Genomic DNA, 144179 nt, shown 5'->3' with positions numbered 1-144179 from the left:
ATTAATGTCATTAACTCTAAAATAATGACAGTGAATGACATTAATCCCTCTCAAGTATGATATAATAATAAAAATCCTCTGCAGTTAAGTTTTATGTGTTAAAATAACAGTAAGAGGATAATTTAAAATATTTACTAACTTATAATGTATAATTCTAACGGCTCATTAACAATCCGTTAATGGTAAGAGAATTTTTGTTATTTCAAAAACTTCAAAAGATTTTTGTATTGATTATATCTTGGGGAGCAGTATCGTCATTAGCTTTTATTTTAACACAAAAATTTATTTAAGGAGATATTTTTTTAATAATTAGATCACAAACTTCTCTACAACTTCCGACTTGCAGCTATCATGGGTAGCTTGCAAATGGACAGACGAGACGCATACAAGTAGACAGGACCCATTTTGCAAGTTGACTATAACGGTTGTCAAGTCAAAAGTTGTGAATTAGTTGTGAACTTAGCATCTCTATTTTTTTTACTACAACCTTAATTAGTTGAAGTTTTGTTATTCAATTAAGGGTGTGTTTGTTTTAATGTTTTGGATAGATTTTAAAAAAGTAAGAGTTGGGTGGTAAACGGCGTAGATTTCAAAATTAACAAAAACACCCTTAGGTTTGTTATTTTTAAACACCCCGTAATAAAAAATTAAAATTACAAAAACACCCTACCCACATTAAATACCAACAGTTGGCCACACCGCGGAAGTGGCCGAAGTCGCGGTATTTGTGCACGACTGGTTGGATCTGGCGGTCGTGCTCCAAGATGGATTTTTCAGCCAAATCCATGACCAAATCTAGTTGGGTTTGGTTGTCAACGACGACTAAGTATCTGACGGCCAGATTTGCTGTAGATTGGCCTTTTCTAGCTAGATCCACAGTGGCTCTAGCTAGAAAAGATTATATCGGCGCACTATCAGCCAAATCTAATCTAGTCGGTAGTGCGTCATTATGGCAGATTCTGGCCACTTTGATGGTGGTGACCAGAATCTGGCAAATGTGGGTTTGTGAGGGTGCTTTTATCAATTTTTAAACTTTTTTTTTTTAGATGTTTAGTTAAATTAATAAATCAAGGCTTTAAACGTAGTTGAATAAATAGATTATGATTTTTATAACAGGAAACAAATATGTTTTCAGAATTATAGAACTAAGATAATGTAAAAATATTAAAACAAACAAAGCCTAAAGTATTAAACATAGAATTATTTTTTATTAACCCGTAATCTATACCGGGTCCAAAATTAACACCTGCCGTCTGATTATTTGATTTGATTATTTTTAACGATCTCGATTATCTTCTTAGCATAGGGACGCACGCAGCGGATTTCTCTCCTTTCCTCCATTATCATAATTCCAAATAATTAAACCCCAAAAAAAACCCACTCAACACGTCACAACCTACGCACGGTTGCACAGAGTATCCGTGCACCCTGTCCCTGCCACTCCCTCTTTTATCGAACATGCAGTCTGCCCTTAAACCTCTCAGTTTCACTCTCTCTTTAAAACCCTAATCCTCTCTCTCAAAAATGATGAAACTTTCTCGCTCTCTGCTTCGCTCCAGGTATCTTCTTCAAACCTCAAACTCTAGCCTAATCGAAAACCAATTTTTTCTTTTTATTTGTTTTCTCGAGAAAGTGGTTTTATTTCTGTTTGGTTGCCGAGAAACCGTAGGAAAGAGTTAGAAAATGTAAATTTGATTTTAAATTGAAGTTTATTTTTTTACTGTTTTGAGAAAGGAAGTAGCTACATTTCGTCGTTGAAATAAAAACTTGAATATGTGTTTATTTCGGTTAGAAAATGAACAGTTAGAAGCTTATAAAGCTTCTTCAGTGTTTATCATAGTCAAATAGGTTTATTTAAATTGAGGGATAGTGAGAGAAACTTAGCAAACCATTGGATTTGTTCGATATAGAAATGAAATGAAGGGTTTTTTTTTCCCCCCTCCAAAATAAGGATGGAGAATTTTTTTGAAAACACATTGCTGTGTTTTCAAAAACAGATTTGGATACAATCCTAAAAACAAGCTTTCCGATATAAATGGTTTTTCGGGTATCCTAAGTGAGTATGTTGCCATGTATTTGAAGTGATTGTTTATAGACTTTATATGTCCGCTTGTGAGAGTACTGCCTCTTTAATTGCTAATGGCACATACCTTCTTTACGATTGTTGGAAGCCTTAGGGGTAAGTTGAGCTTATAAGCCAAAAAAATAAGTTGGGGGAGATACTTTTTTTTTTTTGGCTTATACACTCTGTTATAAGCTAGTTTGACCAAGTATATTACCACATTATCCTTGTTATTTTAAAATTTCATAGTATATCCTTGTTTAATGTAGATATTTTTAGTCATTTTATAATAAAATGTATTATAAGCCACATTTTACAAACACGTCAACTACTTATCAGTCACTATAAGTACTTAACAAACACGATTGCTTAAAATTTCAATGCTTATAAGCTAAAATTAGCTTATAAATTTTGTTGCTTATAAGCTAATTTTTATAAGTTCAGACAACACCCCCTTATATCGACTATGAAAAATACAGGTTTTATCGTTCTTCACCTGCTAATGACTTCAGTGTAACCTCAAAAGTTCAAAATCTAGGACTTTGTAAGCATCCTTAAGTTACGATATTGATTTTAATCTAGCTTTTTCTAATTTTGGTGATTGAAGGGAATAAATTATAGTCCAATTTTGCACACGTCCCTCTCACACACATATATATGGAAGTGAAAATAGCTTCATCCTAAATTTTATAGGATATGTGATCTAACATTCTAAAGTTTATTCTTGATTTTCTTTGCTGAGGCAGGAAACTGTCTTCTGATAAATTATTGCTGGAAAAGCTGATGATGTAGGAGTGCTTTATGGTCAAAGTTACTCATCTTTGCTAGCTTGTCAACTGCAAGACAGACAGAATGGGTGCGAAGGTATTTAATGGTTTTGATAGGCTCGTTGGAGGATGTTAAAGAAATTTTAGACTTTTCATAGTGTCAGTGATGATTATGTGTAGATCTGTTCTTTTCTGTACCTTAAATTTGTAAGGAATTATGCAGGTCGAGTATTTGCTCCTTATTCTGTTTAAGGGCAAAGCTGCACTTTCTGTCGATCCTGTTCTTCCAACTTTTGCTAAATTGGATGTATGGTTGAATCTTTCATCACTATCAATCTTTTGTGCATTTCTGTGTTAGGGGGTTCGTTAATGCCTTTCATTTCTTCTGTTTCACAGTCTGGGGATTTAAGAGTCCAGCGCAAAGGCGTCTTATGCTGACCTTTTGGCCTGCTATTGGTGAGCGCAAGTACGACTGGGAAGGAAGCAGGTAATTTGAAATTGCATTTGAATTCTTATTATGTGAAATTGTCAATCAATATATGAGCCACACAAACTATTCTCTTCCACTGTATGATTTATCTGTAGATGTTGTCCTTTTAGCTATAATAGCACCAGGAGATCAACGAGAATTTTTTTTTTTTTTTTTAATAATACAGCTCTCTCTTGCTTTCCATAGTTGCTTATAACTGCTTTAGTTAATACTTTGTAGCATTTTGGTTTGTCACCGACAGAAGTTGGGTCTTTGATAAGCAGGGTCCCAAAGAGTCTTCTGAGTTCTTCCATGATCCTTCAATGCTATCAAGGTTATGTCCCTCATGCCCCTTTTTTTTTTTTTTTTTTTTTGGTTGTTTTATGTTGTTGGTGGACAAAAGGGGAGGTGATTTGATCTGGGCTTACTTTTGTTGGGGTGTAGCTTTACTTTGGAAGAAAATAACATTGTGATGAAAAGAAATTAGTGTAAATGGCATGTAGTGCCTTTTTTAATTTCTGAATGCCTTAAGTTGTTTGACAAGCAATTCTTGCTGCAGCAATGCGGTCAAGTGAGGAAGAGTTATCAATTAAAGCACTTGCAGATGGCAATGGTTATTCGTTCTTTGAGTAAGCACTCTATCTGCAACTAGCGGATGATATGAAATTAAAATTTGCCTTTTTTTCTTACTATTTTTGTTTTTTAACTGCATCTTACACTCTACATTTTTTTTCATAAGAACAAGTAATTTAATTTTTAATTACAATGATTTTATTTGTTTGAAACATTAATGTGTGGCTTTGTGGGTAGCTGTTAATTTGCCTCATGTGGTATGTTGTTATGCTTGAGCACAATGACAATGTTTTTGGTAAAATAAACAATATAACTGAATTTAATGGTAAGATATTATTTGCTCTCAAAAATTGTTCGTGAAAGAGGGGTGAATATGAGTTGATGTAACCCAATTAATTGACATTTTATTAATTGAACTTAAAGGAGAAGAAAGAAAGAGAAAATGGAAGAATTGTATCTTTATTGGATCTTTTTATACAAGTAAGTCCTTTTTTTCCTTCTAAAAAGCTATATTGATAGAAAATTGGGTAAACCTATTTGGAATATGAGCCTAACATTAGAAAGTAAACTTGATCCATGACATCAAGTTTATTCCTGTTGAGTTGTTTAAGAATTTTATTTTGTTGTATGATTATAATTCCTTGTATTATTTACTTGCAAACAGGATTTTCAAAGTATTGTCAGGCTACCACTCTTACCTCTTTTTTGGAGTCCCTAATAAAATTCTAATTATTGCCTATAAATTTCTTTGCAGATGTCGGCAATAACTTTAAAAACACTGAACGTTTGTTGTTCCTGTAACAACCGCCGAATCACTGTGATGAAGACTGCTTGCAGTGTATGATAACTCAATCTGTGGATTTATATTATAGCCTATATTGTTGTTTGGTATTTAATTTTTTTTACCAAAGTTCATAATCTAATATTGTTGATTAATCAAATCTTCCAACTGCTGCTAGCTTGAGTTATGCACGACATGGTAAACATTGTTAGCTATTGATATTATTTTTTGCCTAAGAGTCCACTGTGAAAACACACTACGACACTGCTGTAGTTTGCTTATTAGTTGTTTTCTAGCATTATTTGGTTCCAACAACTTGTTATGTATGCAGTTTGCATGCCCCACTCATGGGTTGGGATCGGTTAACTAAACCACTACCGGTGGCCAGCAATAAGAGTTCATCAAAGGTGGATCGAGAATCATTCGATTTAGAATGGGAACGTGAACTCGACTGATTTAAAGTACATGAGCGTGCTAAAACATGTGCTTTGTGTAATTGTTGTATTATCTAAAAAATCTATTTCCCTCTGTTGTAGGTTCAGAGAGTATGTAATATTTTGTCTCCATGGATTCTTCTGTGTACTTGAAGGTATTGGCTGATTTTTCAACCTATGTTAAGCCACAAGCCCATTATTCTTATTTTTTGCCCACTCTCCCGTGCGGGTTACCTGCCCCCATCCTTTTTGGTCGTTATCCCTGGAAATTGTCAACCGTGTTAAATGTTATGATATTTTTGCTTAGGGTAGAGTAAATGACATGTTGCCACCCAAGGTATTGAAATCTGCAAGTTTCCACCTGTTTCATTATTCTATATCACTGTTTTAAAACCCGGATTGGAGAGCAATCGTCCTGTTGCTTGGGTCAAGGTCAACCGTCCACCAGTTGGATCGGTGATGTCAACATAGAAAAAAAAAAACTCTTTTTATTTTGTATTTTAAGATTTTTCATTTTTTAATAAGACAATAATAACTTAATATTCAAACATGATTTAAAGTTGAAATTCATAATAAATCCTAACATGATAGTAAAAATTGTTGCAAACAAAAGATCATACTTAAGCATTAAAAACAAAATCACATTTAAGCATGACTAGCCCCTGAGTTGGTGTTCCTGACATTACTACATTCCTTGAAATACTCCTCCCAATCACCCTTTCCAATTTACTCATCCAGCATGATTAGCCACCTGAATTGTGTTCTGACACTAAATTCCTTGAATACTCCTTCAATCACCCTTTCCAAATTTACTCAATCCATCAGAAAGACCTTTACAAGAAACCGTGAAAATTAGCTATAGACAAAATGACACAGGGCAGACAAAAGTTGATAATTCATGTGTATACAACTCCTAGCTAGGGGTGAGTATAGGCAGTGGGTAGTAGAACCGAAACCGAACCTACCTGGAATTGACATTGTGCGGTAGGTTCGGTTCCATTTTATTGAAACCGATACTGTGCGATTCCGGTTCCGATTCTTGTGTGTGTGGAAGAATTGGAACCAAAACCAGAACCAGAATCTGGAAAAAGAACCTAAACGGGTACCTGTTTGGGAACCTGTAGCGGTACCGGTTTGAAACCTGTTTGGAACGATTTTTGGAACCTGTTAGAACCTGGGCTACACTGAAAATTTGTGAAATATTAATAATGGGGGTTTCTATATTTTACATATAAAAAAAATTAAATAGAAAAAGTTAAATTTTCGAATAACGTAATTAAATAAATACAATTATACTTATTACATATAATTACACCATATTAAAAACTTTAATATATTATAATATATTAATATTAAGTTTTAATTAATTAAATGAATAATTGGAATTGTGATCTAATTAAAAGTGTTTTAAAATTTTTAATGTTATTAAAGAATTATTTTGAATAAAATAGTATATTTGATTGAATATAATATATTTAATTATTACTTCAATTATCAAGTTCTAGTATATCTATAGTAAATTAGCAATTAATTAATTATATATGAAAATTAATAAACATAATAAATTTAATTACTAGTTAAATATCATACTTAATCAATTATAACATTACATATAGTAATGATTACTTAATTAATTATAATTTATAACATTACTTAATTGATTTATAGTATAATTAATATAGCATTACATTATTAATTACTAATAATTAATTGACTATAAGTTATAACATTTAGTATATTACTTGATTAATAATTAGAATTTAATTAATTATAGCATTACATTATAATTTATAGTATAATTATTTAATCAATTATAACATTTCATTATAACATTAGTACAAACTTAATAAATGATTAAAAATTTAATTAATTATAAATTACAATCAAGATTTATAGTATGATCTAATTCACTATAACATTACATTATAGGTGATTACATAATTATTATAACATTACATAATTAATGATTACTTAATTGATTATGACATTATATTTAAATATTAGTAATACTAATTTACTACATAAACATTAACACAATACTTAATTAATGATTATAAATTTAATTAATTACAACATTCATTAAAATTTATAGTACGATTACGTAATTGATTGTAATATTACAGATAATTAAATGATTACTTAATTATATAACATTTATTATATTATAAACAAATTATATAATATTATATTAAAGATTTGTAGTATGATTACTTAATTCTTGTAACATTCAATATTTTATTATAATATGATTACTAATTAATATAACATTACATAATTAAATTATTATTAATTAATTGAATATCATTATAAACATTAATTATAACATTACATTATAACAAATGATACTAATTAAATAATTAGAAATTTATTAATTAAATATTACATTATAGTTAAATAATTACTTAATTAAATTAACATATTATATTACATATATTATGATTACTTAATTAATTATTGTATATAGTTAAATGATTACTTAATTAGTTATAAATTTATAATTCTATTATCAAACATTAGTAATTATTACATTATTACATTACTAATTAAATGATTAAAAATTTAATTAATTATAATATTACATTAAAGATCTATAGTTTGATTATTTAATTCATTATACACATTATAGTTAATAACACATAATTAATTATAACATTACATAATTAAATGTTACTTATGAATTTAATTTTATAACATTACTTAATTGATTTTAGTAATAATAATATAACATATATTAATTAATTACTACTTATTAATTGACTTATAAGTTATAACATTTAGTATATTACTTAATTAAATAATTAAGAATTTAATTAATTAACATTACATTATAGATTTATAGTAATATTTAATCAGTTATAAATTTCATTGTAGACATAATACAAACTTAATTAAATGGTTAAAAATTAATTAATTATATATACATTAAAGACTTATAAGATGTATTAATTCACTATAACATTGCTTATGTATGATTACATAATTAATTATACATTACATAATTAATGATACTTATTGATTATGACCATTATATAAAATATAGTAATTACTAATTTACTCCTAAACATAACACAATACTTATTAATGATTAGAAATTTAATTAATTACAATTTACATTATAAATTTATAGTATGATTACGTAATAATTTAACATTATATTAAATTAAATGATTACTTAATTAATTATAACATTCTACTATAACAAATTAATTATAATATTATATTAAAGATTTATAGTTAATTACTAATTATTGTGACATTTCAATATTTCATTATTGTAGATTACATAATTAATTATAACAATATATATTTAGATGTTATTCAATTAATTATGACATTATATTAAACATTAATTATAACATTACATTATATTATAAACCACTTAATTAATTATTGTATACATAGTTAAATAATTACTTAATTAGTTATAAATTTATAACATTATATTATAAATATTAGTAATTATTACATTATTACATTACTTAATTAAATTAAAAATTTAATTAATTATAATATTACTTATAGTATGACACATATATTATAAACTTACATAATTAATAATTACTTAATGATTATGAGTATGGACATTTATTTATAAATATTAGTAATTACTAATTTACACATAAATATTAGCACACACTACAAGAAAAACAATATTATGAATCAATTTTTTAGTACTACTAGAATTAGCTGCAAAAGTTACATTTACCAACTAAATTGCCATTGGTCGGGCAAAGAGCAACTCAATTTCGGTGTCCAACGTTCCAACTTTTGGCATCTAAAGTTAATGTTTTGGCGATATTTATTAGTTGTAGAACAGATTGCTTTTAGTGACTAATAATTAGTTGAAATTTTTTGGCAGGCGATTTTTCCCTCCATAATTTGACAATTTGCATAAAATATATTTTGCATCTACATTATTGGTTACAAAAAAACATTTTTTGCAACTACCCCTTGACGCTAAATTAGTTGCGTTATTAGGATTTATTAGTAACTATTATGATTAGTTATAGAAAATGAAATTACAACAATATCCCATATTTGGATAATAATTACAAGGGCCCAAGGTATTTTTAGCAACAAATTTTGTTCATACTAACAGTAGTTGCAAAAAATTTAACAACAACTAAATTTGTTTAGTTGCCAAGTAAGTTGAAAAATTCATGTTCCCCCCAAATTATTATTCCCGCAAACTTCAATTATAGGCAACTATAACTAATCTTTCGACTAAAAATTGGTTACAATTGTTTGTTTGCAAAAATAATTATATTTAAAAATTAAACAACAAATTAAAAGTCTTACTTTTTAAAGTTTTTACAGAAAACACTAACCTAATAAAGCAAGCCTTTCCCCAATTCCTAATCTCTTTACCACGCAAGTCCCTGGCGATTTCTCCAATGAAGAAGTTTGAGTTGGTGTCATTGATGGATTGAGGACCACGTCAGACTTGTATGTATTGTGTTAGGAACTGGTAATGTACAATCTAGGTGATTTTGAGAAAGATGATGTGCTTTTCATACGTTTCTTGTTTACAGTAATTCGTGTAGTTGATTATTTTTTTTCATTTTTTTTGGGTAATATCAATGTGAGTTTCCCGTATGTGATGAAGGGCAGCCATAGCTATTTTTCTGAGAAAATATATAGGGCTCCTAAACGAAAATTTGATTAGGGTTTTCCTCCATTGTGTAACTTTAGCAACATTTTGGGTTTGGTCTATGCGCTACTAAGTGGTGAATCTTTGCAACTTATAGTTATTTCCTTTTTGGTTGCTGAAGGCTAGGTCATACTCCTTGTTGATCTCGGCGGTGTCTCCTCAAAAGTACACATGCACTTGCTAGTCATTTATTTAAGGCTTACGTGGTCAAGGGAAAACCGCTTCCCTACTTCCCACAAAGAGTTTTATACAATTTTTTTCATACACTCAATGTAGGACCTGGTGGGTTGGTCAACAAAGGAGTGGAGGCACAGGTTCCATCATGTTTTCTGTTATGAACTATGTTTTAAACTCCTTTAAACGAATCAATTCATATAGCATGGAACATATATTCCAAGGCATCAGCTTTGTTAGTGGCATGAAGACAAGATGAATGTTGGATCTGATCTGAGGACTTTAATTTAGTAGATTGGCTTCTTGCTGTTCTTAATTTTGGGTAATTCTAGCTTTTCTTTCAAATTGTATGGATGATCATAGTTTTAGGATAAAACTTGTGTCGCTCCTTATAAATATACAAGAATACAGTTTGTAGTTGAATATGTACTTCACATTTAGATTATTTTCACTATCCCTGTCATTTTACACCCTTATTACTCCATTATCGCCCACTCATTGAAGCCTTGTATTGAATTCTTGGTTTGGCTGCAAGACTGCCAAGTCCTTTCTTTTTCTTGTTTTTGGTGGTTGTGTCTGTAAGTTACTCCAAGGCCATATCCTCTAATTATAAACTTATCTTCCTTATCTTGTTAGTCTTGTTGCTTTGTTTTCAGGTTGCTTTTGACTTTAATTTTGCCATTGCTTGCTGATCATTTATTGCCAATGTGGCAGTGGACACATGCTAACATACGTAAAGGACTTTAAGTCCATCATCAAAAGATGCATATTCAGATTATTTTATCGCCCATTATCTCATTTCAGCTGTGCCATTCTCTAGAGTAAGTGCTTTTTTTTCTAGTAATTGCCTTGTGCCACATTTACCTCAAAATCGTTAGCCTTCAACATTGAATGTTTCCTTCAGTTGTGTTCATCTTTATTTTATAAAATATTGCCAATTTTATTCTTAAAATATACTTCTACGATGAACACTAAACAAGAGGATTTTGTGGTTGCCTTAACATGGTTTTGGTTTAATATGTGCAGCATTTAGCTTTAAGATTGCTATAGTATTCTGAGTGAGGTCTGTGAGTGAACTTGTAGGGAAACCTTGGGTTTCTAATGTACTTAATTGACTTGATGCATTCACTTGAAATTTAAAGTGTGGTATTTCTTTTCATATAAGGAAAATGACATATATTGATAAATTATAAAATTATAACCTATTATTTGTTTTAAAAGGTATTTGAGGATTTAAAGTTGACTTGAAGACCGAGGCTAAGAAGAGTGTGGGCACCACTACTACTCAGACCATAAAAAAACGGTATAAGTTATGTAAATTGATATTTAATTAATTTTGAGTTTATACTCATTTACATTATCACTGAGTACTATTTCTTTGTATGGATGAATGTGGTTTAACTGGTTGAGTATTGTCTTTGTGATAGAACATATTTATGATACTAAATTTATGTTTGTTTGTGAACCTAGAAGGTCACAATGGATAGAAGATGGTTTGAGTTGTCTAATAGGTTGTGGCGATGAATATATTCAAGGATTGACTCTTTCATAGAATTGCAAAACACATTGGATGTGAGGGTAAGACCCGTTGCCCATGTAGAACTTGTTTGAATACAAGACACATGATGTACACACCTTCAGCACATTTGTAAGACATGGGTTTTCAAGAGTTATGAGTATGGAACTTTCATGGGAACGCAGAATGTTGGAACACATTTGGTATGTCTGGCGATGAGTGGACAATGATATAAGAGATGATGATGACATCATGGAAATGCTTAATGAGCTCGTGGTCCAGTAAACATGCTATGAGGATGGATTCATCAAATGTGGGTGGTAGTACAGCCCATAATCTTAGGAGTGTAGACTATAGAAATGTGATGACATGTTTGGATATGCTCAACAAGAATTGTATCCAGGGTGCCCAACATCTCATCCTAGAGTTATGTTAAATTGTTACATATAAAGTTTATCATCACATGACTAATAAATCATGTGGACTTGATATACAACTGATAAAAGTGTTTGCCTAAAGGACAATCTCCAATCCATACTAAGCTAGAAAAATTATGCAACAATTAGGCTTAGGCTATGAATCAATACTGCATGTAGGTTTGATTGTGCATTATTTTGGAAGAAGCATGCGAATGCTGATAAATGTCCTGTATGTGATGAACTTGGCATATAAGATTATGATGGAAAGGGCACAAAAATTGCACAGAAGGTTTCTGCATTACTTCCCATTGAAACCTAGACTCCAACGCCTCTTCCATGTCAAGGCACACAGCTAAGATATATGTGGCCATAAGAAAAAAACGATTAATATCAAAAGATATATTAGGCATCCTGTGATTCTGATCTTGGAAGGAATTTGACAAGATATACCCTTCATTTGCACAAGATGCCCGAAACGTGGATGGGTATTGCAACTGATGGTTTTATCTTTTGGGAACATGAGTCTATCTATAGCATGTGGCCAGTGGTACTTGTCCCTTACAATTTGCCTCCATGGAAGTGTATGAAAGACCGTCACTTTATGATGTCATTGCTCATCTAGGGCCTAAAGTTCCAGGGCCAAGTAACTTTATCTGCACAAAAGGAAAGGTATATATATATTACCTATACAAATATCAACTACTTGTTTCCCTATTTACTAATTTTATTCAATAGGTCAATGACATATGACTGTTAAGCAAACCAAACTGGGGAATTGTCGAGCTCCTATCAATTATTCATTGACACTCTGGAGTGCCGAGAAAGGGTGGATAATGCACAAGCAGAGAGCTATATGTAAGTTGATCATCTTGCAATTATCGATATAAGTGTTTCTTTTGTTATATGTTAGTTTGTGATCAGGAGTAGTGAAAAGGACGTAGCTTTTTCGTAAGCATAAAAAGGATGAATAAATGTATATGATTGCATTTTGTACTTTTCTTCTAATACCTTTTTAGTTTGTAAGTATTGCTGTCGTTTCTTGTGAGTTTCCTGGAAATAGTTTCTTTATTCCTTTGTGAGTGATGTACGTTTTTTCCATGGAATCCTGGTATCATTGTCAGCATGTAGTGTGTTGTTATCTGGAATGTGGGCAGATTGATATTTGGGCTTTTAAGGCCAGTGAGTTATGGTGTTTAGATGTGTAATTGTTAATCCACATAGGGGACAAACTCTATGTGGTCTTTGAAATATGTTTGATTGGTCATAGTCTATGTTCTTTTAAATGAAAATTTAATGAAATACGTCTTATGTTGCTGTATAACGTTCTATTTGTTCCGGTTTTTTCTTGCATAGGTTAGCTTGTGGACTCCTTCTCAACAAGAAGATGTCCATTTAATTGTAGGAATTTAGTGGTGCTACTGCATTTGGAATCTGAGTTTTATGGAAATGGACTCTTGCCTTCTGGATGTCATGTGATGTATTGGGGCCTAACTGTCCTTGTGCTACGTTTTTCTGTTGGGAACACACCCTCGCCCACAAGTTGTATTTTATACACTTTAGAAGGTTTTCTTTATATGTGATGTATACATGAATGGCTTATGGAATGAAAAAGTCTTTGTGTGCCACCGCCTACTGTTGATGTAGTAAAAACCAGCTTTTGTTGTATTATTTTGGGCAGGTTCCACTGTAAGATGTGATAAAAAGATCGTTGAAACCTATCCTTTGATGGAATTAATTCTCATTAAGAGTTTATGTGATGGACAGGTTAGTTTTTCATAACTGTTTTAATTTTATGTTACATGTTTTTAATGATTAATAAATATTACTTAAAATTTAAACTAGGGAATTGACAGGTTAGATGATAATCTTGAGATATTGCTTCTCTACTCCTATAATTTTTTTTTTTTTTTTTTTGGTGCTATAGTTATCTTTTATGTTCCTATTTAGTTTTCTGGTTGACTTATTGACTTATGCATGAATTGATGGTAGGGAAAAAAAATGCTAGAGGCTGCAATTCATGAAACACAAGCAGGGGAAAGATGAAAAATAGAAGTGACAATGAGGAGGTTCTGTGTAAAGCTTTCAGATTTAACCAAAATTTTGCATTTCACAGAACTGGAGCATCAGGAATCCTAGTAGCAGAAGCCGAGTTAAGTCTGTATTGTGCAAACCAACAAGGATAAAATAAGATTAAAATGGTTGGAGAGCAGCATCATCTATGTTGATCAACAAAAAGAGGAAAATAAAAAGCCTGATCACAACACAATTTGTTCCTTGTTGGAGATGATGAGCAGCTAACTATAGCCTTGAACTACATCAATGATAAGCTCCAACTCAACAGCCATTGCCATCTCACAATGATGAAGACGTTCCTCTCAGACTACAATTATTTCAAAACCAAAACTGTGACAATTGGCATGCTAACATATGATGGTTAGTTTTTTGTTGCTATGGATAACAACAAAAAATTTTATTTGACATGGGGGTCGAACCATCTTTTAGGATGGTTTGCAATATTTTGTTAGATGGTGTACATGGGGTGGGATTTTTTTTTGTTGGTTATGCACGGATAGATAGCTAGTGCGCGTGAAAATGTGGGGTGCATGCCTTTTTTTTTTTTGGTTATGCACATGGATAGAGCATGTTGGATTTTTAATATTGCTCATCATGCATAAAATCCATTTAGGACTATTATAATTAAATTATATATATATATAATATATATGTATGAAAATATGAATTTGAGTTATGATAAGATTTTTATATTGTGTCAATTATTTTGTTTGATGTGGATGTATAAACAGGATCAATACGAATCGCTTAAAAACAAAAACACACATTCGTAAAAACTATTTTTAGTACAAAAGTTAATTAGCATAATTGCTTCACGTCAATGTCTAAAGTGATTAGAATTAAACCACCAAATTTTGTCACCAAAAGATACATGCGTTCCATTAATAAATAGTCACGAACCTTTTGGATTTCACATTCAAGTCTAAATGAATTCAGAATTAACCACTAAATTTTGGTCAAAACAAATACACTTCTTTCCACTTATGAAATAGTCATGAAACCTTTATGGTCACATTCGGCTTCTAAATGACTAATAATTAACACGTAATTTTGGTCACAAAAGATACATTCGACCCACTAATAAAATAGTCACGAAAACTTTTGGAGTTCTACATTTAGCGACTAAAGTATTACAGTAACCCCAAATTTTGGTCACAAAATACATTCGTCACTAATAAAATAGTGCGAAACCTTTACAAATACCCGTTACACCTTAAGCGTCTAATTTTGTGCATTACGTGACACATTATTAGACACTAAAAGGTACATTTTGCACTAATTAATTATTCGCGATACCACTTTAACAAATACCATTGAACAATTTAGTGTCTAAGGGGGCGGGGGGGGACTATTTATCACCAGCACGTAGCGACTAATTTGTAGTCGCTAAAAAAAAATTTCCCATCCCCCATAACTAAAAAATTAGACCCCAGTACTTTATCCGATAGTGTATCTCGACTACAGTGTGACTACGAAATTTTAGACTCGAAATATGATTTGGCGTCCTAATTTTAACTTCCTTCTGCGTCTAATTTTTGCTAGACGCTGAAGACATTTTCTTGTAGTGACACTACTGAATTAAATGATTAAAAATTAAAAAAAACTTAATTACTATCCATTACATTATAAATTCATAGTACGGTTCTTAATTGATAATTAATTGTAACATTACATTATAATTAAACTCACTTCAATTAATTATAAATTCTATCATAAACAAAGGTTAATTATAAGATATTATAGTAAAGATTTATCTATGTTACTTTCATATAATATGATTAACTAATTAGTTATAACATACATAAATTTGATGATTATTTAATTGGATTATGACATTATATTTATAAACATGATTGTAACATTATATTTATAAACCAAGTATTATATTAAAGATCAGAAATTAATTATTAAGCATTACATTTATAGTTAAAATATTACTTAATTAAATATATAACATTATTATATTACATGTAATATGATTACTTAATTAATTATAACATATATAGTTTAAATGATTATACTAATTAGTATGAGTTATAACATTACAGTATAAACATTGAGTACTCCTATATATTATATTACTTATTAAATGATTAAAAAATTAATTAATTACAACACAATTGAACCCCTTTATAGTATGATTACGTAATCAATTTAGTAACATTCCATGATAAACATAGTATATTAATTAATTAATTCCATTAAACATTACCTTATTGAATTGTGATAATAATTGTGTGTTGTTGGGTTTTGACTTGAGATTTTATGGTGTAATTTTGATGATTGATTGAATTCAATGTGTTTGCCTAGAGTACCAGGTTATAAGTTTACATTGGGACACAACATGAATGGAGTAATCAAAATTTGTTAGGTGTGTATTGTACAACTTATAAAGTACTTTTTATCCATTTTTACAACTTATAGGGGGGTAAATGATTTTTTACCGTTACGCGGAAAGGAATCGGATACCATGCATTTAGGTTTTGGTTTCACTTAAATTGAGAACCCTGCACTGTGCGATTCCAGTTTCGGTTCTCTCGGAAAAATGACAGGTACTCAGAACCCCTCACCTCTAGTCCATCTAGGCCCATCTAAGCACATATATATAATTCATCTCAGTCATGTAATGGCACTATGCAATACTTCCGGAAGAATAAATAGTTGAATTTTGTTACAATATCAATCAGGAAATCATTTTTGTTAAAAAATTCACTAAAGTAATCCAAAGCATTAATCTGGCAAGCATTATTGTTTACCTTCGATAAGAAAAAAACTGCGCTCCTCATGACAAATGAATTGTTCAAGAGTAATAAATGAAACTTTTTGCAAACAAAAAGAATCACATTTACGCATTTAAAAACGAATCTTATCGAAGATGAACTGATGATGGCTTGTTTATTACATGGGTGTCCGCGAATGGGGAGTTAATCGTCACGATTTCCAACGAAGAACAAAGGTGTCGTCGTTATCGCTTCTAACGAGGAATGGCTATCAACATCATCCGTCATCGATTTCTATCGGGAATGGAGCAGACCGTCTCGTCGTTGTCGATTTCAAGCAGGGAATTGAGCTGTCGTCATCGATTTCAACGAGGCGAGGAAGGCGTCCCGCGTCAGATTTCAGAGAAGTTCAGTTGCAATTGTGGTGATGGGTGCGATTGTTAGACTTCAGGTGAGTGGAGTTTTTATTGCGATTTGAGGGGAATTTCATTAGAGGATCTGCGTAGGAGAAGAGTTGGAGGAAATTTGAAAAACGAGAAATTGAGAAAGAATGGAATCAGAAGGGAATGGCCTTGCGTCTTGTGTGAGTTATGGGAGTTTTTTCCATTCTTGAAACTTCAGTTGGGTTTATCCGCCGGTTCCAGTCGGACCGGCGGTTGGACCAAGGTTCAACACATTTTATCTGGTTTTTTAAACGGCTTTTAGATCGGGTTATTACATAGTAGTGGGGTTTTTAGTGTTGACTCGAGCCGGAACGGTGATGGGTCGATCAATCGGTGGGAGGCCAGTCCAATAAGTTATATATACGACATGTTCCACTTCCCAACCAAGGTCTCGAAATTGCAAAAGTTTTCCCTTGGTATTCATTTATTTTATATTCTCACTTTTAAATTAAACATTATTAGTGATGCTGGGATCTGGCATATATCATATAAGGTTTTTTACTGAATGCCCTTGAATCTTTGATTTTTGATATTCACCGATAAAAAAATTAATGGACATGTGGCAAAAATAAAGATGCCCCCCTATATAATATTGTTATACTACTAATAACATGTGTAGTGTAAAATACGCTAATTAAGTGGAAATTACGTATGCGCTTATATTTTAAATTACGGTTATATAATTAGAACAGTTTTTTGAATGCTAGAGTGGTCCAAACAATGCCTGTAAAAAAAAAAAAATCAGTTTTCTGTAGTTTTATTTTTTTTGAACGGCGCTGATAATAGTTTGTATTGTTTTCGACGGCAGTTGCTTCCTTTGTTTAACTGACGCCAGCTAGTAAATGAGGAGCTCGTTGGCCACCAACACATCCTGTGCTAAAATTCCAATCAGTTTTTGTTATGGTTCAGTAAAACATCAGACCACACCAAACAAATGGTCAAATTGCAAAAAATCAGTCAAAAAAAAAAAAAAAAAAAAAAAAAAATGCAATAACTGGAAACTATGTGGTAGATTCACTAATACTCCATAATTAAAAAGTAACTCATAAAAAAATGTTTGCATTGAACATATATGAACCATACATAATGTCATTGAAGATTTGATGATTATAACCACCAATTAAGCCAATAAAAAGCCATTAATGCTTCAGAATTACATAAAAAATCCCAACATTTTACACCAAAACAACACTAAAACCATTTCTATTCTATCTGCACAGTAAGTGTACCAATATCTGCCCATAAAAAAAGCAAACCCATTTCTACCGACTCTGCACACATTTCTATTAATGCTGCACCATTCACCACAAAACTGCCTGCACCAAAATCCACAAAAAATACTGCACCAAAGTTACCCAAAAATGTGGCCACCCAAAACTCCCATTTGGCTCAATTCAATTGACAGGAGGTAGAAATTAATTCTCTCCTTCAGAAAAAAAAAAAAAAAGAAAACAGATCCAAGACATGAATGAATAGTATGGCATCAAGTTAATAAAAAATTAATTCAGTAATAATATCTTTTTTTAATATTCATATATATATATAATGACACTGTTAAAAATAAGTTGAATTATTGAATGGGATGTATAGGGATGCAAAGAAATATATAGTTGAGGCTGATTGATAAGAAGAAGATGCATGGTGTTGCTTAACTGGAAGGTAAATCCTTCATTTTCAAGAAGGAAAAGTTCCATAGGCAAAAACCATTGTGTAATTAAGAGACTGAGACAATCATATTAGACACCACTCAGGATTTTGCAACTAATACCTTGTATTTTATAAACTACAACAACGTTCAAAGCAATCAAACAAAGCACTACATTTTAATAAATTCACTCCAATACAAAGCGTAGCCACTTACAAAATTCTAGTGATGTTAATGGAATTTCACAGCGAAGGTTAAACCAGACAGAAAAAAAGAACTCAGTTTTCTGGCTTTCTACAGTTTTTTCTATACTTTTTCTTTCAGGATTTTATTAAAAACTATTCTTCAAAAAGGTTAAACCCAACACTTATATCAGGGTAACAAGAAAAATAACAACAGGACAAAGCAGTGTTGTTGAAAATGCTATTGCATTGATTGTATTGAATTGAATTAAACTGTAAATGATGCCACTGCTTTATACACGATACAAAATGAAACAAATCAAAAGATTCCTGTACAGCTAGCATAACAAACTGTAAATTTACATAATGGTACAAGGATACCTCAGCTATGAATAAGACCAGTTGGTAATTTTCCTCAACAATAATCATGTGAGGTGTGTCCATCTGATATAGAATGTGGCTGCATATCAACGTCTTTGAGGATGCCACGAGCTGCTGCATTTGCATGAGATGAGCTGCTCATGGCAACCAGTTCGCCACGAGCTTTTGCATTTACATTTTTGCATGAGACGAGCTACTCGTGGCAACTGCTTCTGCAACCAGTTCGCCACGAGCTGCTGCATTTGCATGAGACGAGCTGATGTTGGACTGCTGTAATAACCTATTCTTCCCAAATTTTGTTTTCCTGACTTCCCAAAACAAAGTAGTGTAGTTAAATTCTATACACGATAGATTCCAATCAAACTGTCTAGTCTGTCAAATAACATTCAGAAACTACAAGAAACAAGTTCATGATTAACAATAGGCCATAAAAAATTTCTCCCAAAAAAAAAATATATATATATATAGCAAAGTATTCATGATTTACTTGCAAAAAGGTAAACGAACTCAGTTTGAATTTCGTGTGATAAACTGAAACAACTCTATTCTCTATTCTGGATACATAACATATATCAGTTCAGTAAGATGGTGGAATAAAACATATACATAACCCAGCTCCTCCCTCAAAACCACCAAACAGCCACAGATTCAACACAAATAAAAACTATATTCAACAAAATTACAAAAAAAAAAAAAAAGGGCGATGCGGTATACCTTGCTGCAGACGACGTCGCCATAGCCTGCTTCTCCTCGACCTGTCGTCATCCTCCACCGACCGGTAGTTCTCGTCGACCCCTCGTCTTCCTCTAGCTAATTTAGGGTTGCAGTTGTCGTTTCGCAAAACGCGAATGACAAAGACGATAACTCGATAGAGACTTTGCCGATGGTTTCTGTGTTGGCAACGACTATGGTGGTCTGCCGGTTGAAGGATGTGGTTGTGGTTTGGTATTCGCAGGTTTAGGGTTCCGGCTTGGATTGACAGAAATTTTTTGCGCTGAATTCTGAAATCAATCCAACTGCCAAAAGTAACATCCATGCAAACTTCATCAAATTATCTTCTGTCGCGTCATATTACATGAGAAATAATGTATGAAAATATTGTACATATAATATGACCTTTTTAAAATAAAGGTTAAAATTTGGAAAAGTATTACTTAGATACAGTAAAGTTTCTTTAAATTTAAGATTAAATGAATTTAATAAGGTATATTATTTAAAAAAGAAAATTAATAAAGTGATTAAGATATTTTTTATTTATTAAAATAAAGTGCTAATGACAGTTTTTTTTGGGAGTTTTAATAAAAATCTCTTTGCAATCTTTTAATTAAAAAAATTCTCCTAAAGTTTTTTACATTCATCAATGATGTAATTATAAAGACACCCTGTAGAGAAATAATAGAATTTTCTTATCATCAATTTTTTGATGTTAAAATACGCAACAAAAGGGCAACCAAGGGGGTGTTTGGCTTATAGTCACTCTGCTTATAAGCTACTTTGACCAAATATTAAAATTTCATCTTATAACCTTATTTTTCATTTGATAAAATAATCTAGTACCTTTTTTTGTCATTTTAAAAATAAAATGTACTTATAAACTACATTTTACTATACACGTTAATTACTTATCAATCACTTATAAGTATTTTAACCAAACACGTAATTGCTTAAATTTTAAATGCTTATAAGCTCAAATTACCTCATAAGTACTAGTTGCTTATAAACTAATTTTCATAAACTCGGTCAAACATACTTTAAATAAATATTTATTCACTTATCACATTATAAACTTTAAGGAAAATGTTACATCCACGATCTCTTCTCACACATTTTTTTTTAAACAATCCCGACGTGATAACTCGCAATTGGTCAACTCATAATGGGTCTTAGCTGGGTCCCACTCGATAAATTACAGTTGATCGTAAGCTCTCATATCGGGGTTCTGAGAGAAAGTTTATGAAAAGAGGTTATGGGTGTAACTTTACTTCATCTCTAATGGTATACTAAGAAAAGGTTAACTTTAGGAGAATTTTGGTTGTTTTTGAAATCTCATGGGAACTTTGTTATTTAACCAAACATTAGGGCGTCAAGAAATCCCAGAAAAATATACCCATGTATGTAAGGGCGAATCTGTTCATTAATGAAACCCCAGAGTCGGTACTAACTCTTTCAAAAATTAGGGGCCGACAAGAAATTAGACCTTATAAAGCTACAATATTGATTATTGAACAAAAACAAATGAATTCAATGAAACCCTTCGGGTTTTTAAAAGGTTTAATTCATCCCTAAGAAATTCAGAGAGAGTCATCTTATTTATTTAAACCCAACCAAAACGCAGCACCACTCTCACCACTTCCCCACTCTTCTAAACCAAAAAAAAAAAAAAAAACACAAACTCTGAACTGTTGATGGCCGCCGGCAGAGAGGAAGAAACGCCACGCCGCTGCGAGGGGCTTCGGTGGCTACGCCGCTGCGATGTGGCTTTGCGATTGGACACGTGGCGAATCCTCCACATCCCGGAGAATCCACCCATCTCTCCCCATCAACAACCGACCGGTTAGTTTTCGAAATCCCCTGTCCCAATTTGAGTATTTATTTAAATTATTTTATATTTTATATTCATTTTATAAATTTATTATATCTTTTGTAGTGAATGTATATGCTTCACCCATTGAGCCAAAGCTCACCAACACCATTGTAAGGTAAAATTAGCCATTAAATAGGAAGTTTAATTTTTTTTTTTTAATAAAAATAACACTAGGGTATCTTTGAATAGGCGTTTAAATCAAGCACTGCCCCTGGAAAACCTGCGGCATGTTAAACGAGTACAGAAGAAGTCACTTGAAGGAGGTCTGTGTTTAATTTTCAGTTTGATTGGTACTTTATTTATATATTTTTTTTTCATTTTTATATTGTATGAAAGTTAATTGAAACATACATTTGTTTTCAGTTGTGAAAAATAGTTCTTAATTCTTTTTTTGGGGTAAAAAATGTTTTTATTATATTGAGGGTAAGCTATGACTGTTTTTGACCATGCTTCAGAATGGGGTCGACAAGATTTTCTTTCCTTTTGGGTTGCTGTTTTTTATGGTGCAAGTGGGAGCAATTTGATATGGTTAAGAACACCTTCAAATAGCTAAAAGTGTTTCTGTGTTTATCTTGTAATGTTTGGTTGAAATTAAGAAAGACACTTAGTGGGATTTAAAAGGCGCTTGGAGTGCCTTTTGAGGAGCAATTTGTAAAGAAGATGTTATTTTGATACACTAAAATAATGCTTGAGCCTTTTTGAAAACCCCTTCCAAATGTACTAGTAGATTAAAGTAGATAAACACTCTCTTTCAGATCAGATAAGCATTTGGAGTGGTTCTTTGAGAAACACCTAATAGGTGTTCTTTAGAGAAGTGTTATAGGTGCTATTGTGGGAAGTGCTATTCAGCAAGCGCATCTTAATTTTGTATTATAAGGTGTGAAAGAACATTTTTCTTTGTCCCCCATCCTCCTTCCCTTTTCTTTTTCTACTACTAAAAATTTATGCAGTGAAGTTTTGGGATATTTCTAGAATATGATGGTGATAATTGGTTTACTTGTTGGCAGGAAAAACTCAGTTGTCAGTGATCTTATGTCTAGCTGGTGAAAATGACAGCCAATTGAACAGCATCCCACAGGATGTACAGGAGCTTATCAATTCCTACCAGTTGAGTCCTTTTATCACAAAAGTGGGTCTTCCTTTTTTGTTGTGGAATTTTGTGTTTCTTTGATGCTTTTGATAATTATGTAATCAATTAAAGTGCATAATGATTAGACTATAGTATTAGGTTTGTTTCCGAGTGTTCAATGATAGGGTTGTTAGTAAATTTTGTAGGTGTATTCTATTAAAGGTTTGTGAGTTGATTGTAATGCTCTTTGTAATATGTTTTAGAGCAGAGCCATCATACTAGATTACTATCAAATACAAGGACATTGAGATGGAGGTCAGAGGCTTCTTTGGAAGGAATTATTTGCAAAGAATTAGGATGTACACAATATTGATGCAGCGTGGCAATTCTCTGTTATTGATATTTTTATGTTATAGGTTTATCTTTAGTTGCTCTAGTGTGTTTTCTGTAGCCTTGTTTGGAAGCTCTAATATTATGGATGTAATTACACTTTCTCAGAATTGGCCATGGATGATTTCCTTTTTCCTTTTCTAATTGCTTTCTCTCTTTCAGTTAATTAATGTATGTACATTTTTTGCAACTATAGGATATATGCTGTTGCAATTAGTCGTGGCCTTCTGCACTTGTTGATATGCTTATATTGCTTTTTTCTTTGTGTTATTTTATTTTAGGAATTTGGAATTTTATCTGGATTGTGCATTTGAAAATGTGTAGTTTTGTTATGCTTTAAAATAACGTGCTTTCTCTTTTCCCCCTGAAGTTATTATGATTTTGATTTTAGCTTCTTGATGTTCAGTAGTTGTGGTATAACAGTGTGTCATGGTTAAATTGAATGTGAAATTACATAGTTCTCAGTGTTTGTTAAATTGGCTGTCATTGAAGTAAACTTTTCAAATTCAAAATTTGAAAATTATTGGTTCATGAGCTGATTAAAAGAAAAAAAAAATGTGTAGCCCCAGTGAAAGTAATTCTCTGAAAATCAAAGTATTTATTGCATGTTCAGTTTTTATATTTGTTTGTGCTATAGTATTCCTTAGTAAACTAAGATCATCGGGCATTCTTTGGGTCTAGTCAAGATAGTCATGTTTAACTTTTGACTTCAATTTAGGTGTGTAAATATGCTGCATCATCAAAAGAAGAATGGGAAGAGCAATGCAAGCTGTGGCCAACATCATATCATCCACCAACTTAGTAAGCTCTACAATATCTTACTACTGTTTGCCTAATATTTATACATTACTGAGTGACTACTTACATACAAGCACATGGTTGTATTTTATTCTTAAAGAGCATAAACATTGATATCCAGAGATCTATATATATATTTTTTTTTTTAATAAGATATTTATGGAAGTATGTTAGTTTGTGTCCTCTCTCTATCTTCCAATTTCAAATTTTTAATTTTATTTCTTTTCCTCTTTCCAATTTAATTGCTGAGGATCTTTGGAATTCAAGTCACATTACTAAGAGAACCTCAAATTTACCCTCTTTTTAATCTGCAGCAATATTGATGGTATTACTGGATTCAGTGAAGAGGACTCACAATCAGTTTTCAGCTTCATGAAATTTACTGTTGAGTTGGCAAAATCTGGTGATGGTTCGGTAACTATATCAATTTCTTTCCATGGTTTGGTTCATTTCATTCATATTTGATCAATGTGCTACTTCTACTTCAGTCTTAATAGTGTAGTCTGCTTTATGGCACTTCTTACCAAAGCTTCGGTTGATTTCTTTACTAGTTTTAAAGACTCAAGTTGAATCTGTGATAGATAATTAGTTGAGGTAGCATTGATATATTTGATTAGTAAGTTCAAGAGTTCAACATATAGATTCTATCAGTTGAGAAGCAGAAGTACTTTATGTCATACTTCCTGTCCTAGTGTTTTATTCCTTGCTGTAATTGCCAATTAATGCATTGGACAACTTGTGATTTGATGCTTAAAGATTATTGGGTCCTAGTCTTGATTATTATCCTACATGGGTGTGGTAATACTAGGTCATTTGGCATTAAAATTTTTATTAGGGTCGACATGGGGCCCCTTGAAAACTGGTAGATTGCTTGTATAGAGCTACAGATCGATTTAGCTAGGGGCTGTAATTTAGTTCTGGTCCTCTTTTTTTTTTTTTTTTTGGGGCTGTAAGAATCTTGATTTTTTGTTTGTTGTTTTTGCAGAGTACACAGATGCATGATAGTTTTTTCAAAGTCCTAGAATTTAGATAGATGGGTTCATTTGTTGCGGTGGATACCTCATTTACTGTTTTTTACAGTAATACATTACCTTTATTTTCCCTCCGGGGGGAAAAGTAAAAAGAACTGCAAATTGATTGGAGTCACCTATATACTCACCTTAATTTTTTTTATTGTGCTGATGCTATGGTTGATGTTTTTCTCTGAAGGCATTTCTTTTGCTCTGCTTATGCAGATAGTAAATGCTGCTGTCATAGTAGATCCTTTGGTTAAGCAGGTGATTGTAAGTGCATGTGATCAGGTCTGCACTTGCAGTTTTGCTACGGAGAATAGCATTGAAAGCTGCTCGAAGAAGCATGAAGCATTGGGCTTCCATCCTGATTCCAATGGAGTAGCAGGCAACATGACTTTGCCTTCAAATGTTTCAGTTAATGAAAACAAACAGTCATATACTAGTGTTTCTTGTTTGAACCCTTGGCAGTGGGCTCATCAGAAATCACATTCAACTTCTTGTAATTGGCATCCTCTACGACATGCTGCCATGGTCGCTATTGAATCCTCTGCTCTACGAGACAGAAGCCTCTACCCGAGTGTGGGACATGGAGGAGATAATTCTATTCCATTGGATAGTACACAGTCTTCTTCCACAGGTACTCCAGCCAAAAGACACAAGACTGACCTTCCAAATGTAAGCTAACTTCTTTCTTACTTGCATTTAATAACCATGCAGTGTTGGGTTCGTTTAGAGAACCAGTGAGGCTGGGTGGTGCAAGAACATATGCTTTGCCCCTTAATTTAATTTGAAACAGATTATGTATCTGTTTATTCTTGACTCTTTTGGTGTTTCTTACAATCAGTAGAGAGGGTTGTTATTGGTGGAACCATAGCTGAGGCTACAAACTGGTTTGGTCGGATTAGTGTTAAACCAGAACCGAACCAGGGTTCATTATGAAGCTATCAATCCAAAATCAACCTCTTGAATATTGGAAATAAAACCACTCTAAAAAGGTTACTTAGCAAATTATTTTTCTTCAACTGTACTAAATCCCACACATGAAACTTCTAGTAGAAAGTATAAATCTTATCTAGAAAATTCCTAAACCAAGAAGCTGATATGATGTAATCAACTAAACTATGAATCTACTAAAAACGATTTGTGTTGGTTCTTGAGTTGAACTACCCCAGCTTCCCAGCTTTCACCAATTGTGTTTCTACAATCATTTGCTTCACTTGGTGTCTTATATAGGCTGGAATTTATGTCTTCATGCTATTTCAGATTGAGAATGGTGAGGAATCCGAAGCTAACACTGAAGTTTCTTATTCCACATCAGCAAGACCTTATTTATGTACTGGATATGACATCTATCTTGTTTGGGAGCCTTGTGTAATGTAAGATTCTCAAACCAAATGCCTTTTTTTTTTTTTGTAAATTTAAATTCATATCCTAAAAAAGTTTCTATCACCTGCAAATGGGGTTGGTTTCTGTAATCTGATATATTTACATTTTCGATATGCAAGGTGTGCGATGGCACTTGTCCATCAAAGAATTAGACGTATATTTTACGCTTTCCCGAATCCCAATGCCGGTGCATTGGGCAGTGTTCATAGACTACAAGGGGAGAAAAGCTTGAATCATCACTATGCTGTTTTCAGGGTTTTCCTGCCTGAAGAGATACTCGAAATAGATTAACCTCTAGCTGTAAGAAACGTGGCGAATTACAAAAGGCCAACTGTTGTCTGGCAACAAGATACGTGAGAATCTGAATATGGCCGAAGATAACTATGATGATCCCGGAGAAAACCTTTATGCATAGTGTAATCTACTGGACCAGACTGCCTATTTTACCCTGGGGGGCAGTTCTGGAACCTGAATTTGATTCTTGTAGAACTTGCATAATTTATATCATGGCATTCTTTTTCTCCTTTTGAAAGCATTATTGGTTTGTTCTACAGAAATTTTCATTTTGTCAAAGAATATGGATCCTCGTATGATCCCATCTTGCCTGAGCTTTGGAAGATGTTTTGACGTGTGGTGTAATTCATTTATGGTCAAGATTTTTTCTCATGTTATATTCCTTTTCTTTAATTACCGATTACAAGTCTATATCTACTCAGGATTAAAGCTCAGATTACGAGAGGATTCTGATCCTATCTGATTTGAACAAAGGTGTTTAGAGAATAAAATACTATATCGTGAGAATAGTATATGATTGAAGAAGGGCATGAATTTGATAAGCTAAATTCTGATTATAAAAAGGGCAGAGTGAGGAAGATTATCAGACGCTAACTTGAAGTTTTGAACCATTTAAACTCGCTTACCTTTTGCACAAGACAAACACTTTGCAGTAGGGATGATCGGTTCTTTGTATCTTGTATTTTTTTTTAAGGAATCAAAACTGGAACTGATTGGTTCCTAAGTTTTGGAATTAGAATCAGAACCAATCGGTTTCAATTCCTAGAAACCTGGAACTGGAACTGAATGGTTCCAGTTCCGGTTCCAGTCTTGGGGGACTTGGGTTAATTCAGTTACTCCCAACTTTTTTAAAAAGTGTACACACCCCCAATAGTTTATAAAAATTTTATTCAGTCCAATTTCTATCCAGGTACTCAAACCTCGGTTTTGGTTCCAGTACCAGAACCAGAACTGGACCCTAATGGTGTTGATTCCAATTCCTACTCGGAATAGGTAGGTGGGTTGCTGCCAGTTATGGTTCTACCATTTACCAATGCTCACCCCTGTTTTGCAGGCAGAAAGAAGACTTAGGACCATACACACAAAGGCTATTTGTTATGATACTCAACCAATATAAATCCATATAAGTGTTATTATCTCTCACCTCCCTTGATGATTAAGGAAAATATTAGTAAAACCTCTCTTTAACTATGAAATAGAATGGTCAAAACTAACAAGATCAAGAGAGATAAGTGATGATCTTATGAAATGTGAGGGGAGATAGCTGATGATTTCTAATACCTATGGGGTAGTGCTTGATATTTTCTTAAGTTTCAGGGAGGCATCGGACGATAAGTCGTTCTATATGCCTGCTAAAGGCAAACAGTTGAGGATAATCATGAAAACCAGATGATCAAACTGCCACTATTAATTCTTGATTGGCAACCAACAAAAATGGTCTCTAATATTTAAGATTTTCGTGAGGCTGATCTTGAGCTGGTATCCAAACTCGAATACTATTTTTAAAAATCCAGTAATCTAAAACCTGATATCGACAACTTGTAAAATGGGCGATATTATACATAATATAGACGTTAATATATATAAGAAAAAGAAGAAGAGATTTATATTGAGTAAATAAACAAGATTTCTCCATTTATTATAAATACATTTAATGTGGTGTAACATCAAGTATTATATAGTTGTAAGAGTTTCCTCACAACCATTATACATACATACAAGGATTAATAATATGAAATTACATAACATGAAGTTAATTAATTATTAATCGGGAATTTGACATTGGGATGAGATAAGGCCGCCTCACAACATTCTGGATTATATCTACAACAAAATGGAATTCCAGCCTCACTTATTTGAATCAATGTACCAACAACTAAAACCACCATTATTATCATCTTCAACACAACACCCTTCATCATTGAGCTTTCCATTGTTAATAGAGATACTACCTTACTGTGATGATCAACAACTCTCTTTGATGAATGTGATAGAACAAATGAACATGTATATATAACATAATCCTAACTATACTTAGAATAATTAATTAACTGAATTACTTCATGTATGTGGTTCATATTTCTTTACATTGAAATAAAGGTTAAATGTTGTTTATTCAGTTTAAAAACCCTAACAAAACGAATTATGTAACATATTATACTTAACCATCTCAAATCCATCTATTCTAGTTTAAACAAAAATCTATCTCTTGGTCATTGGATTGGATTTGGGGTTAGGTGCATGATTACCAATTTTTTAGGGAAATTATATTAAACCATACTGCAAGGTTTTATTTGTAATAACCTCATTATTCATTTCTTTTAAACAAAGTTCCAAATATTAGTTTTTCAAAAATACCATGTTTACAATCCAACCTCACAACTTTCTCTTACAACCCTAACGTGACAACAACGTCAACTGACGACTTTGACTAAAAATAAACAACAGTTCTTTATAGATGAACAACTGTTCCTTAAGGATGAATGTCCGTTTATTAATAAGGAATGGTTCTTCCTTCATAAGAAACATCTATTCCTTATAAAAGAACGGTCATTTCTTCATAAGGAACATTCAGTCTTTATAAAGGAACGATCGTTCATCCTTAAGAAACGACTGTTAGTGTTTAGTCAAGTCATTTAGTATCTTAGGTATAGTAAGAGCTGACGTGACGATTGCTAACTCGATTGTCACGTTAGAAATGTAAGAGAAAGTTGTGAGATTAGGTTGTGGGCGTGGTATTACTTTTAGCTTTTCTCATATGAATTGTTTCAATGTGTGTACTAGTCTCATATATTAAAATCATTAATTTATAGATGAAAATTTTTATTAATTGCACATACTATTTATGAAAGGAACAAAAAAAAAAAAAAAAAAAAAAAAAAACCTTAAATCTATATTTTCTTTTTAGCCAAACAAACTTCATTTTCTTTTCAGTTTATCATTAACCACATTAATCCTTTCGCTTGCTTGTGGAATATTACATGTATATATATAATGCGAAATTTAATGACTTACCTCCAACTATATCGTTCAAGTGTTGTAGAAAGCCAAATGTGAATTGCAATAAAACGAAAATGTAGATGATTTGTGAGAGAATGTTTGATAGATGTCTTCTAGTCTATGCCTCCAGAATTTTGTATTGTGTTATACCACTTTGATGGAGAACGTGATATACTTATTATGACTAGGCTAAGGACCAAGATAACTCCTATCAACTGTCTTTAACCTCTCATCAAGGATCAAAATAGACAGTTAAATAACTCCTTAAACCACTTTCAACTGCATTTTCTCAACTGTATAATTGTGGCATGTGGCCATACCAAGTCTTACATTCTCCTACTTGGCCTCAAGCTGAGCTTTAAAAAATACTGTATAGGTGATTAATCCAAATATGGCCGCAATTTGAAAAATACTGTATAGTGAATGAAGAAAAATACTGAGTATTGAGAGATTATAACTTACCATTTGAATTCAATGATCAATTTATGAGTAGGTGTCATCCACAATCAATGTAGCGATGACTTCTTTTTCTTTCCTCTGTGAAGAGAAAGTAACATAACTAAATAAAAAAATAATTAATTATGACATCTTAACAGCTGAAAGTGCAGAATAAATCACGCTATACTTATTATTTACCACAAATTTCTTAAGTTAAATTTTGAAATAATAAAATTCCCTTTATTAGTAATAAACTATTAGTGTGCTAAATAGGCTAATAAATATTTATTAAATATCTCTCATTCTATTATTTTAACCCCTATAATTTAATAATAGGGATTTTTATTATTTCATAAATTAGATAATTTTTATTATATCAAATTACAAGGCCGTCAATATAACTCTTTTATATAATGTAGAATCAGTAGTTATAATGAATATATTGTATTATTTTAATAATACAAATATTTCAGTACTATAAATAGTTTGGTAATTTTGATAATATAATAACGAAATATTATTCATGTAACTTCTAATAAGGCAAAAACAACATTCTTTGAATTTTTAGCATATCATATTCTACCACGTGAAATATCGATTTCAGTATATTCAAAAGTTTGACGAATATATATAAAAAAAATATTTCAATATCATTGTAAACTAAATCCAAATTCAATATCAAGATTTATTTAAATCTTATAATTTTATAAATAAATAAAAAAAAGTGAAAAAAAAATTCCAATCGCATACTTATATAAATTGGTTTTTTTGGATTGCATTTTGTTTGATCAATTGGATAATTTTGGATTTAGTAGAAAACCACCTTAAACCGAAAAGCACCTGAAAGTGGATTTACATTTTTAACCTTCAGGGTGCAAAGTGAGAACAACTTTCGAAATCATGAAAGATCGATACTTGTCATTAGTTAGCAATTTTAAAAACCTTAAAGGTTGTTTGTGAAATTTGTCAAAGCATTTCTCTTTAATGCATTTGCATTTTGCAATGACCGGAAGAACGACCCACAAAAAACCCTCTTCAAACATAGCTCTGAGATCCTCATTTCGTTCGTTTACAATCTCTCAAAACATCTCTGAAAGTTAATGTTTTATTTTTGTTAGCTCACTGACCCAGCCTCACAACTTGAAGCTCCAAAAATGAAGTTTTGTATTCTTCCGAAATACCCCTTGAACGATCCTCACTTGCTAAATTCCTCAAAGAAAATTGTCGATCAGGTAACTTTACACTGAATGAAGCATTGTACTTTTTCTATTACATGATTAATTCGCAACCCATTTCTCCAATTTCATCCTTCACTACTTTTTTTACTGCACTTGCAAAGAAGAAGCATTATTATGAAGTGATTTCGCTTTATAAGTGGTTGAATTCAACTGGCTTGTCTCCAGATTTAATGTATTTGACCGTGTTGATCGATTGCTTGTGTAAAATTAAAAGGGTTTCTGATGGTTTTGCGGTTGTTGGGGGGATTTTGAAGGTGGGATTTAGCCCAAACACTGTGAAATTGACTTGTTTGATTAAAGGTCTGTGTGCAGAGAGAGATTGTGGAATCAATGGAATTGCTTAAGAAAATGGTTGCTGTCGGTTGTAGGCCTAATGTGATTACTTATGGGTCTTTGATTGATGGACTGTGTAAAACAGGGAAGACAAGTGTTGCTATCAAGTTACATGAAGAGATGATTAATGGGAATGAAGAATTTGGTGTTATTTGTAGGCCAAATGTTGTTACTTATAGTACTATAATTGATGGTCTTTGTAAGGCTGGATTGGTTGAGAAGGCTAGACAATTATTTTTGGAAGTTATGATTCAGAGAGGTGTGGTTCCTAACATTTTTACTTACAGCATTTTAATGAATGGTTATTGCTTGGCAGATAGAATTGTTGATGTGACGGAGTTGTTTGGTTCTATAACTAGAAAGGGGTATAGATCTGATGTTGTTTGCTACAATACTTTAATCAATTTGTATTGCAAGAATAAAGAAGTCAACAAAGCTCTTTATCTTTATCGAAAGATGATTTCTGAAGGAATTATGCCTAATGTGATTATGTATAACACCTTGTTAACTGGCCTTTTTATTTAAGGTAAGGTAAAAGATGCAAGGAATTTAGTTGGTGAGATGTGACTTAACGGTGCTTCTCCTGATTCTTGGACATATAACATTTTCATTGATGGACATTACAAGAATGCATGTGTTTTGGAAGCGGTGGGAATGTTTAATACTCTAGTAAATAATAAGTTTGTAGTTAGCCTTGAAGGTTTGAGTTCCCTCATTGATGGATTATGTAAAACAGAGAGATTCGAAGCTGCTTGGGACCTATTTCAGAAATTTTCTCTTCATGGAAACCTAGTGCCAGACGTTGTAACATATAGCATTTTGATCAATGGGCTGTGTAAAAATGGACAACTAGAAAAGGCAAATGAGTTGTTGTCATATATGGAGGAAAAAGGTTGTGCTCCAAATGCAATCACATTTAATACGCTTATCTTTGGTTTCCTCAAAAATAAGGAGATACCAAAAGTTGTTGAACTCCTTGATAAGATGGTAGAGAGAAATGTGAAGCTGACTTAATGTGCAATGTCCTTAGTCATGTAGTTACTAATGAAGGCCGAAAATTATTGTGAATGTTTGAACCAGCTTCCTCAATTTCCAGTCCAAAATGGAAATTGGAGTTTACGTGATAAACTTTTGTGAGTATTAAACTTTTTTTCGGAGCATAATCCTGCAAAAGTTCATCCAGCGGCCCAAATGCTCTATTTTGGTTATGGTAAGAAGAAGTTTCAATAAACACTTTCATCTGTTTGAATTTGATGGGGATGGTGATGGGATGACTGAGAATGATGGCTTCCTTGATCAGACATATGATACGTGATCTGTCTATGTTGTAAGTGCATACAGTGGAGGTGGCAGCATTGCAAGCTGCGTCAGCATTTGCACATGAAGTAGGTCTTAAGGGTTTGAGGATTATTTCTGGTGCAAATTTCAGGTAGCAAAAGTTGTATATGAGAAATTGTGGAATGGTTTTTACTTCAACTACGACAATAATGGTAGCCGCTCAAGTCATCTATTCAAGTTGATCAGTTTACTGGACGACGGTATGTTGCAACTATTTAACTTCATTCATTGATATTCTCAAACATCTAGGCCTGATAAATCTTGATTTATTTATAGTCTTTCACATGTTTCTTTTTCTCAATATTTTTTTTTTTAGTTCAAATCTGATAAGACTAGAACTTACTAGGTGTGTCTCTAATGTAGTTAAGCACGAGCATGACACTCTTTCAACAATAGTTGATGAAGACAAAGCAAGAAGAGAATTATAGAAGGTTTTTAGCTATAATGTCTTAAAGAGTATGGATGCACTGCAGTGCTCAAACTACAAGTTGAGGGAGATAAAATTATGTTTGTTCCTGACAAAAAGTATGCTTCTTCTTTCCCTCGGCTTGCTCTTGTTTTAAACGAGTTGGTTTGCCTCATGACATTGCTCGTAAGTTTAAAAAAAAAAAAATGAAAATATGAACAATATTTTCAACATGGAAAATATGCTTGATTTTGAAGTAGTTAAGAGTGTTGAAAAACCAGAACAAGTAAAGACTACTTCCTTAATTAATGAGTCTGATATATGTGATCGGGATGAGGAGAAAACTTTAGTATGCAACTTGTTGTGTGAGAATGGTAGATGTTGTAAAAGGATATATATATTATTTAGTGATGTTTAATTATCAATCGTTTTTATGTCTTTGGCATGAATATCAAAATTTCTTTCAATGCTCTGATTTGGTTTATAATATGTTTTGTTCTGTATTTAAAATTTGATTAAAGGAGTTCATCTGGAAGAAGGGCATTGTAGCTAAGAATTTATTTTTAGTTGGACTAGATGAAATTTTTAAATATTAGTACAAATTTTTTTAAATATATATTTGAGTGTCATGCATGTTTGTGTCATCAAAATTAGCTGGCCAAAATAAAATTATGTGTTATGTGATGTGATTATCAATGATGTGATACCTCCCCCTCACATAGACTGCAGAAATAAATTACTTTTCTGTTCTACTGTTTTACCGAGGTGTCTAACATTGAATTACAGCTAGAATTCAGAGATCTTTTAATCCGACAAATAGTTTAAAAAAAAAATGAAGGGGCATTATAAAATAATAGACAAATACTAGTAATTGCTAGTTATAGAAATTAAGTTAAATTGTTATACAACTATATCCTTATAATTAATTACCTGGTTAATTTGGTGCATTATCTATCTCTCTAGCATACAGCAGACATAGAGATTGATTTACTATTTTGCCAAAATCTATTTAGAATGTGACATCTAAGCATGACTCACACTTTCATTACATTATTGTATCTTCCCATCATCAATTATTGCTTAATTTATTTATGTTTAATTGACAACCAGCAGCACTATGGGAAAAAAAACATTAATAAAATACAAAAGGCTGTATAAAATATTCAACTATATAAATGTGTTCAATGTTTGTTGTCATTCACAGTAAGTATAGTTTTCCTATTGTAAAATCTTCATGGAGAAAAGATCGGGAGACCCTGAGAATCCTTCACTTGCAGTGGAAGAGCAACAATTTAGCAAAGAGATTGAGCAAGTCTTGACTCAGCTTCCCAAAGCGACCAACTGGAATGGTGGTGAACTCTGTCAATACCAAGGGTTTTGGTGTCCATCCGAATTCCTTCCTGGCACCATCTCATTCCTGAAGCGTTTCCAAGCACAAGAAAGTGACATAATATTAGTCACATTTCCAAAATGGGGCAGCACATGGTTAAAAGCTCTTGCTTTTACCACTGTTAATCCTTCTTGTTATGCACCACAAAATAGCCCCTTGCTCACTACTAGACCTGGCAAAATGGGTGGGTGGACCGGGTACGGATCGGGTTAAACAGGTACAGGTCAAACGGGTATGGGTCTTTATACAGGTCGAAATATACGGGTCCAAAATATTGAACCCGTGCCCTACCCTATATGGGTACGGGTGGACCCGCGGGTGGACCCATTTTTTCTCTCTCCAGATTTTAGTTTTTTATTTCACCCCTAACAGGTTTCAATTATGACATAATAGCCCCAAAATTTCTGCAGTTTTAATTTTTTACATTTACACCCTCTAAATCAACTACTCTAAATTCAATTCAATTTAGAATATAAACAAATAGGAACTAAAATAAACAAATAACACATAAACAAACAATAATATATAATATAAAACTACAAATACCAACCAAAATAAACAAATACAAAATCACTAATACACAATTACACATAAACAAACAAAATAAGTCAATAAACACACACAAAAATAAATCAACACTCTTTAAACTAAACATGTCTGCTCTCCCCATGAGGATATGTGATTATCCTACTCTTTGCTTTTACATTTATTAACATGCCCAATGAAGTGCAGTCCATCCCTTCTTATCTCTCAAATCGATTTTCATTTATGCAGCAACAATTATGGCTTCTATGGCCCAATCATAACCAAGAGCAGCTGCAAAATGTATCGCACCTAGATCACCTTTATCCAACTTAGTAAGCCCACTTCCACCCTCAGCTACCTTCTGCGAGAGCCATAAATAAGTGCAAATTCTGCAAAATTATGGAGAAGAATAAAACTCTCTAATTCAACTCTCTTAATTCAAATAAGAAGCAACTTAAATATAAGAAAATTAATGAAACTTTCAAAGTTGTCCAACGGAACAAAAGCTTTTCTGTTACCTTTTCTAGTGAATTTTCATCCTTTGCAGTCTGTTTCTGCAATGATTTGAGTTTTTTTGTCCAATTCATTCATTTTACTTATATTTCTGCAAAACCGATTTGGGTGGACGGATCTCACAACCAACAGCTTTTCAAATCTTCTACGGAGACTTTCTCTTGTATTGTCACCAAAATTATCAACAGAATCTACAACAGGGACACAAGTGTGCTGCAAAATTGAAGTGATGTGAAGGGAAAAAGAAATATGAAGCATGAAAATAGAATTTACAACTCTTATTCCTGTCGTGCGGACCACCATCATAAGTATAACGCCCATCAGCTGAAGTTGTCCATGTTTTATCAAACCTAACCACAACGCTCACCTTTTCCATGCTCCTATAACCATCAAGCACAAAAAAAACTCAAACAACTTTCATAAACACACACAAAAATAAATCAACACTCTTTAAACTCTTCATCACAAAAAACTCATTTAAGTTTTATTTACTTCTCCTGCATTTTCTCAGCAATCAAACAAAAAATAAAACTAGAATGACTGCATCACATCTATAGAAATCCAAAATTTTCAATTCAATTAACAAAGCAACACTCTCCAAACTCGTTGGTACAAATTACTGTATCAAGACTCAAATTTTTTTTTTTTTTCATTTTCCTGCATTTTCTTGGCAACCAAACAGAAAGGAAGAACTAAAACCACCGAACCAGATCTGTAAAATCCAAAAATTACGATCCAATCACAAAATAAACACTCTCCAAAAAATAACGTCATCAAAACTCACAAACTTTCTTTAACTTCCTTTAATTTTCTTAGAAACCAAAGCATTCAAATAAATAATCAAAAAAGCGAAGATCGAAACCTGAAGAGGAAGGAGAACACTGAACATAGCGATGAGATGAGAGATTGAGAGAATGAATCAGTGACAGTGATGAAAGATTCAGAGGCGAGAGAGAAGAGAAAGTTTGTTTTAGAGTTGGGTGGCGTTAGTGGGTTAGGGACTTAGGGTTCAGCTTTGAAAAAAAGGGGTACCCGCGGGCTTACCTGTGTAATCCGTTAAAAAATGGGTTGGTCCGAGTACGGGTGAAAATTAAACGGGTCCAATATATTTAACCCATGCCCTATATTTTTTACCTGGGTATGGGCTGACCCGCGGATCTGAACCCGTTTTGCCAGGTCTACTCACTACTGGTACTCATGAGCGAGTACCTTTCCTTCACAATCTTTTTTTGAGCAATCAACCTCCTGTTCTTGAAGATCTTCCTTCTCCGAGGGTTTTTGCTACTCATGTCCCTTTTGCTTCATTACCAAAATCTATTGTGAATTCTAATTGTCGTATAGTTTACACGTGTAGAAATCCCTTGAATCAATTCGTATCCAATTGGAAATTCTTGTTCATAATTGGTGTCAACCAAGGGCTAGAGTCGGTTTCACTTGACGAAGCGCTTGAGATGGATTGCAATGGAGTCCAAGGCTTTGGCCCTTTTTGGGAACATGTGTTAGGACACTAGAAGGCTAGCAAAGAGGAACCACACAAGATATTATTCTTAGGATATGAAGATTTAAAAGAAAATATCAACTTTCATGTTAAAAGATTGGCTGGTATCCTTGATATTCCTTTCACTGAGGATGAAGAGAGTAAAGGAGTAATTGGAGATATATCGAAATTTTGCAGTTTTGATAATATGAAAGATCTAGAGGTGAACAAGATAGGTGTTCTTCCTGCTAGGCTTAAAAATAATATGTTCTTTAGGAAAGGTGAAGTGGGAGATTGGAAAAATCATTTAACACCTTCCATGTCCGAACGTTTAGAAAAGTTTAATGGCTCGGGTTTGACATTTATAAAGTCCTAGAAGTTTTAAACCTTCCAAATCTGTGTTTAGACCTAGTCAAGGATCGATCCCAAGCAAGCCTAGGCCTCGGCCTGTTTGGGACTGGTCCTTTTGGGATTGGTCCCATTTGGGACCAATCGCTCATGGGCTTGGGACCAGTCTAATCGCTCATGCTCGGGTAAATAACTGTTGCCAGCAGCTAATGGTTATTAAACAAATTTATTTATTTTTTTAATTTTGTAAAATTTTCTTTTAACCTTCACAATTTATGTTTATTTGAAAATTTATAGGGGTTTTATGTAATTATATAAGAGACTAAAAAGAAAAAAATTAAAAGGGTTTGGGCCCAGGCTTAGGACCGGTCCTAGGCTCGGGCCCTAGAGGAGGGCCTAGTGGAGGGATCGGGCCCTCCTCCTTAGGCTTGGTTCGGTTTTGGGACTAGTCCTCTCAAGGATCGGGTTTTTGGGTCGGGTTTTTAGGCTAAGTTTTTTGGATTCGGTCCCCAAATGCCCAACTCTATCTATGTTACATAAAAAAATAAAGCAAACCTTCTAAACTATTTTCTTTAGAGCTGGGCATTTGGGACCAGGGTTCAAAAACCCAACCCAAAAATCAAGTCCTAGGACCGATCCTTGAGAGGATCGGTCTTAACAGGCTTGGTCCTAAAACCGGACCAGGCCTTAGGAGGAGGGCCCTTAGGTTTTTTTTTAGGACAAGTAAAGTCACACTAAAAAAAAAACCTTGGTCAATTTTAGATTATCAACGAAGAGTGGAATTAATTCAGGACTTATGGTTTGAATCTGCAACTACTAAAATCAAGGCTACTCTTGATACAGAGTTTCTTATTGCTTCAGGTGTTTTCAATTTTCAATTTTTTTTTTTTTAACTTTTAATTTTATTTTATTTTTAAAGTGATTTCATGTTGATAGTGTGACTTTACTTGTACTGAAAAAGTAGGTGTATACCCACCATAAGTCAGAGTATATGAGTTAAGACAATTGGCATTATGCAATATGCTCCTGCCATCGTTACAACTCATATATTATATAACCATCTCTCATTCTCATGCAAACACTCAAATTCACCTAGCAAACTCACCACCATTCTACATCTTCATTTATATCGAAGAATATCCTTTTTTACTTCTTATTTCATCTAAAAATCTAGTGATGGAGCTACTGAGGCAACTTGTAAAATTGGAAGGATGAGATTACTGTGTTATTTGGAAACTGAGTGGTGATCAAAGATCCGTTAATTTATATAAGAAACTATATATTATATCAGATTATCAATTAAATTTTCTTCTTTTCTTTTCTGTGATTTATGTTTATGCATGTAGCCTTTGGAACTCTGACATTATTAATATGAATCTTTTTTTGATTTAGATTTATTGAATTGATGGATTGTTGTTGTGTTGGAATTGAGATGATCAATAATGCCAATGTTTTTAAACATGGCCCGGCCCGACCGATTGAACCGGTTCAACTGGGACCCAAAAGCTTTAACGGGTCGGGTTTATACTTTTCCTATTCACCCAAAACCCTAGGATTTGGGAGGATGATCGGCAAACAATTGACTGTTGGAATCTTAGGGCTTTTGAAGATAAAGTGTCGGTGAATGCAATGGTGGTAACGGTGTTGATTTCCGGTGAGTAAATCGACCGGAAATCGAACAAATCTGGCAGCGGTAACAATGGGATTTTGTCGGCGATTGACGAGGCTAACGAGGGTGGGGTGAGGTGGGTTTTGGTCGGGAGGAAGAGGGGAGTAATTCCTGGGTGATGGGGAGGGTTGTCGACGTTGGCGTAGATGAGATTTGGCCTGGAATGGCAACGCCAACATCGGTGAGATCTGGCCGAAATCGAACCTATTTCGACCAGATCTTGGGTAGATTTTAATAGAAATGGGCTCAAGGGATGAGTGGGGTTGCATCTGGGGTGCTGTCGCCGCCAATCAGTGGCCGGTCGATTTGCATTTGGGGTGTGTTTGATAAAGTTCAAACATATGAGACTTAAATGTAATTTTTAGGGGCGTATTTGTAGAAATTTAAAAGTTTTTTATCAACTGATTTGACCAACGGTCAAACCAGTTAAATTGGTCAACCCGGGACCTAGAAACTTTGTCGGGTTTCACCCCGGGTTGGGTTTTAAAACATTGAATAATACTATGAACAAAATTATAATATCCCTACAAGGAAGAATTGGAGAAACTGGAAAATGAAAGGTGCGTTTGGTTCATTATTTTGGATATGATTTTGGGAATAATATTGGGTAGTTGGATAGGGGAGTATTACGAGGTAAACTTTAAAAATTTATGAAAAAGCCTTTTGGTTTGCTAATTTAATTAAAGACCCTAATATATAAAATGACAAAAACACTCCCACTACCTGCAGTGCCAGATTCGCTATGGCCTTTTCTGACCAGATCTACCACGGATCTGGCCGGAAAGGCCAGATCTATGGCCAAATGTTGCCATCGATTGCTAGAAAACGTCAAAAGAAGTCCATATATGACTGTCGTTTTCGGTCAACAATGGCTAACGTCAACGATGGCCATTTCTTTGCGACGGCCAGATCGGTGAACTTTCGGCCATTTCTGGTCAACAAGTAAGCCATTGTACAGATTCTGGCTACCACCGACGATGGTTACCGGAATCTGGCAAGTATGGGTTGATGGTGGTGTTTTTATTAATTTTTAAACTTTTTTTTCTGGGGTTATTTAATGAAATTAATAAGCTTAAGGGGTCTAAATGTAATTGAAAAAATATAGTAATATTTCTGGAATAATGTGCCAAACAATATTTGGGGAATAGGATTGGAAATATGGATAAAAAAAATGAACCAAACTTGGCCGAAGCTCTTCTCCGTCATTAATTTTGTTCATAGTATTATTGATCATCTCAATTCCAGCACAACAACAATCTATCAATTCAATAAATCTAAGTAAAAAAAGATTCATATTAATAATGTAAGAGCTCCAAAGGCTATATGCATAAACATAGATCACAGAAAAGAAAAGAAGAGAATTTAATTGATAATCTGATATAATATATAGTTTTTTATATAAATTAATTGACCTTTGATCATCACTTAGTTTCCAAATAACACAGTAATCCCATCCTTCCAATCTTATAAGTTGCCTCAGTAGCTCCATCACCAGATTTTCAGATGAAATAAGAAGAAGTAAAAAATGATATTCTTTGATATATATGAAGATGTAGAATGGTGGTGAGTTTACTAGGTGAATTTGAGTGTTTGCATGAGAATGAGAGATGGTTATATAATATATGAGTTGTAACGATGGTAGGAGCATATTGCAAGACCTAACTACCTTTAATGCCAATTGTCTTAACTCATATACTTTGACTTATGGTGGATTTATACATGCTTTTTCAGTACAAGTAAAGACACACTATCAACATGAAGCAATAAGAAACTCTCCATCAAGAGTAGTCTTGATTTTAGTGGTTGCAGTTTCAAACCATAAGTCTTGAATTAATTCCACTCTACGCTGATAATCTAAAATTGACCAAGGTTTTTTTTTTAGTGTGACTTTACTTGTCCTAAAAAAAAACCTAAGGGCCCTCCTCCGTCAGGCTTTTTCAGTACAAGTAAAGTCACATTAAGAATTCCTTTGGGTTTTGTTTTTTTTTTTTTTTTTTTTTTTTTTTTTCATTTCCCTCCCTCCACAATTACACTATAAATATTTCTCAAATCTCTCATTTTTTTTCACACCGCCCAATCTCTCTACTCTCTACTCTCTATTCTTTACTCTAAATCTCCAATCAAATTCTCATTCAATTTATATTTATATTTATAATTTATTCATATTATTCAATTTTTTCTATTTTTCAATATCATCTCTTATTCATATTATTATTTAATATTATTATATCATAAATTCATAATGGATTCCCAAAATGATACATTCGGAGGATCGTCCCCAAATGAGTTTTATGTTCCATCTACCGAAGAAATGGAAGGGTTCAATTCATTTTCACCCTTTCCTCTAGAGGCAACAACTGCAATTCCATAACCACATTCGGCCAGGACGAGGTGTAGCCAAACACATGGGAGTTGCAAGTCAACAGGCACGGGCATAGCCCAATCTTCCCACAACTACACTATAAATATTTCCCAAATCTTTTGTTTTTCCACACCACTCAATCTCTCTACTCTCTACTCCAAATCTCTAATCAAATTCTCATTCAATTCATATTTATATTATTCAATTTTTTCTATTTTTCAATATCATCTCTTATTTATATTGTTATTTAATATTATTATTTTAATTATTTATTATTTTATCATAAATTCATAATAGATTCCCGAAATGATGCATTCGGAGGATTATACTCAAATGAGTTTTACGTTCCATCTATCGAAGAAATAGAAGGGTTTAATCCATTTTCACCATTTACTCTAGAGGTAGCAACTGCAATTCCATAACCACATTTGGCCGGGACGAGGTGTAGCCAAACACTTGCGAGCAGTGAGTCAACAGGCACGGGCATAGCCCAACCCCCCCCCCCCCCCCCCCCCCCCCCCCCCCCCCCCCCCCCCCCGGACCGTCAAAGAGGGTCGTGTCCGATGTATAACGACATTTCACAAGATCAAACAACCAAAGACAAATAGGGAGGGGAAAGAATCGTGTGGGGTATGTAATTTCTGTGGAACCATTATTGGCGTTGAGAAGGGGGCTTCAACGATGCGACAACACTTGGAGAAGAAGCACCCCCAAATAATGCAATTGTCTGGTACATCTTCAACCGGATCAGGTAGGCATATTCAAACTCAACTTAATTTTAATCCACAATTCTCAACTTTCTCAACATAGCAATACAATGCACATGCTACAGGAAAGAAAATAGCAAGATTCATAGTTGCTATGGACTCTCCTATTTGTTTATATGAAAATCCATATTTTATTCACATAATTGAAACTGCATTTTGTCTTGCATATACCCTTGTTAGTAGAAGAGATATATAAAAACTTTATAACAAAATAAATAATAAATTTTAAAACGAATTTCAAAATTTTAGGAATATATTTATTGCATTTACATAAGACATATGGGCTTATAGATCAAAAACCGATTTTTTAACTGTCACAATACATTTCTTATATCATAATTGGGGTTTACAATAAAAATTGATAGGTTTTAAACCATTATATGAAAAACATAATGATGACACTATTTATTTTCCAGTTCCTGAAGTTTTGCAAGAATATCTATTAACTAATAGAGTTGTAGCGCTAACGCTTGATAATGCAGTTACTGACACCGCGACAATCTCTTTATTTTAAAAGAGATTGGATCCGCATGGTAAAGGCAAACTTTTTCACCAGAGATGTGCTTGCCACATCATCAATTTGATTATTAAAGCAGATTTAGATGTTATACATTCGAAGATGGAGAGGGTGCGCGCGACTATCAGATTTATCGTCGGCTGTACCAATAAAGGATGATAGGAGTACGTCAAATATTGTGGGGAAGAAACCCACCGGTTTGACCTTTGAAGTTTTGTACGGACATGCCTATCCGTTGGAACTCCACCTACTTGATGTTGGAAAAAGCTTTGCCAATCGTAAAACAAATTCGAGATTTCATTAATTGGAAAAACTATCCAAAGAAAGTTGTCAGCTATGATGATTGAGCAGTTTATGAATTTTTTTGTTCATTTCTTAAATTTTTTTATGATTGTACTAATACATTAAGTGATATTTATTATCCGACTACTAATTTAGAGTTAGATATTTTACTTTAAATTGCTAAATATAGATATAATGACGTTTTAAGGGAAATTGTTTCAAAGATGGAAGAAAAATACTAGAAATATTGATTGGATATTTCATTCTTATATGAATTAGGCCTTGTTGTAGATCCTAGGTTTAAATTACACGTAGTTAACTGTATAATTACTAAGTTAGACTAGTATTTAAGATATGATTATACGTTTTATTTGACTTACTTAAATTGGAAAGTTTTATTTTTTTTATATCAGAACACGTACAATGAAAGTGGAAGTGGAACGTTCAGGAGAGACGATCAAGACCCTGATGCAGACCTCCGTTAAGGATCGAGCAAGTGGACGTATATGGAACATGGCGGAAGTAGCAACTTCAGCTCGTACATACATGAACCAAATGAGCTGAATCACCACCTACAAGTGGACTTGTCCTACATGACGATGGAGGAGAAACGTGACATGGATATTCTTCAATGGTGACCCCAACATGAAAGTCGATTCCTCATTGTAGCTCAAATGGCACATGACATTTTATTTGTGTCGGTTTCTACAATTGCATTTGAGTCAACATTTTCAACGAGTGGCCGGATTGTTGAAGATAGAAGTTATTCTTTAACCGATGAGATGATTGAAGTGATAACGTGTTTACAGGATTGGACTCATGCAAAAAGAAGATTACAACAGCACGCTGAAGATCCTGAATTACTCGAACTTTTTAGGAATACAGATTTTAATGATTTAAATATTGTTGACGATGAAGATGAATAATTTAATTAAAAAAGTTTATTTAATTGTTTATTTGTGAAGCGTGAATTTGTGAATATTACATTTATGTTAAAATTAACTATTAATTTATTTATTATTTTTTAAAATTAATTAAACTTTTAGAAACTTATTAATCTACCCTTGAAAATTACTAAAACCTCTTACGAAATTTCATTTCGCCCCGAAAATATTAAAAAAAAAAAGAAAAAGATAAAGGAGGAAAAAGAAATTTTGCAAGCCCAGAGGACCTGTCAGAGTGCTAAAATCGCTCATGGGTCTTGGACCAGTTGGTCTCAAATGGGACCAGTCCCAAGCAGGCCCACTCACATTAGTCAATTTTTTCACATAATATAAATTTAGGTGGACTGACAACTACCACTCACATTAGTCAATTTTTTCACATAATATAAACGTAGGCCTACATTTATATTATGTGAAAAAATTGACTAATGTGAGTGGTAGTTGTCAGTCCACGTTTCAAGCAATACTTGATGGGAAAATAAAGCAATCGATGCGGCGTATATAATTATATATTTACACAAATTAAAATAATCAATTTATATACATAATTGTTGCCTAATTTCTTTATTCATGTTTAACTTACTAACCACTACCAAAAAGGTCACTTCGAGCAAATCTAAGCGTGCAAGAAATGCACTAGAAAATAGCCCCTCACTTTTATTATATACTATGCTACCATGTCTCAATTATTGGTGGTCAATAATAATACTATACTTATAAATTTTTTATTCAAACTTTCTCATACAAATTAATTTGATAAAAGATGATTAAGCGATTTTAAGTTAAATAATTAAAAGAAATTATATAACAAATATGTAAGGTTGTTGCGTCAGTTTACATGAGAGAGTTCGTATAAGAAACTTGTACGTATAATATTATTAATATTATTATTATCATTTTTAAAGCAATAGTCAATAATGTCAAGATAAATCCCTTATGACCTTATCTATTACAAAGCATCCTTAATCAAATTTTTCCCTCTCAAGTCCCTTTTGAGGAAGAGATTATATATATTGAGTAACAATGCAAAATGGGCGAGATATATATATATATATATATATAAAGGAATCATTACTTCTATTAAAGGTGGATGAATTGACTCTATTTCTTCGTTATCTTTTCTTGTTGTGATTTTCCACTGTTTTGCTGTTATTTGGACATTGATTGTTTTTTTCACTATCAAACCATTGGAAGAAAGGTATAAGAATTTGGTGTGTTTTCATAAAATTGTAATAATTTTGTTGAATTATATCTCTTTTTTTTTTTTATTAAAGCTTTTGGAGAATGTTTCTCTTAATTCTTGATTTTCTTTTGAATAAAAACCTTTTCTTAAGAAGGTTTTATCAATTTCAAATTTTTCAATCATGTTTAATTCTGGAAAATCTATCATTTGATAATAGGTTGGAGACATTCTCTGTGATGTCTCTTCCCCATCCTGTTAGGAGGGTGTTTGAGTTGAATAATAAGGTTGTGGTATTGTTGAGGAATTATCTATTCCTTGAATATTTGTTTTAACTTGGTTGAGTCTAGGGGGGCTCTTACTGAAAAAGAAAATCTTCTTTGTTCAAGAGATTCTTTGGGATTTAATCCGGATGAGGATAAGTGTGAGTTATCAAAACTTATTCTTGGAGGCCAACTAAACCTAATCTGAACACTTTCATCAGAATTTTCAATTATGTTTTCAATCTCTGTATTTTGGATTGGTTGGGTTAAAGGTTTAGGAATTATCATTTTTAAAGGTATGACTGTGTTAGCTAATCCCCAATCCTTTGGTAAGGTTATTTGGTCCCAAATTATTGTTTTAAGAACTGTTATGTTTGATCTTGTTAAATCAATTTGAAATAACACTCTGTGGCCTTTTTGGTCATGATTAATGGCTCTAGTTTCAAAAGCAGATTGCATTACTTTATATTGGGTCCTATAAATGGCTGCTATAGGGATGGTTCCTAGTTTTAAGTCATAATTAAACGTTTTAATATTTAAAGTTAAAACATCTAGTATATTTTGGTCATCTAAGCAGACTGTGAAATCAGGATAAGAATTAAAATAAATTAGTCAATTGGACAAGTTAGAATCTATTGTTCCTCATAGAGAATCTCTAAATCTTAGCCATCTACAATCTCTTAAACAGGCAAAGATGGCAGTGTCCATGCCTTCAATGCTTAGAGGTTTGATTCCTATTTGGACTAATACTATATGAAGATAATTATAACTCTTTTTGTATTTTTCAACCATTTCCTTAGATAATAATTGGGTTATTTGAATTGAATTGTTTACCTTAAGAGTCTTTTCTTCTGTTTTAATTATGTATTTTGATTTGTTTAAAGGGTTTACTCTATTGAGACTTGATAATTTTCCTTCTTTGTAAGCATTTGTCATAGAAATTTCGGGAATGTTCCATTTATCAAAATGTTTTTGTAAATCTTAAGGTCTTATAACCTGTTTATCTTTTTGTGTACAAGCGTGACTTATTTCAATTATGTTATCGTTTTGATTTATACAAATCTCATCTTGATGAACAATATATTCATCTCTAGTATTTGAACTGGAAGTAGGCATTGATCTAGAAAATTTTCCATTTTGTTTATCATCTATTTCTTTCCCTACAGTGCCTGATCTAAGGGACTTACAACGATTACATCCTACAGCCCTACACAACCCAGAATGACTCGGTACTCAAAATAATTAATAAACAAAATTTTAACAATCCTAAATCCCTGCATTCTCCATGGCTTTGATCACTCAAAAACAATCAATTATTTTGAGTATCGAACAACTCATGTATTTAACAATCCTAAATCTCTGCCTACTCTCGATAGGACCTCCAGTGATCTATTCTAGGCACTTTGATAGTCCCAATAATTATATCCAAGCAGATAAAATAGTCATCACAGGCATTCCTGGATGATTTACTTCAAAAGAAACACTCTATTCAAATTTCTCAATTGGTTTTCCTAATGGTGTGGGATCATTTTGGATTAATTCCCAAAATCCTACCCCTAACTGTCCATGAAGGATTGAATGAGTTCAAGGTCAAATTCAAAGTTTTCAAAGCAGATTCAAATTTTCTTCCGTCACTTCATTTCTTAGCAAAGTTCCACCTCTCCTGGATTTTACAATGGGAATATGAAATTGTCCAAGATATTAGCAATCTCCCTAATTTGATTCAGAAATTTAAAGTCAAGTGGTGGGATAAATATGATGCATCCCACGTGTCCAAAGAAAAAATTCAACTTTGTCTCTCAAGTTCACCTCATCAAACCTAGGCCATTACCCTTGAAATCACCAATTTTTTACAGAAAAAGACTGTGGCATCAGTATCCTTAGCAGAAGCCAAACAAAACAAGAACTTAAAGACCACCTCAAGACTATTCTTTCACAACCCCACGAAGAATAAGAATCTAACCGAAGCTCCAGTGCCTTGGTCAATCTCGCACAGAGCAATGAAGATGACTATTATGGTATCATCTAAGTTATTCCAAACAGTTCAAAATTACCTCTTCTATCAAGAACAAGATTGGCCAAAGAACCGACATCCGAATCAGAGAATCTTTGGCATAATAATGAAGAGTTAGAGATTCCCTGCAAGAAGAGACATTTAATGTTCTTTTAAAAAAAATAAAAATTAAAACATTCAACAGTATTCATGTGAGGCTATAGTAAGATAAGATTCCTATAAATGGGAAAGACTCGTGCAACGTAAACCAAGCTTTTAAAAAGCCAATTCTCAAACTTTCTCCTTCCTCACTCTCTTTTCGTGTAAATCTCTTAAAGCTCTCCAAAAAGAAAGCTTGTTTTGTAAGTTCAATTTACTTAAATCTTTCAATAATCTTTTAATGTTTAATCTTTCATGTCTTTAATTATTCTTTATAATCATTCATCATTCATCATTCATCATGTCTGATTTTAATGTTTACTTAGATTTTATTTAAGTTTTTATTTGTGTTCTTAGTTTCTTTAAATTTTTGTTCATCACTTAACCTGGTTCCAGTGTGGCATTGCCATCGTGACCTGGTTAAGAATTAATCTTACTTCTTAATACAATTTCAGTGCGGCTCTGCCACCGTTATCTTATTAAGTTGTAAGATTATTTAAGTTAATGTTTATTTAAGTATTATTTAAAGTTTATTTAAGTTTTCATTTAATCTCTGCATATCTCCTCTTGACATTTTTTTTCATACGTATAAAAAATTGGTGTTTAAAATATGATGTATCGATGACATTAAAAACATATAACTTCTACCATTATATTAAGATAGATTAAATTTGTATTAAATATTTAAGTTAATATTCTAAATTGACCTTTAATTACTTTATTTCGTGTTTATGTAGAGCTATTTTATCTTTTATACAATAATTAATAAACTCAATATCCATATATATATTTTTAGAACAATGAACTTAAATTGTGATTTTTAAAATTAGAACTATGATTTTAAACAATTAAGATAGGGTAAAACTTGTGGTAAATCATTATTATTTGGATTACATATATCATCCTTATATATATGAATATATTTTAAGTAATGGGTCGGTTAGGGCCAAGCCTACCTCTGTCCTCGGGGTCGAGAAATTTTCTTAGTCCCGGTCGCGGTCCAATCCCCAACTATTTCAAGGAATCTTCACCCTATTCGGGGCAGGTCCCCGATCGGGCGGGCTAGACGCCCATATCTAGAAACAAGCCAATAACAAATTATTTCTCATATTATTTTAAATTTTTTATGGTATTTCATTTTTTTTTCTAAATTAAAAGATAGAATATACAAAATCAAGCAATTTTTTTTTTTTTTTCATAGAGTAATGAATTTATGCCCAGAGGTATATATAATGACAAAATTCTTCTAAGTTTTCAGAAATAACAAGAATAATTTTTTCATTAAATTTTAGGTGTTCGTTTGATAATATATTCGATTCGAGTTCGAACATAGGATGTTCGTTCGATTATATTCGTGAACATACTGCGTTCGACTGATCCATCTATTTGCGAACAATTTGTTTGATTATTCATTCGTTTATATTCGAAAAACACACACATATATATATGTTTGGTTTAGTTTGGATGAATTTTTTTAAATAGTAATCAATAATAACATATTATGATGCTTTTGTTTTTCTTATATATATATATAATAGAACCTCTTTGTAGTCATAATGTTAGACTAACTAAATTTATTACTATGAGGAGGTTATAACTTAATAGAGATATAGTTACAAGAATTATTGTTTTGATTAAAAAAATTATTGTTTTGATTTCTTATTTTATAATTCATGTTTCACGAATATAAATGAATTGAGTGAATAAATTCGACAACTTTACTATACTAATGAAATTGATATTAATGTCTTCCTCAATTATCTAAATGAGTAATAAGTCGTGTATACTTTAATTGAAGAAGAAATTATTATTGGAATTAGACAAGAAGAGGAAGGAGATAATTTTGAGGAAGCTAGTACGAAAATACCAAAAATTTTGTGTCAAGAAACTCTAAACATAGACTTGAAAAACTAGAAATATTTTGGCTTCAACAAGAAGGTGTCTATGCTAGTGACTTATTACGTATCCACAAGATAAAAGATGTGGTAACAATTCTAAAACATAAATCATTGTCCAAACACAACTTTAGATAAAAGATGTGGTAACAATTCTAAAACATAAATCAATGTCCCAACACAACTTTATATAAAAGATGCGGTAATAATTTTAAAACATAAATCACTGTCCCAACACAACTTTAGATAAATATTTTATTTAATCTTAAACCTTTAATATAACATACCATATGTTTTTTTTGCAATATACATATAATTATTATTATATAGAGGCAAGTTCCTTAAGAAGAGACTTTGGAAAATTATAACTTATTACAATGTGAAATTTATTTTTATTTATAACTGGCTCAAGTTAGGACCATAATTTTTTATGACTATAGGGAGGTTATTCCTATATAGAATATTACTATAGAGAGGTTTTATTGTAATATGTTTGGATTTTTTTTTTCAAATGTCATCAATAATTAAATATATAATAAGTATATCGCATTTTAATTAAAAAATAATAACTTATTATGATACATAGTATGACAAATTTAATAATATAATATATTGTATAATCAAGTGATATATAACATATCAAATCTAATAATATAATAGCTTCAAATTTTTTCAAATGTAATCGATAATTAAATATTATGAGATAACATTTCAATTAATAAATAATAAATATAATATGATAAATTGATGAACATAACATATTGTATAATCATAGCATGACAAATTTAATAACATAATAGCTGAATTAAATATAGTATGGTAAATTGATGAACATAACATATTGTATAATCAAGTGATATATACAGTAAAACATCTCTATAGTGATACTCTATATAAAAATAAATTCTACATAGTCATAAAAAATTCAATTCCCAATTCGGGATAGTTATAAATAAGAATAAACTCTACATTGTAATAAGTTATAATTTTTCTAATTCCTGTCTTAAGAAAAGTTGCCTCCACATAGTGATAAGTATCTGTATATTACTAAAAAAAAAAAAAAAAAAAAAAATTGCTATGTTACATTAAGATTTAAGGTGAAATAAAATATTTATCTAAAAGTTGTTTGAGATAATGATTTATGCTTTAGAGTTATTACTACATCTTTTAACTTACGGGTAGGTTACTCGTTAGCATGAACATCTTTTTGTTGAAGTCATATATTTCTAGTTTCTCAAGTATGTTTAGAGCTTTTTGGCACAAACTTTTTGTATTTCCGTACTGTCATTCTCATGATTATTTCCTTCATCTTCTTGTCTAATTGTAATAATGATTTATTCTTTAGTTAAAACATACATGACGTATTGCTCATTTTGATGATTGAGAAAAACATTAATATTAATTCGATTAGTGTAATGAAATTGTCGAATCTGATAACTAAATTGTACAATGACTCTTTGATTATTCTCATCCACTTCATTTGTAACTTGTAATTCATCGACATCGAGGATCCTAATTTGGTAATGATTAAAACAATTGACAATAGTATGTGGCTTCACATCAATTTGCTGCATAATTTTGTAACGATTAAAACAATTGGCAATTGTTTTTGGCTTCACATCAATTTGATCATGCAACAATTACATTTACAATTCCATCAAGGACACTTATTTTTGTTAGTTTCAAGACACGATCTTCTATCCGTTTCAAAAGTAGGCAATTGAAGCATTGAATTGAAATCTTAATAGTATTAAAACATCAATTGAAATCCTGATACTGTACTACTAAAACATGAATTATAAAGAAATTTTTATTATCACACCTCTATTAAGTTATAACCTCCTTATAGTAATAAAATTAATTAATCCTACAATTATGACTATGGAGAGGTTTTACTGTACATGACAAATTCAATAATATAATAGCTTAATTAAATATAGTATGACAAATTTATGAACATAATATATTGTATAATTAAGTGATATATAATATGACAAATTTAATAACACAATAGCTTAATTAAACTTAAATTAATTACACATTTATATTGATTATCTATTACAATAGACCCTCATACCACTATGAATTTATAGGTGTTGATACAAAGTATATATATAGACAGTAATAATAATATATATATGATAACCAATAATTTTGATAATTTAATAACATATTAAACATATTTAATCTGTGATTAATATATGTATGTAATTTATAGGTATTGATACAAAATATATATGTAGACAATAATGATAATATGTGTATATATATAACAAATTAATTACACATATTTATTGATCATATAATACAGTAGACCAATATATATGTAGACGTTTAAAATATTTATGATAATTTAAGTAATGATAATATATATATATAATTATAATTTTGGTAATTTAATAACATATTTAATATATGATTAATATATGTATGATAATAATTTTGTATATACATAATTACACATTATATACATATAACAAATTAATTACACATATGCAGTAGCAGATCTAGAAATTCATGTTAGGGTAGGCTAAAATAAAATGTAATAGTATATACAACAATGCTACAGACACCGGGGTTTTTACACCGAAATTTTGTACCTGTCTACGTGTCTCCTGACTCAGACCATTCAACGCATTTGACGTTATTAACTTTTTCCTAGTGAACGGCCGTTCATAAAATATGGACAACCGTTCACTTACATGGACTCCCGTCTATATTATATGGACGGGGGTCCATTTACTATGGACGGGCGTCTCCATTTAAAGAACGCTTATCCATCAATAAATGGAATAAAAAATATTAAAAAAAATTAAGGACAATCGTTCATAGGTTATGGACGACCATCCATAAATATTGGACAGGCGTTCATATGTTAATAGATGCCCGTCTCTTAATTTTGGACAAGTGCTCGCAAATAAGTGACGTCCATTATTTTTTTTAGATATAAAAATTTAAAAAAAATCTGGGACGGCTGTCCATACGGAAAGGACGCCCGTCCTTACTCTAATTAAAAAACGTTTACGTTAAAAAAATTTCGGGAAAGTGTTTCAAAAACAAATCAGCCGGGTCTTCTTCTTCTTCTTCCATCTGCGCTCTGGTTCATTGTCTTCTTCATCTCATCTGCGCTCTGGTTCTTGGTCTTCCTCATCCCATCTGCGCTGTTGTTCTTGGTCTTCCTCATCCCATCTGCGCTGTCAGATGGATAAGTGTAAACCATGACCTCCATTTCATATCTTGGGACAACCCTCCAAAACAACACCCACATTTCCTCACTATCGGTGATTATCAGAGGATGGTCGAAAGCAATGCCCCCTTTGCAAGGAAATTTGGCAGGAATGAGCCAGTTCTTGACAAGATTGATTCTGAACTGCTGCGTCGCAATGCTGATGGATATGTACCTGGCGGATGGTTCAGTAAAGAAAGAAATTCAAACTTCAGTGCTCCACGTCATGTCATGACAAACACCAGTAAACTCAGGCCTGGTCCTGGTGCTGAAAGGCTAAAACGCCTTATCATTGGTTTACTATCAACCAAGGATTTTCATAAAAGCCACTGCATCTGACACCAGAATTCCAGTGAAGCAGCCCTCATTCTCCCAGTACTTGATGGGCAGATAAACACTCATCTCTTCATTTATTAATATAAGATTGGTAGCGGCACAGATAACAACCGTGTAGGAATTAAAGGGGAAGAGAAATTACTTCCCGTGCAGAGTATGTGCTATACCTTTTACAATTTTTACCTTCTAAAATGTATTTTTGTAACTAAAGTTGCTGATGCTGGACTCAAATATAGTGTTTATTAGTTTGCATAATCTATGAGAAGTCTCATGGAATCACGCATCACCAACACCGACCCGCAAAAGCTGCTGGATGCTTATAAACTTAACCTTGCATGTCTCATATTTATCATATGGTACTGCTACAATTTTCACCCCATTTGGATTCATAGTCAAAATGAATTCTGTTGTTCAGATAACAACCGTGTAGGAATTAAAGGAGAGGACTGGCTCCACTTGGTCAGTTGTTCAGGAATCAGGCTTGAGACACGGTCAGAATGAATTCTGTAACGTCAAAATCGAGTTCCTCTCCTGCAACAATAGGTTGGTTCAGAATCATCAACCCTTTCCAGAGGATTTAAGAAATAATTGAAAGAGATCTTGGGCCATTCGTTTCAAAGCATCTTAAGATATTTACTTTCTGTAGTGTTGACATTTGAAGCATCTTAAAATAACTGAAAGAGGTCGGGATCCAGGAACTCCTGCTGGAGAACTTCTGCTTAAAAACAGGACTTTAAATATAGCTTTCATTGGGAACTTCACGTCAGATAAGTCTCGTTTGCGTCGACAAGCGAGTTCCCCATCAATGGCATTAACAGCCTTCCCATGATTTGGTAACGGATTCACATCGGGTTCTCCTGTCAACTTTGCGAAGTCAAGCTCGTAGACTCTCTCTCCCTTTGCCTGAACTTTGAGTTTCAGGGCAGTACAATTTTTCCGTGGAATGTCCGACGGCACCTGCGTGATAATCGCATCGAGCGTTAGGGTCGTACCATTTGGAATATGGTGGTTGTAAGGGTGGCCTTCAAATTCACCTAACTAAAGAACCTTTGGTGGAAGAATATAGCATAGCTGCTTTTGTGAGCTCTCTGCTTCTCTTCTCTCTCTCTCCTCTCACCATTTTACAACATCTAGACCTTAAATACATAATGATCAAGCCCTTTCCTTACAGGTGTGGAAGTTGAGTTCATGTGACTTATGTGAGATTGCCCGAAATTCAGAATAAATACGGTGGTTGCAAGGGTGGCCTTCAAATTGTTTTGTTTTAAAAAAAAAAAACAATGGGCGTCCATCTTTATGGATGGCCGTCCATAAAATGTATTTGGACGGGCGTCCATTTTTTTCTTTTTTAAAACAAAACAATTTTTTATGGACGATCGTCCATTCCACTATGAATGACCATCCGGATGTATGGAAAGCCATCTAAAATCGTTGGACAGGTGTCCATTTATATCAATATTCAATCATCTAATGTGACAACCTCCACGTGTTTTGGTGCAATTCTTCGATGAATTAGTATTTTTGTAGCATATAATATTCATATTCTATGTCTTTAGTTCAAATTGACATAAAAGGAAAAACAAATTACATAAAATAATTATTATAATATATATATATATATAATATATATATTATATATATATATATAATATATATATATATATATATATTTTTTTTTTTTTTTTTTAAAATGGGAGGGTAGGCCATGTATACTCTAGATCTACCCCTGCACATATGTATTGATCATATATTACAATAAACCTTCATTTCACTATAAATTTATGGGTGTTGATACAAAATATATATGTGGACATTTAAAATATTTATGGTAATTTATGTAATGATAATATATATATGATAACCTATAATTTTGGTAATTTAACAACATATTAAACATATTTAATCTATAATTAATATATGTATGATAATAATTTTGTATATACACAATTACATATTATATATATATATTAACCCACTCAGCCCAAATTTTAAAACAAAAATCCAAACCCAATTCCACATTTTCCCTTAACCAGCTCAAAATCCAAATCCAATTAATTCAGAGCCCTAATTTGGTTAATTGAACGAACTCAAACAGCCCTTAATTATTCGAACGAGTTATTCGAATAGATATTTACAAGTTATTCAAACGAGTCAATCAAACGATCACGAACTGCTCGTTTGGTTAATCGAACGAACTCGAACAATCATCATGTGTTCATTCGAGTTCGAACACACCTTTGTGTTTATCGAACGAGGTGTTCGTTCGTTTTGGTTTGTTTGCAGGCCTACTTAGAACTTGTAAATTGTTTAAATAAAAAAATAAAGAAAAAGACCATTAACTTGTAAATAAATTGTTTCTCAGATCTTAATTTTGTTCAAATTGAAATATAAAAAACCGGAAAAAAAAGACCGTTAACTTGTAAATTGTTCTCCTATTTTTATTTTTTTTAATTAAAAAAAATATATACAATAGAAGACCACTGACTTATGATACACACAACCGGAGTATAGCTACAGTCACCCTCCCTTACTTCCAACAAATTTGAATCGACATTCACATTTCAATTTCAAAAACCTCTAACGGTCTCTTTTGTTTAATATCTCCGAATCTACAATTTACAGCAAGAAGATCGAGACGATGGAGGAGTACTTACAGTACATGAAGACTTTACTCTATCAAATGAACGGTTCACATCTCTTTATCTCTCTCTCTCTCGCTCTCTCGTTCACGCTTCTAAATCGGCTTCGAATTGTAACGTATTTTTTTTCAAACTTAATGAAACAGAGGTGGAGGATCAGACCACGAAGGTCACGGTTGAAGGGCAAATGCTGATCACCACAATTAACTCCATGGAAAACGACCTCGTTTCTGGTTGTTTTATTATTTTTCTTTTTTGTTTGAAAATCAACGTGAATTTTCAGTTGAACTGATCAAGAATGGTAGATTGATTGTCTGAGAAGTACTAAAATGTGTTTCTTATAAATGAATGTTTCTACTAAAGCACTTATCTAGTGCTTCTACTCCTAGTATTTTTTTTCTTTATACATTCAAAACAGTGGTTTATCCATTGCATCAAATACTGTGAGATTCACATGAGAAGTTCTTTTGATTATTTGAAATTGTATATAGGTGTGTCTGGGACGGCCTTTGTAGAAAAAGGTTTTTATTTGAGTAAAAGCTCATGAAACTGCTCTCAATATAAAGTTCTATTTTTTCATCCAAAAAGTGTTTTTTTTTTTTTTTTAGAAACACTTACAAAAGTTCTTCAATTAGTACGCTTTGTGTGTTAGTGTGCGTGTGTGTATTTTATTTTTTTATTAATTAAATTTGATTTCAAAAAGACTTTTATCCTTTCAATCAAATATTGTAAATTTTTCTAGCTGCACCACAATTACTTCGGAATGCATCCTTAGGTTGTTTTGTTACGTTGCCTTAACAGAAAATTAAGTGATTTGAAAACCTTTTGCCTTTTTTTTTGCTTTGGAAAACTGGGGGTGAATTTCAGAGTGCTATTGTAGATTAGCAAAAGTTTTTTCGCTAATTAGGTGCTGCTATTGAAAGCACTCTAAAAACTTATCTGGAATAATAATCATTTTCTTTGTGCATGTTCATGTGGATTACATATCTCCATTAATTAGTATATAAAAGTATTTGTGTATACTGCAAATTTAGGACAATTTTTTATGCATTTTCAATGATATTAGAAAATTGAACTTGCTTTCAGAGGCCTTTCTACCTCTAATATCCACATGATTCAATTTTTCGGATGATTTTAATACATTTATGTAGGTTCAATCCATTTATAGAGTTGTGGAAACAATTGTATTTATGATTTAGTTCTTTATAGTAGCTGTTTTTATTGGCTGATCTGTTTCCCACTATTTTTGCAGCAAAGTCTGACACAAAGTTACTGAGAGAAGAAGCTGAGAAGATGAACAAGGAAAAGGGTCAGATATGTGCACAGATATTGGCAAAAGAGAGAAAAATTGCTTCTCTGGAGTCTGATTCTTCCACCCTTAACCAGGTGAGATCTATTTTTGTGTGTCTTTGTGCGGGAGCTGAATTGGGCCTCTAGTTGGAAGCCTACAATATCCCTGTTGTGGGAAATTTTCTTTTTCCTTTTTTTCACCCTCGAGTAGCTTACTTGCAAGTACGAGAACATCTGGACAGTAAACCTGAATTGATAAGAACTTCTGTTGTCGGATGGTGCACTTTCTTATAATTTATTGCCATACTTGCTCAGTAAAACGTTTGGGCTAGAAGTATTATACAATTGAAGAGCTAGACATACTGATAAAAACTCCTGCACAACTATCTTTCATGTCGTATACTATAAAATAATTTATTGGCTGGAATAGATCTGTTGTCGGATGGTGCTCTTTCTTATAATTTATTGCCATATCTTTCATTTTCTGATAATATTTTTGTCGCTAACCTAACTTGCCATAATCCTATAATATCTGACTGTGGGGAATTCCTGTTTCTGTATGTATTCTTCTTTATTATGGGAAGTGGGTTGTTGAAGAAACTGTTTCTTCAATCTCAGGGTTGTATATTCTTGATTCATCATTGTTCTTTTAAATGCGCAGACAATGGAGCATATACAAGAAGAAAGAGTTAGCTCATCTAAAAAACTATCAGAGAAGAGGTAATATTTAAGAATATATTGCATTGATTAAGTTCACTGAATGCTATGGACAGTTATTGCCATAATTTCTTAACTACAACAGAGCTTGCTATACTCAAGTTGCAGAGGATATCAAGTTGAAACCAAAGCAAAAACAGGTTATATTTCATGAGCCTCTTCATCTGAATCCACTGTTCTATTTTCAAAAATTTAAATTGCAGTTGATGGTCTCTTTCATATTTTATGTAGGACTGGTTTGAATCTGATTAAGTTCATTGATGTACCTCTTTTTTAATTTCTCTTCATGATAAATGTATGTGCTCCAAATAAAGAGAAACAGAAGGAATGAAGATATTGACTCCCCATGTTTATGATAAATTAATTGTGCATCTAGTCTTTAGGATCCAATGCGTTCTCACTGACTAGCTGAAGGTAACAAAGGTCTTCAGTTTTGCTTGTTGAATATCTTTCTATATTGCTCTAGCAGCTTCTTATTGAGATTATACCACTTCCTTGATAATTGGAATTGCTTGAGTGGTGTTGATGGGTTTGGGAATAATGTCTCACAGTTGAAGATGTGGTAGTAGACACACATCCTTAAAGATACACCTCTCTTTAATGCATGTCTCTTTCCTGGCCAAGAACCAAAAAAAAAAAAAAAAAAAAAAAAAGAAAAACAGAGTAAGTGAGCCTGTATATATATGCATGATCAATTTGTTGTAATTTAGAAATCCCTTCTGTTTATGTAGTCTCTTGTATACTTGAGGGTTGGCACAACATCCAACCTGATGTTGTATTTCTAGTGTACTAAAGATATTTAGATCTTGCTATTGTCTTCAACCACTTGATGTATTTTTTTTGCAATTTTAATTTTAATTTTAACTGCAAATTCATAATCATGTAACTGTGATAGGGTTTTATGGTTTCCTCTGTGTTGCTATCATCTATTCTACTTTTCTCGATAGCGTATAGATAAAACTTTTAAGATTATCAAATTTGTGCAATTCTAATGATTAGAAATCATTCAGGTCAAGGGAATAAGTGATGAGCAAATGGCTGAAACGGAAGGTACTTGATTTTAGGGAACAAGTTGGCTTTAACCATGAACTGGTGATTTGGGATTTGATACAATTTTCCTGAGCACCTGTTAAGTTATTGATGACTTTTAGTTGTTTATTCACACACATGGGCAGATACACGCTTTATGCAGATGCATTTTCCCTCTTTCGTAATTGTTTGTCTACCTTGAAATTTTACAATGTTAAAACAAGTCCAATGATAAACACTTTTGACATTGAATATTTGTGTACCAATATACCAAAATTTCCCTTAATCCAGAAGGTGAATGTTAACATTACAATTGTTTGCTGGTTGCTTACAGTGAGCGAATATTTTGGAAAGACCTTTGCATTACTTATGTGTCAATTTCAATCAGCAGGCTTAAATTCTAGTCAGAAACCTTAGTTATTATCATGCTTTTCATTATTTTTGCAAAGGTCATCAAACATCCCTTAATGAAAGATCTGAACTACCAGTAGGAGGTACAGCTAGGGAGGTTTATTCATATTTAAGGGGCAAGACTTTTCTGTTCCATGAGCCGTAGGGGATGTCTGTTGAGGACCTTTTACTGAAAATGTAGGCTTTTAGAGAACAATGTTTATTTAAACACTTCCAAGTTTGGGCCTTGCCTAAGAACTTTGTAACTGTACAACAAAATGCAGGTGTGCATTATAGAGAGGGAAGGCTCATATGATTTCTAAGCTCAAAATCTCATTTATATGGTACACGTTGTGACATACATGAGAAAGAGAAAAGAAGAGAAATAAGGGAAGATCCGGTCTTGTTTACAAAACTTTATCACAAAGAGCTAACTCAAAATTGCAAGATGTTCTTACGATGAGTGATGGTCTATTTAAACTGATAACTCTGATCTGATTGTAGTCATTGATGCCTAAAATTTATTAACCTTAAACAATATTATTCTTTCATCTTATTTAACTTTTCCTGCAGGGAAATGCGGCATTGATAACAATAACTTCATGGACAATAAGGTAAATAACTTTTATTAATATCATTAGATATACGGTGTTGCAATTTTCTAATTAATTTTTGTTATAACAGAGGAGTGAAGTTAGGGAGACCTTGATGGCTAATTTGGTTTCAGTTGAATACAAGCTTGATGAAATTGCACAGAAGACATTAAAACTTGTTCAGGAGAACAAAAAGGTTACTTAAGCAAGATTTTAATTGAATGTATATGTATTTTCCTATTTGGAAGATGGACCATGTCTCAATTTCAGTATCTTTTTTTTTCGGTGAAAGCCTCTAGATGTCCCCATACTCGAAGGTATGAGACTAATTCCCGATTGGGGCTTGGGTAACTTAATCTTGTAGTTTATATGTGTAGCAAGAATTTGTTACTTCAATTTAATTTCAATTCGCTAAAGTTTTGTCTCCAGTCTTGGCTAATGCCAAAAGTTACATTTTTTACTTCCATTCATCATTTGTAATGTATTTCATCAAGTGAAAAGTTGTTTTCTTATTTGTCTGATTGTAGATCAGAGTATGCATTCCAAGTGTAGCATGTAAAACATTGATGATCATTGAGTAAATTCAATTTAAAATTTGTGACGCTATAGTAAGTCACTTGATTATCTTGGATTGAATCTGCTTATAAGTTTAGGTACCTAAAACTAATTGTCTTGAGAGTGGATAAAAGTGCTTCTTGAATTAATGTTTTGACTGTTTTTGCATTTCGGTTTACCTTCCTTATTGGGCAAATTTCTTTTGAAGCTTAAATGTTTTCTGCTTTCCCAGTGGTGTAAGACTTACATGTGACTATGTCAATACATTTGGTTCTTAGTCAAGTGGATCTAATTCTTCACAAGAAACTACTTGTATGCTGTTGTTTTTAATTTTATCAATCCCTTATATTCATTTGTTACTCTTGGACGTGTTTTTAGATGAATGATTCCTTTGAGCAAGTGAAGTGCAGGGCAATCAAATTGAAGGTTAGTTCTCTACCCAAGATCATGTAAATGTTTTCATGTGATTGCCCTCAGGCTTGTGCATAGATAATCACTATAGAATGAAATCAACTATTGCCCGAATATAATGTTTTCTTCGCGGAGAGATCGGGTTGCCCAATAGAAATATTGTTTAACATCCATATATCCATATCTTTTGGACAATAATTGAGTCGTGAGTGGTGGCTCTTAATTTTCTATTTCATGTACACATATGTAGAAACTAATTATTGGCATCTTACTTTAAATATGGGTAACTATAGCCAGAGATGTTGGCAATGGATATAGAGACCTTGGAAGAGGAACATGCAGCTCTTCTATCAAATAAGGATGGAGAATCCAAGTTTTGGGAATGCCTAAAGGACCAAATTGAGCAAGTCAAGGTGAATACAGTTGGTAGCTTTTTCTTTATCATACATAAACTAAGCATTTTAGGATTTACTTGATCAAAACCTGAAATGGCCTTTGGTTTTTTACCAAAGCAAGGTTTAAGAAGAAAAGGTCCTCATTTGGTGGCTAAAAATGAAACTCTTAATACAGTGGGGTTTTGTTGCTCATGGTTGTGGAACTCAATTACGGTTGGGAAAGTTTTTGCCTTCCAGTTACTAAAAGTCATTCTGAATTCTAGTAAACGTGTGATTACTTTTCTATATCAAATTCCAATGTGCTGAAATGTGATTGTGGAGAGGAATACAAAGTGGTAGTGAATCTTTAATCTCAGAAAAGTATAATAGCAATGAAACTTAGACAACTCAAAAGGCTGAAGAAACAAATTCGTAGTTGACAGGTAATCAAATGCGAAACAAAACTAGGAATTGATCCTTACAACTTATAATGCGAAGGGATTATGACATCTTTTGCTTATAATTCCGAAATATCATTTCAGATTGTTTTTAAGACTTTAATAAGGAAATTATACCATGTACACAAATTTACATTCCATATTATTCTATATTTAGTATTTTAGTGTCCTTGTACAATTGAAATATCTCATAAGTTGAGATGCATATTCTTCTATATATGGTACTCATATCCTTGCTTTTGCATTAATGATGAGAATATAAACACTTGAAAGGAAAATATAGTAAAGATCATAATCACTTGATCTCAAGAACCCTCAGAGCTGCCGAGATATCCTGGGCTTCGTAACTTCCCTCCACAAGGGCAATGTTAGGGCTGTCCTGTGGAACTGAATCTTCTCTTTAGAACTCTCTTCACCATGAAGAAGCTTCTCAGTGCCACAGTCCAAGGTGCCTCTTACAATTACAGTCTTTTGGAGGCCAGCCAGCAGGTTTTCATAGTCTGTGTCTCCTCTGTCACCCACAAACACTACTGTTTTTGAAAGATTAATTCCCTACCTAATTGATAGATACCTGCACGGCATATGGTAGCAACATAAATGTACCGGAGATTTCAAGTTTCACTTTACTACAACTGATTGATCGTGATCTAATGTGATGATTGTGTACAATATCTGATATGCAGTGAAAAGAGGTCTAACCTGAGAGCTTGTTTTCTTGATGCAAATAGTGGTATCACATTTAACCTTGATGCTGCGCATGTGTAGACAAGGTTGCATCAGAATCCTCTCATCTGCAGCCTTTGGCGAAGGTCATCTACTCTTCGAGTCTGCCATTTGTATGTTAAATTTGTCTTTAGTTTTGTTACCAAAAAATGCATCTGTCAAGCTATTACCTGCAATTTATATCAGTATTTTTGAACATTGTCATAAAAATTGCAGGTAATCCTCTCATCTGCAGCCTTTGGCGAAGGTCATCTACTCTTCGATTCTGCCATTTGTATGTTAAATTCGTCTTTAGTTTTGTTACCAAAAAATGCATCTGTCAAGGTATTACCTGCAATTTATATCAGTATTTTTGAACATTGTCATAAAAATCTTACCTTGGCCCCTGGTTTTATGCTGTAAGAGTAGCATCTGGAACTGCATGCATCCACATACTCTGCAATGTCATCATCCTCATCTCCATCTTCTCGCAAGCCTAATCACCATTGATCTCACATTCTCACCAGGCCATTTGTATTCTACATGGGCTTCGCAGTCCAAATCAGCCACCATATCTCTCCATGGGTAATATAGTTCACTTCCACTGTTACATATTATTGCATGAAAATCTTCCATATTTACTGGGCAGCTTTTGATTGCTTCCATAGTCTCCCATAAACTCGAACCGGTTACCAATATGAAACCTACTTTGCCCAAGGCTATACTCAATCCTGCTGCTTTCATCACATTCTTGATTGTTGTTTGAAACTTCTCTGTGATATTGCTGTTGCTTTCATAGCAATCAGCAGCTATTACAGAGAGCATCTGCCTTCTACCAGGACTGTGAGTGACACTGGCACTGCCATTGAAGGAAGCCTTTTGGGTGATGGCTTCAATGAGTTTTTTCTGTCGCGTTGCTGCATCAAGCTCCCCATTAAGCTTGAAGTCTCCTTCTATGGAGACCTTTAAAGAAAGATCTTCCACATCTTTTAGAGAGTCACTCATTTGTTCTTCAGGAACGTTCATGATCTCATGACGTGTGGTTGGGTGACGGTTCCTGTAGTGTTCTACATGTGAGAGGTAGTTACGGCAGTGTTCTGTCCATGACAAGCGGTGGATTTTCTTGAGTCCATTTTTTTGACAATCAGACTATTTCTTTTTCAGCAACCAGCTTTAGGAGGGCATCTGCTACGGCTTTCTGATCATGCGGGTCAATTAGGAGACCATTGTTAAGCACCTGGTGGTAAAACAGAGTCCTCTGTTACTATCAGTCTGAGTCATAAGGTGATACTATGATTAATTCATTAGGTGGCCAAAATTTCCCATCAAAGCTATTTCTGTCATAATTTCATAGTTTGGAGTGTTATAAGATAGGTATTTTTGAATTCTGCATAATTTTAGTCTAGGCATGCATTTCTTCTACCACAACTTTCTATAAAGGATGAGAAATTTGGAACCTTCACAATGTCCACAGGTCCCCCGTTCTTTGTGGCAATAATAGGAAGACCATAGGCAGCTCCCTGCAAGATTTGATATATTAAGATTTTTTTGATATATTTAGGCTTAAATGTTTAAAATGCTTCAGAATTTTTTCAGGTCTGTCAAGTGCTCCTTTTATAAGATTCAGAATGTTACTAAAAATTGAAGGATTCAGTCAATAGAACACAGAGATATAACTCGATGAGTGTGAGACCGAACGGTTCCACAAGAGCTGGATTGATGAAAACTCCCTTCAAGAGACAAAGCCGCCATAGAAGTACCAATCGCAAGTCTATATTTACGCAGGATTAAAGCTCAGATTAGGAGAGGATTCTGATCCTATCTGATTTAGACGGAGGTGTTTCGAGAATAAAATACTACTATGTCATGAGAACTGTATATGGCTGAAGATGGGTATGAATTTGATAAGCTAAATTGTGATTATAATGAGGGCAGAGAGTGAGGAAGATCATCACTTGCTAACTTGAACCATTTAAACTCTCTTACCTTTTACACAAAACAAACACTTTGCAGGCAGAAAGAAGACTTAGGACCACACACGCAAAGGCAATTTTTTATGATAGTGTGAACAAACATAAATCCTTGTAAGTGTTATTATCTCTCACCTTCCTTGATGTTTAAGGAAATATTAGTAAAACCTCTCTTTAACCAAGAAATAGAATGGTCAAAATTAACAAGATCAGGAGAGATAAGTGTTATTTATATATGTTTAACGGCAAAGCATATCACAGAAATTTTTGACTGGTTATGTTGTGTTGTGCTCCTCATATGCAGAATTGATTTGCTTCTAAGGCTAACTATACTGGAAAGGATTCGATCGGCTTGCCTAACCAACAAATCAAATTGGTTGGCTATGCTTTGGTCACTGCACTCTATTCTTTCTTTATTCTTTATGTTCCAATCAGAAGGCATATCATACAACTGTTTGACTGGTTATGATTTGTTTGTTAATATGCAAAATTCATTTGCTACTCATTCTAGCTATGCTGAGAACTTAAAAGCTCTGTTACCAATCAGCAGAGAAAATACTCTAGTGCTCAATGTCTAGGTTTCACATTTGCTTGGTGAGCTTCCTCAAATCTATAATTGTATTTCCTTGTTGTTCTTGTCTATCTCGAAAAAAATATGCTGTTATTGACAATGTTGCCGAAAAGAACTTGTAATTGGTGAAAGGATCTATCTGCGGCATACAGAATATCATCACTGTCATCTGTGATTCAATATAATAGTTTCTTTTTTATGTCACAGTGTGCTTTCCGTGTTAAGTGATCATCCAATGATGCATTGTGTTGACTAGGAGGTCCAACATCATGTTAGGAGCATGGCAGGAGCAAAATTTAATTAAAGAAATTGGTGATTTATAACAAGTATAGCATGATTTACATGCACTTTCCCTCTTATGCACTTTCAATTGTTTAGATACCATAATTGTTTTTTATTTAGTTATTTACTTTCTCTTCACAGAGGAAGGAAAAAGAAGTTATAATCTCTCATTGTGGATTACGCCTACTGATAAATTGATCATTGGACTCAAATGGTTACTTATAATCTCTCAATGCTCAATATTTTTCTTCATTCACTGATGTTTAATTTGAAAGCAAATCATTCCACTGTGTGACTGGTTCTGTTGTTTCCTTAAACTGCAGAACTGATTCAATAATTGTTAGTCATGCTAGTGAGGCTAGTATTTAGAAATATTGTTACTGATTAGCTGAGGAAATTCAAAAGGCTACAGCAATCAAGTACTAACTTATCAATGACAGAAACTTCATTGAGGACATTGTAAGAAAGAAAAAATGATGGTGATGAAACAAATTGGGTATCATGGAGAATAGTATCAGGAAGTTATCAGAAATGAGTCAAATAGTGTTTCTGCCCGGAACATCAAATTAATTAGTTATGCTTGGTAACTTCTCTCAATTCTTCCATTTATTGTATGTTCAATTAAAAGCTTATCTCAGAAAGTTTTACATGGTTATATTGTGTTTCTTCATATGCAGAATGGATTTCCTAGTGAGGTTTATTTGCTGAGAATTTTCTGTAAAGGATTCAAATGGGCTGCCTGCCACACAGATTACGTCGGTTAGTTATTCTCAGTCACTGATCTGTTTTATTTTTTCATTTATTCATGTTCCAATCAGAGAGTGGATAGAGAATTGTTTGACTGTTATGCTTCTTCTAAATTTTAACATCCAGAATTCATTTGCTACTCATGCTAGCTTTGCCAAGAATTTAAAACTCCTTTACCAAGCAGAGAAAATACTGAAGGCCAAAGCTATGCAGACCAAATTCAATTGGGTGGATGGCTGAAACTTCATTGGCGCTCAAGTGGTCAATGTCTAGTTTTTCACATTTGCTTGGTGAGCTTCCTCAGGTCTATATTTCTATTTCCTTCTTGCAATGTATCTTTCTTGAAAATAAATTGCCATAGATGATAGACATTATCCAATGCGTATCCGATGATGCATTGTGGTGACAAGAAAGTACAAATCATGGAATGAGCATGCTAGATGGCAAACTTTAATCGAGGAAATTGGTAATAGATAACAAACTATAGCATCATTACTTATACTTGCTCTAGATGCTCTATGTTTTTCTTCATTTATTGATGGTTATTTGAAAGCAAATCATTCAATTGTGGAATTGGAAGTTCTATTACTGATTACCAGACGAAATGCTTGAGGTGAAAGCATTCAAATTGGCACCAAATTATCAATGGTATAAACTTCATTGACGACCTTGTAAGAAACAGAAAATTTGGCTGCTGAAACAAGTTTGTCAATATCAGGTTTTAACATTTGCTTGGCGAGCTTTCCACCTAATTTGTTGAAGAAATCCCATTTAGGTATACTAATCAAAAGTTCTTTTCAGTATACTTGTCTAAGAAAAGATTGCACATGAATAGGATCTTAAGAGTTCTATTTCTGAAAAAGAGGATAAAAGAAATCTAGATACAATGGACTCACTGAGGAAATGTGAAGACACTGAGAGAACTTGTTTCATCAGCATCAATTTTCTTTCTTTCAATGTCCTGAATGAAGTTTCTGCCATTGATAAGTTAGTGCTTGATTGCTGTAGCCTTTTGAATCTCCTCAGTTCTGCATTTTAAGGAAACATCAAAACCAGTCACACAATGGAATGATTTGCTTTCAAATTAAACATAAGTGAATAAGAGGGATAGTTGTTATATATCAATATCACCAATTGCTTTAATTAAATTTTGTTCCTGGCATGATGTTGTACTTACTGGACAACATAATGCATCATCGGATAGATCACTTATTAAATTGTATTTCTACACCAGCAACCTTCGAGTAAATGGCATTTAATAATTTTCATAAAACTTTCTTTAGTTAATTACATGAGAATTTGATTACCCTCCAATCTAATTTAGTTAGTTCATTTTTTAATAAATTTGGGATCCGTTTGGTTTATTATTATGATATTTTTTATAATAATATTTTGAAAAAAGTTAAATTAGATGCGTATTACGATGTAAGATTTGAAAATTAACAAAAATACCTCATATGTTTGTTTATTTACTAAACACCTCTATAATAAACTATTAAAAGTTAACAAAAATACCCTCAACTCACCCATTAAATACGGATAGCCGGCCACCACCATTGGAGGGTGGCCAGAGTCGCCGTATCGACGCATGACCGACTGGATCTTGCCATTCGTGCGTCGATATGACCTTTTTCGGCCAGATCTACCGTTAGATCTGGCCATTGATGGCCAGATTTGGCTGCATTTGGTCGTCAATGACGGTCAAAGATACGGCTGTCGTTGACGATTGGCTACAGCCAGAGATTGGCCATTGACGACCAGATCTTTGGTCGTAGATCTGGCTTTTTGCGGTTAAATCCATTGTGGATCTGGCCGAAAAAGGCTAGATCGGCGCACTACTGACCAGATTCAGCCGGTAGTATGCCATTATACCAACTTCAGACAGTGGTGGTCAGAATCTAGTAAATGTGGGTTGTTGGGGTGTTTTGCAATTTCTAAAAAAATTTAGGGGTGTTTAGTTAAATTAATAAATTTAGGGGGTTTTAAAATAAATTGAATAATATTTTGTGAATAAACCAATTTTACTATTTAACTTCATTGAGAAAAGTGTATCAAACGGAGCCTTGTTATTTTAAGCTAATTCCTTCTCCCTAAACGTATCAATAGGCTTGGTTCTATAATAGGTGAAAATGTTAAAGCAAGAAGTAAAAATAAACTTCAAGGAAACTAAAGGCTCCGTTTGATACACTCTTCAAAATATTATTCTGCGTTTTCCCAATAAAGTTAAACAGTAAAATTTGCTTATACACAAAATATTATTCTATATTATTCAATTTCTTTAAACCCCCTTAAATTTATTAATTTAACTAAACACCCCCAATTTTTTTTTTTTAGAAATTGCAAAAGCAACCCAGCAATCCATATTTACCACATTTCGGCTACCATTGTCGAAAGCTGGCTAGAATCTGGTATAATGGCGCACTACCGATTGAATCTGACCGATAGTGCGCCGATCTAGCCTTTTCCGGCCAGATCCACTATGGATCTGGCCGGAAAAGGCTAGATCTACGGCTAGATCTTTGGCCGTAACCAATCGTCAATGACGACTGTATCTTTGGTTGTCGTTGACGACTAAATGCGGCCAAATATAGTTGGAAACGGCCAGATCCACCAAAAAAGGTCATATCGGTGCACAATCGGCAAGATTCAGCCGGTCATGCGCTGATACGGCGACTCCGACCACCCTTCGGCGGTGGTGGCCGGCTGTCCGTATTTAATGGGTGGGTTGGGGGTGTTTTTGTTTACTTTTAATATTTTTATTAAATATTATAGGGGTGTTTAGTAAATAAACAAACATAGGGGGTATTTTTGTTAATTTCCAAATCCTACATCGTAATACCCATCCAATTTAACTTTTTTCAAAATATTATTCTAAATAGTATTAGAATAATGAACCAAACGAGCCCAAAATTATTTTCTTTTCACGTAAGATACAAATTATTAATAAAATCTATAACATAAGTCATTTTAATTTACAATTAATATACTTACGGTAAGAGGCAGAGGACTTTTTCTGCATAAACGGAGGAACAAGGACTAATTTAACACACGATGAGTTCTTACAAGCTTGGCAATGGTGATTTGTGGGAACTTGAAGAAAATAAATACTACGTTTTGCCTTGAAGGTTGATAAAAATTAATCAAGCAAAGAGAGCATACTGTCACTAAATGGCGCATTTAAATTTTAAATATTACACTAGAGAAAAAGAAAAAATATCATGTCTTTCTTAGTTTGAGAGGTGAGGACACATGTGATGACTTTAACAGTCATCTCTATGTAGTTTTGAGTTCATTTATAGTTATGATCATGAAAGAGGAGATGAAATTTCAAAACCACTTTTGAATGCAATCAAGTCATTATCTTCTCTTTTGGAAGGGCATGTCACGTCTAAATGATGCCTTGAAGAACTTGAAAAGGTCATTGAAATACAAAGAATTGAGAGATATGATTGTAATGCCAATTTTCTATCACGTGGATCCGTCAGATGTTAGGAAGCATGATGAAGAGCAGAGCTTAGAGAAGGTGTTGAGATGGAAGAATGCGTTAACAAAAACACCTAATCTATCTGGATTTGGTTCAAAAGAGATTATATATATTGAGTAACAATGCAAAATATTATAGACAACATATATATATATTAAGTAAAGAAATTACATCACTTATTATAAATACATTTAATGTGGTGTAACATCAAATATTACATGGTTGTAAGATTTTCCTCACAACCATTATACATATATACAAGCATTAATAATATGAAATTACATAACATGAAGTTAATTAATTATTAGTAGGGAGTTTAACATCGGGATGAGATAAGGCCTTCTCACAGCATTCTGGATTGTATCTACAACAAAATGGAACTCCAGCCTCACTTATTTCAATCAATGTACCAACAATTAAAACTACCATTATTATCATCTTCAAGACGACAACCTTCATCATTGAGCTTTCCATTATCAATCGAGATCGAGATACTACCTTACTGTGATGATCAACAACTCTCTTTGATGATGAATATGATAGAATAAATGAACATGTATTTATAACATAATCCTAACTATACTTAGAATAATTAATTAACTGCGTTATTTCACATATGTGGTTCTTATTTCTTTACATTGAAAAAGAGGTTAAATGTTGGTTATTCAGTTTTTAAACGCTAAAAAAACAAATTATGTAACATATTATATGTGATTATCTCAAATCCATCTAATCTAGTTAAAACAAAATTCTATCTCTTGGTCATTGGATTGGATTTGGGACTATAAGGTTATATTCGTAATAACCTCATTATTCATTCCTCTCAAACAAATGTCCAGATATTAGCTTTTTTCATCATATGAATTGTTTTAATGCGTGCCCTAATTGCATGTATTAAAATCATTTATTGATAAAATTTTTTTATTAGTTCAACATACTATTTACGAAAGGAACAACAACAACAAAAAAAACCCTTAAATCTATATTTTCTTTTTAGCCAAACAAACTTTATTTTCAACCTAACTGTTGGAAATTAAATAGAATAACATATATCTTAACATAATCCCAAGATCATAGTCACCATTGCAATCACATTTGTATATAAATGAACTACAATGAATTTACACAGCATAAATACCTCATTTCCTTATCTCTAAAGCAACAAAAGTAATCTGGAAGAAAAACCACGAATTGTATTTACGTTTTCCAAATTCTAGAGAGAGAGAGCGTATTTTCTTTTTGTGTTTTTGAGAGTGACAGTGTTAGTGTAAAAGAAAGAAATTTTTCTTTTATATGTAGCGGTTAAAGAGAAACTGCATTTGGCAGTTTCATTCCATACACGTCGCTTGGGGTAACCCATCATGGGTGTACCCTTATCCAATATCTCCCACTCACACATGATGAGACTATCTCTCTCTATGCTTCTTTAAGGTTCATACCTTAGTAAATATGCCGTGTGACCATGCATACTTCGAGAGCACGTTAGTCATATATCTGTTAGGAATATATAACTTCTCAAATTGTGAAACTCAGGTTGTATGTTGTATGTAATACCCTAGATTACTTATCACATTTTTCTAACAATCTCATTTACAAAAAAAATATTCGTTGTATTCATAATTATGTTCTATCTTTACATAAAAGTAAAACATAATTGGTCGACCAATGAATACACGTGATTATAATGTGATAATTCAAAATCGTAATCTTCCTCTTTTCTCGATTCCTGCAACTTTTATTTAACTTGCTTTTCTAGAAATGTCCCAGCAGATTGAATTTATCTTAATCCTTTGGTAACACTCTAAGATAGCAATCATTAAATGAAGTTTTCAAGAAACAGAATAGAGTAATAAGGGTATTCTAGCGTATAGATAATAGAGTATTCTTTGAGATTTATTCTAAAAAAAAACCCAGGGTCTCACACAATGTTAAAGTTGAGATTTTGACTTTTATTACCCCTTTGGTCAATGTTTTACACATGTGGTATGAATCACACGCTACAGCATTTCCTCCTTTCCCATGGAGTGCATGTCTCTTTCTTGTAAAGCTGTACAGATTTTAGTTCTAACATGCCTAATGTCTAACTTGAGTTTATTTACATACTTATAATTCATCATAACTCTAACGGCAATTAGACAGATAAAGTGATCATTTATCACTGTGGTCACATTTCATTATGACATTTTTAATTCTTTTTCTAGGTGACGTTAAAACATTTAAGCTTGGCTCTCTATTATCACCTAGATAATAGCTTAAAATCGTCTCATCTCCATTCCTACGAAGTAATGGAGGCGATTGCCTGTGTGAGAAGGCCCATCTTTTAGCTGTCCGACATGCTTTTCAAAATAGACATATATAATATTTACATAACTAAATGTATAATATGCTCCTTCATGTATGTTCATAATAATCGAAATGAGCATTGACAATATTGTTATTTAATATTGATAAGACAAATGTGAACAATTTTGGGAAATCTCAAAGTATGAGTACATTCAACACTACGTAGCCTAGAGATCTAACATGTTATTGAAAGTACTCTCGGTATAGGCTTTGTGAATGGATCCGCAACCATGTCATGCGAGATATGTACTTCATGTTCACCTCCTTTTGTGCCACCAAATCTCGACAAAATTATATTGATATCTAGTGTTTCGTTTTACCATGATATTGGGACCTTAGTGTATGCTATTGCTGCTTGACTATCACAGTTTATTCTTATTGGTTCAATAGCAACATTAATTATTCCCAGATGATTCATGACACGTCTCAACCAAACGGCTTCTTGCATGCAGCTGAAAATGCTACAAACTCAACCTCCATTATAGAAAGGCTATGCATGATTGTTTTTTACTGCTCCAAGATATGGCCCTGCAGTTAGTAAGAAAACATATCCGGAAGTAGATTTCCTCTCATCTAAATTCCTCCCCAATCAGCATCGGTGTAGCCTCTCAAGTGTAAATCATTTCCTTGATAACATAAAGTAATCAGCTGTCCTTTAGATATCTTAAGATTCTCTTCACTGCTTTCCAATGTGCTTGTCCTGGGTCAGACTGGTATCTACTTACCAACCCAATGGCATAACAGATGTCAACTCTAGTGCACATCGTGGCGTACATAAGACTTCCAACAGCACTGTATAAGGACATTCTTCATTTGTTCCTTTTCTTGTGGAGGTCTTCGGACACATTTTACGACTTAAAGTCTCGCCTTTCGCGATAGGGTTGTCTATGGGTTTACAATCTTGCATATGAAATCGTTCAAGAATTTTTTAATGTATGGTTCTTGTGAAAGAGATACTAATTTTCTTGAGCGATCTCTTGAAATCTGGACTCCAAGAATATATGCCATTCACACTATCTTTCATCTCAAAATGAGATGATAACCATCCTTGATTTCATTGACAAATCCCTTACATTTCCAGCTATAAGTATATCATCAACATATAATGATAATATACAAATTTGTTATTGGATCTCTTTGTATATATACAATGATCTTCATTTATCATTTTGAAATCATACGACATTATGCCATTATGAAATCTAATATACCACTGTCTTGAGGACTGCTTGAGGCCATAAATTGACTTTAAAGCTACACACTTTGTGTTCTGACCTTCCTAATAAAACTTATTGGTTGATCCATATAGATTCTTCTTGTAATTCTACATTGAGGAAAGCAAGAGTCTTTACATCCATTTGTGCAATTCAAGATCCATGCTAGCAACTATAGCTAGAATAAGTCGAATTGAGGTAAACCGTACAACAGGTGAAAAAGTTTCTTCATAATCTATTCCTTCTTGTTGTGTATACCCCTTCGGGACTAAGCGAGCTTCGTATCTTCAATACTGCCATCAGCTTTATGCTTGATTTTGAGAACCCACTTGTTCCCAATGGCTTTGCGTCCTTTCGGTAAATCAACCAATTCCCATACGTGTTTGATTTCATAGACTCCAATTCTTCTTCCATTGCTTCATCCATTTTTCCTTAGAAAGGCAATGAGAGCCTCATTACATTCCTTGGCTCTTCGTCATCTTGTGGAGTAACTAGAAAAATTTTCCCTCACATCTCAAATCGTGACGTGGAACTTGTTTCCTGTTTGATCGACGTATTGGAGATTGATTGGTGTTACTCCACGGACAGCTATCATAGTTGGATCACCAGTAGGGAATGATGGAGGATCTGAAACTGATTCATCAACTTCCATATTGCTCCCACGGGATGTAGTATAACCAACTGATTGTCGGCAACAGAATTGCCTTGGTCTTGTGTTTCATATAGAAACAAAGTCTTTACCTATTTCGCCTTCTTAGGAAAATCGGTTTCTAAAAATGTGACATCTTGATTCAAACTCAGTGATGCTACCACTTTCTTGTTCTCCTATGAAGACGTACCCTTTGAATGTTCTGAAATCTATAAAGATACTTCTTCCCCCTTGGACCTAATTTTCCATATTTATGGGAGGATCATGAACATAGGCAGCACATCCCATGGCTTTAGGAGACTCAAATCGTGTCTCCGATTTGTCCAAACTCATATGTGGTAGTAGAATAGATTTGGATGGTACTCGATTGAGGATATATGTGGCAGTCAATAAGGCATCACCCCAAAGTGTGAGGCAAGTTTGCTTGTGCCATCATAGACCTACCATCTCAAGTAGGGTTCTGTTTCTTCGTTTTGCAACACCATTTTGTTGCGGAGTTTGGGAATAGTTAATTGAGTTCTATTCCCATTTCATCACAAAAATTTCTGAACTGACAGATAATATTCATGTACTCGATCGGTTGTAGAACTTTTATCTTTTTATCATTGATTCTCAACTAAGTTTTTAAACTTTTGAAAGCATTCTAAAGCTTCTGATTTTTGAGAAATCAAGAAAACATAACCATATCGAGTGAAATCATCTATAAATGTGATGAAATAAACAGCCCATGTCTAGCCCTCACATTCATTGGACCACATATGTCAGAATGAATTAGTTGCAATGGAACTTCAGCTCTTATCGCTTTTCCAAATGGGTTTCTTGCTGTTTTTCCAGCTAGGCATGGTCACAGTAGTCAGTCTACTTTTGTTAAGGATCCTAACAAGCCTTCTCTTGCTAGTATATTCATTCGTTGTTAGCAATATGGCCAAGCCTTGCATGCCATACATTCACATCATCATTATTAGAAGATGTAAAAAGGAAAAAAAAAACATTACTATTATTATAAGCAACATCAAGTACTATAAAATCATCGGAAAAAAAACCACAACCATAGTATGTTGTGTCCAAAAATAAATGGACACCAGTACTGGAAAAATTTAAATTAAAACCAAGTTTAAAAAGTTCTAACATGGAAATCAAATTTCGAAGAATATCGGGTGCATATAACACGTCATGTAGGTATATGATTCGACCTCCACGCATGATCAATTTGCTGTGCCAATCCTTTAACTTCCACTTTTGAATGTGTACCTACATATATCCATTTTGTTTCTCGTGGTATTCGTCAAAATTCCACGAAAGCATCCTGTCTTTCGTATGTGGTCGTGCTGCTGAATCTACAGTCCACAAAGGATGAGACTCAGGTAGAAAAACAGAACTGGAAACATTTATATAACTTACTTGTGCAAACAAGTAATTTACTTCTTTGGCTCGTTACAATCGAGCAAAATGTCCCTTGTTACCCCAATTATAGCATTTCACCTTTGCCATATTCCTCTTCCTGGCAGGATGCTTTTCTTTTCCGTGTTTGAAGAACTTCTCTTCTCTCTTGAGCCTTTTCAGTATTGCCTTTCTTTGGGATCCACCTTGAAATTTACGTTTAAATCTTCCCCCACTGTGAACTGGAACCAGCCATATACACATCAGTATTTGCCTTATGATTAAGGCGATCTTCTTCCAGTTCCAAATGGCGTATGGCATCTTCAAATTTCTGATGCTCATTGTGGGTAAGGTGTATTTTCATATGTTCCAATTTGAGGCAATGATCTTATGACAGCTTGAACCTGGGGTCATCTGTTAGGACATGACTGTATCTCTAACCCACTTATCATATTTGACAAATGCCATAAATGTACTCTCATAGTATTCAGGCTTTTCTTATGTGTCAAACTGATAGTGAGTGACCGGAGTTTGGTAATGGACGTACCGCCAAACTTTGTAGCAAGTGCGGACACATGTCCTTTGCTAATTCATAATCCGGTACTTTTCATGAGATCATTGTCCATGCTGCTCAACAAAGTAATGCGAGCAGTGGAATTCTTTTCTTCCATATGTCATAAGCGGCACGGTCTCGTCTATGTTGAGCCGTGACTCCCTCTTCAGGCTTTCCATGGTTGTAGTAAGAGCTTCAAGAACCTCTTGTTCTTCCAAACATATTGGATTTCATGCTCCATATCTCATAATTGTCGCCGTTAATTTTTTCTCTTTGTTAAGTTCGGCGACAATGTTTTAGATGCAAATGCCATTTCTAAATAAAATTACACGTTGGATAATGCTGTTATTCAATGCTCGGAACATACATATTCATTAATGAATTATACACATAATAATTGTATATTAGATTTGGAATCAAAAGTTAACAATGAACAATCATCATCCAAATTTCCAATTTCCAATTATATATATAATTAATTGCAATTCTAAAATTATATTAGACACAATTATATAAAAATAAATCAACACAATACAATAAAATTTAATTTTTAAAACAAATCAATTCATTATGTAAATAGAATTCAACTGTAATAAAATTAAAACAAACAAATCAAAACAACAAAAAAAAAAAAAAAAAAAATAAGTGTACAACCACATTCCTAAAACTGGGAAGGATCTGATAATCTTTATTAAGGTCTTATCTAACTTAATAACCCTAGGCAGGGGAACTCCAGTTTCTTGTGATGTCCTTTACAAGTGGAGACTCCTGTAGATGCACCAGCTGTCTTTTTTGCACCCCAATCTATGTATCTTTGATATAGTTGTGACCAAACGCTATAATTTTTGTTGTCATCTTTAAAGTATGAACTTCAGCTTGGTCCAAACCATACAAGGAGACCAACGAGATTAGGGTAACCAAGAGTCTCTCTTAGAAATTGGAATTTCGACTATCTTCCTTTAATCCCCCTATCCGACAATTTCCTGAATATTTTCATTCACATGAATGAAATGATTTACGAGTTGCACCAACTCATCCTCTTGTGCTCTTAAAATCAATGTGTGAGTTTGTAGAGTTCTAATCATGTCATAAAGCTTTCCCTTTGAGCGGTGTTCTAGCAACCATTGCACGTCTATAACGTAACCTTTTTCTGTAACAAATACAAAAAAAAACTATTTATTATAAATAAAGGTTGACTATATTTGATAAATAATACACGTGTTTATGGTTCAATAACAAAATTAGACTCATAACAATATAACAAGTATGCTTTTTATTCTACATCAAAAAAAAAATTACAATATTCACGCACCCCCACGCATCGGCAGAAGCAGCCACGGCCCCCACGCGCCGTCCAGAAGCGGCAACGCGTCGACTGGAGTCCCACGGCTAGAAGGAGCCTCCACGCGCTCAAACACAATACGGTCGGGTCAACACGTTTCCACACTAAACCAGGTCTATCCTGACCCGATTTGGCCGTTGACTTTTTCGTCGGGTGTTGACTGACCCGTTGACTTTGCGGGTCTGGTGTGACCGGGTTTGACTAACCTGTTGACTTTAGGGTCGGGTTGACTCATTACCGGGTTTGACTAACCCGTTCGGCATATGGGTCGAGTCCACGGGTCAACTTGACCCATTTTTTATTGGATTATGGGTTGGGCGGATAGGGATATAATGGGTTTGTGAATATGATTAACACCAAAACAAAATTAGCCCAGTGGTTAGGTTGTTGGGCTTCAACCATGGAGACTTGGGTTCAAGTCTCACCACCCACCATTTGAATTTTTTTTTTTAAAAAACTAACAGGATAAAAAATGACATGTCATTCATAAGGGTGTCGGTTTGTGTCGTCTTCAACCTCTGTCCGGGTTGCAACTGGGTACCCGACTCGGAAATCAACCCATTCAAAACCCGAAACTTCAAGAGGCATATCTAAGTCATTTTAACTCCATTTTTTATGACTCAAAAAACATTTTTTTCATAATTTCATAAGGAATTTAATGGTCTAATAATCATTAACAAAAGACAACTTTTACGACAAAATTTGAAAAAATCAGAACTGCATTGACAAACCAATAACATGCTTCAACATTACAGTATGAATTTTAAACCATATGAACCACGGCTCTGATACCAATGTTGGAAATAAATAGAATAAACTATATCCTAACATAATCTAAGATCATAGTCACCATTGCAATCACATTTGTATATAAATGAACTACAATGAATACACAGCATAATACATCATTTCCTTATCTCTGAAGCAACAAAAGTAATCTGGAAGAAAAACCACGAATTGTATTTCCTTTTACAATTCTAGAGAGAGAGAGCGTATTTTCTTTTGCGTTTTTGAGAGTGACAGTGTAGTGTAAAAGAAAGAAATTTCTTTTATATGTAGCGGTTAGAGAGAAACTGCATTTGGCAGTTTCATTCCATACACGTCGCGTGGGTAACCCATCATGGGGTACCCTTATCCAATATTCCTTTCACTTATATTCTTTCTATTTTCTCTTAAAATAACAACTAAAGTTGAAAAAAAAAAAAAAGTATTTATAGGAGACATAAGAGATTGAATTGACAATACATACGAGTAAAATACAGTTTAAACTTTTACCTCTTTTTTGTGTACACTTATACTCTTATGTTTTTGCATTAGGACACCTTTATTTTATTTTATCAAAATAGGCTAAGTCCAAGCAATCAACATTTTTTATTTTATTTTGTTCTTCTGGAATATCAAATGTATTTTAATTTATTATAAAGTAAATACAAAATTATTTTGTATACAAAGATTTATTAACAACTTTCCCTGGATGATAATATTTGAAATTTTCGCTTCCCCCCATTGCGACAAAATCTTGACTCCATCACTGATTTGTTTTTTCGTTGTTGTAGACAAACTCTTTATTCTTTATTCTTTTTTCGTAGTCATGAGTAAGTCAGTGTCTCATTGGTTTTAAACAACAAAAAAGATTTATTTTCTTAAATATATAAAAAAACTCCATTTTCCAGTTTTCTCAAAAAACCAACAAAACAATTATTAATATATTAAAGGCATTACAAAGAAGAAAATTTACAATTAAAATATGTAAGAATTTAAATAAATGCTTTGGCATCTCACAAATCACAATAATATTATTAATGTTCAAATATGTTTTTTTTTTAATATAAATTTCAATTTAAAAAGATTTATTTTTTAATTTTAAAAATCGTTTTTTTTTTTTTTAACGAAAATGAAATGAACATTTTAGTTCAGATGGTAAAAGAATCCATTGGGCTGGCTGGGTCTTGCCCATCCCAACTCAACTGGGCTTGACCCATAAAAATTTAGGTCGATATTGGGTTGAACTTGTTTCTTTAAAATTTCAACTTTTGGTCCCAAAAATGGACCAAGATCCTTTCATAATATGATTACCTTAACAAAACCTAAACCTAAGGTATTAAAATAACCACCCATAGCTAGGGACTCGTATATAATAATCTGAAATTGAAGGAGATGGACAAATCAAATTAGTTAAACTTAACCCTTTATGCTATCACATCGTATCTACTACTCTTTGTTGTACCTATTCTGATTAAAGAAGCAACAAAGAATCATCGAATTTTCGGACATTAAAATAAACCAATTTCTATCATAACACATCTAAGTATTAACAAATCAAATCAAGAATCCATATGTTTGTCACAGTTGTTAACAAATACTGAAAGGAAACTATTAGCATCATAACAAATGATAATCAGCATCATTAAATCAGAGGATTCATGTCAAAAATAGTATGCTAATGATGTTTGAAATCTTGTAGACGTAAAAATCTACTTGTACAGAAGGGGGGTCTGATCCCGTGAGGTTGAGGCCACTAGTGATTCGCTGCACCTGCACCCGTAGAGAAACCACGCGTGAAGCGAACAGGAAACACCGGGGTGGTGTTTGCCGTAGGCACTCTGACGCTCAAGTCAGCAAGGTTGAGAGAGGCTAATATAGTGAGGGCTAGGGAGTAGAGGTTACTGGGAGTCTAGTCGGGGACTGTGACTACGGCAGTGATGTGGAGCTCTCAAGTCAGAGCTTTCAGTGTGAAGGTGTAATGTCATCTGTCCTTTGTGAGAGGGCTGGCCTCTGCCTATATAGTGGTCGCCTGGTCTCCCAATCCAATCCTGGTAGAAGTAGGAGTCCTAGTATGACTCTGATGCAAACTCTAGAAGAATTAGGGTCGTGGTAAGCTGTCTTACCAGTGTCCGGATAGGAAGGTGATTCTAATTAGGAGAGTAACTCCAAGTAGGAAAGTGATCAGGAATAGGAAAGTGATCTTGAAAGGGAGATTGATCAGGAGTAGGAAAGTATTCTGAGGGGGTTGTGGGCTTTGGATTCGCCCATGGACCTAGGAAATGGACTGGGATTAGGAGGCTCGTGCCCACGTGGTTTGGGCTGGCTATATCTTGTACCGAATGGGCCTAATCTGGTTGGGTCATATTGGGATTGGGCCTGGCTTCTTCTTCAGTGTTGTGCCTTTTTTCCTATTCGGGCCAAGGACGATTTTTGGCCCTAACAGTTTGCCCCCCACTCTCTGAGTTAAGAGTTTCTTAAGTTAGAGAGTAGGAAGCGATCGATGGGCACTCGGTCTCCCTTCCTGGACGACCGATTGTTGGCGTAGCTGACCAGTTTGATGTAGGTGATTCGTAGTTAAGGGTCACTCAGTATCAAAGCTGATCTGAAATGTGCAATCACCCCAAGAGGGTGTGCTCGATCGGTGTGCAGGGTCGAAGGGACTGAGATAACGAGACTTCTGAGGCTCATGTGCTCATTTGGTGTGTCCTGCCAACTGGAGAAGTGAACTAAAATCCCATGACAAGGGTATCCACTTGGTATGTCGGGTCGAATGAGTTGGAGACGATGTTAAATTAAAGGTTCATTCGGTTAGGGTACTCGAGTGATCGAGTGGGATGGAATCGGCTCGGCGGGCTTGTTGGACCGTAAGACTTGCGCTTGTGACTCCACGGCACTTTTTACTAGATGCCAAAGGGCCAAAAAAAATGCGCAAACATTTGACCCGTGGCTGCCCACTCGTCCGCTATGGAAGACTGAATGAATGGACGAGGCCCCTTAGCTTGATCACCTCGAGGGTGAACAAGTGCGAGACTTCTCCAAGCCAATCGCCCAGATTTGGAGAATCTCTTGGACGTGAAGCATGGGAGTGTAAGCTTCGTTGCGGAAGCTGACCTGTTGCAATGTGCTGGCTCGGTTGGGTAGAAAGGGCGATTGAATCTTTTAGACAGGTTAAGTCTATGTGTTGATCGGTGGCGGGGGGCGGGGTGAGTGGTGATAGTCAAAGTTTGGAAAGACCGGGTCGGTCAGTCGGTCGGTGGCATAGGGAGAGTGGTGATCCAATACTTGGTTCCTGGGGAGGATGGAGTTGAGTCGGTCGGTCGGTTGGGTGGAGTGCTGATTCAATACTTCGTTCCTAGGGAGTTAGGATGGTGGAGTTGAGTCGGTGGGTTGGTCAGTCTGGTAGAGTGGACATCCAATACATGGTTCTTGGGGAGTAAGTATGGAGTGGAGTCGGTCCGTCGGGTAGAGTGGAGGTCCAATACTTGGTTCTTGGGGAGTGATGGTAGAGTTGAGTCGGTTGGTCGGTCAGGTTGAGTGGAGATCCGTGGATTCAGCAGAGTCAATCCGAAAGTGTAAATCTGTGGATCGAGCGGGGTCGATCCGAAGGTGTAAATTCGTTGATCGGTTAGGGCTGATCCAAAGGTGTAGATCCATGGATTGAGTAGGGTCAATCCAAAGGTATAAATCCGTGGATCGAGTAGGGTCGATCCGAAGGTGTAAATCTATGGATCGAGTAGGGTCGATCCAGAGGTGTAAGCCTGTGGATCGAGCAGGGCCGATCCGAAGGTGTAGATCCGTAGATCGAGCAGGGTCAATCCGAAGGTGTAAATCCGTGGATCGGGCAGGGCTGATCCGAAGGTGTATATCCATGGATCGGGCAGGGCCGATCCGAAAGTGTAGATCCATGGATTGAGCAGGGTCAATCCGAAGGTGTAAATCCGTGGATCAAGCACAGTCGATCCGAGGGTCTAAATCCGTAGATTGAGCAAGGTCAATCCGAAGGTGTACATACGTTGATCAGGCCGGGCCGATCTAAAGGTGTCGTTGTGAATCGAGCAGGGTTGATTCGAAGGTGTACGTACGTTGATCGGGTAAGGCTGATTTGAAGGTGTCCGTATGGTTATCGGGCAAGGCCGATTTGAAGATGTCCGTACGTTTATCGGGCAAGACCGATTTGAAGGTGTCAGTACGTTCATCGGGCAGGGTCGATTTGAAGGTGTACGTACGTTTATCGAGCAGGGCCGATTTGAAGGTGTCAGCACGTTCATAGGGTAAGGCCGATTTGAAGGTGTCCGTACGTTCATCGGGCAGGGCCGATTCGAAGGGATCCGTACATTTATCGGGCAAGGCCGATTCGAAGGTGTTCGTACGTTTATCGGGCAAGGCCGATTCGAAGGTGTCCGTACGTTTATCGGGCAAGGCCGATTCGAAGGTGTCCGTACGTTTATCGGGCAAGGCCGATTCGAAGGTGTCCATACGTTTATCGGGCAAGGCCGATTTGAAGGTGTCCATACATTTATCGGGTAGGGCCGATTTTAAGGTGTCCCTACGTTTATCGGGCAAGGCCGATTTGAAGGTGTCCGTATGGTTATCGGGCAAGGCCAATTTGAAGGTGTCTGTACGTTTATCAGGCAAGGTCGATTTGAAGGTGTCAGTACGTTCATTGGGCAGGGCCGATTTGAAGGTGTTAGCACGTTTATCGGGCAAGACCAATTTGAAGGTGTCCGTACATTTATCGGGCAAGGCCGATTTGAAGGTGTTCGTACGTTTATCGGGCAAGGCCGATTTGAAGGTGTCCATACGTTAATCGGGCAGGATCGATTCGAAGGTGTCCGTACGTTTATTGGGCAGGGTCGATTCGAAGGTGTCCGTACGTTTATCGGGCAAGGCCTATTCGAAGGTGTCCGTACGTTTATCGGGCAAGGCTGATTTGAAGGTGTCCGTACGTTTATCGGGCAGAGCTGATTTGAAGGTGTCCATACGTTTATCGGGCAAGGCCGATTTGAAGTTGTCCATACGGTTATCGGGCAAGGCCGATTTGAAGGTGTATGTACGTTCATCGAGCAGGGCCGATTTGAAGGTATAAGTAATTTATCGACCAGGGTAGATTTGGAGACGAAAACTTCTGAATAACACTTCATTAAATATTTGGCCATGAGGCCGACTGTCTAAGAGGAAGTGGATAGGCCCACTCATCCTTTTTAAAATGGAAAAATGAAAAACGAAAAAAAGACAAGGTTCACCTAAAAGTAGTAGCGTTTGAGGTGAACGACATTCCAATTGTTGTTGATGTCTTTGCCATCGGGGGTCTGGAGTTTATAGGCGCCCTTCCCTGCTTCTTTGGTGACCTTGTAGGGCCTACAATCGATTTGAGCTCTGGCCTTCTGTCGTTCTGCATTCAGTCATACCTGGCGTGAATTGCCTGATTCATCTCATCTTCCTCCCACCTTATTTGAATCGTTGCTCCGGCCAAGGCGTCTTCCATCGTGGTGCAACCTAGCTTCGTTAGTTCTTTGTATAGTTCACCATCCAGGAGGAGACCTTTTTTGAAGGCGTCTACGGCTATCTCAGGGTTACAGGAAGGGATGGAAATCTTCTCTTTGTTGAATCTGCTGACATATTCTCTCAATGGCTCGCCCCTTCTCTGGTATACCCTGTACAAGTCGGCTGACAGCTTCTCGAGTTTCTTGCTGCTGGCGAACTGCTCCATAAACGTGTCGGTGAGTTGAGCGAACGAATCGATGGATCTATTCGGGAGGTTCGTGTACCATTGCAGTGCTGGGCCAGATAAGCTCGAACCGAAACTTTTGCACATGCAGGCTTCCCTAAGCGGTTGGGGTATCGAGACGGTGAACATCTGTTGTTTGTACGAGGCTATGTGATCGTCCAGATCGGTTGTTCCGTCGTACATTTTCATGTTGGAGATAATGAACTTCTGTGGCGGGTCAGCCAGGGCGATCTCGTCCACGAAGGGTGAATCCGCGTAACAATGGGGCCTGCTCTTCTTGGTTGGACTGGCATTCCCGTGTAACAATGGGGCCTGCTCTTCTTGGTTGGACTGGCATTCCTGGAATGCATAGCATCACTGCTTCCATATCGGCCAATCTCTTGGCTAACACCTGTTCCATAGGAGAAGGGGATGCCACTAGGTCATCCCACGTGACTGGATCGGCCTTTGCACTTATCTTTGGTACATTCTGTTGGGTTATCCCTCTTGGGGTAGGCTGATGAGTCCCTTTGTGCGTTCCTTGGTAGCATAAGTCTTCGGTCATTCCTTCCGGTTGGATGACTCCTAGGGTAACTGTTCTGGTGTTTCGCCTCACATGGATGGTCAAGGGAGTCCTCTGGTAGTCATTCGGTTGGTCAAGATGGATGGGCTCGGGTGCTATTGGTTTTGTTTGGCCGTTCATCCCACGGGGATGAGTCGGGCCGAGTGGAGTATGTGTTGGGATGGTTAGATTGAGCTGGTCTTGTGGATGAGGGCTCTCGGCCACCAGATCGTCTTGGTCTTGATGTTGGGATGAATCGGCTGATTGGTGCTCTTCAGGCATAACTTTATCTCCATGAATTAGGACATAATTGTCAACCGCAGACAAGTTTAAGGGACGAGGCCTGAGGCCGAGGGTCGGGGCTCCGGCGTAAGCAGAGGTTGCATGGGCGAAACAGGGGTGCGGAACCAATTGAGGGGTGTTTGGCTGGGAAGGAACTCTAGGTCATAGAATTGATTTACCTTCTCCTTGAGGGATTGGTTTTTTGACCTAACGGACGTGTTTCCTGTCCGGATCACATTGTTCTCAGCTTCCAATGCCGCCACCTTGTCCAAGTTCTGTTGCATGAGAGCAGTTAGAGCTTCCAGTTTGGCCTCAAGGCCGGGGTTAGCGTTATCGGAGTTGTCAGCCATGGAATGTTCCTCCATGTAGCAAGGTTCGTCGAGCCGCATGATTGCTAGAGGCCCCACGGTGGGCGTCAAACTGTAGACGTAAAAATCTACTTATACAGAAGGGGGGTCTGATCCCGTGAGGTTGAGGCCACTAGCGATTCGCTGCACCTGCACACATAGAGAAACCACGCGTGAAGCGAACGGGAAACACCGGGGTGGTGTTTGCCGTAGGCACTCCGACGCTCAAGTCAGCAAGGTTGAGAGAGGCTAATATAGTGAGGGCTAGGGAGTAGAGGTTACCGGAAGTCTAGTCGGGGACTGTGACTACGGCAGTGATGTAGAGCTCTCAAGTAAGAGCTTTCAGTATGAAGGTGTAATGTCATCTGTCCTTTGTGAGAGGGCTGGCCTCTGCCTATATAGTGGTCGTCTGGTCTCCCAATCCAATCCTGGTAGAAGTATGAGTCCTAGTATGACTCTGATGCAAACCCTAGAAGAATTGGGGTCGTGGTAAGCTGTCTTACCAGTGTCCGGATAGGAAGGTGATTCTAATTAGGAGAGTAACTCCAAGTAGGAAAGTGATCAGGAATAGGAAGGTGATCTTGAAAGGAAGATTGATCAGGAGTAGGAAAGTATTCTGAGGGGGTTGTGGGCTTTGGATTCGCCCATGGACCTAGGAAATGGACTGGGATTAGGAGGCTCGTGCCCACGTGGTTTGGGCTGGCTATATCTTGTACCGAATGGGCCTAATCTGGTTGGGTCATATTGGGATTGGGCCTGGCTTCTTCTTCAGTGTTGAGCCTGTTTTCCTATTCGGGCCAAGGACGATTTTTGGCCCTAACAAATCTCTAGAGAAATAATTCAAGAGTTATCCCATAAAAATATATGTCTCCAAATTTGTCGTATTCTGTTTTCCTATTTGTAAAGAAGATGAATTCCACACCTTTTCACAGAGACACTGCATCCTTGCATACCATGTCCATAGACTTTAAAGCTTGCTTTAATGTCATGAAGCCAACTTTTCCTTATTGAAATACCTTAAAACTCTGTATGTGAAATATACCCTAGCCAAAGGTGATCAGACTCGACAATTGAGGAATTAGGGGTGAGAAATGTCAAAGAGAAAGAAACTACATATTTAATCTCTAATAAACATCGAATCTGCCAGAACTGTCGTGACTCCTCACATGTTTGATTTGAAAAATTAGATAGTGAAAACACTAAACAAACAATCAATCCCATGAAGTTGTCATTGAACCTATGTGGAGGTAGTTGGATTCTTACTGAGGCTCCATTACTCCGATTGCTAAACCACTCTGGAATCTCACCACCAGAAAGGCAAATATGAAATTGAGCAGATTGACTAGAGAGTTCCTGCATGTAAATATGTAGATCAATGTAGCCCTAGACATACAGATTACCAACTTTAATTGACAAAGTATTCTACGTAATTAGGGATGGAGGCAAGAAGAGACTGACCAGAAGCCGTAGTTTCAGGAACATAACTGCCAACATGATGTCAGTCACACCACCTTGATTTCAGAGCAATTGAAAAACTGGAACAAGATATTTGCAGAACTAGTTGGACTTAGTGGACTTGAGAATGTTTTTAATGCAACGCAAGCTTCTGCCCCAATAAAAATTATTCCAAATGGCAACTCTGGCAAAGACTCAAGCCTCTGGCAAAGACTCAAGCCTCTGGCAATTGTTCACTGAAAGATCTTTAAGCTTAGAAAGTTGATTCATTCTTGATGGTAGGCTAACAAAATGGTTTCTACTTAAATCTAAAGTTTATAAAGAGACTAAGGAACAAAGATCATTGGGGATTGCTCCTTCCAAAAGATTGCAATCACTCAAGTCTAATGTTCTAAGAGACTTTTGACCTATCAAATTAGCCAGCGATAAACACATTGAATCTTGATATCTTTTCGGCAAAAGCAATGACCAGATGGAAGAAGTCCATGTTCTGTTTTGTTGCCCATTACATCCACGGAGAGACATCTTTTCAAGATGTGTCAAGAGAGTAATGGAGGGTGGCAGTTCTCTTATTGCAGTCCCACTTAAATCTAGCTCCTCCAAACACTCGACTTCCTCCAACTTCTGGGGAAGTTTTTCGAGTTTGGAGCAGCCATATAGATTCAAATTCTTGAGAGATTTCAAACCACAGACGCTGCTTGGGAAACTCACAAGATTTTTGCAGTCTTTCAAATTTAAAAGCACAAGCTTTCTGAGCAATCCAGCGAAATATCATTTCAGATTGTTTTTAAGACTTTAATAAGGAAATTATGCCATGTACACAAATTTACATTCCATATTATTCTATATTTAGTATTTTAATGTCCTTGTACAATTGAAATATCTTATAAGTTGAGATGCATATTCTTTTATATATGGTACTTATATCCTTGCTTTTCCATTAATGATGAGAATATGAACACTTGAAAGGAAAATATAGTAAAGATCATAATCACTTGATCTCAAGAACCTTCAGAGCTGCGGAGATATCCTGGGCTTCATAACTTCCCTACACAAGGGCAATGTTAGGGCTGTCCTGTGGAACTGAATCTTCTCTTTTAGAACTCTCTTCACCATGAAGAAGCTTCTCAGTCCCACAGTCCAAGGTGCCTCTTACAATTACAGTCTTTTGGAGGCCAGCCAGCAGGTTTTCATAGTCTGTGTTTCCTCTGTCACCCACAAACACTACTGTTTTTGAAAGATTAATTCCCTATCTAATTGATAGATACCTGAACGGCATATGGTAGCAACATAAATGTACCGGAGATTTCAAGTTTCACTTTACTACAACTGATTGATCTTGATCTTATGTGATGATTGTGTACAATATATGATATGCAGTGAAAAGAGGTCTAACCTTAGAGATTGTTTTCTTGATGCAAATAGTGGTATCACGTTTAACCTTGATGTTGCGCGTGTGTAGACAAGGTTGCATCGGAATCCTCTCATCTGCAGCCTTGGGCGAAGGTCATCTACTCATCGAGTTTGCCATTTGTATGTTAAATTTGTCTTTAGACTGTAGACGTAAAAATCTACCTGTACGGAAGGGGGGTCTGATCTCGTGAGGATGAGGCCACTAGCGATCTGCTATACCTACACACGTAGAGAAACACACGCGTGAAGCGAAAGGGAAACACCGGAATGGTGTTTGCCGTAGGCACTCCGATGCTCAAGTCAGTAAGGCTGAGAGAGGCTAATATAGTGAGGGCTAGAGAGTAGAGATTACCGGAAGTCTAGTCGGGGACTGTGACTACGACAGTGATGTAAAGCTCTCGAGTAGGAGCAGACTTGGGATGTGCTCCTGAGTAGATACTGCAACCATATCATTTTTGGTTAGTCCGGGCTGAACCCACTAACCGTTGGAGAGTTTGCACTTGCAGAGTCTCTTATGAAGAAATTGACTGTCCCGAGCGCGAGCGAATCCATCGCCAGGCGTCGAGAGAAGAGGAAGAGGGAGTCGTTGGTGAGAGCGGATGTGAGGGTTGAAGATGTATTGGCAACACTGCCCAGTCGGCAGCCACCGAGTTAGCAGCCTTCGACGGGAGTCAGGTCGTCCCAGGCTGCCGTTGTGGATGAGGAGGCCGGGACTATCACTATTACGATTCCGGCTACTGCGTCGACTTACTCGGACGCGACATCTATGAGTAAGCTGGCCGACTCTTTCTTGTTCCTAGCGGACGAGGCGCGTCTGAACCAGATGGGTGCGGTTGCTGTCGCTGACTGGGGTGTATCCTGCGCCGTTCAGGTATGGCCGTACTTGATTATTTTTCTTGTTTGATTCTGTTCTCATTGCTCAGTTTTGTTGTGCAGGTACTCACTAGCAGTCTCCATCTGAGGAGGTCTGTCGTGGCGCAGGAGAAGCGGATACATGATATATCCAAGGCCAACGTTGGTTTGCAGCAGAAGGAGGCAGCATCCCGAAAGGCTGAACAGGAGAGTCAGCAGTGCCTCCGGGATAGTGAGGCTGAGGTCGAGAGGCTACGGCGCGAGTTAGCCGAGAGGACCGCGGAGGTCGAGTCCCTCAGGGAGCAGTGCATCTCCATTGCTGATGACGCCATCATTAAGGCCCAAGGCGAGCTCATGCTGGAGTTTAAAGAATGGCAGACCTCTCATTGGGATTCGGATGAGGACATTCTGCTTATGCAGGAGTTGTTGGAAGAGGAAATTGGTCATCCGGTGGGACAGGGCGAGGAGCAGGCGCCTGAGCTTAGTTAGCCAGGCTTTAGGGACGTGAGCGGCCCGGCTCCGGGGCCGAGCACTAGTGGTGCTTGCGTGGTGACTGATTTGACGGAGGATGAGGCTCGTGCCGAGGATGCTTAGTGCTCTCCGCTCTCTTTTTTTGTATTTTGGGGCCTGCGATGCCCTTTTATCTGGCGTCTGTGCCGTTTTCTGTATTCTGAACTTAGGCATTTGGTGCCATATATATTACTTTTGATTGTTCTGGTTTCTCGTGTTGTCTCCTTGAATGAATGAATTGTTCTTTTGTTTCTCTTCCTTATTCTTGTGCGTGTTACCTCAGCGTGGCCTGATGGCTAAGGCATGTAGGCCTTATGTCGGGCTGAGTTGGTGCATTGCTTATTGGTATAGGACTCTTCTCGTTCGGTCGGGTTGACCGAGTGTGTAGTCCCCTGGATGAGTGGCGGTGCATCTTGAGTTCAGTTTTTGGGTTGGACGGGGCCGGTCTCATGGTGCCAAGTCTTGGATCGGGCAGGCCGATCTTATGGTGTTTTCGAGAGTCGAGCGGGGTGGATTCGAGCGTGAGTAATTCATCGTCCGGTTCGAACTTGGGGGTGTCTGTATGTATATCGGGCATGGCCGATTTGAAGGTGTCCGTACGTGCATTGAGCAGGGCCGACTTGAAGGTGTCCGTCCGTTCATCGGGCATGGCCGATTTGAAGGTGTTCGTGTGTATATCGGGCAGGACCAATTTGAAGGTGTTCGTACGTATATCGGGCAGGGCCAATTTGAAGTTGTCCGTACGTTCATCGATCATGGCCGATTTGAAGGTGTTCGTATGTGTATCGGGCAGGGCCGATTTGAAGGTGTTCGTACGTACATCGGGCATGGCCGATTTGAAGGTGTTCGTTCGTGCATCGGGCATGGCCGATTTGAAGGTGTTAGTACGTACATCGGGCATGGCCGATTTGAAGGTGTTTGTATGTGTATCGGGCAGGGCCGATTTGAAGGTGTTTGTACGTACATCGGGCATGGCCGATTTGAAGGTGTCCGTATGTGTATCGGGCAAGGCCGATTTGAAGGTGTTTGTACGTACATCGGGCATGGCCGATTTGAAGGTGTTCGTACGTATATCGGGCAGGGCCGATTTGAAGGTGTCCGTACGTATATCGGGCAGGGCCGATTTGAAGGTGTCCGTACGTATATCGGGCAGGGCCGATTTGAAGGTGTCCGTACGTATATCGGGCAGGGCCGATTTGAAGGTGTCCGTACGTATATCGGGCAGGGCCGATTTAAAGGTGTCCGTACGTATATCGGGCAGGGCCGATTTGAAGGTGTCCGTACGTATATCGGGCAGGGCCGATTTGAAGGTGTCCGTACGTATATCGGGCATGGCCGATTTGAAGGTGTCCGTACGTATATCGGGCAGGGCCGATTTGAAGGTGTCCGTACGTTCATCGGGCATGGCCGATTTGAAGGTGTAAGTAACTTGATTCGAAGATGAGAATTACTGAATAATACTTCATTAAATATCTGGCCATGAGGCCGACTGTCTGAGAGGAGGTGGATAGGCCCACTCATCCTTTTTATTAACAATGAAAAGAAATGGAAACAAAATTCCCAACAAGAACGGGGTTCACCTACGAGTAGTAACGTTTGAGGTGAACGGCATTCCAACTGTTGTTGATGTCTTTGCCCTCGGGGGTCTGGAGTTTGTAGGCGCCTTTCCCTGCTTCTTTGATTATCTTGTAGGGGCCTTCCCAGGTGGGTCCGAGTTTGCCAGAGTTAATCTCCTTGGTGTTTTGGAAAACTTTACGAAGGACCCAGTCGCCTATCCTGAAAGTGCGGATCCTCACGCTGCGGTTGTAATGACGGGCGGCTTGTTGCTGGTAGGCTGCGTTGCGGATACTTGCTTGTTCTCGTAGTTCGTCCACAGTGTCAAGGTTCTGGCAAAGGTTTTGGCTATTTGATTTCTCGTCCGCCCACTGGAGCCTGGTGGATGGAACTGATATTTCGGCTGGGATGACTGCTTCTGAACCATATGTCAGGGAGAACGGTGTTTCGCCAGTTGATGATCGAGCCGTGGTTCGGTATGACCAGAGGACTCCGGGTAGCTCGTCCGCCCATGCGCCCTTAGCTTTCTGTAATCGCTTCTTCAGTGTCTGCATGATTGTTTTGTTTGACGACTCGGCCTGGCCGTTAGACTGGGGGTTGCGGGGTGTTGAGAAGCTTAACTTTATTCCCCACATGTCACAGAAATCCCTGAAGCCTGAACTAATGAACTGGGACCCATTATCGGTGACAATCTCCTTTGGTATTCCGAACCTGCAGATCACGTTCTTCCAGATGAAAGCTTTGACTTCTCGGTCTCTGACTTGAGCGAAGGCTTCGGCTTCGATCCACTTGGTGAAGTAGTCTGCCACTGCCAACATGAAGACTCGTTGCCCCGATGCAGTAGGTAGCTTTCCCACGATGTCTATTCCCCACTTCATGAATGGCCACGGTGTCAGAATGGAATGGAGTCGTTCTGGTGGGAGGTGTGAGACGTGAGCAAACCTCTGACAGCTGTCGCATCTCTTTGCGTAAGCGATCGAGTCGGTGCGGATGGTCGGCCAGTAGTAACCCGCGGTGATCACCTGGTGAGCAAGACTTCGCCCCCCTGCATGGTTGCCGCATTCGCCTTCATGGAGTTCGGCTAGAACCTTTTGGGCTTCTTCTAGGCTTATGCATTTGAGGTAGGGGCCTGAGAATGACTTTCTAAGGAGTTGACCCCCATGTAGGGTGAATCTGGCGGCTTTTGCTTTCAGTCGGCGTGCTTCGTTCTTGCCAGCCGGGAGCTCATCGTCTTCCAGGTACTTCACTATCGGGGTCATCCAACAGTCGGCTTGCCCAATGCTCATGGCTTCTATAGGAGACTTGTTGGGTGGCGGTTCTTTCCAATTAGCTGGCCACTGCATGAATAGGAGAGGGATGGATGACTGAGAGGAACATGGGAGTGCTGAGCCAAGGTTGGCGAGGGCGTCGGCATGGTTATTCTTAGCTTTGGGGATCTGTACTATCGAGAACTCTTCGAATTCGGCCTGCAACTCTTTGACCATGCTTAAATAGGATGTCATTTTTGAGTCACGTGCTTGGTACGTACCTTGTAGTTGATTGACCATGAGTTGGGAGTCTGACTTCACCTCTAGTCTCTTGGCGCCAATATCTCTGGCCAAGGTAAGTCCAGCTAGGAGGGCTTCGTATTCGGCCTCGTTATTCATGCACTTGAACCCACAGCGGACTGCTCACTGGATGATTTCTCCCTCTGGTGCGATCAGTACTATTCCGAGTCCGCTTCCGTTGACATTACTCGATCCGTCTACTAGGAGAGTCCATTTTGAAGGTGGTGCGCCGTTCATGCATAGTAATTCTTTTTCGGCCTGTGTGGTTTCGCTTGGTGTGAAGTCGGCAATGAAATCTGCTAGTGCCTGGGACTTGACGGCGGTGCGTGGTTGGTATGATACGTCGTACTCGCTGAGTTCTACTGTCTATTGCATGAGTCGGCTTGATAGCTCTGGTTTGTGCAATATTTTCTTGAGCAGGAATGAGGTGATCACAACTATAGGATGGCACTGGAAATACGGTCTGAGCTTCCTGGATGCATGGATGAGGGCAAGGGCAAGCTTTTCCAGTTGGCTGTATCGAGTTTCTGCGTCGAGGAGTGATTTGCTAATGTATTAGACCGGTGACTGCTTTGTTTCTTCTTCTCGAACTAGCACTGCTGATATGGCCGTCTCGGAGACCGCTAGGTAAGTGTAAAGCTTCTCCCCGTCCATGGGCTTGGATAGCAGCGGGGGGGTAGTCAAATACCTCTTCAGCTGTTGTAGGGCTTCTTCGCATGAGGGAGTCCAGTCAAACTTGTTGGATTTTTTGAGGGCGTGGAAGAAGAGGTGGCACTTGTCAGCGGACCTGGAGATGAAGCGGCTGAGGGCGGCCACTCGTCCTGCAAGACGCTGGACATCTCTGACGCAAGTCGGGGATGGTATGCTGAGAACCGCTCTGATCTGGTCGGGGTTTGCTTCTATTCCTCGCTGAGTAACCATATAGCCCAAGAATTTACCTGATGAGACGCCGAATGAGCACTTTTCTGGGTTCAGTTTCATGTTGTACTTCCGGAGAATGGCGAATGCCTGGCTGAGGTGGTCGAGGTGTTGTTTGGCAATCAAGGATTTGACGAGCATGTCGTCGATGTAAACTTCCATGGTCTTCCCTAAGTGGTCTGAGAACATTCTGTTGACCAGACGTTGGTAGGTGGCTCCGGTGTTTTTCAGTCCAAACGGCATTACTTTGTAACAATAGGTTCCCCACTCTGTGATGAAAGCTGTCTTCTCCTGGTCGTCCGCATGCATTAGAATCTGATTGTATCCCGAGAAGGCGTCCATGAAACTGAGGAGTTCGTGCCCTACGGTCGCGTCTACCATCATGTCGATATGTGGGAGGGGGAAAGAATCCTTGGGGCAGGCTTTGTTCAAGTCAATGAAGTCGATGCAGACTCTCCACTTCCCGTTCTTCTTCTTTACGACTACGACGTTTGCCAGCCATTCGGGGTTGTGGACCTCTCTGATCATGCCGTTGTTTAGGAGTTTTTCGATCTCTTCATTGATGATCTGGTTCCGTTCGGGTGCGAATTTCCTCCTCTTCTGCTTGATTGGCGGGTGATCCGGATCTGCCTTGAGCTGGTGGACCATTGCGTCTGGATTGATTCCGATCATGTCGGCATGGGACCAGGCGAAGAGTCTTCATTCAGTTTTAGAAAACCTATCAGCTTCTCTCTTGTCTCGGGGTCGAGGCGGGAGCCTATGTGTGTTTTTCTTTCTAGGTCATCCGGGTGTATCTGCACTTCATCCAGCTCCTCCATGGTCGGTTGGTCGGGTTCTGCTTGAGGGGTTGGACGAGACTGTAATTGCTATGAAGAGTTTCCCGTGCCTTTGAAGGCATTTTTGTAGCAGTCCCTGGAAGCTTTAGGGTCACCCTTTATCTCTCGTACTCCCCACTTGGTCGGAAATCTGATTGTTTGGTGGAAAGTAGATGGGACTGCCCGCATGTCATGGATCCAGGGACGGCCTAAGATGACGTTGTAAGGGGATGGGCAGTCGATCACCAGGAAGACTGTCTGTTTGTTTACTCTGCCGGCATAGATAGGAAAGATGATCTCCCCGATGGTGTATTTCTGCTCCGAGCTGAATCCAACTAGCAGTGTCGGTCGCCTGTTGATATTTGCTTCTTCCAGTCCCATTGCTTTGACCGCTTCGAGGAATAGGATTTTTGCTGACGAACCCCCATCTACGAACACTCTTTTCACTAGGATGTTGGCTATTTGCAGGGAGAGGACTAAAGCGTCGTGGTGAGGAGCGGCTAGGGTGATCGGTTCGTCATCCTCGAACTGAATTACCTGATGGGAGTATGACTTCGAGACCGGGTGGATGGATTGGACTTCATGGTGGCTAGTTCTAGCATGCCGTTTCGCTGATGAGTAACTTACCCCACTGATTTCTGATCCTCCGGAGATTAGCGAGCATAAACCCTTCAGTGTGGGTTCTCGCGGAGGAGGCGACTGTTGTTTGGAACTTTTCTGGCTAATGGTGTTCTTCCCCTTGTCAGTGAGTAGATCACGGAGATGTCCTCTCTTTAGAAGTACGGCAACCTCGATCCGCAAGGCGATGCAGTCTGCCGTGTTATGCCCATGATCGTTGTGGAACTCGCACCACTTGGTTGTGTCTCTCCTTGCCTCGGGATTGAGCTTACCAGGCCACTTGACGGCGGATCCCATTCCTTTCATTATCGCTACGACCTGGGTTGGTTCGATGCTGAGACTGTATTCTGGTATTTTGAACTGGTTCGATCCCAAATGCCTGTTATTACTTCTCGAGGGTAGGCGGTCATATGGTCTCCTGGCTCTGCCCATATTCCGTGCGGGGGGTTGGTAGTAGTGTTCTACCGGTCTAGGCTCTGGTTTCCTGTCGTTCCGCCTTGGTTCGTATCTGGAATGGGCGGCTCGGTTCATCTCATCTTCCTCTCACCTTATCTGGATAACGGCTCGGGCCAGAGCGTCTTCCATGGTAGTGCAGCCCAGCTTTGTAAGCTCTTTGTATAGTTCTCCATCTGGGAGGAGGCCTTTCCTGAAAGCGTCCACAGCAGTCTCGGGGTTACAGGAATGAATAGAGATCTTCTCTTTGTTGAATCTGCTAACATACTCTCTCAATAGTTCCCCCCTTCGTTGGTATACTCGGTACAAGTCAGCCGACAACTTCTCTAGCTTCTTGCTGCTGGCGAACTGTTCCACAAAGGTGTCAGTAAGCTGAGCGAATGAATCGATGGATCCGTTCGAGAGGTTCGTGTACCATTGGAGCGCCGGGCTGGACAAGCTAGAACCGAAACTTTTGCACATGCAGTTTTCTCTAAGCGGTCGGGGTATGGAAACAGTGAACATCCGCTGCTTGTACGAGGCTATGTGGTCGTCCGGGTCAGTGGTACCGTCATATGGTTTCATGTTGGGGATAGTGAATTTCTGGGGCATGTCAGCCAGGGCGATCTTGTCCGCAAAAGGTGAATCTGCGTAACAATTCGGTTTGCTTTTCTTGGTTGGGATTGGCATTCCTGGGATACGCCTCATTACCGCCTCAACGTCGGCCAGTCTCTTGGCCAGTAACTGTTCCATAGGGGAAGGGGATACTATCGGGTCATCCCGTCTTACCGAGTCTGGTACGTCTTGTGGGGTCATCCCTCGGGGGGTAGACTAATAGATTAGTCCGTCGTGCGCTCCTTGGTAGCATGTGTCTTCGTTCATCCCTTCTGGTTGGATGACTCCCATTGTCACTGTTCTGTTGTTCTTCCCTACATGAACAGTCAGGGGAGTTGTCTGGTAGTTATTCGGTCTTTCGGGATGGATGGGCTCAAGAGCTGGAGTTGGTTTGGTTTGGCCGTTCACCCCGCGAGGGTGACCCAGGCAGGAGGGGGTTTGTGTTTGGGTTGACTGAAGGGGAAGTGGTATGGTGGAGATGGGTTGATCCTTCGGGTTCTCTATTGTTGGATCGTTTTGATCACGAGGCTGGGATGGGTCGACTAGACTGCGCCCTGTTGTATCTTTATCTCCGTTAGTCAGAACGGAGTAGTCGAGCGCCAATGCGTTAAGCGGGTGCGGCCCTTTACCAGAATCCGAGGGTTGATGCTCTGGTGTGGAGAGGGCTTGCATGGATGGGATAATGGTGCGGAACCGATTGGGGGGTGCTTGGTCGGGCAGAAACTCGAGTTCATAGAATCGACTTACTTTCTCTTTTAGCGATTGGTTCTCGACCCTGATGGATGTGTTTTCGGCTTCCAGTGCGGCCACCTTGTCTAAGTTCTATTGCATAAGAGCGGTCAAAGCCTCCAGTCTGGCCTCGAGGCCTGAGTTAATGTCGTCTGGATTGTCAGCCATGGAATATTCCTCCACGTAGCAAGGTTCGTCACGCTAAATGATTGCTAGAGTCCCCACGGTGGGCGCCAAACTGTAGACGTAAAAATCTACCTGTACGGAAAGGGGGGTCTGATCCCGCGAGGTTGAGGCCACTAGCGATCTGCTGTACCTGCACACGTAGAGAAACACACGCGTGAAGCGAACTGGAAACACCAGGGTGGTGTTTGCCGTAGGCACTCCGACGCTCAAGTCAGCAAGGCTGAGAGGCTAATATAGTGAGGGCTAGGGAATGAAAGATTATCGGAAGTCTAGTCGGGGACTGGGACTACGGCGAATAAGCGAGACTCAAGTGAAGAGCCTCGGGTGAAGGTGTAATGTCGATGTCCTTTGTGAGAGGGCTATCCTCTGCTTATATTGTGGTCGTCTGGTCTTCCAATCCTGGTGGGAGCAGGAGTCCTAGTGTGACTGTGATGCCAACCCTAGAAGAATCAGGGCCGTAATCAACTGTCCTTATCAGTGTCTAAATAGGAAGTTAATTCCATTTAGGAGAATTGACCCCCAAGTAGGAAAGTCGCCAGGAAAGAGGAGGATGACCTTGAATAGGGGATTGATCAAGAATGGGAAAATGTTGAGGGGGCTATGGGCTCTGGGCTCACCCATAGGCCTAGATACTGGACAGAGCCTAATAGGCTCGTGCCTATGTAGTTCAGGCCAGTTATACTTCGTGAGAGATAGGGCTAATCCTAATTGGGCCTCTGCAAGATTGGACCTGGTCATTCTTCACCAGTGATCTTGTTTCCCTATTTGGGCCGAGGACGATTTTTGGCCCTAACAATGAGCAAGACATGGAAGAGTTATCCTGCAATTTTGAGTTAGAAACACAGAGATTTGGTACAAAATTTAACTGAGGAGAAAGAGGAGTAGTAGATGGTGAAACTTGCTTACCAACTGCTACAGAAGAGGATGGAGAAGAGCAGAGTTTTGCTGAAGAGACTTTGCTGTTTGTATCAGTTGTACAAGGCACAAAAAAAAAAAAAAAAAGGAAATCTGCCTATGGTGGAGATGTTATTAGTATCAGGAGAGGACTGATGTGTTGGTGCAGGAAAGGGAAAACCAGTGGCAAAGGGAAATTGTGTTTCATTGAATTGGACACTAGGTGTAATGATAATTCTATTTTCAGCAGTAAGACATTTATATCCTTTATGGACAAGACTATAATCAACAAAAACACATTTAGAAGAGTGAAAATTTAGTTTATGCTTATGGAAATCCCTTAAATAGGGAAAACAAGCACAACCAAAGACTTTTAAGGAAGAATAAAGCGGAATTCTACCAAACAAAATTTGATAAGGAGAGATAAATTTCAAAACAGAAGAAGGCATTCTATTTATTAAAAAAACAGCAGTTTCAAAGGCAAGCCGCCAAAAGTGCAATGACATGGATGCTTGGGCAAGTAAAGTAAGACCGGTTTCAGCAATATGTCTAGGTTTTCTCTCACTATGCCCATTTTGTTGATGAACATAAGCACAAGAATGTTTAAATTCAATTCCAGCATTAGTAAGATAAGAAATTAATCCTTTGTATTCACCACCTTGGTCAGAATGTAAACATTTCAGTTTGGTATCGAATTGTCGTTCTACCAAATGATAACCTAATGAATGTGGAACTAACCTCAGCTTTGGTTCGTAATGGAAATAACCAGGTAAAACGACTATAATAATCTATGAAATATATGTAATACCTAAATCCTTCTAGAGAAGCCATTGGCGCTGGTCCCCAAACATCACTATGTATGAGTTCTAAAGGGTGATCAGCTCTGGATAGAGATACATGAAAGCTTGTTCTATGTGTTTTTCCTAACTTGCAAGCATCACAAAAAGATAAGACAGGACCAGACTCTAGAGGTTTGATATGAAGCTGAGTCAAAATTTTATTAAGAGCTTCAACATGTGGATGTCCTAGTCTATTGTGCCAAAGGTTCATGTTTGCAGCTGTGTTAGTAACTTGAAATGCAGATGATGCAATAGGTAACACATGAGAGACAGAACCAGTATGGTTTTCATTAGAAAAAGAATCAGTAGTCACTTTGGTACAATCAGACATAGCAGGAATTATATTATGAACAAAATCAGTAACTTGAAGTGCAGATGATGCAGTAGGCAACACAAGAGAAACAGAAGTAGTATGATTATGAGATGTTAAAGCACAGTCATTTGTAACAGGCAAAGCACACTGGGCAGAATTAGAATTAGAGCTACTATGTGCAGAAAGAGGCAATATACATAAATCAGAATTAGAATCAGAATTAGAAAGAACATCTTTAAACAAATTGCAGTGAGAACTTTTATTTATTGAAGTTGAATTACAATTAGAAACAACATTTGCACTAATGTTTGAACTACTTGGCTGTAAACTAAAATCAAGGGTGCTGGATTTACTATCAGTAGCAGCAGAAACACTCAAGTTACACTTAGGATTAATGCTAGGATTTAAAGACTTATTCATAGCCATGGAACTAAGGCCTTGGGAAGTAAAATAAGGTTGACAAAGTTGATTTGAAGGACAAGGAACTATCTGTCCAGGACAATCAGAGGAATTATGTGAAATCTCATGAGTGGATGGCAAGGTAGAAGGGATGTGCAATTGATACAAGCCAGCTTTAAGTCCTCCTTGCAAAAGCACTGTTCAAGTGTCCATGTCCTTAACAATACAACAATCAAAATTAAATTCCACCACTACATTGTTATCCTTTGTGAATTTTGAGATGCTAAGGAGATTCTTAGTTATTCTAGGCACATATAAGACATTTCTCAAGTATAAACATTTAGAATGTAAGGAGTTGGGTAATAAAGTAAAACCAACATGGAATATGTCTAGAGACTCACCACTCCCATCTTGTAGTTGATCTATACCATCATAGCTCCTAATTGCTGCTAAGTGATGAGGATCAGAGGTAACATGGTCAGTTGCTCCTGAGTCCATGTGCCAGGCTGGATCAGTTGGTGGAGTAGAAGAAATAGTCATAGGTGTATGTGAGGTTGAAGATTGAGGAGGATATTGGTGAGAGATAAAGTAAGCTTGACTAGGTTGTTGTGTTTGAGCATTAGGAGGGAAATTGGTTTGTGTTTGAGCTGATTGTGGAGTGGGAAAGGATGTTGATTGTGGAGTGGGAAAGGATGTTGTATGATAGGCTTGGTTGGGTAAGGAGGTTTGCTGACTAGGGACTGGAAAACTTGGTGGCTGGTTAGTGGCTGGAAAATGTGTCTGCTGACTGGGAACAGGAAGATGTGACTGTGGATAAACTTGTTGTGAGGTGGAGAATTAGGCAATATGACTTCCAAAGGGCAGATTACTACCAAAAGAGTTGCCACCCGTGGTAGCAAACTGAGATGTAGATCCAGGTTCTCCAGTTTGAGGAAACGTGCCAAATTGAGAGTGAGAAGTTCCAAACTGAGGTGGAGTGCCATTGTAAGTAGAATTAAACCTATGATAGCACTGCACTGCTGTGTGTCCTACCTTGCTACATACTTGACATACTGGTTTACCCCTACCAGTACCTTTGCCACGACCTCTTCCATAGGACTGAAATCCTGATGGTTTGTAATTTGTGACAGCAGGTTCAAAAGTTCCACCAGCATAACTTGAATGCCCAAAATTACTTGGATGTGGCTGGTAAGTCTGTGTAGGGTAAGTCTGTGTAGAAGGTGTAGTGTTTGACAGAAAAGGTACTTGATGAACTTGATGGAGAGTATTAGAAGCATCAGTAGAGCCTTGTAATCCTCTTGACACAGTATTATTAAGAGAAGCAACATGTACTGAACTATTAGCAAAATCAACACTGTTAAATTTCTCCAGTCGCATTTCATATTTCTGGAGCAGATACTGTGCTTCTTGAAGAGATACTGAATCAAACTTAGACTCAATTCTAGACGTTAGGTTTACAACAACAACATCAAATTCTGAACCTAGGCCATCTAATACATACTGAAGTAAGTCTTCATCAGTTATAACCTATCCACTAGCTGTTAAATTTTTAGCAATACTCTTCATTTTCTTAACAAACTCATTAACACTCATATTTCCTTTTTGAGTATTTTGCAGGAGATTCTTCAAATGAAAAGCTCGTGCTTTAGAGTCAGTAATGAACTCATTTTCAAGAGCATACCAGAGTTCAGTAGCTTACCAGATTTCAGTAGCTAATTGACACTTAGAGATGTAACTAAACATACACTCTGAAATCGATCCTAAGAGCCAGGTAACAAGTAATTTATCAGTCTTTTTCCATGCTACATAAGCTGGATTAAGTTTTTCCTTAGCTAAGGTTTCATTTGACTGAGATGAATTAACACTTTCAGAAACAATTAAAGGACCAGGACACGGAATAGCACCTGTTAGATGTTCTTCCAATTCATGAGCTCCTACAGCTGATAGCACTTGAGACCTCCAGAATCGATAATTATCCTTGTAATTATCTCTCGTCAGCTTCAGAGTGATTACTTGCAAACTAGACGAAAAAATTGAAGATTGAGCTGGATTGAGGAGCGTTGGTTTCTCCATAGTGATGAATTGAACAAAGACAGCTAGGAATCGTTGCTGTAGACGTTCGTCTTCAGCTCTGATACCATGTAAAGATTTAGGTTAGAGAGAGAACGAAGAATCTAAGTTGTATATTCAGTTGAATAGTTCCAGAATACAATCAAAATCTCTCTATTATACAAAGAAGAGATAAAAACGAAAGAGAAAGAAAAGGTAAAGTAAGTAGAATTGGTAAAGTAAGTAAAAGAGCTGTAGCTCGTTTGAGCTTAAGTGAATAACTAAAAAGTCTACTAAAAAACGACAGCGTATTGACAAGTTACAATCTGCACCCTTTGTATCATATGGTCAACAATATAATGGCATAATGAGATTGCATTCTAGCCTGTAAAAAAGAATTTTATTATCATTATAATTATTATTAGCTATTTTATTTCAGTTGTTATTATCTAGAAATCACTATATATTTATAAGGAGTTTATATCTGCACTCTTTCCTTTGACTCATTATTATATAATCATACCTAACACATGGATTTGATTATTTATATAAGAAATTTGTATCTAAAATATGAATAATGATATAATACATCTAACATAATCACCCACGATTTCATAACTATAGCTGATTTTTCTTCGAAAGATTAATTGCAACATAAAATACAACCATGCATGTACACTGACTTGGAAAATAGAGTGTCCTTTGATTAATTAATAATGGCCATTTGCCAGCTTGATTTCAACCAAAGTTATGGAAATATTATTGTTGCCAAACTAGATAGAATAATTAACTAAGATAAGAGATGAAGAATTCAAATTATGAGTGTGAAAGGAATACCAAATACGATGTATCCCTATTTTAAATATTAGGCAGAATAAAAAAATATATGTAAATAAAATAACACATAATTTAGCATAGAAGGAAGAAAGATATAAGCACAAAAACTCAAAAGAAACTTAATCCTTTTCTCATCTCTTCCATTCCAAGGAAAAAAACAAATGAAACAGATATATAATGGCATAACGAGATTGCATTCCAGCCTATTTTACATAAGCCAGCAATAAATTTCCAGCAATAAATTAGAGGCTATTTAATTTACTTGAGAGTTTTCAAACTTAGACCAATTACTTAATAATGTTGTTCATTTAATCATGTAAAAAAACTTTGGTAGAATTTGTTTACTCTTTCATTAATAAGTTTGTTCAATAAATATATGTAATGCTATGCTTTATATTTATTTAATTATATTTTATCTTATTATAATGTACCATATATAATGTGATTCTTTTTTATAAAAATTACATATATGAGATAGTTTTAGTAACAACATGGCATGGACTTAATGTTCTTGTCACCAAAGGAAAAAACATAATTATAACATTATGAACGATTTAATTTGCGTAAACCAGATGGTGGTACATAAAGAATTCTACTAATTTTAAATTACATATAAGGCCGTATCAATTTATTATTAGTTCAAACTAGTCCGTGAATTTAATTCCATTTTTTCTCAACATATGATCATCATAAATATTTCTTTAATATGTAAAGAAAAAGCTTTAGATTTGTGATGGATATGATTATAAATTAATTAGTATCCAATATCTGTCATATTGGCTATTGCCGCCTGACGAAATTCTTGCATATATACAAAGCCACTTCTGTAGATTCAAACAGATATTTAAGGTTTGGGTTTCTTTCTTTATCCGCACTTGGAACAACTACTTCCTCCAATAAAACTAATAGAGAAAATGCACAGAATAAAGAACAACTTGTAAATTGAAATGCAACTATACATTTATCAACTCGAATTTCTTTAATTTGCTGATTGAAGCCAAAGTGAAGGAGCAATATATGCAAAATGGACGATATTCTTATAATGAAGTTTCATTGATGTAACTTCTCAACATTAAATGAAACACGAAAAACTTGAATTAAAAAGGGCAATCAAACAAATCACCAGCATTCGTATAATTTGATATCAACGCAAAGCCTAAAATATACTTCTCCCTCAAAGGCATCAGTCATCATAGTGGCAATTCCTCTAGCCATGAAGAAGTCACCAGTTCCTCCTATCACTGAAATATCCCTAGTCTTGTTCATCAATGGATCAGCCCCAGCAAAGTTTATGCTACCCTTGTGCGCGGTAGAATTGAACACAAAAGAGAAACCAAGCCAAGCAGTAAAGGTTTCTTTCTTGTCATATAAATAAAACCCTTGTGCACGTCCAATGAGGGTTGAATGCAGATTGTTGTCTAAGGTAATAGGGTCATCGAACACAACCACGTCGCCAAAATGGCTTTTTCCGGCTAAGAGAGTCCTGTTGCCCCAAGCTGGTGCACTTACAATGGCTGAAGTTGCATTCTTTGCGTTCTTTCCATTGTAAATTATGTCATGGAAGTAAAACACTAGCCTCTTACAAGGCTTGCGTGCTTGCATTTTCTTTTTATGAGCGGCTGAAGAGCTGGAGATGATCAAGAGGAGACAGAAGAGAACTAAAATGAGTTTGGTAGATCCCATTTCTTGTGTTCAGCTAACTGTTATGACAGAAATGCAAGAAATGTATGATTTGAAGATATGGAGTTTATAGCTGCTCTAGTCTCGATATTTTTATACATGTATATGTGCAGTTTTTGAGTGTGAATGCACTGAAAAAGTATTACTAAAGCTTTGTTCTTAAGTCACCATTAATGAAGGGATCCGAATACTCATGGTTGAAGCTACTGCGTATACTTTCCTCTTTCGACTAACTTCCTGCCTACGACTAATATAATCATGGATCAGCTTGGTGTATTTGGGGACCATCTTTCCTTTTATTAAAGGGTATAATGCATTCAGAATTACAGTTTTTATGTGTTCCTCCTATCACTTCTGGTTGATAATTAATTCTGGCTATATTTAGTCCAGGTTAAAACCTTTCCGATCATTCAAAACTGTAAGGGATTCCGAAATTAATGGAAAAATAAAAATGAAAATGAACTCTATCGATATCGATATCTCTTAACAGGTAAATTAATGAATGAATGATAGACAGGGTAAGAAATAACATTCGTACAAGCTTTTGAAAAGAAAGCTTGTTTGAGTACACAGTCTGGCATGAGTTGTGGGACGGTGGGCATTGAAACTTGTGGTGGTGGGTCGGTGGTCACTGAAACTTGTGGTGGTGGTGAAAATCATTATGTCTGTTATGCCTGGAAAAGTAGGGCTGACGCAGAACTCTGTCAGCGTAAGTGGTCAGAGCTTAGGTAAGTCCAGTAGCCGTTCAGATGCGGCCACGTCGCACTACGCTGACGCAAGCAGTATGGTCCTGCCAGTGCAGTAGGTGCGAGCCAGACTGGTGAAAGGTTGAGGGCGATCCACGTGCCAAATCCCTGTAAGAGTCTAGTAAATCACTCGAGCAGGTGAGCAACGGGACGCTAGGAAGGATTTGCACGGCAATCTGACCCACTCTCTGATTTAGTAATAATTACCTCAATTCATCCAACTATAAATAAAGGGATCCTCTCCCATTTGAGGGATTAGCTAATTTCTCTTCAGAATAGCATTTATACTCTCTTTTTCTCTCTTTGTAATCGCTTGTAAGCCAGCTCGCTGAATGTGACTTGATCTCAGTATATTAATACAATATCAGCGGACGTAGGAGTCGCTTGTTTAAACATCCGAACCACTTTAAACATTGTTCCATATCTCTTATCCATTCTCATACCCCCATTCGCATGTGTCTTCTGGGTCAGCTCAGCATTTTACATGTGCGTTTAGTTGGTGAATCAAGCATCAACAATATCCAATACCGATCCATGCGTTCCTGAAATAAAAGTGTTTTGCATAGATATTGTATATATCGATCGGCTGGCTAGCAATTTTTGTTTGGTGCCTCAAAGCCACAGGTAATGCCGTAATGGCATAATAAGCTAGAGTCCATTCCATCCTATATATTTTACACAAGCAGAATCCTAGACCTTTTAAAAATAAAGGAAATTTCACTTTTATCATGGGAAATAACTTTGATAGAATTGGTTACTGTGTCCTTGTATTGATAAATTTGTTTAATGTGTTGTGTGTTTATTTAATTAAGTTCTTTTTTATTCTACCATATATAGCTAACATAACGTGATTCTTTTATAAGTAAATTACATAAACGATAAAATTGTAATAATATTATTATGGCATGTTTTAATATTACTTTTTTAGTACTCTTGATAAAAATTATATCTTACTTATTATTATTATAGAATATCTCTTTATAATTAATTGAACTTGTGATCCTTAATTATCAACAATAAAAGTTACACCATTGGAAACCGTAAAAAATAAATAAACATGAATTCTAACTTCACTCAATCATCAATGTGAATAGAATTTAATTATAACAACAATGTCCCAAAATGTCAACACATAGATTATAAAATAATGAATTGATAGTAAAGAGTTATAGACAAATTTGTTTGTGCCATGATTCTTAATTCTTTAGTTTCTTAAAAGAGAAGTGGCAAATTTTCCCAATTCTTAATTCTTTAGTTCCTTAAAAGAGAAGTGGCAAATTTTCCGAAAAGCGACAGAAAGCGTAAGTCTTCATTTCCAATAACCCACACTCTGTGACGACTTCCAAAATGGGTTTCAATTATTGATATGTTCGGAAAAAAGACTTAACTAATTCAATAATAGTTTATTGGACTCTCTCATTAAAGACCCAATAAACCCTTAAGCCCATACTTTGTCATCAGTCTAAATTAATCAAATAAAGTGTAATGGGTTAAACTTTAATATGATTACATTAAACCCATTAATATATTAGTGGATTATTCATTTACCCAGTTGTAATTAAAACAACATATAATTAATGTTAGCTCATAATTACAAAATTTTTCTAACAAAAACAACTTACTTTGTGTAAACTAGATGTGGTACATATAGAATTCTACTGAATGTTATCAGTTCGAATTGGTGATCTATTGAATTGCATGAATTATATCTCACTATATATACGATCTTCATATAAAGTAAAGAAAATGTTTAGGATCTTTCTTGACTACGAGTATTAATGTCTAAAATTTTATTCAAAGCCATTTCTATAGACTCAGCCCTGATAGCGATCGAGTGTGGGTGTAAGCCAAATAATTATATTTATTGAGCATAGATAAGGAGCTAGGTAGCCCAATATTTAAGGTTTGGTTTTCTCTTCTTTATCCCCACTTGGCACCAGTACTTCGACAGAAACTGATGGAGACACAATTCACAGAATAAAGAAGTACTTGTAGATTGTAATGCAACTATATATTGATAAAAAATGGGACTTTTTATTAATTTGCTGAATGTGCGCTGTTCTCTCCTGATCACCATGTGCACCCCGGCCCCACGTTATTTGAAAATGAAAAGCGACGGTTCTAGAATGAAAATTGTGGATGAAATCGTAAGCTTGGGTATGCCAAACCATTTAAAGGTACTAAGTCCATTAAGCCTATATCTGTTAAACTAACAATTTAATTTCAACTAAGATCTATACATTGAAAAGGTGAAAAACGTATTCGGTCTTTTAGTGCAACGATAAAAATGCCAGTTATAGAAGTTACAGGGAGAACTCCTAACTGAAGCAAAACCTGTGCTAATATCACCAAGGTCCCCAATATAAGGAATGGATTGCAACCCACTGCCAAAGTCTGTGCCACCAACTGCTAGTTGAGATCCTTGAAGCGTTCGCAACCTGTTATGCCCGAAAAATCAAGGCTGATGCAAGCTTACGTCAGCTAGCATCAATCAGAGTTTAAGAAGGCTTTGTGACGTCGAGGAGCTGTCACGTCGTCAAAAGACAGAAAGAGTATAGCTGTCATTAGCTTGGCAGACTCAGGCTTTGTCTGCGAGTGGATGGGAGTCGCCCACCTGTCCAAGCCCTGCGCAATTTGAGGATATCTGCCGTGTAATCAGCCAATGAGAAGCGCAGTAGGAATTGTACTACACCTGTTCACGTGCGGACTTGTAATCATTACCTTGAAACCTTTTACTATAAATAGAGGGCTCCCCCTCTCATTTTTGAGATTCTGATAAGAAACCCACATTTTGATTGTAACCTTTTACTCTCAAAACACAGATAACCTGCAAGAAAGAGACTGACTTGATATTCACTCTGAATAATCAGTCACTTGTACCTTTGCTCCCTATTCGCTACATGTGACCTCATGTAACCTCATAAATATAAAAAAGAACAATGAACGTAGGATTCACTTTAAGCATCCGAACCACTTTAAAAATCATCTTCTATTTACTTCATTGCATTTTCCATTCACATGTAATTTCTAAGCTAGCTTAGCACTTTGCACGTGCGAATTGTTGGTGTCAAAATCCAGTATCAACAGTTTGGTGCTAGAATGAGGGCATGATTTAGTGTCCGCTCTTCATCAAGAATCTCTGATCAATCAGCTCTACTTGCTGACAAATGGCTCGTGGCTTTGAAACCCAGTGATCTAGCCCCAATCCCAAGGAGATCCCCTAGGTGCAGGATGATACTTCTTCTGAAGTACCTCCCATTCTGCAAAATAATGCGGTGGATTTTACTGCGGTGGATTTTCCCTCAAGCTCACAACTCAATCCAGCTGTGAGGAGTTACCTGGAAAGGTTCAACAATATTCTTGAAACGGTTAGCCGAAGGCTAGATCGTTTAGATTAGGTCATACTGCCTGATTTCGATAAGGCGGTGTCGCCACAAAAGACGCCTGTAGGTCATGCTAAAGTGCAGAAACGGGCAAAAGCCCATGCCATGCACACTATAACGCGTAAAGACAAGGCAAAACATGTGGCGAATAATGGGACAAAGGGCTCCAAGAGGCCAGCGAATAACGGTCATGAAGTAGGAAGAATACCTATAGCTTTACAACTTGACGATATGTCGCACCATGAGCCATCCCATGCCACATCGCATGGGCATCCCCGAAGGAGTGCAAGGCAGGGAGATTCCCTTCGTCATCACGAGGGAAATGTTAGAGTAGATGCCCTAGAGCCAATCAAGTATTGTAGAACTGACTCTTTGTAATAATGTTCATTAATCAATAATAAAAGGCATTTTATTCTATATCGCGTAAATCATTATTATTGCAATATGTATTGATATATGTCTTTAGAATGGTAGAACCGTGACGAGGGTATCAAGTGTTTCAAATCTTGGTAGTGAGAACCCTATGAGCACATATGGTGGCCATTCTAGAAACGTCCGTAGCCCCAGTATTATTCTGAAGTAAGGGCACATATAATACGGTAAGACTATCATAGTGTTGAAAGACCCTATCGAAAGGCAGTGACTGATCTCACTTGTCAAGGTTGTTTGGTGACAACCTGGTGCAATACATGGGTGCTTGTTGTAGGTGGATATACCGCAGCAAGTTCACTAGACTGACCTACTAGAGGATTCCATATGAATGGTAACCCCAGTGTCTATGGAACAAATCCTCTAACGAATGGTGGTGCATGTGATCCTTAGACTTGAGATCACCGGAGCGCCTTGTGCACCGATTGGTACAGTTTGACACTAGCCTAACGCAGTTCTATTCAGAGCTGTCAGTACAGTGGTGATTGGCTGCATCAAGGAGTGTATCAAGACTATGGTGGATTGATAGAGGATTCATCACTCCCGGGTATGGGAGAAGTTATCTCATGGCACAATTCAGTATATGGCAATGATACTAAAACTGTGGCCACAGTGGGATTGAGTTGTTGTTCTATCCAGTTTATAATACGGGTCATTGGTCCAGAAACTGAATACATAATATCGAGAGTAATCGAAGGTTGACACTATTTCTATGCCTTCGTCTCGTCGAGATAACGTATGATGAAAGGATCAAATTGTACGGTAATCATATCGTTGACAGGTAGCTACTTTGCTGAATCCGAATCTATCGGGTGGCCATGATGCCTTGCTAGGGGCCAGTCTTGATCTGTGTATAAGTGAGACGATTAATTGGTGTTAATCGCAATACTATACACTGCCGATATGATGAGGAGCCTAAGGGTCACACACATAGAAGACAATTTAAGATCCAAGAAGAAAGAAGGGCGTTTTCGTCTTTTAAGGCGAAAGGGTATTTTGGTAATTTCACAGTGCAATTAAATTTGCTGAGGTCGTAGCCTTTATTTAATTTGTTAGAAAAATTAAATAAGTGAAATTACGTTTAAATATGTGTTCGCATATATTTAAATAAATTATCATTATTGTTAAATGTTAATATATTATATATATATATTAATTGATTTTAATTGAGATAATGATGAATTAAATTAAAATATCTAATTGGGAGTGTTTGGCAAATTTGGAGGTGTTTGGGTTGGAGCCCAAGCCCATTCCATATGGGAATAGGGCAACTAAAATAACACTATAAAAGAAAAGGTTTTAGTTGAAAATGATGGGTGTTGTTTTTATTATTTCATTTTGATTAAAAAGAGAAAAACCTTCAGCCCTAAAACTCTCCCACGCCACTTTTACTGTTTGATTGAAAATCAAATATTTCTTTTGTTTTCTTCTTGATTTCTTAAGGCCAAGGAGGATCTAGCAACTCCCTCCTTGGTTCTTGTTGATTGTCTTCGTGTGGACCTCTACGGTTCGATCCTACACTTGGATCGGTAGCAAACACGTTTAGAGACAATATTGGTGGAGCCTCCAAATGTGGGTATGGTTTCTTAAACCTTGAACTAATTTTTCTGTAGATTTGATTATTTTATATAAACCGTGATTTTTGTACTTGGATCTTGGTTCTAAGGAATGATCCATAGAGTTTATGTTTTTGTTTTCCGCTGCGTAACTGGGTTGTTTACTAACAGGAAATGCCAACTGTACATGGATCGGTTCTAACCACCGTGGAGGTTGGGATAGCTCTCCTGGCCATTCAATGCCTACACATGGCTCCAGCTAGCGTGTGTCAAGGCATACTAAAGGCTCTGGCCGAATTGAGGAAGAGTTTGACATGCGGTCTTTCCTCAATTGTAATCATGAGGGTCGAACCCACATTGCAGAAAATGATCCCCAGATAGCTCCGTTTCCTTAGATTGGGCAATTATATCGAGCTCTGGATCAGCTTAGAGCTCAGTAGAATGAGCGTAGGTGAACAGCTGAAATGTCCCTCCTTTCTCTAGTAGTTTTAACTGCTCCTCTCCTATAAAGGTTTACAATGCCCGACATGTGAGCATATGATGGGAATTCTAATCCGCAGGATCACCTTTATGAGTTTAACGACCTCATGGAGCTTTATCAAGTTTCCAGCTTGGCCAAATGTCGTTGTTTGGCAGTGACTCTGACTGCCCATGCCAAGCGCTGGTTTAGATTACTCTCGCTAGGATCTATCAACTCGCGGTAGTAGATGAGTTCATTATTCTTGAGACACTTCCAGGCTAATAGGAAGTTCTCAATGTCGCTAAGCTATCTGAGCAACATACGGTAGGAGAGAAATGAGTCCCTCTAGTCCCATATTGATAGGTTCTATAGGGAGCTGCACAAGGTGGCTAATACACTCAAAGTGTTAGTTTAGACTCTTATTATTGCAGGGGTTCATCTGTAAACTGACCTATGGAAGAAGCTGCAATCTGAGGATGCCATTTCCCTTACTCGCTTCTACAATCTTACTGAGAAGTACCTCCGAATCGAGAATTTCGTGGTTGCTCTAAATCGCCACAACCCTAGTCCTTTGACTAGTGCCCTTAGCCATGGGGAAGAAGGCTGCGGGAGGGGGGGGGGGGGGGGGGGGGGGGGGGGGGGGGGGGGGGGGGGGTGGGGAGAATAGTAGGAGAGCAGATCGCAGATGGGGCAATGACAATCAGTGAAAGGGAAAGAAGTAGCGGTTTGAGCCCAATAAATCTTATGCCCAGATTTCCTGTCGCGATCGCGACAAGAATCAGTATACTCTATTGAATGCATTAGTGTTAGCTATTCTGGACAAGTTAGAAGAAGTCAGTCTGCTCGGAGAGCCAGAACCCATGAATAATCCCTTCATGGCAAGAAATAGCAAGAAATATTGCCGTTATCATTGGGACAACGGGCACCATACCGACCAGTGTTAGGCTCTTAAGTAGACAATTGAAGACCTCATAAAAAAAGAGCACTTTAAGGAGTATGTTGATGGTCCAACTCCCATTCGGGAAAAGGATCAAAGGGCTGAGAGAAAGAAGTGCTGTGGTTGCAAAGGTCTCCATTTCGTTGGGATCATATTTGGAGGACCGCACCTTGTAGGGAATTCTCAAGGTGCTCAAGAAAGGTATGCTAGAGAAGCTCATCATGACTCGGTGAGTGTGATGAGCATGGCGCCGTGACCTACTAAGGTACGCAAAGAAGAAGAGATTACCTTCTCAAAGAAAGACGCAGTGCAGTTACATCACCCCCATGAGGATGCACTCGTTATCGCTTTTGAAATAAGTCGGTGCGAAGTCCACAGGATGCTAGTGGGCAATGGTAGCGCTATAAATATCTATTTCAACGAGCTTTTGAGAAAATACAATTGGACGAGGTAGATCTAAAGCCTGCCTCTATCCCTCTCTATGATTTTACGAGGGACCATCTGATTCCCAAGGGAACGATTGCACTTCCTGTCATCCTGGGTGATACCCACGAGATGACCAAAATGACGAAGTTTTTTGTAGTAGACTATCCGTCTGCTTTCAATGACATTTTGGGATGACCTCTACTATGAAACTTCAAAGCCGTCACCTCCATCTATCATCTGAAGATGAAGTTTCCCACTCCAACGGGGTGTGGAGAAGTCAAAGATCCCAGAGTGAATCTTGCGACTGTTATGTAAGGGCAGTACAGATGATATGAAAAGGGAAATAAAGGCTAGTAGGCATTCCCGAGCAGGCTATGACGATCAGCAGGATCAAACCGTAGCCGAGTCTAGTGGAAGATGTTAGTAAACGGTCCCATACACACAGCGGAAACACAAATATAATTCAGGGATCGTTTACATGAGCCAAGATCAAGGGTATAATTTTACAATTCATATTAAATAAAATCTGTAGAAAAATAAATCTGAGTTTAAAGAAAACAAATGCACGTTGGAGGCTCCTCCAAATTTGCCGACGAATGTTTTGCTACCGATCCAAGTGTAGGATCGCGAGGGAAATGTAGAGTAGATGCCCTAGAGCCAATCAAGTATTGTAACTGATCTTTGTAATAATGTTCATTAATCAATAATAAAGGCATTTTATTCTATATCGCTTAAATCATTATTATTGCATATGTATTGATATATGTCTTTAGAATGGTAGAACCGTGACGAGGGTATCAAGTGTTTCAAATCTTGGTAGTGAGAACCCTATGAGCACATATGGTGGCCATTCTAGAAACGTCCGTAGCCCCATTATTTTCTGAAGTAAGGGCACATATAATACGGTAAGACTATCATAGTGTTGAAAGACCCTATCGAAAGGCAGTGACTGATCTCACTTGTCAAGGTTGTTTGGTGACACCTGGTGCAATACATGGGTGCTTGTTGAGGTGGATATACCGCAGCAAGTTCACTAGACTGACCTACTAGAGGATTCCATATAATGGTAACCCCAGTGTCTATGGAACAAATCCTCTAACGAATGGTGGTGCATGTGATCCTTAGACTTGAGATCACCGGAGCGCCTTGTGCACCGATTGGTACAGTTGACACTAGCCTAACGCAGTTCTATTCAGAGCTGTCAGTACAGTGGTGATTGGCTGCATCAAGGAGTGTATCAAGACTATGTGGATTGATAGAGATTCATCACTCCCGGGTATGGGAGAAGTTATCTCATGGCACAATTCAGTATATGGCAATGATACTAAAACTGTGGCCACAGTGGGATTGAGTTGTTGTTCTATCCAGTTTATAATACGGTCATTGGTCCGAAACTGAATACATAATATCGAGAGTAATCGAAGGTTGACACTATTTCTATGCCTTCGTCTCGTCGAGATAACTTATGATGAAAGGATCAAATTGTACGGTAATCATATCGTTGACAGGTAGCTACTTTGCTATCCGAATCTATCGGTGGCCATGATGCCTTGCTAGGGGCCTCTTGATCTGTGTATAAGTGACGTTAATTGGTGTTAATCGTGATGCTATACACTACCGGTTGATGAGAGCCTATGGGTCACACACATAGAAGATAATTTAAGACTCAGGAAGAAGAAGGGAGTTTTCGTCTTTTGGGTGAAAGGGTATTTGGGTAATTTCACAGTGCAATTAAATTTGCTGAGTCAGCCTTTATTTAATTTGTTAGAAAAATTAAATATGAAATTCCGTTTAAATATGTGTTTGCATATATTTAAATAATTATCATTATTGTAAATGTTAATATATATATATATATATATATTATATATAATATATATAATATATAATATATATATATAATATATTAATTGATTTTAATTGAGATAATGATGAATTAAATTAAAATATCTAATTGGGAGTGTTTGGCAAATTTGGAGGTGTTTGGGTTGGAGCCCAAGCCCATTCCATATGGGAATAGGGCAACTAAAATACACACTATAAAAGAAAAGGTTTTAGTTGAAAATGATGGGTGTTGTTTTTATTATTTCATTTTGATTAAAAAGAGAAAACCTTCAGCCCTAAAACTCTCCCACGCCACTTTTACTGTTTGATTGAAAATCAAATATTTCTTTTGTTTTTCTCTTGATTTCTTAAGGCCAAGGAGATCTAGCAACTCCCTCCTTGGTTCTTGTTGATTGTCTTCGTGTGGACCTCTACGGTTCGCAAAGTGCAAAAACGGGCAAAAGTCCATGCCGCGTGCACTACAGTGCATAAAGAAAAGGGACAATATGTGACAGATAATGGGCCAAAGGGCTCCAAGGGACCAGCAAATGCCAGTCGTGAAGCAGGAAGAATACCTGTAGCTTAACGACTTGGTGATATGTCGCACCATGAGCCTTCTTATGCCACATCACATGGGCACCCCCGAAAGAGTGCAAGGCAGGGAGATTCTCTTCATCATCATAAGTGAAATGCCAACTATACACGGGTCGGTTTTGACCACTGTAGAGGTTGGGATAGCTCCCCTTGTCATTCAATGCCTACACATGGCTCCAGCCAGCGTGTGTCGAGGCATGCCGAAGGCTCTGGTCGAATTGAGGAAGAGTCTGACCAACGGTCTTTCCTCAATCGTAATCATGAGGGTCAAACCCACGTTGTGGAAAGTGATCCCCAGATAGCTTCGCTTCCTAAGATTGAGGAGTTACAGCGAGCTCTGCTCAGCAAAATGAGTGTGAGTGAATCGTTGAAGCGTCCCCTTTTTCTCCACAGTTTTAATTGCTCCTCTCCCGTCAAGGTTTAGAATGCCCGACATGCGAGCATTTGACGGGAATTCTAATCCACAGAATCACCTTTATGAGTTTAAACGACCTCATAGAGCTTCACCAAGTTTCTAGCTTAGCCAAATGTCGTTGTTTGGCAATGACTTTGACTGCCCATGCCAAGTGTTGGTTTAGATCACTCTCTCCAGGATCTATCAACTTGTGATAGCAGATGAGTTTGTTATTCTTGAGACACTTCCAGGCTAATAGGAAGTTCTCAATGCCACTGAGCTATCTGAGCAACATACAGTAGGAGAGAAATAAGTCCCTTCAGTCCTATATTGACAGGTTCTACAAGGAGTTGCACAAGGTAGCTAATACACTCGAAGAGTCAATCCAGACTTTCATTATTGCAGGGGTTCGTCCACAAACTGACCTGTGGAAGAAGCTGCAATCCGAGGATGACATTTCCCTCACCCGTTTCTATAATTTTACTGAAAAGTACCTCCAAATTGAGAATTTCGTGGGTTGCTCTAAATCGCCACGACCCCGGTCCTTTGACTAGTGCCCTTAGCCAGAGGGAGAATAGTATGAAAGCTGATCACAGATAGGACAATGATGATCAGCGAAAAGGAAAGAAGCAGTGGTTTGAGCCCAAGAAATCTTATGCCAAGATTCCCCGTTGTGATCGCGACAAGAATCACTATACTCTATTGAATGCTTTAGTGTTAGCTATATGGACAAGTCAGAAGAAACTAGTCTGCTCGGAGAGCCAGAGGCCATGAATAATTCCCTCGTGGTAAGAAACATCAAGAAATATTGTTGTTATCATCAGGACAACAAGCACCATACTGGCGAGTGTCGGGGCTTCAAGTAGGAAATTGAAGACCTCATCGAAAAAGGGCATTTCAAGAAGTATGTTGATAGTCCAACGACCGTTCGGGAAAAGGATCAAGGGGAGTGAGGGAAAGAAGCGCAGTGGTCGCAAAGGTATCCATCTAGTTGGGATCATATTTGGAAGACCGCACCTCGCGGGAAATTCTCGAGGTGCTCAAGAAAGGTACGCTCGAGAAGCTCGTCATGACTCAGTGAGTGTGATGAGCACTACGCCGCGACCTGCTAAGGTGTGCAGAGAAGAAGGGATTACCTTCTCAGAGAAAGACGTGGTGCAGTGACATCACCCTTATGAGGATGAACTCATTATTGCTCCTGAAATAAGTCGGTGTGAAGTCCACAAGATGCTGGTAGAATATGGTAGCGTTGTGAATATCCTATTTCAGCGAGCTTTTAAAGAAATGCAATTGGACAAGGCATATCTAAAGCCTGCCTCTATCCTTCTCTATGGTTTTACTAGGGACCAACTGATTCCCAAAGGAACGATTGCACTCCCTATCACCCTGGGTGATACCCACGAGGTGACCAAAATGATGAAGTTTTTGGTAATAGACTATTCGTCTGCTTTCAACGGCATTTTGGGACAACTCTACTATGAAAATTCAAAGTTGTCACCTCCCTCTATCATCTGAAGATGAAGTTTTCCACTTCGACAGGGTATGGAAAAGTCAAAGGATCCCAGAGTAAATCCCACGACTGCTATGTAAGGGCAGCAAAGATGACATGCAAAGGGAAAGAGAGGCTAGTAGGCATTCTCGAGCACGTTATGGCGATCAGTAGGATCGAACCGTATCTGGGTTCAGTAGAAGACAGTATAGATCCTCATATTCAAGAGGAGTATTCTCACAGTGGACCTGTTAAGACTCTATCTGAGGTATCAGTTGACCAAAATGAACTAACTCAGGTGTTGAGGATTGGAAGCAATCTTAGCCCCTAGCTCATTGCCAACCTAATGAGCTTCCTCAAACAGAATACTGATGTTTTTGCATGGACTCATGTTGACTTGGTCGGGATCAGCCCGAATGTAATATGTTATGCACTTAATATCAATAGCGCGATCAAGCTAGTTCATTAGAAGAGAAGAGCCATGGACCCAAAGCGTTATGCTGCTCTGAAAGTTGAGGTGGATAAGCTCCTCTCAAATGGGTTCATTCGGGAGTCTCAAGGGGGTTTGTCACGAATTATAAAAACTCAACAAAAACTAAAAAACTCATAGCAAACAATGTAAATCAAGCAACTAATAATGAAAGAGAAATCAATGAGATAAACGAGATTGAAGGTTTATTCGCCACCACTAGACACTGATTCCATATAATAAAAGCACTCTTTAACTTTTTACCCTCTTGATCACATCAGCTCAGAAAATACCAAACATTGATAAGTCCCATTTCTCATTACTGAGTCATTGGACTAGACACGGTCATAACCCAATTCCCTATTTATTAAATAACCTAGGATACGATCTCTAGATTCAAAGTTATAAAAGCATTAAGTTGCGAGAGACTTACTGAATCAAGGCTAAACTCATATGGTTGGTTTAGTTATCTTGAGTGATTATCCCATATGTATGCAGACATACACTTTACCACTAATTATTCAGGTTAATAAAGCGATTCCGTACTAAACAACCAAAATTGGCATTAATAGATTAATCCTAACGATTTAATTAGAAAAATCTAGTTAGACCCTATTTTCAGAGAAATAATCACATAACCAAGAGGGATCAAAAGATAAAAAGATGCGGATTTTATTAAACACAAGACATGTCTAGGGTTTTGAAAGCACCCTCAATCACAAAAGAATTAGTTCTTCATGAATAAATATGAGAACATCGTTGTATTATTTATAACAAATAATAATAACAAAGAAGAAGAAAAACTTAGTGAAACTTGGTTGGATTAATGAAGTTGATGATGATCTCCTCCAATTCTTCTTCTCCAAGCCTTATTTAATCTCCCTTTTTCTTCAGTTCTTGAATATCTTTGTTCTCTCTTTTTTATCTCTAAAAGAATTCCCCCAAAATAATGCTAAAAGACTTCTATTTATATCCCACAAGGGTTAGGGTTTTGTTTTCCTTAATTCTAGTTGGTTTAGGACTCTTAACCCTATTCTCCTACCTAAAAACGAATAATCAGTTTTTAAATTCTATGACTGTGCCCCGGCACTGTGCTGTGGCACAGTAGCTACTGGAAAAAGTGTGTCACAGCACAGTAGCTACTAGTCTTCTTTCTGCATCATTCCACTGTTCTTCAGAGATGGTGATTTTTGAACTAGATAAAGACGAAATTTGGAGAAGTGGTAAACATATGAAATGTAGCCCTTTAAATCAGCTTTCCAACAGTCTAAGAATAGTCTTAATCAAAGTTCTACAGCTCAGGATATTCTCAAAATACCAAGGCATGCTCAAGCTGGAACGTAATCTAGAATATTCTCTTTAATTCAACTTCCATAACTTCTTCAATTCAACTCCGATTCTTGATCCATTTGCTTCCAATCATCACAAATTCTCTCGCCAATATCATCTCTCATCCGAATATTATTTTTGAGCCTTATTCCCTGAAAACACAACAAAAGTACCCGTGATCCTGAAAAGTGCGTTTATGAAACAATTAAGTTAATTCATGCGAATTAATCCTAATTTCCCACAAATGAAACCTATAAACCACTAAGTATAAGTGTATTTTCAAGCACTTATCACCACTTCAGTGCATCGATGTAACGACTCCATTCTACTCATATTGTTTTAAAATATACATAGTAAAATACATGTAAGAAAGCATAAAAGTTGGGCCAAAAAATTTTCTTTTATTAAACATATACTCTCTTTATACAAAAGTTGTATCATGTACAAAAGCATCAAAAAACAGGGTGGACAGTGTAGCCAAATCCCTTCGATTGTTGACGCCCATCCAACTGTATCCTCACCTAGGTCCTGTAAAAACATAGAAAACAACGGGGTGAGCACAACTCATGCTCAGTAAGTAAATCCTCTACTCATCTATCCCCGTAACTCTCTCTCTAATTCTTTCTTTAAAAAAATCTCATTTACTCTCTCTTTTATGCCTTTCTCTATTTTCTCTTTCTAATAACTTTTGCTACTCACTCTCTTTTGTAGGTCATGGCCTCATCTTACCGGAGGCACGGCCGGGACTTGCTCCCACTATTCGTGACTTCTACTCATTTTAGCCGATCGGACTCGGTTATGCATGGATTTGGAACCCTTGGCCATGTGAGTATATAATCTATCTCGCGGGTACTCTCGGGTATAGCCCTCATCCGCATGCACTCTTACGGGCTACACCACTTCTCTCTCATACTCATGCCGCTCTCTCAATGTGGCGTACATGCGGGAATACTCTACCCATTACTCATGGGTTCCCCATCGCACAACCTACTCTATTTTCTTTATTAGCACTTTTCTCTCTTTTATTCTCTAGTGCTCAATTTCTCTTTCTCTTTACTAATAGAGAAGCTTATTCTCAACATTCTCTACTCTTTCTCAAACTAATACTCATAGTGTGACTTATACTCAAAAGTCTCTACTCTCTCTCTCAAGCTAATTACCTAATACATAATTAATGCACATGGGTGGTTTATGCTTATTAATGCAATTAGGAAATGCCAATATGCAATGTTACAAGAATTAAGGTTCACAATTCATGCTCATATTTCTCTTAGGCATTTCATCAAGCAATTCATGTGCATGCAAAATCTCTACTCTAATGACTACTCTACTACATTCTCTAGCCATCCAAATTGGGAGAAAACTCCCTCAATTAACCATAAACCCTGTCAAAGAAAACACTTCCAAAAAGGTTTACACATCATCTTCCAAACTTCAACTCAATTTCTACTTCTCAATACACATTTACACACTTCTCATACATAAAGCATATCCAACCATCACCAAAATAGAATCTCATCTCAACTCAATTTTTTTAACAAGCATAATACATACTCATACATGCATAAATCTCTACTCAACCTATACTCAAAACTTACTCAAGTCTAAACTTGATTAGATTTACTTACCTTGTGCAAAAGTCCTTTCCCTTGTTGTCTTGTCTTCTCTCTACAACTCAAAATACAACAACAACAATAACCAAATAAGACTTCAATACAACCTTAGCAAAACTCACATCTAAAGCAAGAATCCTTACCTTAGGATGCTTTAGATTAATTCTCTACCCAAAAACTACTCAAAAGGCTCTCTAGAATCTTTGAAATATTGAAGGAAACTTGAGAGAAAATGGAGAATGGAAGAGGCGGTGGAAGTGGGAAATGAAGGGCTTTCTAAGACTAATCCCCCTAAATATCTCATAACATACTCATTCTTCCCATTTTACCCTTGCTCTTTCTTTGAAATTCCATCCATGTCCTTTGATTCATTACACTCACACCCCCAAACTAACATATTCTCCATGAAATTTTCTTACATTTTACTCCACACTTTTCTTGCTAATTAGGGGTAGAATGGTCAAATAGCCCTTAGGGAAGAAAATATCTAAAACTCAATAAACTTTTGGTCGTCTCGTCACCGCAGCGAAACACTCCAGCAGCTACTTTGTGGGCTGCAGCACCTTTTCGCCGCGGCGAAGCCTGTAACACAAAATTTTGCCAAGTCTTCATAATTTTCAGGGCAATCACTCAACCAAACCAATACATCTATTCAACCAAGGGCCAACCAAACAAAAATAACAACATATAAACTCAATTGAAGCTGAAACAGTGAACATTTAAGCAATACATCGAATCTTAACTACGTACCTTAAGTGGGGCATTACAATCGAGGTTCCCAACATCAGCTCACCTGAGCAGACCATAGCTGCAACCGAATCTATTTCCTGGATGACTCTGATCATTTAGTATCTCCGAGATGGGACTTTGCCCCACAGTAAACTTAGGCGAGACTCTAAAAAACTAGGGCTGCTTGTTACACATTTATCGAGGATCAATTGTATAAGTGAAGGTTTAACACTCCCCTCCTCCAATGTATAACCAAAGATAAAGCAGATTGCATCATGAGAGAGGTACATGAAGGGATCGCAATAATCACACTGCTGTATGATCTGTCATCAATAAGATCATCCATTAGGGATATTATTGGCCCTTACTTACGAGGATATTTTCAACTTCATAAAGAAGTGTGACAAGTGTTAGAGGTTCACGAACATCCCGTGAGCTCCTTCCCACCAGCTAACGAGACGATGGTTCCAGTGGAAGTAGAAATTGGTTCACTTTGGAGGAAATTTTTCAATGAAATAGACAACGAGGCACTCTTACATGCAAGTATGGACTTAGTTGAATAACACAGCGACAAAGCTCGGTTAAGGATAGCTTCTTACCAGCAGCGGGCAAAAAGATTCTTCAACTCTAAGGTCAAGAGAAGAGATTTTGGGTTGGTGATGTGGTTTTGAAAGAAGTCATTCTCGGCACAAGGGAACCAAGTACGAGGGTTTTGGGACCAAACTGGGAAGGTGCATATCGCATCGCTAAGGTAATACAACCTGGGACATATCACCTCAAAAGGCTTAATGGTTCCGAAGTGTTGCAAGCTTGGAATGTTGAACACCTTCGCCGTTATTATCAGTAATTTTGAACTCACTTATGGTTCTGATCATTTTTACTTGTAAAGTTCTTGCTGTTGTAAATTTCATGAATAAGATTGTCCCAATTCTTTTCAAAGAAACACTTGTGCGTGATCTCAAGTCTTTAATAATCTTGTTATTTATCATTTTCTGCGAGTTCAATGATCAGATATGTTATATTTGTTTTGAGAAGTGCTTAAGTATAAAAGTACTAGCACAAGTAGTCAAAAAAGTTCCTTTATATATGTTTCATAAATGTGTATAAACGAGCAATCAAGAATTACAAAAAAGAGAGCAAGAAAGACTTAAAGTAAATAAGGAAGGAATCACTAGTCTTCATTCCCAGGACCACCCTTGGCAGCAGTCCTTTGGCAGCGGTCCCTTGGCTAATCGCTGACCTTCAGATCATCTATTCGACCTGTAAGAATGCCTACATCCGATTGATGTCTTTCGGGGAAGGTTCTTGTTCCTCTTGCTGTTTGGCCTCTTCGGCTTCGAGCATGGAAACAAGAGTGGCCTGGTAATCATCAAGGAGGTCAGAGATGTCCATTTTAGGATTCCTAGCCTGCAAACTACAAATGGCTTGGATTGCCCAGTGAGTAGCCTTCCTCTTAAGCTTGAGACTTTGCCTCTTCATCTGCTTAGTTAATGAAGCAACTCGCCCCTGAAACAACTCAAGGTCCATCTCCAGTGCCCTCTTATGCTTTTTTGTGTTTTCCCATAACCGAGCTCGATTCTCCTTTGCCACCTTTGCGTAATCAGAACTCGCTTGTAGCTTATTCTCTCTCTCGCCCACTCTTTGGTGAGCCTTGTCACAGTTCATTAGAGCCCTTTATTGTCTACATCTCTCTTCTTGAGCTTTGCCTTATGAAAGTCCACTGCTTGAAGAGTAGCATCTTTTTTGGTCAGGTACTGATTCGCCTGGATATGAGCTACTTTTGCTTCTACATCTACGACCGCAAGATCCTGCTTCATCCTGGCCTTCTCCTTTTTTAGCTCGTGGAGTTTGCCGGCAGAGTCTATGTTGCTCTTCTGTTAGGCCACGGTCAGCACGAGGAAGGACTGTACAAGAAAAGAGCCAAGAGTTTTAAGATCTTAAAAAGCTAAGAGATTGGTTGGTTTTGAAAAGTTCTCGAAGAGAACTGACTACTTTACCTGACTTGGCAATTGAAGCGCAATGGCCACCAAGTTAAAAGGCCGAGAAGCCACAAACCCATTAAAGGATACGGCAAGTTGGCATTCTAGTAGGGTGTATACCACCAGTTGCAAGTGTTCTAGCAGTTGCCCTATTGAATCCAACACTGACGGGTTTAGCCTCGAGGAGGCAGACACCTCTTTGGCCCATTGTTTGCCCGCTCTCTTTTGGGAAACTGTGGTCATTCCCTCTTCCTTACGCGAACTCTCGGGGGCATCCAGAATGCCAAGGGCGTCCCTCGAGGGCATCCTCGAGCGAAAGACGTGGTAGGGTCGAGTTCTCTTTGTTACCACCACGAGGCCCTTTGGTTTAGACTCCGACTCCTCTTTAGTGGGTAGTTGCTTTCTCTTTCTGGTCTTCTGGCCCAAGGTCTTCTTCTTCGTAACAGAAGCGGTTGTAGGCTGGGAAGCTTATTCGCGTTGCTCCATGGTTGGTTGCCTTTCAGCACTAATTTGTATCCCTCTTGTAGGACATTGTAGAAGGTCACTCCAGTCGGTTTAGTTGGGTCAATCTTGGGGAATGTGAATCCCCTAGTTCTCCTCGATGTCCTCGGAACCCTTGGTGGCATGGTTGCTATGCAACAAGAAAGTGTGTCAGCAAAGGAGTTTTTAATAATAAAGATAGATTTCTCTTGCATAGAAAGGTACTTACGAATTAGAGCTTCCAAGGACGCTTTGGGGCTAAAGAAACCATATTTTTATAAGCTGGCAGTGGTCACGAGTAGCTTCACGTTATGACTTTGGTCAGGTAGTAGACCGAATGCCTCGATACGACTAAGGTCTGCTAAAGTTGATAACCTGGTCGTCTTGTTTCGTACAAGAAAGCGAAAGGCGCGTTAGCCTTACTTATTAAGGAAAAGATAAAGATAAGGGATAAACAATTTGGAAATTAAAGGGAAAACCTACTCGGCTTTCTAAATTTACAAACACCATTATATTCGAAGAAGAAATATTTGGTTTTGTAAGCCCCAATGTTGTTGGGTAACCAAATATCTCTCCCTCAATCGTCGATCATTTCAAGAGGTAATATGAATCCTTATCTTTACTCTTCTTTAAATAGTAGACGTAGCCAAGCTCCATAGTTGTCAGCTCATCAAGTATGTGTTCGCCATAAGCGATACACATAACGATCGCTATCATATATGCATTAGGTGTCAACTAGAATGGTGCGACCTTGAAGTGGTCAAGAATCGACCTGATGAAGGGTGAAAGGGTATCATCACCCCGCATTTGAAAATTGCTTCTGAGATCGTAGCCATTCCCTTTGGAGGGTCCTAAGCAGTGTGCGACCTGTGCTGGATGACGTTTACGTTGATCGCAAACTGATCTATCACCTTTTGAATTTTTTCTACAGTGGCTGCTGATGGTACCATCAGTCTTGGACCCACCGAGGTGCCCAATGGCTGCAAGCTTGTTCCTTCGGCTGCTCTTACCTTAGGAATGTCTATTGCTCTTAAAGTCTAAAAATGTACGACATGTAGAAATGACTCAGTCTTCGTACGCATTGTCTCGTACGATGACTTATAAGAACAAAAAGAAACCATAATTTCTCTCCTTTAACCCTAAAAACCATAAAAAATCTTAAGGATGATTTCCCAAAGATTTGTGCCCTATTTTTTAGCTCTTAAAAGTGTTTCATCTTGAACACCACCTACAAATGTGCATCGTGTAATCCTAGCAGAAATCTACTCCCACCATTACTGTGAAAAACTGAGTTTTTCTTAACAAAAATGAAAAAGAGAAAAGGGGAAGAAATTTTATTTACCTTTGGATTACTGGGAGTGAACGTTTCGTCGTAGTGACGAGTGTGCATCAACCGAGAAGAGAATGAATTGATTTCTTGAGTATGAAAACACCATTTTCTCTCTCTAGAAACGCAAGTTCTGAGGAAAATGTGGAATAAGCTTAGGGTTTTATGGGGAAGAAGGCGACGATTAGCTTTCCTCACAAGCGACATTTGGGCAAGATGCATTCATAGCCGCTGAATGTGACCACATATCATCACTCCTCGTGATGAGTAACCTTCACGCTTCATGGAGATCAATCGACGTTTCTCTCAATTGGAGACACCAAACGTCGGTGTGGTATCTCATCTGCATTTAATGTGTCCTTATCTGTACTTAATGCTTTAAAAGAGAATGTCGTTTCAGCATGATTTGCATTTAATGCTCATGGCTGACACTTATGGTGCAAAGACATGTTTGTTAGATAAAACTTATTTTATTGACCAAGACAGCTGTCAAGTGCAACGGATAACATTTGAAGAGGTCATTAAAAAAAAAAAAACACTCTTCCCCATATATCAAGCTCGAAGCGAAGTGATTTCCAACTTTCAACAGTAAAATACTTTAAGTACTTTCAGGTCATGGATGATAGATAGAGTTTGAAACACCTCGGTATAGCATCGAGTAGGATCTAACATAGGTCGCTAAACCTTTTGGGACGATCACCCAGGTCGCTTGTGTAACTCTTAGAGATCCATGTCGCATCCTCCATTATATTTGTTGATCGAGTGGAGTCATCAACCTTGTTTCGTTTAGGTTGTTTTCAACAGATAGTTCGAGTAGATGCTCTTCGAAATAAGTCAGGTCGTAGCATAATCATGAAGTTCTCAAGGTTCAATTCTTGAACCTTAAGAACTGGGGAGCTTCTGTTATGCCTAAAAAATCAAGGCTGACATGAGCTTACGTCAGCCAGCATCAATCAGAGTTCAGAAAGGCTTTGTGATGTCTAGAGCTGCCACGTCATCAAAAGACAAAAAAAGTATAGTTGTCATCAGCTTGGCAGACTCAGGCTTTGTCTACGAGTGGAGGAGAGTCGCCCACCTGTCCAAGCCCTAAGCAATTTGAGGATATCTGCCATGTAATCAGCCAATGGGAAGCGTAGTAGGAATTGTATTACACCTACTCACATGCAGACTTGTAATCATTACCCTAAACCCTTTTACTATAAATAGAGGTTTCCCCTCTCATTTTTGGAATTCTGATAAGAAACCCACATTCTGATTGTAACAATTTACTCTCAAAACACAGATAACTTGTGAGAAAGAGATTGACTTGATATTCTCTCTGAATAATTAGTCACTTGTACCTTTGCTCGCTGTTTGCTATACATGACCTCCTGTAACCTCATAAAAATATAAAAGAACAGTGGATGTAGGATCACTTTAAGCATCCGAACCACTTTAAAAATCATCTTCCATTTACTTCATTGCATTTTCCATTCACGTGTAATTTCTAAGCCAGCTTAGCACTTTGCACGTGCGAATCGTTGGTGTCAAAATCTAGCATCAACACAACCCAAATAACATCATAAACTTCATGATACCACCAAATGATGAACAACAAGTAAATATATCTGCAGCTATTTGATAAACCCTTGTCGAGCTATTCTTTATGTGCAAGTCATTTGAAAAACAAGAATGATCTAGGCTGTGTATTGACTCTCCGGTGGCACTGCAATTCTTGCAATCAGTGTGCATAACTTCCTGCATCAAAATGTAACCCCACCTAGTGAAAAGACATTACACACACTGAAAAAAAAATAAAATAAAAGGTGGACATATATCATTAAAACATTAATTATAACACGGGAACGACATACATATATCATTTGCATAGCAAATGAACAAGATAGTTAAGTATAAAATTTAGCAAGTCTCCAACATCAGCAAGTAAAAGTCACAGACCTCTAAGTTAATTGATTCAACTTATAAATAACGCAAGCATTGGAGTGCGTAATTGAATTTAAGAGAATTTTTCAGAACCGGAAGATATTCTCCAACTAATTGAGAGGCCACGATGGAGGTGTGAAGGAATACAAGGTTTCAACCAAATTCAGGTCCATGACTAGGAAGTACCAATTTCCATGCTAAACCTAAACTGAGATTATGGTAGGAAACTATCTTACAGGAACTAAGTAGCAGATCAACGTCAAATCATAGACTGATCGCTTAAATGTTACATAGACTAATTGCTCAACAGTTAACATTCATTTTACATTAAGTAAATCAAAATTCTAGTTGTTATGTTTTCTATTGTAATTGGACTTAGAAATTAGTATGCCAAATTTACAACCATTATCAGGAATAAAAACTGTTTGTTTAAACAATTCATCAGTATTTGTTCATACCACATACTTATTACAGTCAATATCCAGAAAGAATCTGGAATTTCTCTATTGATGCATGATTTGAACACCAACGAACCTCGCAAGTGCAAAGTGCTAAGAGAGTCTTAGAATTTACACGTGATTAATTTGAATGAAGATAAGGTTATAACAAAGTGCAAAGACTGAATAATAAATAAGACAATGAGAATTTTATAATGGTTCGGATGCTTAAAGAAATTCCTATATCCACTGTTGTCTTTTATATAAGTGTTCCTGGTTATTAGCCAAATTACAAGAGATTGCGAACAGCGAATAAAAGTAAAAGGACTGTGTATTTAGAGAGAAATATTAAGCGAGTCTCTTTCTCGTGGGTTGTCTATGCTATTTGTGATTATGAAAATCAAAGATCCCGTTTTTGTGAGGGGGAGTCCTCTATTTATAGTTGCTGAATTCAAGGTAATGATTACAAGTTTGCAAGTGGATAGGTGCCGTGCAAGTCTTTCCTTGTGTCCCATTGGCTTAGGAGATATCCTCAAATTATCTGGGGCTTGGACGGGTGTTCGGACCTCATTCATTCGCAGACAAAACTTTAATTTGTTGGGTTGGTGACAGCCGTATTTTCTCTATCTTGGGGCGACGTGGTAGATTCTAGACGGTGCAAAGCCTTCCTGAACTCTTATTGGTGCTTGCTGACGTGAGCTTATGTCAGTCCTGATTTTTTAGGCATAACAAAAGCTCCCCAGCTCTTAAGGTTCAAGGAATTGGATCTTGAGAACTTTATGATTATGCCGTGACCTGACCTATCTTCAGAATTGCTTGCTTGAACTTAAAGCTAAGGGTAGCCACATTGTTGTAGATGATGTGAAGCTGACTGCTTGATCTAACCGAATTGAGTGTAGGTCGTGACTTGTACTTTAAGAGCAACAGAGGCGACTTGACGTGATCATTAATAGAGATCTACCAACCTAAGCTTGATCTTGTCGTGTGCTATCAGGATGTGTTTTGAACTTCAATTGTCATCCACAACTTGAAAACACTTAACATATTTCACTATTGAAAATTATGGAACATCTTGTTCGGTGTTCGAGTATGCAATGTTAGATAAATGTCTTTTTTGAATGACCTATTCATATGTTATCTATTATGCTTGATAGCTGACTCAGTCAATAAAATAAACTTTATTTGACAGATGTGTCTTTGCATGCAATAAGTGTCAGCCATGAGCATTAAATGCAAGTCATGCTGAAACGCCATTCTCTTTTGGTGCATTAAATGCGGATGAGGGCGTATTTAATATGGAGGAGATAATCATGCTGGTGTTTGGTATTTTCAATGAAGAAACACGCTGGTTGATTTTCACGAAGCGTGGCAGTTACATTTCTCACGGATTGACGACATGTGGTTGCAATCTATGGCTAAGAGTGTGTTCCTGCCCAAATGTCGCTTATAAAAGAAACCAAATGTCGTCTTCCCTCTTGGCCTAAGTTTCTAGAAAAACTCAAAATTTTCTGAGAGAAAGAAAACGTTTTTAGTCTTCAAGAAATCCATTCTTCTTCTTTCAGTTCATGCGAACCCAACACTATAACAGAACACCCATTCCAAGCAACCAAGAGGTAAAAAAATTTCTTCCTTTTTCTCCCTTTTCCATTCCTACAAAAACCCATTTTTATAGTCACGGTGGCTATGGGTGTCTGGTAGGCTTATACAGGAAGCATTTCTGGGCAGTGTTCGAAAGAAACACTTGGGGGTTCAAAACTTAGGGTAAAGAGTCTTAGAAGATTATTTTTAAGAGTATTTAGGGTTTTTAGGAGCTTTGACGGCTATGGAAGAGAAACCAAAGTTCTTTTACTCTTCTGAGTCGTCGTATGAGGTAGATTATTTAGGGTTTGAGTCTTCCCTAAATGTCGTACCTTTACAGACTCTAAGGGCAACGGAGGTCCTTGAGATGAGAACAACCGGAGAGGGGAGCTTGCAACCACTGGGCACCTCGGTAGGTCTTAGAAAGGTGTTATGATCTATCAGCACAACGAACGAGATCTAGAGTGCAGTGGACTAGTACGCGATTTACGTGGACATGTACGTGTACCAACAGAGGTCGCACACTGCTTAGGATCCTCTTGAGGAATGATTGTGATCTCAAAAGCCATTTTCAAATGTGGAGTGAGGATACCCCTCCACCCTTACACCAGGTCGATCCTCGACCACTTCCAAGTTGCGCCATTCCAACTGATGCCAAATGCATATATATGATAGCTATTGCTATGTATATAACATTTGGCGAACACAGACTCATGGAGCCAACGACGCAGGAGCTCGCTTGTGCCTACATCTTAAAGAAGAGTGAGGACAAGGACTCGTACTACCCCTCCAAGTGATTAACAATCAAGGGAGGAATATTTGAGACCAAATATTTTTTCTTCAAGAATGATGGTGCCTATAAATTTAAGGAACCGAGTAGGTTTTCCTCTCAATTTTCAGGTTGCTTGTCCTTTGAACTTAATTCTTTTTTTACATAATAAGCTAACGAACTCTTTTCTTTGCAGAAAACAAAACGACCATGTTACAGTTGTTGAATGATCATAGTCATATCGATGCATTTGGTTAACTTCCCGAATAAAGTCGCAATGCAGAGCTACTCGTGGTAACTGAGAATCTCTAAAAATATAGATTCTTTCCTCCCAATGCATACTTAGATGGTTCAGTTCGTAAGTATTACTTAAACAGAAAAAAACCCAGGTCTTTTTTTATAGAATTAGACTCTTTTTGCTGATGTGTTCGTATGCCATGTAGCAACCATGCAATCGAAGAAGTCAAAGACGTCAAAGAAGTCAAAGACGTCAAAGAAGTCTACAGGAATTACCTTCCCAAGGCTAAATCCAACTGGACTAGCTGGAGCGACTTCTAGTGATGTCCCTATAATGGAGACCTAAGCTAGTACCGAAAGGAAATGAATTATGGAGTGACATGAATAAGCTTCCCAGCCTGCTGCTGCATGCCTAATGAAGAAGAAAACTACGGGTTTGAAGAAAAGAGAATAATACCAATCGAAGAATCTGAAACTGAGTCAGAAGACTTTAGAATATTACCGGGTAGGCTATAACTCTACCAACCTCTTTCCTTGAAGGTTGCTTCAAAGGGTGCCCTAGGAACTTCACAAGGGAAGGAAGATGCGACCACTCAAGGGGAAACTGGCGAAGAGCAAACCGAAGAGGTCCTTGCCATTTAAGGGCAAAGTCAAACTATGCTCGACCTTCTAGGGCAGATGCCAGACCATCTAAGACCGGTGGTCTTCACCCTTTTGGAGTGCCAACTGGTGTCGACCTTCGAGAGATATGTGGCCTCCCGACCTTTCGACCTGGTGGCTACGACACTTCAAATGCAAAGCTAGGTAAAACAAAATTTTCTCTTTGCGAACTCTTTTTTACAGGCCGAGTTCCCTAGTTTTTATAAAAAAAACTAACTCTTTATCCCTTTCTTTTGCAATGTCTCCTCGCTATAAATGTTGCTTACAATAAAATGAAGATGAACTTCTCTGTAAAGCTTCATAAAATGAAGAAAAAGGTCACCAAACTGAAGCAAGCCCTTGCGAATTCAAATAAAGTAGCATGTAACGCTCAGGTTCAAACGAGCACATATCTAGCAGAAAATGGACTCTGCTCAGTGAACAGTAGAGTTCCAGAAGCATAAGCTTCAAAAGAGGGATGACCACACCAAAGGTCTCCAGATAACAATAGCGAAGCTCACTAAAGACTTGAATCAAAGAGAGAAGGAGCTGTATGTAACGCCCCACTTGAGGTATGTAGTTAAGATTTGATGAATGGCTTGAATGTTTATTGATTTACCCTTATTTGAGTTTGTATGTTGTTAATTGTTTGGTTTGGTTGAGTGGTTGCCCTGAAAATTGTAAAGACTTGGGCGAAATTTTGATATTACAGTCTTCGCCGCGGCGAAGAGGTGCTACAACCCATGGTGTAGCTGCAGTAAGTTTTCGCCGGGGCGAAGAAATAGCTTCACCGCGGCTGAAAATTTCCTTGAGTTTTTAGAGAATTCTTCCTTTGGGGCACAATGATCATTCTACCTCTAATTGGTAGGAAAAGTGGGATTGAAATGCAAGGAAATTGCATGGAGAATAGTTTATATGGGGGTGCATTTGCAAAGAATTAAAGGACAAAGATAGAATTCCTAAGAAAGAGTAAGGGTAAGATGGGAAAGAGGGGAGAAAATATGAGATATTAAAGGTTTAGTTTTAGAAAACCTTCTCATTTCTTTCTTTCCACCGCCTCTTTCATCTTTCAATTCTTTCAAATTTTCATTCAACTTTTCAAGGATTTTTNTAATGAGTAGAAGACCAACTTTGACTCTTCTTCTGTTAGAAGACCCATTAACATAAAGACTCCAAGTTGACAAGTTTCAAACAGTTTCTTGGATGACTTCATTAGTTGGCTATTTGGGTTCTTGATTTGGCTAATAAGAGAACTCTGATATAAAATCAGTGACAACTTGTCCTTTAATAGCTGCTTCGATTTATAATGCAGATTGAACTAACTTAGTTCCACAGCCCGCTTGAGCAATTTACCCGAGGCTTCTGGCTTTTAGAGGACTTGTCTAAGTAGATAGTTAGTCAATACATGAATAGTGTGGGCATGGAAGTAAGGTCGCAACTTTCTAGAAGCGATTAGTAAGGCATAAGCTAATCATTCCATTTCTAGATACCTTGATTCAACGTCTAGTAATCGTTTGCTCATGTAATACACTGGCCACTGAATTATATCCTCTTCCTGAATGAGAGCTGTGTTGACCTTGTACCGAGAGACATATAAATAGAGAAATAAAATTTCCTTAGGAAGAGGCTTGGACAGAAGAGGTGGTTTTCTAAGATGCTCTTTTATGCTCTAGAAGGCTTGTTCACACTCTAGAGTCCATTCAAATCTCTTATTGGCTCTGATTATATTGAAAAATGGCAAACAACAATCTGTTGCTCTTGATATGAAGTGACTGAGAGCCGTTATTCTCTAATTCAAGCTCTAAACTTGTTTGCGATTGACGGGACTTTTCATATCTAGAAGAGCTTGGATCTTCTCGGGGTTGACTTCAATTCCTTGATGGTTAACTATATACCCCAGGAATTTTCTTGAAGATACTCCGAATGAACACTGAAGAGGGTTAAGTTTCATTATATCCTTTCGGAGTATATTAAACATTTCTGCGAGGTTAGCTATGTGATCTGAAGCAACATGTGACTTGACCAGCGTTCCATTGACATAGAACTCCATTGATTTTCCAATCTGCTTGGAAAATATATGGTTAACCAAATGTTGGTAGGTCGCCCCATCATTTTTCAGACCGAAGGGTATAACTTTATAGCAGTACAATCATCGATCTATGACAAATAAGGTATGCTCCTCATTAGACGTGAACATCAAAATCTAATTATACTCGAATAGACATCCATAAAACTTAACAGCTTGTGCTTGGAAGTAGCATCAACGAGCTAATAAATTCTTGGCAGACGGAAACTATCTTTTGGGCAGGCTTTGTTGAGATCCATGAAATCAACATAAGTTCGCCACTTACCGTTGGGTTTTTTCACCAAAACAGGATTAATGACTGAACTAGGCTAATGAGCTTCCTGAATGAACTTGATTGAGAGGAGCTTATCTACCTCAACCTTAAGAATTGCATAGCGCTCTAGGTCCATAGCTCTTCTCTTTTTGGCAAATTGGTTTGAATTAACTATCAATGTTAAGTGCGTGATATATAACATTCGGGCAAATCTATATCATGTCAGCACGAGTCCATACAAAAACATCTATATTCTGTTTGAGGAAGCTCTTTAAATCAAGTGCGAGTTGAGAGCTGAGATTGCTTTCGATTCTTGGTACATGAGTTGGCTTACTCTAGTCGACATAAACCTTAGATAAAGTCTCAACTGGCCCATATGGGAATACTCCTCTTGAACAAGAGGATCAATACTATCTTCCACTAGACCAAGCTGTAGTGTAACGCCCCACTTGAGGTACGTAGTTGTTGTTTCTTCCTTTGCTCTTATTTGAGTTGGCTTTTGGTAATATTGTTTGATTGAGTGTTGTGTTGAGTACTTGCCCTGAAATTGGTTGAAAATAGAAGAAGTTTAGTATNAATGCATATAAGAAAGATTCTAGGCATGAGCCATCCATATGCATATGTTTATTTGAATAATCACCTAAGAAAGAAATATGAGAAATGAGAAAGAAACACTCTAAGAATAGAGATAAAGAAAAGAACTAATTCTCTTAGAATAGGAGAAAGAAAGAGTTAGCACTAGAGAAGTGCTAAAGAAGAGAAAAGAGAATAGGTTGTATGATGGGGAGCCCGTGAGTGTAGAAATTAACCACATGTAACCGCCATGAGAGGGCGGTATCCGCCATGAGAGAGCAGAATGAGAATGAGAAAAAGAATTCGTATAGTCGTGAGAATACATGTGGGTGGGGGCTATACCCGAGAGAGAGTACACTCACATGACTAAGGGTTCCAAATCCATGCATCAACTAAGACCGATTGGTGAAGAATAAGAAAGAATAAGAAAACATGAGAAAAGAATAGAAAGAAAAGAAAAGAAAAGAGAGAAATGCATTGTGATGATTAGTGCATATGCATCCCATCCATGCATGTTAGTATGATATTCTCCATGGGTGATGAGAATAGAAAGAAAAGAAAAGAGAGAAATGCATTGTGATGATTAGTGCATATGCATCCCATCCATGCATGTTAGGATGATATTCTCCATGCGTGATAAGAATAGAAAGAAAGAAAAGAATCGTGAGAGCTTGAAGTAGAGTAAGAAAAGAATTGAAGAGTAATACACGGGGACTATGGAATAAAAGATTTACTTAATGAGCATCTTTGTGCTCACCCCGTTGTTTTCTATGTTTTTACAGGTCATAGGTGAGGACATGGTCGGATGGACGTTCGCAAGCGGGGAGACTTGGCTGCACTGTCCACTGTTTTGAGAGTTTTCTTGTACAAATGATATTGTACTTTGTAAAGAATGTATATATTAAGTAAAGAAATTTTTTTTCGGGCCCAACTATTTTGATAAGTATACTTGTCTTATTATTAATATATTTAATGATTATGATAGTAGAAAGAAGTTGTTACACTGTAAGAGAGCATAGAGCGCAAGAAGGTGATAGAAAAGACTCGAACAAAGCTGTGGGAAAAGTAAAAAAGGGACAGAAGGGTGAAAGACACAGAGCTCAAGATAGCTCATGGGCAGATCACTTCGCTGACAGAGCAGATGAAACAATTAAACTATGAGGTGGAAAGGAAAACTGCTTATTGGGCGTTGAAAGTCATTCACAGCTTGCGATCGAACAACCCAAATCTAGACATTTCTAACCTCCTTGAAGAATATAAAGTAACTCTTTCATCAATGCAATCTGCTGAAGAGCAAGAAGATCAAGAATCCATCCAAGAGGAAGATGAACAAGAAACAGGAATCCCTAATGATCAAGCAATCGATTTGAGGTCGTAATAATCGAAGTCAGGGATTTGATGCTCAAGCAAATGATCGACCTCTTTTTGTCTGTTCCCAAAAAGCCCTTTTTATTCCTTCTACTTTCTTTGTAGCTCTTTGGTTGTCCATGTACATATTTTTGAAATATATAAATAGAATTTTGACCAATTGGATAGACTTTTATAGCTTAAGTACTTCATAAAACAAAATATAGCTCTTTTGATCGCAAAACTTGTAAAACATTGTAAATTATAAGATCATTAAAATTTGAGATTATGACACAAGTAATTCTTGCAAAAGAAGTGGGATAATCTTATTCATGACATTTACAAGTAAAATAGATCACATAAGCTATACAAGAGTTGAAATTACTGATAATAAGAGCATAGATACTCAACATTCTAAGCTTATGGTGCTCAGAACCATTAAGCCTTTTAAGATAATATGTCCCAGGTCATATCACTTTAGCGACATAATATGGGTCTTCCTAGTTAGGTCCTATACCGCCGCACTTTGTTCTTTTGTACTAAGAAGGACTTCTTTTAGAAACCAGGTCGCCAACTTGAAAGTTCTCTCTCCTGACTTTTGAAGTTGAAGAATCTTTTTGCTCGCTGCTGGTTGGAAGCTATGCTTAACCGAGCTTTATTGCGGTGTTCTTCAACTAAGTCTAGACTTGCGTGTATAAGTGCTTTATTGTTTGTCATTGTAAAATTCTCTCGGAAGTGAACCAGTTTCTACTTCCACTAGGACCATTGCCTCGCAGCTATATCCAACGAGAAAGGTGTTTCTAAAGTAGAGGTCCTCGCAGTTGTCTATATGGCCCAAAGAACTTTTGGGAGATCGTCGGCCTGATTGCTTTGGTTGCGCCAAGCTTGGCTTTAAATGGGCTTAATAGTTTTGTGACAACTTTAACTGGACCATTGCTTGCCGGTCTTGCTACTAAGGGAAATTTTTAGTGAATCCCTAGCTTTCTCAAAAACACTTGAATTCTCATTATGAACGTTTCCTTATCCAAGATGAGTGTATAAGGAATTTATAGCGATAGGCATGTTCTAAAGACAAAAGTCTTTGAGTTTTTTAGTGGTGATTATGGCTAAAGGTTTGCTTCGACCCACGTAGTGAAATATCCCACTGTGACCACAATATTTTTACACCACCTTAACCGGTTGGCATAGGACTGATGAGATCAATTCCCCACACAGTGAATGGCCAAGGACTGGTCATCATTGTCAACTGGTAGGAAGAAGAAGCTCGCGGAATGTTCGCAAATCTCTGGCACTTGTCATGCTTCTTATAAAGTTATAAGTTCTTCAGGAAGTAGGGGTCAATAATATCCTAGACAGATAATTTTATTAGCAAGAGCTCGTGTAGACAGTGTGATTACCACTTGTCACACTTTTTCACAAAGTTATAAGTATCTCTCATGATCATAGTTGTTTCATCTGTTACACATCAGAGGAGGGGAGTGCTAAAAACCCTTGCTGATACAAACTGATCTCTGATGAGAATGTAACGAGCAGCTCTAGTCTGCAAAAGTCTTGCCCGATCTTGCTATTGGAAAAATTCCTTCTTTTAGATATTGAATGATTAGAGTCATCCAACACAAGGATTTAGTTGCAGCCACTGCCTGGTCGAGTGAGTTAATGCTAGAAAACTTTGATGTATTTGATTGGGATATATCTGACGCATCGAAGTTCAGCGATGAAGCTATATTGGTAAAGCATCCGTGATTAAATTATATTCTCGGATTTGCTTGATGTGTAATGCTTGAAGGGCTTGAGTGGGCCTTGACTTTCTTCAAGTAACTAATCATATTCTCTTTTTTAACTTGATACTCTTCCAAAATCTGATTAACACCAGCTGGGAATTGTTATTGATGTCGATCTATCCGATCCCATTTCTCTTGCTAGTCGCAAGACAAGCAAATAACGTTTCATACTCGTCTCATTATTTGTAGCTTTTGTAAGTAAACGGTCCCATATACGCAGCGGAAACAAAATATAACTCAGGGATCGTTTCATGAGCCAAGATCAAGGGGTATAATTTTACAATTCATATTAATAAAATCTGCAGAAAAATAAATCTAAGTTTAAAGAAAACAAACGCACGTTGGAGGCTCTCCAAATTTGTCGATGAATGCTTTGCTACCGATCCAAGTGTAGGATCGAACCTGCGTAGTCCACACGAAGACAATCTCAAAAGAACCTAAGAGGGATTTGCTAGATCCTCTTTGGCTTCAAGATTAAGAAGAAAAACAAATCAATTGAAATTGATTTTAGGCCTAGAATGTTCTGCCGTGGGAGTGATTGAGAGGGCTGCTGTGGTGTTTTTCATTTCTAAAAGAAATCAATTAATTTTATTAATTAACACACACATTTTCTTTTATAGTTAATCAATTTGCCCTAATCCCATACGGAATAGGCTTGGGCTCCAACCCAAACGCCCCATGTTGCCAAACACTCCCAATTTAATATTTTATTTTTCCATCATTATCTTAATTAAAATCAATTAATATATAGATATATTAACATTTAACAATAATGATAACATATATTTAAATGTGTGAACACACATTTAAACGTAATTTCACTTATTAATTTTCTAACAAATTAAATAAAGGCTACGATCTCAGCAAATTTAATCGCACTGTGAAATTACCAAAATACCCTTTCACCTTAAAAGACGAAAACCCATTTTTCTTCTGGATCTTAAATGTCTCTATGTGTGTGACTATAGGCTCCTCATCATATCGGCAGTGTATAGTATCGCAATTAACACCAATTAATCGTCTCACTAAACACAAACCAAGATTGGCCCCTAGCAAGGCATCATGGCACCGATAGATTGATTCAGCAAAGTAGTACCTGTCAATGATATGGTTACCGTGCAATTCGATCCTTTCATCATATGTTATCTCGACGAGACGAAGGCATGAAATAGTGTCAACCCGGTTACTCTCGATATTATGCATTCAGTTTTGGACCAATGACCCGTATTATAAACTGGATAGAGCAACAACTCAATCTTACTGTAGCCACAGTTTTAGTGTCATTGCTATATACTGAATTGCGCCGTGAGATAACTTCTTCCGTACCCGAGAGTGAGAATCCTTTCAATCCACCATGTCTTGATACACTCCTTGATGCAGCCAATCACCACCATATTGACAGCTCTGAAAAGAATTGCGTTAGGCTAGTGTCAAACTGCACCAATCGGTGCACAAGGCGCTCTTGTGATCTCAAGTCTAAGGATCACATACACCACCATTTGTTAGAGGATTATTCCATAGAAACTGGGGTTACCTCCACATGGAATCCTCTGGTGGGTCAGTCCAGTGAACTGCTGCGGTGTAATCGCCTACAGCAAGCACCCATGTGTTGCCAGTTGTCACCAAACACCTTGACAAGTGAGATCAGTCACTGCCTTTCGATAGGGTCTCAACACTATGATAGTCTTACCGTATTATGGTGCCCTTACTTCAGAATAATACTGGGGCTAGGACGTTTCTAGAATGGCCACTATATGTGCTCATAGGGTTCTCACTATCAAGATTTGAAATGCTTGATACCCTGTCACGGTTCTACCATTCTAAGGACCTATATCAATACATATGCAATAATAATGATTTACGCGATATAGAATAAAATGCCTTTATTGATTAATGAACTTATTACAAAGAGTCAATTCTACAATAATTGATGGCTCTAGGGCATCTACTCTAACAGCTTTGAATCCGAACCTAAGGGCTCCGTAAATGCGAGTTCCCTTAGGACTAATGAGTAGAAGACCAACTTTGACTCTTCTTCTGTTAGAAGACCCATTAACATAAAGACTCCAAGTGACAAGTTTCAAACAGTTCTTGGATGACTTCATTAGTTGGCTATTTGGGTTCTTGATTTGGCTAATAAGAGAACTCTGATAAAAATCAGTGACAATTGTCCTTTAATAGCTGCTCGATTTATATGCAGATTGAACAACTTAGTTCACAGCCCGCCGCTGAGCAATTTACCCGAGGCTTCTGGCTTTTAGAGGACTTGTCTAAGTAGATAGTTAGTCAATACATGAATAGTGTGGGCATGGAAGTAAGGTCGCAACTTTCTAGAAGCGATTAGTAAGGCATAAGCTAATCATTCCATTTCTAGATACCTGATTCAACGTCTAGTAATCGTTTGCTCATGTAATACACTGGCCACTGAATTATATCCTCTTCCTGAATAGAGAGCTGTGTGACCTTGTACCGAGAGACATAAATAGAGAAAAAAATTTCCTTAGGAAGAGGCTTGGACAGAAGAGGGGTTTCTAAGATGCTCTTTTATGCTCTAGAAGGCTTGTTCACACTAGAGTCCATTCAAATCTCTTATTGGCTCTGATTATTGAAAAATGGCAAACAACAATCTGTTGCTCTTGATATGAGTGACTGAGAGCCGTTATTCTCTAATTCAAGCTCAAACTTGTTTGCGATTGACGGGACTTTCATATCTAGAAGAGCTTGGATCTCTCGGGGTTGACTTCAATTCCTTGGGGTTAACTATATACCCCAGGAATTTTCTTGAAGATACTCCGAATGAACAACTGAAGAGGGTTAAGTTTCATTATATCCTTCGGAGTATATTAAACATTTCTGCGAGGTTAGCTATGTGATCTGAAGCAACATGTGACTTGACCAGCGTTCCATTGACATAGAACTCCATTGATTTTCCAATCTGCTTGGAAAATATATGGTTAACCAAATGTTGGTTAGGTCGCCCCATCATTTTTCAGACCGAAGGGTATAACTTTATAGCAGTACAATCATCGATCTATGACAAATAAGGTATGCTCCTCATTAGACGTGAACATCAAAATCTAATTATACTCGAATGACATCCATAAAACTTAAAGCTTGTGCTTGGAAAGTGCACAACGAGCTAATAAATTCTTGGCAGACGGAAACTATCTTTTGGCAGGCTTTGTGAGATCATGAAATCAAAATAAGTTCGCCATTACCGTTGGGTTTTTTCACCAACAGGATTAATGACTGAACTAGGCTAATGAGCTTCCTGAATGAACTTGATTGAGAGGAGCTTATCTACCTCAACCTTAAGAATTGCATAGCGCTTTAGGTCCATAGCTCTTCTCTTTTGGCAAATTGGTTTGAATTAACTATCAATGTTAAGTGCGTGAATATAACATTCGGGCAAATCTATATCATGTCAGCACGAGTCATACAAAAAAAAACATCATATTCTGTTTGAGGAAGCTCTTTAAATCAAGTGCGAGTTGAGAGCTGGATTGCTTTCGATTCTTGGTACATGAGTTGGCTTACTCTAGTCGACATAAACCTTAGATAAAGTCTCAACTGGCCCATATGGGAATACTCCTCTTGAACAAGAGGATCAATACTATCTTCCACTAGACCAAGCTGTAGTGTAACGCCCCACTTGAGGTAAGTAGTTGTTGTTTCTTCCTTTGCTCTTATTGAGTGGCTTTTGGTAATATTGTTTGATTGAGTGTGTGTTGAGTACTTGCCCTGAAATTGGTTGAAAATAGAAGAAGTTTAGTATTCAGTCTTCGCCGGGGCGAAAAAGAATCTTCGCCACGGCGAAGAGGTGTGAATCCACGGGGAAGCTGCTGGACAGTTTCGCAGCGGCGACAGAAGTTTCCTCGCCGCGGCGACAGGCCGATTAAAATGTTTGTTAAGTTTTAGATATTTTCTCTCCTAAGGGTTATTTGACCATTCTACCCCCAATTAGCAGGAAAAGTGGGGAGTAAAATGTAAGGATTTTTCATGGAGAATATGTTGATAGGGGGTGTTTGTAATGAATCAAAGGATATAGATAGAATCCCAAAGAAGAGTAAGGGCAAAATGGGAATGCTTGGGTATAAATTTATTAAAAGGAATTAAGAGGTAGCAAACCCTTATTCTTCTTCTCAAACGCAACTCTTTCTCTTGCTTCCTCTCAACTTCTCTTTCTTTTGATCAAGGAGTTTCAAAGGGCTTTTGGAGTGATTTGGGGTAGAAAATCAACCTAAGGCTTCCTAAGGTAAGGATTCCTATTTGATTGTGAAACTTTGTGAGTTTTAGTATATATTGAAGTTTGAGGGTTTTTGTTCTTTGGTTAAGAGTAGAGAAAAAGTCAAGCAAACCAAGTGAAAGGAAGAGTTGGTGAAGTCTCTCCATAACAAAGTAAGTAAATCCCAACCTAAGTTGAGATTTAGAATTTTCTTGATTAGGGTTTTGCTAGCAATGATGTATGTATGTGATTATACATGTGATATGCCATGTATGGAGGCTTAATAGAGATTTCTATGCTTTGTGATTGTTTATACCTTTCAAATATAGAAATGAGTTGTGGTTGAAAGGTAGTTTGAGATGGAATTGAAGGGGTATTGTGGAACCCTTTTTGGAAGTGTCTTTCTTTGGCAGGTTTTGTGGCTATGTGAGGGGGTTTCTCCCCATTTTGGATGGTTAGAGAAAGATTTAGAATCATTGCTATAGTAGAGTTTTATGATGCACTTGAGTTGTTTGATGAAAAGCCTAGTAGAGGTTTGAGTATGAGTAGTGAACCTAATTTTTGCAACATTGCATGTTGGCATTTCATAAGTGCATTAGTGGAGATGAACCATCCATAGGCACTAATTTGCATTGAGAAGTGACCTAAGAAAGAGTAGGAAACTTTGTGTATGCAATTACTCTATGAGTAGAGAACTTGGTGGATGCAACTACTCTAAGGGTAGAGAGAATGAAAAATGCTAGAATAGAGTGAATTAGAAGAGTAGTAGAGATGGGTTGATGCTTTGTGATCATCACCCAACAGTTATGGGAGTCGGGTTGATGCTTTGTGATCACCACCCGAATAGCCCTTAGAGATGGGGCATGCTTTGTGATCGTCATCCAATAAGTAGTAGAAACGGGTGGATGCTTTGTGATCCCCACCCGGTTAGTCATTAGAGAAAGGGGTGATGCTTTGTGATCATCATCCGACATTTATTAGAGGTGGGTTGATGCTTTGTGTGTTAGTAAACGGTCCCGTATACACAGCGAAAACAAAAAAAAAATATAACAGGATCGTTTACATGAGCCAAGATCAAGGGTTAGATTTTACAATTTATATTAAATAAAAATCTGCATAAATATTCAACATGAATTAAGAGAAACAAACGCACGTTGAAGGCTCCTCCAAATTTGTCGAAGAACGTTTTGCTACCGATCCAAGGTAGGATCGAACCTGCGTAGTCCACACGAAGACAATCTTAAAAGAACCAAAGAGGGATTTGCTAGATCCTCTTTGGCTTCAAGATTAAGAAGAAAAGAAAAATCAATTGAATTGATTTTTAGCACACAAAAGTTACTGCGCGTGGGAGTGTATTATCAAAGAGGGGCTGCTGTGTGTATTTTGGTTTACAAAGAAAAACTCTTAATTAAAACACACACACTTTCCTTTTATATTTAAAAAACATTTGCCCTAATCCCATACGGAATAGGCTTGGACTCCAAACCAAACGCCCATATTGCCAAACACTCCCAATTTGATTTATTTAATTTCTATCATTATCTCAATTAAAATCAATTAATATATATTTAAATATATATAATATATATATATATATATATATATATATATTAACATTTAACAATAATGATAATATATTTAAATATGTGCGAACACATATTAAACGTAATTTCACTTATTTAATTTTTCTAACAAATTAAATAAAGGCTACGACCTCAGCAAATTTAATTGCACTGTAAAATTACACAAAATACCCTTTCGCTTAAAAGACGAAAACGCCCTTTCTTCTTCTGCATCTTAAATTGTTTCTATGTGTGTGACCCTTAAGTCCTCATCATATCGGCAGTGTACAGTATTGCGATTAACACCAATTAATCGTCTCACTAATACACAGACCAAGATTGGCCCCTAGCAAGGCATCATGGCCACCCGATAGATTCGGATTCAGCAAAGTAGTACCGTCAACGATATGGTTACCGTGCAATTCGATCCTTTCATCATACGTTATCTCGACGAGACGAAGGCATAGAAGTAGTGTCAACCTTCGGTTACTCTCGATATTATTTATTCAGTTTCTGGACCAATGACCCGTATTATAAAATGGATAGAGCAACAACTCAATCTTACTGTAGCCACAGTTTTAGTGTCATTGCCATATACTGAATTGCGCCGTGAGATAACTTTCTCCCGTACCCGGGAGTGATAAATCCTCTGTCAATCCACCATAGTCTTGATACACTCCTTGATGCAGCCAATCACTACCGTATTGACAACTCTGAAAAGAACTGCGTTAGGCTAGTGTCAAACTACACCAATCGGTGCACAAGGCGCTCCGGTAATCTCAAGTCTAAGGATCACATGCACCACCATTCGTTAGAGGATTTGTTCCATAGACACTGGGGTTACCATCCATATGGAATCCTGTGGTGGTAGAACTTCATCGAGTTCTATTTTTCTCACTAGTACTTCTTAGAAAATATTCCTTTTCTAGGAAGACACCAGATCGGGCAACACAAAATTTTGCGCTCTTCTGGGTGGTAGAAATAGTATCCTTTGGTCTCCTTTGGATACCCCACAAATATACATTTACAGGATTTTAGGCCCAGCTTGTTCGAAGTCAATTTCTTAACATAAGCTTTGCAACCCCAAATCTCTTAGATAAGACAAGTTGGGCTTTCGCCCACTCCATAGCTCATATGGAGTCTTATCTACAGACTTTGACGGCACATGGTTCAAAACGTGAGTCGCATCTCTAGGGTATAACCCTAGAACGATGCAGGTAAATCACTAAAACTCATCATGGACCTAACCATGTCAAGTAAGGTCCTATTCTCCTTTCTGACACTCCATTGTGTGGGGGTATAAGGAGGGGTGAGTTGTGATACTATCCCAATTCCTTCAGGTACTCTGAAAACCCTGAGCTTAAGTATTCACCCTCGATCCGACCGAAGAGCTTTAATATTTTGCCCAACATATTCTGTACTTCATTCTGAATTCCTTGAATTTATCAAAGGCTTCAGATTTATGTTCATAAGGTAGACATAACCATATCTACTGAAATCATCAGTAAATGTGATGAAGTATGGATATCCACACTCTGGCTTCAACTGTAGTGGACCACATACATCATATGGATGATGCCTAACAGTTCAGTAGCCCTTTCACTTTGTCCTGTGAAAGGAGACTTGGTCATCTTGCCTAAAAGGCATGACTCGCATACCTCAAATGACTGAAAGTCAAAAGGGGCCAAAACTCCATCCCTTTGAAGTTTTGCAATGTGAGTCTTAAACATGACACAATCTACAATGCCAGAGATATGTTTGGTTTTGATCGCTAGTTAGCTTTCTGGTTTCAATATTGAGAATATCTTATTGTTTAAATCAAGAACATATAATCCATTATATAAACCTTGCAATTCCAAATAGAATACCATTCAAAAATAAAGGACAACAATCCATTAGATATCTCAAAATGATACCCCATATTATCAAAGCGGATACGAAATAATATTTCTAGAAATAGAAGGTACATGATAACAATTATGTAGTTCCAATAATAAGCCCGTAGGGAAAGATAAACAATAAGTCCCTACAGCCAATGCAGCCACGTGCTCCATTTCCAACTCATAGGTCCACCTCTCCCTTGGCGAGCACTCTACTCTGCCTTAGACCCTGCACTAGTACAAATGTGAGTACCACATCCTGTGTCAATGACCCAAGATGTTGAGGGAGAGAAGTTAATCTCAATCATAAAAATACCTGAAGTCGTAGCCTCTAACTTCTTCTTGCTTGCGAGGAAAGCCTTGCAGGGTTTCCTCCAGTGGCCAGGCTTGCACAAAAAGAAGCAGACTACCTTACCCTTCCCATGCCACTCTCAGGCCCAAGAGCAACCTGTCCTTTGGGTTGGGCTTGGGTTTGGCCTTGGCCTTACCCTTGCCGTAACCTTTGGTTTACTGGCAGCAACCAGCAAAACAGGCTTGGACTTTTTCAAGTCCTGCTCTGCAGTCCTAAGCATGTTCAGAAGCTCTGACAGGGTTTTCTCCATCGTGTTCATATTGAAATCATATGAACGGAGCATAAGAGTCAGGCAAGGATTGCAGAATTAAATCCATTTGTAATTCTGCATCCAAGCCACATCCCAAAGTCTCAAGCCTCTCTATGTGCTCGATCATCTTGAGCACATGAGGACCAACTGGGCTCCCTCAGTCAGACGACTCCAAACAGTGCTTTCGACACTTGTACCTCTCATGTCGAGCATTTGTTTCATAAAGCTCCTTGAGATGTAGAATAATGGAAGAAGCATCCATATTCTCATGCTGCTTTTGCAGCATAGGTGTCATCGATGCTAACATCAAGCATTGAACGCTATCAGCATCATCAAGGAACTTTTGATAAGTATCCTACTTCCTGAGTGGCATCAGGATCAGGCTCACGCCATGTATGGCTTTTCAAGGATATACAATTTCTTTTCTGACTTGAGTATAATCAGAAGATTACGATACCAGTCTGAGAAATTGGATCCATCCAACCTATTTCTTTCTCGATTATCGGTCGCAGGTCATAATGCTCATTTTGGTGAATTACAATTGCAGAAAAATATAAAGTTAATATAAAGTTCATTGTTGTTTAATATGGTCTTTTATTAACGATGCTCCCACTATTTACTCAAGCCAATAGCCCTCACTATTAACTCGGGAAAGCCCGTTGACTTTCCTAATGGACCGAGATCCCATC

The 144179-nt window shown here is 36.9% G+C and overlaps 4 protein-coding genes, 1 long non-coding RNA gene and 1 pseudogene across 5 annotated transcripts; 3 read left to right on the top strand and 3 right to left on the bottom strand.

Annotated features, from left to right (window-relative positions):
- The first annotated feature begins 3112 nt into the window (after positions 1–3112).
- LOC116141142 lies at positions 3113–3584 on the top strand. Its single transcript, XR_004129741.1, has 3 exons — positions 3113–3136; positions 3226–3316; positions 3539–3584. It is a non-coding gene; the product is annotated as an uncharacterized LOC116141142 (long non-coding RNA).
- Positions 3585–21646: 18062 nt separating this feature from the next.
- On the top strand, positions 21647–27217 carry LOC116141139 (tRNA-specific adenosine deaminase TAD3). Its single transcript, XM_031426668.1, has 9 exons — positions 21647–21843; positions 21938–21989; positions 22064–22137; positions 22882–23003; positions 24052–24134; positions 24446–24545; positions 25367–25819; positions 26408–26520; positions 26650–27217. Exons 1-9 carry the CDS (start codon positions 21696–21698, stop codon positions 26819–26821), a joined length of 1317 nt encoding a protein of 438 aa, XP_031282528.1. The 5' UTR covers positions 21647–21695; the 3' UTR covers positions 26822–27217.
- Positions 27218–56206: 28989 nt separating this feature from the next.
- LOC116141116 lies at positions 56207–61686 on the top strand. Its single transcript, XM_031426654.1, has 9 exons — positions 56207–56295; positions 57315–57448; positions 58014–58072; positions 58155–58209; positions 59080–59119; positions 60062–60102; positions 60173–60277; positions 61341–61460; positions 61618–61686. The coding sequence occupies exons 1-9, from the start codon at positions 56250–56252 to the stop codon at positions 61684–61686; spliced, it is 669 nt and encodes a 222-aa protein (XP_031282514.1). The 5' UTR covers positions 56207–56249.
- Positions 61687–62174: 488 nt separating this feature from the next.
- Positions 62175–83792, bottom strand: LOC116141115 (annotated as a pseudogene).
- A 10102-nt stretch (positions 83793–93894) lies between these two features.
- Positions 93895–94893, bottom strand: LOC116141114. Its single transcript, XM_031426653.1, has 2 exons — positions 94734–94893; positions 93895–94655 (listed from the first exon to the last, which is right to left on the bottom strand). Exons 1-2 carry the CDS (start codon positions 94891–94893, stop codon positions 93895–93897), a joined length of 921 nt encoding a protein of 306 aa, XP_031282513.1.
- Positions 94894–102873: 7980 nt separating this feature from the next.
- Positions 102874–103437, bottom strand: LOC116141134 (disease resistance response protein 206-like). The gene has a single exon (XM_031426666.1). It carries the CDS (start codon positions 103435–103437, stop codon positions 102874–102876), a length of 564 nt encoding a protein of 187 aa, XP_031282526.1.
- Between the last annotated feature and the right edge of the window lie 40742 nt (positions 103438–144179).

Source organism: Pistacia vera, unplaced genomic scaffold (genome assembly GCF_008641045.1).
Source record: "Pistacia vera cultivar Batoury unplaced genomic scaffold, PisVer_v2 Contig393, whole genome shotgun sequence".
NCBI classification, from domain to species: domain Eukaryota; kingdom Viridiplantae; phylum Streptophyta; class Magnoliopsida; order Sapindales; family Anacardiaceae; genus Pistacia; species Pistacia vera.
This window is presented reverse-complemented; position numbering and strand designations above follow the sequence as displayed.

Bases quoted from the DNA above. Each gene is read 5' to 3' on its own strand.
- LOC116141116 (XM_031426654.1), top strand. From the start codon at position 56,250: ATGCTGATCACCACAATTAACTCCATGGAAAACGACCTCGTTTCTG. The intron at 57,449-58,013 runs GTGAGATCTATT...TTAAATGCGCAG, and splicing joins ATTCTTCCACCCTTAACCAG to ACAATGGAGCATATACAAGA. The intron at 59,120-60,061 runs GTACTTGATTTT...CTTTTCCTGCAG, and splicing joins GCAAATGGCTGAAACGGAAG to GGAAATGCGGCATTGATAAC.
- LOC116141134 (XM_031426666.1), bottom strand. From the start codon at position 103,437: ATGGGATCTACCAAACTCATTTTAGTTCTCTTCTGTCTCCTCTTGATC.
- LOC116141139 (XM_031426668.1), top strand. From the start codon at position 21,696: ATGGCCGCCGGCAGAGAGGAAGAAACGCCACGCCGCTGCGAGGGGCTT. The intron at 24,135-24,445 runs GTAAGCTCTACA...TTTAATCTGCAG, and splicing joins TCATATCATCCACCAACTTA to CAATATTGATGGTATTACTG. The intron at 24,546-25,366 runs GTAACTATATCA...CTGCTTATGCAG, and splicing joins CAAAATCTGGTGATGGTTCG to ATAGTAAATGCTGCTGTCAT.
- LOC116141114 (XM_031426653.1), bottom strand. From the start codon at position 94,893: ATGGGCAGAGCCAGGAGACCATATGACCGCCTACCCTCGAGAAGTAAT. The intron at 94,656-94,733 runs GTAAGCTCAATC...ATAACACGGCAG, and splicing joins ATCCGCCGTCAAGTGGCCTG to ACTGCATCGCCTTGCGGATC.